Below are 144,179 nucleotides of genomic sequence, written 5' to 3'. Positions count from 1 at the left end.
TGTGTGGGTTTATAGCACCCCCAACTGGACAGATCACCATTACACTGTGCATGGTCTGTTGGTTGCTTGATGGTTCAGTATGATTTTTCATCTCATTGTTTAGGCCTTCTGACTGTATTCTCCTACAGTTATTGGCCTATTGGATTTTCTCTATATATGCTTGTCTATGATACGTTTCCTTCCTGAAGTTTGCAGGGACTTTAACTTTACCATATTAGTACCTTCAACTGGCATCATTTCTCTTTCTTCTCTCACTCCTCCCTCCCTCTCTCTCTCCTCTTTCTCTTTTCTTTCTCCTCTCATTCCTCTCTCTCTCTCCTCCCTCTCTCTCTCTCTCTCTCCCTCCCAGTTCCAGATCTCGTTCCCGCTCCAGGTCTCACTCTCCGTCCCACGGCCGTAACTACCCCAGCAGGGACTACCAGAACAACCGCGGGGGCTACCAGAACAACCGGGGCTACAACCGGGGCTTCCGCCGCCCCTTCTACTACAACCGCGGCAGGAGCCGGGGCTTCTTCCCCCGCGGACGCTTCCAGAGGGGGGGAGGGGGAGGGGGAGGGGGGGGGGGCAGCTACGGCTACAGGGCCAACAACTGGCAGGGGGGCGGCGGCGGCGGCGGCTACCGCGACCAGCAGCACCACGACCAGGAGCACCACTCCCACAGCCCCAAGAGGGGGCGCTCCCCCCGCTCCCGCTCCCGCACGCCCAAGAAGCGCTCGGGCAGCCGCAGCCACTCGCGCTCCCGCTACTCGGACCGCTCGTCCTCCCGCGGCTCCCGGCGCTCCAGGCGCTCCAGCTCCTCCCGCTCCTCCACCCCGCGCAGACGCAGCGCCTCAGGGAAGCCCGGCCCCAAGGAGGCCAAGGACAGGCCCGCAGCCCCGGAGCCCCCTGGGGGGGGGGAGAGAGGAGGAGGGGAGGGGGGCAGCGCCCTGGATAAGGCGGCCGGGGGCAAGTGGCAGGGTCTGAGCGACTACGACACCAGCCCCAAACGTAGCAGCCCCCAGGTCCTCCGCTCGGCCGTGGCCGCCAGCCTGGGCTCATCCGGCGCCCCCCAGCCAGGCTCCTCTGACACCAAAGGGCCCGGCGGCATCAGCAGCATCAGCAGCGGGCCCCTGTGGAAGACTGTGGGCAGCGTCCCGCCTCCCAAGAGCCCCCCCAAGTCTGGCCAGACGGCCTCCTTCAGCGGCTTTGGCTTCTTCTCAAAGGAGGAACCCAGGGTTGCAGACATGGAGAAAACTGCTATTTCCTCCGCATTCAAAAAGTATGTTGCAGTCCTTTCATCCCTCCTACATTTCTTTTACCTTCATCATATCTGTCTTTCATTTTGATTTGATTTATTTTGAATTGCGTCTTTCTCCTCAGTATGTGAATTGTAATTATTCTTTCAAATGTGTTCAGTCTGTGCCCTAGCTACAAAGATCCTTGGAAGAATACAGTTTAAAATGGATGCCATAGCACAGCCTCATTTCAAATGCACGTAACAAATTGAAAAAAGCAGCTGGCTGTTGTCCTCCGCTATGCGTTAGAAGGAGGTTGTAGGAAATCCCTCTAATTTAGGAGGTGGTGGTGGTTAAGTACAGTAAGTATCATTATTACAATACGAGTCCTGGTTAGTCATGTCTGTTAGTGTTAAACCACCTCTCTGGTTGTGCTGTCTCTGTGTTATCTAACATTCTTATCCCTTGTAATATGTATTGGATGTTGATGTCAGTGACCCTGTTAGAAAACTGGGCATCTGAAATAATCCCATGATAATCTACACTCTCCTGCCTGCGTGACGAGTTGTTAACTGTCAGCCGTCCTTTTCTAATTCGACTGTTCCAGGTTCTTGGCTGAGAGTAAGAGCAAGAAACAGGGGTCTGACTGGGAGAACGGTGGGGAGAGGGAGAGGGCCCCAGGCCCGGCCCACACAGACAAAGAGAAAGCCAACAGCAAGACGGGAGCCGGCCTCTTCAGCGCCGCTGCCGCCGCCGGGTCAGCCTTCGCAGCAGGCCCCAAGGAGGAGAAGCCTGTGCCCTTCCTGGACGGGGTGGAGGAGGAGTTCCTCAAGGGCCACGGGCTGAAGGACCGGGACAACAACAAGGACGAAGCTAAGACCAAAGCCGCCGCCCTGACGGCGCGAGACGTGTTCGGGAAGTGGGAGGACGAGCCCCACTACTACCCCCCAGGGAAGGATAACAAGGCCCGGAGCAGGGACCCGGAGGAGGAGGACCTGGAGCACATGGAGGAGGAGCTGTACCGCAGCCGCAAGCAGGCCGCCAAGAAAGAGGAGAAGGCCAAGAAGAAGGAGAAGAAGGAGAAGGAGAAGGAGAAGGTCAGGAGGAGCCCGTCCCCCGCCGCGGCCCCCTCCAGGGCCTCAGGCAGCAGGGAGAGGGACAGGCCTCTGTTCCCTTCAGCCAGGGAGCCCTCGCCCCCACCCAGGTCTTCTGGGAAGAGAGAGGGCATGGAGCTCAGTATAAACTCCTTTGATGAGATGCCCAGGTAAGCAGCACCAACGTCAGCCCACTCATGATGTGACACGTTCTAGTCTTTTGGTCCGCATATCGGCAACCAATCAAAATGTTGAGAATCCCAACACAAACTTGCTAGTCAAGACAAAGCAAAAATACTACTTAACATTGTTAGCAGGCTCACAAAACAAGTTGTGTTAGTTGACTAGCGACGTGTCGTTGATTTTCAACAATGTGGAAATGTATTCACATTTTTCCAAAGAAAATTCTGATCATTACATCGGATCCCAATATGAGGACCAAAGCATTAGAACGCGTCACGTATAGTACTCTTTAGACACCTCAGAGCTGAACCAAGCAGAGCTATACTGTACCTGGTTACACATTCACCACAGTTGTTGGAACAATGTTGACAATTATAATGTAAAAAAACGAAACATCTGAAGTCGCACAGCATGGTTCGGGTCGGTCCTGTTGTGTAACGCTAATAAATGTAAACTAATGATCATAAAGCGCTACGGTAGATTCATGTCCGTTTGATCCACCTCTCCTCCCTCCCTCTCCTCCGTGCCCCCTCCCTCTCCTCCCTCCCTCTCCTCCGTGCCCCCTCCTTCTCCCAGCTCCTCCTCTGGTTCTATGCCCAAGGAGCGGCGACTGTCCCGCGACCTGGTTCATCCCAGTAAGAAGGATCATGAGTTCCGCTCCATCTTCCAGCACATCCAGTCATCGCAGCTCCAGAGGAGTCCTTCAGAGCTGTTTGCTCAGCACATCGTCACCATTGTGCACTACATCAAAGGTAAGGTCTCGCCGAGGGCCACAACGGTCTACTGAAGGTGACAGGACATCGGTTGGGTTTGAGCAGGAATTCTCCTAGAATCGATTGTTAAAACGAGAAATCCCATTGTGGGATTTTGGGATTCCCTCATTTGAATTTGATTGAACACAACACGAGTTTGAGTTGAAGAGGTTTCTGATGACCGAGCTAGGCTAATTTGACCCACTTGCTCAATATAAAACGACTGTGTCTGTTCTTCCTCGACTTGCAGCCCAACACTTCCGCTCATCTGGCATGACTTTAAGTGAGCGATTTGCCATGTACCAAAGAAAGGCTGCTGAGATTGAAATGATGAAACCAAGGAAGAGCCCAGAAATCCACAGGTAAAGAGCTGTCGTTGTATTACAGCAGATTGGTCATACTACTTACATTACATACATTACATACTACTTACTTGAAAATATCTTTCAGTATCGTTCAAAGTGTAAGGAATTCAGAAATAAAGACCTGTTCCGTTTAATCTTTTGAAAACAACACTATATATGTACAGTACAATATATGACAGGGTTACAATATATGACATTTCTGTTTTTTTTTCCAGATTGTAAGCTTTCAAATGTCATGTCATACATTGTGTACATACCTTTTCACCAGACCGTGTCACATAGCTGTCTCCAACATCTCACATACGCTGTCTCCAACATCTCACATACGCTGTCTCCAACATCTCACATACGCTGTCTCCAACATCTCACATACGCTGTCTCCAACATCTCACATACGCTGTCTCCAACATCTCACATACGCTGTCTCCAACATCTCACATACGCTGTCTCCAACATCTCACATACGCTGTCTCCAACATCTCACATACGCTGTCTCCAACATCTCACATACGCTGTCTCCAACATCTCACATACGCTGTCTCCAACATCTCACATACGCTGTCTCCAACATCTCACATACGCTGTCTCCAACATCTCACATACGCTGTCTCCAACATCTCACATACGCTGTCTCCAACATCTCACATACGCTGTCTCCTACATCTCACATACGCTGTCTCCAACATCTCACATACGCTGTCTCCAACATCTCACATACGCTGTCTCCAACATCTCACATACGCTGTCTCCAACATCTCACATACGCTGTCTCCAACATCTCACATAGCTGTCTCCAACATCTCACATACGCTGTCTCCAACATCTCACATACGCTGTCTCCAACATCTCACATACGCTGTCTCCAACATCTCACATACGCTGTCTCCAACATCTCACATACGCTGTCTCCAACATCTCACATAGCTGTCTCCAACATCTCACATGGAGCCTTTCTCTCTGTGTGCCTCAGCCTTTCTTTCTTTTCTTTTTTTGTGATACATTTTTAAATTATTATACAAGGGAGTGGTAACATATAATTAAACAAAAGAGAAATAGAATGACAAAAATCCAGTACAAATACAAAATTCCCATAAGCCTTCCACCCCCCTTCCCTTCCCAATCTCCCTTTGCCCTAACAGTCCCCCACCTCCCCCTTCTCCCACAAATATCCCTCCCGCCACATACCTCCAACCCGCCCACTCACAGCCCCCCCACCCCCACCCCACAGGACCCCATGGAAGGAGCAAATAGATTAGCCTATAGTAACGTCTTGAGAATGGTGATGGTTTGATCCCAGCATGAAACCTTATCAGGGATTGCCTGATGCCTGTTAGCTATCCAGTGTTCCATGCTGGCTATGTCTATAACGTCTAAGATCCACCTCTGCGTGGTCAAGGAATGGGGTGACTTCCACCTGCAAGCTATACGCCTTTTGGCCGCTGTAAGGCCGGCCAGCCAGATGCGTCTTTGTTTGATATTTAAATCCAAAGTTGAGCTATCATTTAGTAATAGGACTGCTGGTGAGTATGGGATCTGTTTGGACAGGATGAGGGACAATGTATCACAGCCTTTCTTTCTGTGTGCCTCACATACGCTGTCTCCAACATCTCACATGGACCCTCTCTTTCTGTGTGCCTCTCCAGGAGAATCGATGTCTCCCCCAGTGCCTTTAAGAGGCATTCGCATCTGTTTGAGGAGATGGAGGAGACCAGCTACAAGGTGACCGGCCTTTTTGACATTTGACGTATTTGGAAAAGAAAAAACCAAGCACATGTTGAGATGAATCCCAAAGCAGCAGCAGTGTTCAGCTTTGTGCTTTTCTTTTAAAGGCGGTGCATAAGTCTAAATCAAAAGATCCCAATTGTGTATTATAATACATACAGCCCCCCAGCCTATGAGATATGGTTATTGAGAGTGGGTATGTACATGCCCAAGCAAACGCTTAAAGGAAGTGACTTAAGATCCTGTGTCCGAGCCTCTCAAGGAATCCTAATCAATGCCATTGTAAGTATTTCTCCTCAAAAATCAAGCAAAAATGTATTCAAGTAAATCTTTAAATAATTTTTAGCGATAATTTAGTTTCAAACTATCTTATGCGCATGCTGCTTTTCCCCCCGTAAATGTGTTGATAGTCTGTTACTCAGCCAAATGACTCAGTTGGAACAGACTCATTGAAGCTTTACAAAATGTATGTTAACGTTTAACACAACTGAGTTTGTTTACTTCCAGAATAATTTGGTGTAGATGTACTAAAACAACGTAGTATTTGTAGATGTTTATTCAAAGAAAACAAGATGTAAACATTTCAAGATAATCTTGACATTTCATGATGGATGCATTTTGTGTCATCGCCAGTAGAGGGGGTGCACACACTAGCCAGTGTCTTACTGCATGTTGTTGTATGCTCTTCTCATACTTTGAACTGGCATGGTTACTTCATGATATGCTCTTCTTGTTCATTAATGAAGTAACGAAGCCTTTCTGACCCCACAAGTCAGTCTCTGGAGGGAAGAGCGGAGGCCACGACTAACAATGGTTGATGCTCCTGTATCTCCACAGGATCAGGGTCAAAAGGTCAAAGGTGACCCAATGGACCTGCGCCTGGATATTGAGAGGCGTAAAAGGTTCCTTGGCAAGGACAAACGAGACGGCGGAAAGAGCTCCGGAGGGTCCCGGGGGCCCAGCCGAGAGCGCTCCTCAGAGAAGTCCTCCAAACACCACAAAAAGTCCAAGTACGTAGTTCACCCCAGAGAGCTCCTCCTCCTCCATCACAGATAGAAGATCCAGTCACAACAGAGAGCGGGTTCTCACTTCCTCCTCCTCTTCTCTCTGCTTCACAGGAAAAGCAAGAAGAAGCGTGATCGCTCCCCGTCCTCCTCCTCTTCCTCCTCCTCCCCCTCTCCCTCGCCTCACCCTTTCAGAGGGAAAGAGTACATGGGGGAGGAGTTGGAGCACATGGAGGAGGGCTATCATAAGCCACGCTTCGGACCCCGGGAGGGCCTCCGTGACGGGCCTCGTGACGGGCCTCGTGATGGGCCCCGTGACGGGCCCAGGGGTGACGGCCCCAGGGACGGACCCCGCGACTACGGAGGCCCCCCCATGGAGAGAGGGCCCCGGGATTACGAAGGCCACATGGACAGGGGCCGAGGAGGAGGAGGACGTGGAGGATTTGTAAGTGGAAGTGTGTAGAAGCGTGTGCTGCCTCTCTGACTGTGTAGAAGCTTGTGCTGCCTCTCTGACTGTGTGGTGGTGAACATTGGAATGTGTCTCATATGGACGAGGCTTGGATGACTGATTTCTCTATCATTTTCTACCCTAATAACTTCACTGTAGACTGCGCTTCTCTGCTCTGTACCTTCCTCCTAATGATGATAAGGAACATGGTGGTGGTGGTGGTGGTGGTGGTGGTGGTGGTGGTGGTGGTGGTGGTGTGATACTGTTATACTGTTTCACACATAACCCATGCACTACCTGAGTTATTACGGTAAAGTAATACACCACAGAATATGGAATGCCAATATTCTAAGCAGAAGCCCCCCCCTGACTCCCAAACTACTTCTTTCCGCAGCCTAATAAGTGGCCCCAGTTCTCTCTCTCTCTCCCCCTCCCTCTGTCCCTCTCTCCTTCTCTCTTTGAGTCCTTTCTTTGATCGCTGATCTCCAGACTTGCTTTTCTGCCGCTGTGCTTTTTTTTTCATGTAGTGCCAGTCAGCACAAGACAAATGGGTTGACTTTCTACACTTTGGATTGTGCTTCTCTGACATCAGTATGACCCTGGTTCCTCTTGTGATTTTCCAGTTCCCCCGAGTAAGAGGAAGGGGCTGGAACAGGGGTAATTACCCAGGAAACAACAGCAATGGCAACAACCCCCCTAATGTGAGCGCCCCTGCGCGGCCCCCAGAGGAGGACTGGGACCCAGAGTACACTCCCAAAAGCAGGAAATATTACTTTGTGAGTTCCAGGGCCTCTTCTTCAGCTCTGAGCACACAGATTAAAACATTTATGAATGAATGAATGAATGGTCTTTATTGTCATTGCTATAGTACAGGTACCAAACAACGAAATTTGGGAGGGGTGGCTCCCCTGGTGCTAGGAAAGAAAAAAAAAAAGCGAAAGGAGCTGGTTTACATAAATAAAGGCTATGTACACTATCCACTATACTATACTGTACAGATAAAACGACTAAGACATAAAACGACTAAGACATCTTTAAGCCACTGACCTGCACCTTTTCTTTTTCTTGCACCTTCTGCTGCTAACGTTCTGTTGCGTGGGTGTGATTTCTCCTAGCACTTACTCACACTAGTTCTCTGGATTTACTGGAGGTCTGGTAGTGGTGTCCCTCTAACCAGCCCCTTTCTTTCTGTCTCTCTCTCTCTCTCTCTTTCTGTCTGTCTGTCTCTCGCTCTCGCTCTCTCTCTCTCTCTCTCTCTCTCTCTCTCTCTGTCTCCCCCCTCTCTCTCTGTCTCTGTCTCTCTCCCCCCCTCTCTAACAGCATGACGACCGTGACGGTGAGAAGCAGTGGGCTGACAGCCGCGGCCGTGGCCGAGGGGCGCCGTTCCCCCGCGCCCGGGGCCGCTTCCTCTTCCGCAAGGGCGGCAGCAGCCCCAAGTGGACCCACGACAAGTACCAGGGGGCGGAGGACGGCGAGCTGGGCGAGGAGCACTCTGACATGGACCATCAGGACAGCAAGGCAGGGGAGCCCCCCGCCTCCTCCTCCTCCAAGCAGCAGTAGACCCTCAGACCTGTCCAATCTGTCCTCAGACCTGCTCACCTGTCCTGTCCTTAGTCAAGGTCGTCACCAAGTCACCTCTGTGGGGGTGGAGTCACAGCGTGGGAATGTACGTGCTGGTTGTTTTGTTGAGCCATCTCGTGGGGTGGGGTGGGGGGGTGAGGGTTAAATCGACTTGAGCCACTTTCAGTTGGGGGGGGGGTTCTAATTGACTTGAATGAAGAGCGAGACTCTTTTTTTTTTTTTTTTTGATTTTCTATGTTGATTTAACTGTCTTCTTAGGTTCTGGGTGTTGTAGTTTATGTCAAGAGGCAGTTAGTTTTTTGTTTGTTGGTCTCTATTTTTTGCTCTTTCAAACTATAGCGGGCTGAGGTCCTTTGACGGCATCTTCTGCGTCCCTTTCAAGGGCGAGGCTCTCGAACGAACCTGGGTTTAAAGGTAGGCTCTGGGACGTGACGTCACACCTGTGAAAACGGCCACTGTCATCCAAGATGTTGTAGTAAACAAGAGTGTCCCCTCGTTCCACTGCCCTCCGCCCTGCCTGCCAGTCACATTCAGCTCCACAGTTGAATCTCTTCCTCCCTTCTCTGAGATGTCTGGTTTGGATTTGGATTTCTAACTCGATTACCCTTCTCTAGTCTGCTGCAGGTCTGTGGCAGGGTCTCCCTGCTGGTTCTCCTAGGATGTCATGGACCAGAGTCTACCTTTAAGAGTTCAGACATGGACATGTCTGCACAAATGTGCATTTGTGCCTTAGAAATTATCTTTACAGTGATATATATATATATATATGTCTCCCGCTTGATTTATTTGTGTACTCTTTCTGCTATCTCAAGCCTTTAGTTGATCTGTTATATTGGGAAGTGAGTGATCGACTCTTTGATGGTAAATTGCATGACAGGTTGGATTCCAACCTTCCCACCCCATGGGACCATTCTATTGGTTCTGGGCTCCTACAACTAGTCTCCTATTGGTTCTGGACTCCTACAACCAGTCTCCTATTGGTTCTGGGTTCCTACAGTACTCCCCTTTATGGCTTCTCAAACGCAGCGAAGTATGTCCTCCTGACCCGGTGAGATCTCTGTCCAAAAGAGAAACATTGTCACATTACCACCTAAACTTCTGTATTTGTCTTTGGGGCTAGAGGTTGTTTCATATGTGGTGTGTTTGCATTTATATTCAATGTTCTCTGTTTGTTTTTTTTAAAACATAAAAAGGATTTTCACTGTGTTAAATCAAAAGACTGCAAGAAATATGATTTTGTTTGTACCAGAGCTGACAAACAGGTATATGTTTGTGCCTCTGTCTCATATCATTTTAGATAAATCACTATTTAGATTTTAAAAGTGAATATAATTAATTACAGAGGGAAAGATAAAGAGAGAGATGATTTAAAAAGAAAAAAAAACTAACTAAATTATTGAGGCCTTTGTATGTTCTTGGGAGTTTGTGTTTAAATGGAATACTGTTGATGTTTTGTTATTACCTAACATTTTGAGAATTGGAACAGTTATTGAGCTTAAGCATTTAATTCTTTGTAATGTTATATAAACTTCAGTTGAACCTAGGCTACAAGTTGGATTTATTGAAGTAGAGAACCTTTCCTATATGTGTGAGAAAAGTATTGTCAAAGTACACTTGTTAGCAGAGTTTTAACAGGTCAGTCGACACAGAACGGAGGAGCAGGTTTTGGGAGGTCCTCTCACTGGTTTAAATCTAGGAAGGTTTCCTAGATTCCTGCCTCCCCTCCCTTTCTTCAACATGTTTTGAGGAGGCAAGGAGAGAAGGCACAAAGAATCAAGGGAAAACCATTGAGATTCAGCCATTGTGCAGCTTTGTGTGTCTATCCCAGAATGCACTGTGTCCATACGTAATGAACAGAACTGTTGGGACTGTGACTATTTTTGTTTTTATGTTACACTCGAAACTGAAGCTGACGTCTTTTCTACTGTTCCTTAAGAGTCTAGAATTAGTTCTCTCTCTAATTTTCAATAAATATTTTCCTCGGTTCACTTGAATTGTTTTGACATTATTGATCTACAGCACTATTCCCCTTGGTACTTCCTATTCATACATTGCACACATCCATGGTTCCTTATCCATATCTCCATTTATGAAGTGTTTAAATTCAACAACACATTTTGCAACATTTGCAAAATTACCATTACCGATTATACGAAATATTTTTGTAATTAATGTGGTCTCTTCATGGTCCTACTTTTCTTATTTTTTGTAAAAAAAAAAAAAAAGTGTAACCCAATATAAAGTATTTAGTTTGGCATTGAGCGCATTGTTAATACGTGACATTCTCAGACTAATCATGTGGCCTAACAGACACCGTGACTGGACACTGGAGGCTCTAACTCAGGCTGCATTCAAGGTTGTTTTCTCTGGCTCTTCTCACAATCCCCAATTGAGGTAGTGACATTTCCAACGGGACACTTACTGGCATCGGACACGTGCACTCCAGTCACACAACAAGCAACCTCTTCATTCACTCTGAAAAAGGTTTAGAGAGGAAAAACTCCAGGCTGCAAAAAAAAGGGTAAGAGTATCCTCTGGTGACAGCTTGGATGGTTTACACCAGGGAAGCACTGGTGGTCTGGTCTACAGTGAAGCACAGGTATCTGTCTGGTCAGGGCTAACAAGAAGCCTTTTCAGAGGTCCTGAACAAACCATTCTTCAGGAGAGAACTGCAGTGTAGTTGCTGCTGTAACAGAGAGAGTGCTGGGACTGGAGGTGGAGGTAGGAATCAGAGGACGGGCTCGTTGTAATGAACGGAATGTGGAACAGTATCAAACATATGTTTGGTACCATTTTTGGTTCTATTCCCATGCAGTACAGTGAGCCCGGCCTCCTGATTGCTGCCTCCAGCAGCCTCCCCTGCTGTGGAGAGGGGAGCAGGAAGCAGGGTTAGAGATGACGGCTGAAGGGGCAAAGGCTAGAAAGTTCCTGTGGGAAATTGCCTGTTCCTCTTCTTGCCTGCTAAAATGAGCCTGCAGGGCGGAGCTGAGTCTGGCACAGAGGCTGCCTGACTACCAGGTCTAGAAACAACTATATGAAGCCTGATGCAGCTGGATGTTCCTTGTTTGGTTGTTTGTTTGTTGTTTCGCCACGATGTCAGCATCGTAAAAAACAATATGAAAAAAAAGGGGTACATTTATTACTTCCATTATTTATTACATAGAGAAAACATTGATCTGAATACTCAAGCGTAAAATGTTGATGCACACACACAAGTTCACTGTGTAACGAAATGGGTTCATACAAAAAACATCTTTGGATGGGAAGAATAGACAATACTACTGCAATAATGTGCCTGCCCAATAAAGTCCTCTGCATTCAGTGAAACGGTTCAGGTCAGGATAAGGGTCAGGGGTCATGGAAGTGTCCTTTAGTGGTAGTGTACCCGTCCGATGGTCCCCGTGCCCGTGGCCAGGATGTCTGGCTGTCCGTTCCTCCAGATCTCTCTGACGATACGCTCTCTCTCCTCCAGACGCCGAGCCTTTTCCAGCTCCTCGGCCGACGCGAACACGTTCACGCTCCTCAGGGTCCCGTTGGACTGGCTGCGCTCGCTCACGGGTGCGACTGTCACTTTAGGGATCTCTGCATCCTCCCCCCCCTCCTCCTCCTCCACACTCTCATCCTCCTCCTCCTCCTCTTCGCTGGACACCTTCAGTTGTCTCCTCTCAGGCGAGGCGGCAGGGGGGTGCGCGGGGTGCTTGCGGCGGCAGGCTATGCCGGTGACCAGGAGGCAAAGCGCCAGGAGCAGGCCGAAACAGACGCCCATCATGAAGAAGAGAGCAAAGCTTTCTGGGTAGGCTGTACGGGGGTGTAGGGGAAACATAGGTTAGAGAGCACTCGCATTGGAACCAACTGAAAAATACTATGTTCATTTTTTTGAGGCGTTTCAGCATTCGGTTAACTACAGTACCTCCCAAAAAAATGGCCAGAAGTTGAAAAGGCACTTGTAAGCCACTTTCCTTTAACTGTTAACATGAGTGGCAGAAATGAGGAACTGCACATGCTATCTAAGAGGGTGAGGTATGCAGACACTTTCGTGGCACAGGGGTGTCGAGCCAAAGAAAACAGAACGCTTAAGTCCCTGGAACGGATTGTGGTTTCATGCCGGTTACACCTCTCTCTTTCTGGGCATTCTTACAGCGTCAGGATTAAAGAAGGGCCCCTCTTCCTTCTAGAACACACTATGAGGTTCCACCCGTACCTGTGATGTGACCGTAGGTAGCCATGCTGTTGCTCAGAAGCTCCATGTCTCTCCTGATGGGTTCCATGTTGACCTCTCAGGTCGTCACATCTCGGGGGTCTCCTTCTAGGGTGTCAGCTCCAGCTCCTATACCTGTGTGGGGGGGGGGGGGGACAATTCATAGTCAGTTCTACAACACCACAGCAAATACGTTTGAACAGAGATACGAAATACACTCATACAGTACACGTCGGCCTCTCATACTTTGACAGAGTGGCATTTCCGTTCATGAGGATCTATCATTTCAGGATTTAGAGCTTATTCTGTGTTCCCAAAAAAATCCCAATACAAAGGGTTCAGAAAAAGGGATGTCTTCCTCCGCCTCATCGCCAGCAACTGGACATGTTGCTTTTTCTGTGGGAAAAGTGAAACCCTCGCTCTGAGCACAGGAAGCGGCTGGCCGGGTCACGGGTAACAAGGCATTAGAGGTCACGGGATGTGGACGTTATGATCCTGTTAAGTGTTTCTTCACTAGGGTCCCCCTGAAGACTATGGACTGCATTTATATAGCGCCTTAGTCCAAAACGCATTACAACGGCCTCTCATTCACCCATTCAGCGCGTTGACACACCAATGCCGGCAAGCTACCATGCAAGGCGCCGGCCCACTCATTGGGAGTGTTCAGTGTCTTGCCCAAGGACACTTTGACGTGTGGCCTCCTGCGCCACAGCCGCCCCAACATCACATCAGGCGAGGCTGGTGGAGGTGGACAGGCTGGTGGAGGTAGACAGGCTGGTGGAGGTAGGACACCAGAGAAGGTGCTCTTTGTTGACTACATTGTTTCTCCCTCCAGCAGCCTCCCCTGATGTGGACATTGTGTTCCTAACGATGTTAGGACATTTTTCTTCACTGAGGCTCCCACTGAGGACAAGACACCGTAGACGCACGCCTCAGTGAGTCAGCCCGGCCCCCCAGCCCAGAGGTCCTCAGCCTGTTTGTATTATGTCTGCATTTAGTGTTTCTGTGTTTACAGTGTTTCTGTATGTATGTATGTATGTAGTATGTATGTATGTAGTATGTAGTATGTTTGTATGTATGTATGTAGTATGTAGTATGTATCTATGTAGTATGTATGTATGTATGTAGTATGTATGTATGTATGTAGTATGTAGTATGTATGTATGTATGTAGTATGTAGTATGTATGTATGTATGTCAGGGTTTCCGTTAACCGGTAATTAGCGGTCTTTGTCCGGTAAAATTAGTGGAAGTCCGACAAGTTGAAAACTCGTCGGACATAAATGTCCGGTGAAAATAATTCCCTCTAACCATTTTCAGCTGAGCACCAAACACACACACAGAACACTGCCCGAGAGAGAAGGACCCGCCCCCTTTAGTTAGCCTATAGGCTATAGGCTAACTAAAGGGGGCGGGTCCTTCTCTCTCGGGCAGTGTTACACGAGTGTGTGTGTGTGTGTGTGTGTGTGTTTGGTGCTCAGCTGAAAATGGTGTCCCGAAGCGAAGCGCTTTAACTTTATCGCACAATAACAAGGATAACAAACAAAACGGACAACATTTACACTAAGATGGAGACAAACTTCAGCGATATGATCTAACAGCCGGTCTTCAGGACGACATACAGACCCGTATGAGCTTACAGGGCTATCCCCTATCTATCTGAGAAAAGGCATAGCCTAGACTGTAACATCGAACGGAAATTAGCCTATACGCATTGCAAGTTAATTTAAAGCCTATTTATTTTCAAAGAGTTTTATTCTATTTTATTTTATCTGATAAAAGGCATATGAACGGAAATTAGGCTAGCCGTGTCACGCCAGAAGCCTACATGCTTGCACTGTTACTGTTCAATAAAATGTTATACATCTAGACATTGTGGTATTTCTTTATATACGTATCCCAGACTGCCTATCAATTGTTTCTCAATAAACAGTTATGTTCTCCCCATTGTCATACTCCCGAGCTAAACGAAATGCCTTCCCAACCAGCGAGACCTGGTTATAGAAATGACGTTGTTTTATTGATTTAAAAAAAAGGGTAAAACTGGAAAGAGAAAATAGTAAACTCACATTAATCCCAAACAATTTAACAAACTTCAGTTAACGTAATGTGGAGTCCGTTCATTGATCGATGCTGTCTGTTCAGTTCCCAGTGAGGCGCCCGTTCAGCGCTGGATTTGACGCATGGCATAGCGCGCATGCGTCAAATCATGTTATATTATTATATATTATATAGCTCGCATCTAATCGTATCGGATGAGAAATAGACATTAAATGGCATATATAGGCCGCTACACAACAGTAATCACCGCGACAAACAGCTATATTAGATTTGAAAAAAAGAAATATGATTTTGAAAAAAAATTTTTTTATTATATTTTAATATGATGACCGGAATATATCACGTTTGTCCGGTAAATCGAATTCTTCCCGGACACGATGTCCGACGGCAAATTTTTCTAACGGAAACCCTGATGTATGTATGTAGTATGTAGTACTACTACTGTATTCTGTGTTTACAGTGTTTATGTATGTATGTATGTATGTATTCTGTGTTTACAGTGACCCGGCCAGCCGCTTCCTGTGCTCAGAGCGAGGGTTTCACTTTTCCCACAGAAAAAGCAACATGTCCAGTTTCACATGCATGTGTGGAGGGATGGACTGGGAGATCAAGGGAGAAACCAACATATTCCACAGACAGAGGTTGAGGGTGAGACTGGGGAGGCGTATGGGAACAGCATGAAAATCCCAAAGGTTGTGGTCATAAAAAGCTGATTCCCCCTCATACCGTTCCCTTGTAGCAACAGTGGGAGCAGAATGTTGTCCTTTTTGCTGCTCTGCTCAGGGAGTATAAATAAAGTCATGCCCGGCTGTATTCTGTCCCACCCTGATCCTTATCCAGCCCTCTCCTGGCACACCCTGTACAATCTCAATAGCACATCTTGCCAATTAAGTGTTGGTCGCCATGGCAACATTGCAGCTTGTTGGCCTAAGGGAGATGGTAGGTTTCGCCATAGCATTGAGCATTGTGTTCTCCACTTAATTCTCTAAGCTAAGATAATTGATTTGACTCCATGTAGGAAATATGTCACCAACCAACGCCATCCTATTTAGTCGGGGGGGTTAATGACATAAGTGCTTTGGGTAATTTTGTTTTCAATTCAATTCATACGAATACAACCAATGTTTTCATTACATTACTGTGGGCCTTAAGCCTCAATTTTCTGTTCCCTCCAAATTACCACAGAAGTGTTTCCTTCCCAGTCAACGAAGCAAGCTTCTCAAACCTGCAAGTAGATGAATAGATACACAGCCTCCTTTTGTATTATAAAACAAAATAAACCCCTTTCACATTCCCTCTCTTACATACAGTACACATTATAAGACACTCCACAGAGTTTAGAAAGAAAAGAACCAAACAGTACTAAAACATTGTCACAGGCAGCCAGAAAGAGAAGCTAGCGTGATACAGCACGCCAAAGCTAAGTCTATATGCAGAGGCAGCATGCCAGTGGTGTGGGTAGGCATATGGCTTTTTTTACACAGCTATGGTCAACAGATTCTAGGGCAGACAGCTTTAACACCTTCCATTTTCCAGACAAGACCAATAACTCCTGGAATGAACTGTGGACATGCGTAGGCCAGCAGCTGTAGCTGTTTATGTAGCCATAAAGCTACCCCTTCTATCCCTCCACGTTTCCTGCTTAGATAAATCAGATTAAATTCAAATGAAGACATTGTACATCATGAGTGTAAAACTGTTCTCATTTGTGCTCATTTTATTAAATAAACTAATTGTTTTTAGTCCTTTTATCTTCTCTTCTTTTAATTGTTATCATATCTTGTATGCAACACATTTAATTTAATATCCTGGACTTTACCTTATCTGTGAAGCACTTTGGTTCAGGTGCTGCTGTATGTAAATGTACTATATAAATAAAGTTGACTTGACTTGACTTGACTAATCAGTATCATCTAACAACACAGATAATTAGATGAGGTTGTTGTTGTTGTTGTTGCTGTTGATGATGATGACAAAACTAATTACACAGAGACAACAAAAGCTATGAAGAACATGTGGTCTTTAACAACATGCACGTGTGACACTGCACGACAGACTCCTCTGATCATGTAACTTTATATGTGCTTGAGGATACAAGGAGCTCTGCTTCTGTTGCTGCCTTTGTGCCTAGAAAGCCTGTGGAATGTGGAATGTAGGACTATAAAGTAAAGACATTATAGGAGGCGCTGGCTCTACTAATAAACTAGCACGTCATCTTATGTACATCCGGAACAAAGGATCACTTTATTAGGTAAGCTAAGCTGTGCAGTTAAATGGTTAGGAAATTAATCTTTTCCACAGGAAACATGTCAAAGTCAAATAAAGAGTGTACATTTTTTAAGAGAGTACACTCAGAAGAGCACACAACAAGGGTTCTAATTAGGCTCTTCCCTGTAGGAGAACCCCTTTAACAAACTCCTTTGGCTTCTTCTTCTTGCTTTTTTCAATCGTGTGATACTGTACATATTACATGTGAGGACATCCATGCATTCTCATTTTATGCACCCAGATTGTGGAATTCACTGCCAGTTTACATTAGGGATGCAACCTCAGCACATAATGTTCACGTCAAGACTAAAAACCCATCTTTTTAATATTGCCTTTAAATTACTAAATGATTAAATTATGATTATATAATGATTAAAGCACTTTGAGCTGCAACGTCTGCAGGAAAAGTGCTAAACAAATAAAAGTTATTATTATTATTATTATTATTATTATTATTATCCACAATAACAGAGCAGAATCAAAAGTGACAATACAAGAGAATGGACTCTGAGTTGATCTCACACTCACCTTGTTATCACAGAATGGTTGCCGAATGGTCGTAGTCACAGTATGGTCGATCAAACACCAATAAATGTCACAATAAATCCAGACTGTGTAATTGTTCCAGCCAGTATTCCTTGAGAAACTGTCAAAACACTCATAAAGCAAACCCCGTCACAGAGAATCCAAAACAAGTGGACCCAGGAGGCGTAGGGGAGTAGGAGTAGTCCATCCAGTAAAGGCTGCTATGCTAGTTAAGATGGGTACAGATCCAAGACTGAGGAGGAGTGGCAGCCTGCCCTGACCTCTCTGTGGGGCTGGAGACAAGAGTCAGAGAACAGCCTTCACACATGTGCTGCCTCCTCAACATCAGGGGCAGCTGAGAGCCAATCAAGCTTCTCTGACAGAGAAGGCCAGCCTTAACGGCCTGAGACTGTCAAGAAGGAGGGGAGGTGTTTCCTGAGAGAGGAGTTAGAGAGGGGAGGGGAGACTTCGTTAGCATTCCCCTCTGGCATGAAACATACACTGAGCTGACATGTCATGTCAAAGCCACGGCAGAAACCCCAATCACCTCACAATGAAGTATCCTATTAACCCGGCCTCTGTGTGAGGACCTCTGACGTGTGTCTGGTCTGGTACCTGGGACTGAAAACACACACCATACTTTGGTGAAGGTGCAGGGAAAAAACGCCTTCTTCAGCGTTTCAGTGTGGTAGAGTGGTCATCTCTGCTCCGCTGGTCCCAGGCGTGCCCCAGCCAGAGCCACGCTGAGGTCTGTCCAATGTTCAAAGCCGGCAGGCTGGAACAGGAAATAGCGAGAAGGCTGCCATGGCACAAGTCTCTGGTTGGTGCTCCAGGACGGGGGATTAATCAAGCTGTTTGTGTTTTGATCTCAATGTTTTTAGGGGATGGAGTTCCAACAATAATATCCCTAGGGGGTTTAAGTAAACAGTGTGACGCCATGGTGGAGAAGCAGGTGTTGTGGTAAGTGGGAGTAGTAGGCAAGGCAACACATTAAACCCCAGTTGTGTAAATCACAAAAGATTGTTTATGCGGTTATGCTGTGTTATGTGTGAGTAGCCGATGTTTGGTATTACTTGCGACATCTGTGGCATTGTGCTGTGTGATAAAACTGCACATTTTAGAGTGCCCTTTTATTGTGACCAGCCTAAGGCACATCTGTGCAGTAATCATGCTGTCTGCTGGTGAATGATTATCTCGGCAAAAGAGAAGTGCTGACTAACACAGATTTAAACACATTTGAGAACACAATTTGAGAGAAATAGGCCTTTTGTGTACAGAGAAAATGTCTTAGGTCGTTGATTTCAACTCATGAAAAATTGGAGCAAAAACCAGTACAAGTGCTGCGTTTATATTTTTGTTCAGTGTATTTCAAGACTGTTTTAAAACCAAAAATTGAATTTTGAGTGGCTCTGTTAAGAGCTATTCTGAGCTGGTAAGAGCGTGTTGATGTGGCAGTCAGTCCGGAGCTTTCTAAAGCAGTCATTATGTGGTGGTGTGTTGTCATTGTGAGTGTCGTCGTTCTCAAGGTTGGTCTTAGAGAAAACACAGGGTTTAAAAAACAAAAACAAAAAAACAACCCAAACCCAGTCATACCACAGCGATGACCACACGTCCGAACAATACTGGGACAGCACACTGGGACATTCCTGAGACTTAGAGGCACGTATTCATCATCCACCACATCCAGCCGGACACTCTGAAATTAGCTGCATCCAACTCCCATCTTGTATACTAGCTGTGACAGAATAGTCATGGTGGAACATAGTATCTAAAAACACAGTTAATCTTCTCTAGCTGCTCAACTGCCTGTGTTCTGTCAGGCCTGTCCTTTTCACGACACTGCTAAGGAATAACATACCCCTTTACAAATTCCTAGAATTCCCAAACACTCACATCTTTCCTCTCTATCGGGAAAACATTAGGATAGCCATTTCCAAGGGAAACACTGTTGCTTTCACTGCTCTAACTCAACGCCATTGGTCACAAGAAGTTCCATCCTGTCCCCTCCAATGGAATGCCAGTCCACCAATCGCTGTGGAGAATGGCAGCCAAGGCAGGGCTGTGTTTATGAAAGGGAGAGTTAGGCCATGGAAACACCCCTGTTTGTTTTTCTCTCTCTCTCTACTCTGGTATTGATCATGAGTAATGCCTTCCCTAGCCTGGGGGTGCAGACCAGCAGGCCAGTTGTGAACTTTGCGCTGCTTCCCCAGACAGAAGGGTATTGTGGGAGATGCCAAGGCTGCATGCCCAGGAGCACAGCCACACCCTCGTGATACGGCAGGGAGGCTGGTTGAGGTAGATATCTTAGGACGGTTTCTCCGATTTCTGCCTCCACTGCTATAAAATGTATACATACTCACTCTATTTCACTACTGATGTTTACATAACTACATAACTACTTTGCACATTGCACATCTCCTGATATAGCTTCTTTTATACTTCTGCACATTAGATACTGTACATAAACTACCTCACTGTACATAGCTCATAACTGTATATAGCCCATAACTGTACATAGCCCATACTGTATATAGCCCAAAACTGATGTTTACAATACTCCTCTGCACTTACTGTATATTGCATTGTTACCTATCACTACCATTCTTGTTCTATTTATATCATGTTCTTATATCACTATTCGGCCCGTAGCGAGGGGGGGTTCGGACGGTTCGAACGACCCCCCCCTCACGGCCAAAGGTCCACAATTTAAGGCCGTTTTTTTGAAAGGCTGTTCATTAAAGTGTGTCCCCTTTTAAATAACGCACTTCTGGTTGGATGCTAAACTGCATTTCGTTGTACCTGTACTCTGCAACGACAATAAAGTTTAATCTAATCTAATCTAATAGCCTATATTTCTTGGGCTGTTTAAATACCACATGAATCCATCTTCTTTGCTGTCCCCTCCTGGCTTGAACACGGTTGGATAGGTGAAAGCCAGGGGTGGATCGCTGAAAGCCAGGATTCTATTACATAGATTATGACACACTTCTGCGTTTAGATCATTTATCACTCAAGGAGGGAAGGATACGTACCATGACAGCTACCAGTCGCTGCATAAAGTTTCCACACTATCACACAGCTCACTATCATACACTATCATACAGCTCACTATCATACAGCTCACTATCACACAGCTCACTATCACACAGCTCACTATCACACAGCTCACTATCACACAGCTCACTATCATACAGCTCACTATCACACAGCTCACTATCATACAGCTCACTATCATACAGCTCACTATCATACAGCTCACTATCATCACACTATCATACAGATCACTATCATCACACTATCATACAGCTCACTATCACACAGCTCACTATCATACAGCTCACTATCACACAGCTCACTATCACACAGCTCACTATCATACAGCTCACTATCATACAGCTCACTATCATCACACTATCATACAGCTCACTATCATACAGCTCACTATCATACAGCTCACTATCATACAGCTCACTATCATACAGCTCACTATCATCACACTATCATACAGCTCACTATCATCACATTATCACACAGCTCACTATCACACAGCTCACTATCATACAGCTCACTATCACACAGCTCACTATCATACAGCTCACTATCACACAGCTCACTATCATACAGCTCACTATCACACAGCTCACTATCATACAGCTCACTATCATACAGCTCACTATCATCACATTATCACACAGCTCACTATCACACAGCTCACTATCATACAGCTCACTATCACACAGCTCACTATCATACAGCTCACTATCACACAGCTCACTATCATACAGCTCACTATCACACAGCTCACTATCATACAGCTCACTATCACACAGCTCACTATCATCACACTATCACACAGCTCACTATCATACAGCTCACTATCATACAGCTCACTATCATCTCACTATCATACAGCTCACTATCATACAGCTCACTATCATCTCACTATCATACAGCTCACTATCATACAGCTCACTATCATCTCACTATCACACAGCTCACTATCACACAGCTCACTATCATACAGCTCACTATCACACAGCTCACTATCATACAGCTCACTATCATACAGCTCACTATCATACAGCTCACTATCATACAGCTCACTATCATACAGCTCACTATCATACAGCTCACTATCATACAGCTCACTATCATACAGCTCACTATCATACAGCTCACTATCATACAGCTCACTATCATACAGCTCACTATCACACAGCTCACTATCATACAGCTCACTATCATACAGCTCACTATCACACAGCTCACTATCATCACACTATCATACAGCTCACTATCATACAGCTCACTATCATCACACTATCATACAGCTCACTATCATCACACTATCATACAGCTCACTATCATCACACTATCACACAGCTCACTATCATACAGCTCACTATCATCACATTATCATACAGCTCACTATCACACAGCTCACTATCATACAGCTCACTATCATACAGCTCACTATCATCACACTATCATACAGCTCACTATCACACAGCTCACTATCATACAGCTCACTATCATACAGCTCACTATCATACAGCTCACTATCATCACACTATCATACAGCTCACTATCATACAGCTCACTATCATCACATTATCATACAGCTCACTATCATCTCACTATCATACAGCTCACTATCATACAGCTCACTATCACACAGCTCACTATCACACAGCTCACTATCATCACTCTATCATACAGCTCACTATCATCACACTATCATACAGCTCACTATCACACAGCTCACTATCATCACTCTATCATACAGCTCACTATCATACAGCTCACTATCATACAGCTCACTATCATACAGCTCACTATCACACAGCTCACTATCATCACACTATCACACAGCTCACTATCACACAGCTCACTATCATACAGCTCACTATCATACAGCTCACTATCACACAGCTCACTATCATCACAGCTCACTATCATACAGCTCACTATCACACAGCTCACTATCACACAGCTCACTATCATACAGCTCACTATCATACAGCTCACTATCATACAGCTCACTATCATCACACTATCATACAGCTCACTATCACACAGCTCACTATCATACAGCTCACTATCATACACTATCATACAGCTCACTATCATACAGCTCACTATCATACACTATCATACAGCTCACTATCACACAGCTCACTATCATACAGCTCACTATCATACACTATCACACAGCTCACTATCATACAGCTCACTATCATACAGCTCACTATCATACAGCTCACTATCATACAGCTCACTATCATACAGCTCACTATCATACAGCTCACTATCATACAGCTCACTATCATACAGCTCACTATCATACAGCTCACTATCACACAGCTCACTATCATCACACTATCACACAGCTCACTATCACACAGCTCACTATCATACAGCTCACTATCACACAGCTCACTATCATACAGCTCACTATTACACAGCTCACTATCACACAGCTCACTATCATACAGCTCACTATCATACAGCTCACTATCATACAGCTCACTATCATACAGCTCACTATCATACAGCTCACTATCATCACACTATCATACAGCTCACTATCATACAGCTCACTATCATCACATTATCATACAGCTTTGATATTTTTATTTGACACTCACAACTAAGCTCTTAGGGCTTTCACATCGCCAAGGAACGGTTCCGGTTCGCGTTTGCAAACCAAGTCTGGAACCGTCCGGCGTGTTCCGACCGAAAATAAATTGGTTCGGAGCCTGAAAAGTTGGTTCGCAGCGGGAACCATAAAATAGAACAGTCATGTCGTCAGTGGGTGTGTCTATGACATCATCAGTGGGTGTGTCATATTCTAGGCTGCAGAGACCAGCAAGAAGGAAGGAGACAAAATGTCATCTTATCTCAATCTAATCATCATTAGTAATAAACATTTTTTAATCAAGTTTCATCATTCTATCTTCCTCACATGCTCAGCAAACACACACACGCACACGCGCGAACGCACATTTCGTAAGCCATTTCTATTCCAGTAACGGAGCAGCTGATTAATAAGAGAACGCGTGTAGAAAGTGTCTTTTGTTTAGTTTCATTGAAAATAGTGTTTATTTCAGATACTGTAGTGGAAAATATTATCCTCAACGGGAACGGTTCCTTGGCGGTGTGAAAGCCCTATCTGTGAGCTAGATAATAGTGCCTGAGAAGATAAACCATTCTGTGCTTGTTAAAAAGATGATGTGATTTTATGCATCTATGCTTTTTCCAAAATGTGTTTCTTTTTCCTTTCTTAAACACCAGGGGAGCCTCCCCTCCTAAATTTCGTTGTTTGGTACCTGTACTGTAACAATGACAAATAAAGTCTATCTATCTATCTATCTATCTATCTAAAAAGGACTGAGTGGTCAGAGCGGACAATCACTGGCCAGCAGAGGGCGGGCTGTAAACCCGAGAGTTCAATATCTTAGAATTGGCGAATTATGTTAAACCAGGAAATTACTAGCACTACATTTCCCGTCATCCCCCCCTCGCGCGAAATAATGCATTAAAACTCAAATAGAACACACAACTTAAAGGAGATTCATACACAACTACACTCGTTATAAATTGCATATCCACACACACAAATCCATACAAGCATACATACGTGTTTAATAATCGCTCTTGTGTGTCACTGTTGTAAGTGTGACAGACCAGGTCAACACCGTCAACGTGAGTCTTGTCTCTGAGAACGGCTTGTGTCGCTCTCCTCTGTAGAAGTAATAGTAACTAATTTTTGGATGCCTTGCTTTACGGCGGGGCTTCCTGCACCTGTGAAAATAAAAGAATCTTTTTCGTTAGAGTAACATTAGGTATCAGTGGCGGGCGGTGCATTTCACACCTAGGCCTTCAGTGATGTCCTAACTGAATTATTCCACCTCTTAATACCATCATTATGACACGTCATGGCTCTAGAAACTATACATTTAGACAGAAACGCAGTATAACCGGGCGTTGCTGTGATGTTCATATCTGATATAGGGGTATACCCCTTTTAAGAGGGCACGGAAGTTAGGTAGCATATCGGAGCACGGAGAGTAGAACGGAATAAAGAGATCACAAGTTTGTTTTACGACCACACAAGTCACAAGTGTCATCCCTTTTAACAAGTACAATATATACAATATTACAATATATAGCACCCCGGCGGGAAGTGATTAAAAGATCGCATTGAAGCCCCTCACACAGCTGAGCCAGTGTGCACACCACACACTCTATGAACCCCAGGGTCGCTCCGTACATCTCTTGCAGAAAAAATAAAATGCTTTGTACTAACCAAAACAACTGATTATTTGAACACAAAATCCATCCTCCTTTCTTTCCTCAAGAATACTTCAATGTCTCTGTTGTACAGTTGATCAGTTCCACCAATAAGTCATTTTCTACATGGATAGCCTCGCTAACGTCGGGGTTGGCCGTTCTCTTCTGATTATGTCTAGCTAGCTTTTCTTGGAAAAGGCATTGTTATAATATCTGCCACCAAATCTACCTCTTCTCATATATATATGTTCAGTATATATATATATATATGTTCAGTATCATCTGTATACTGTTCTTACAGTTGTATTCTGTTTATCTTTACAGTACCACAAGTTCACGGTTTTCATTAAAGCCTTTAATAATAACCTGGCCTGGTTATTATACCCATACATACAAGGACATCATAGTAACCGGACTAGCCACAGTTATTTGAACTATCCACCAGTCAAGTTTATCTATATTTTTCAGTGCTCATTGACAATAAGATGTAAAATAGTGTGAAATATCTTTGTTATGAACAAACATGTTTCATGCAACAAACTTATAATATCATATTACAGATGTATTGTAATGAGCACACACGTTACACAATAGTAAAAAATAAAAATAAAAATACAACGTCAGTACCTCCTTCAGTTGTTTTGTTTGTTTCTTTACAACTAAAGAGAAGAACCTGTCAACCTGTGGTACACTGCAGTTTCACAGCTTTATGGATGAGAACCTAAACATCATACCCTCTAACATGACAGTCATCAAACACCATATCTGTCTGTATTGTAGCTATAGTCAAGGCTTAAAGTGGGAAAAAATCCTGTGCCTGAAACTTTTTCTTGGGGAGGGGGGTCACAGTTTGAGATATTGGGAGAGCGGGTACAGAAGACAGCTTCTTGTCTCAATGTTTAAATGCATTAATACCATTTTATAGTCAATACAAAATATATGTCTAAATGTTAAAATGCATTAATACTGTTTTATAGTCAATACAAAATATATGTCTCAATGTTAAAATGCATTAATACTGTTTAATACTCAATACAAAATAAAATAATATATTTAGATGTCTTTAAAAGGCCAAACTGATTGCATCACTTATTAAGCCACTATCACTATAACAATACAGAATAAAATATATACATGTCTTTAAAAGAACAAACTGAGTGATTACTTATTAAGCCACTATCACTTATATTCTCCTTCTTGGCACCACGTCCCATAAGGCTTCCCGTCACTACTCAGGGTTTTTCCTGGCTCAAAATGAGGCGGAGGTGGTACCAGTGGTGTTTGACATCGGGGGGGACCCATGAAGCAGGGCTGTCTGGGGGTCTTTAATATCTGTCTGATCAATAACATAAACATATATATGTTTAATATCTGTCTGATCAATAACATAAACATATATATGTTTAATATCTGTCTGATCAATGACATAAACATATATATGTTTAATATCTGTCTGATCAATGACATAAACATATATAAGTTTAATATCTGTCTGATCAATGGCAAATGAGGCGAAATCAGCTAGAAGTTGATGCAGTGGTTCTGTCAGGACATCCAATAGTCGCCATGGGCAACAAGCCAAACCTCCGAGAGCAACAACCTGCTTCTCTTTGCTTTCTGTACAATGCCCTTGAGTTTGAGAAAGGCGCTTTTTAAATCAAATCTATTATTATAATCATTATTATATCTACAGTGTTTTTGCGGGAGCGGGAGAAGGGAAAGCAAGCAGAGCGCAATGAGCGATCTGCGCAAGACCTAGTATTAGGCTGCGTTCGTAAACTCGCTCTGGAAATCTGATCAGCACTCATGGAATGCCTCTTGTCCAATCAAATTACTTGGTTTCTTTATGACGTTGAACCCAGTGTGCGCTTCGGCGCTCTCAGAGCGAATTTACGAATTAGCTCCATAGCTTTCGGACTGTTGCTAGGGCAACAGTAACGCTAACCCAGACAGACGCACAGTGCGCACCGTGTGGACCAGTGTTATCTGATGAAACTCCTTTGTGTGAAAACAACAAAACCAGCAGATGTTATATACTAGTATTAGTACTAATAATAATATTAATAATAACTAATAATAATATATTGCAACAGTGGCTTTAGATTTTGAATCTGTAAGTATGAGTCAACGACATGTTTTGCAAGGTAAGATCAGGCTTAGTAGCCTGTCCACATTCTCATGACTGTTTTGGTTTTGGTGTTTAAAATGGAAAGTTAGATACGGACTAGGTCTGTCTTACTTAACTTTAGTTACCTGCAGCTTTAATCATTAACATAACACGCAATACAATACAACTCATATACAATGATGGAACCCACAGCCCTACTCCGTAATCACATCATATAAAAAAAACATTTAATCTTTGCAGTTGAAATAAATATGAATAAATCGTCCATTGATTATGACTTTTCTTTTGCAGTTTTTGAGCAGTACCAGAAAGCAAGGACACAATTTGTGCAGACAATTGCTGAAGTTGCAACAAGACCGCAAAACATAGAAACGTTACAAAATGCTGGTACGTTGGCAGGAAGCTTCCTCTTTAAGTGGAACATCTTGAGATGCAACTTTCCTTATGTGTTCCTTTGCCCCATACTCTTGTTCATTTCCCATGATGGAAACTAGGCTACTCACTGACTGCTGTGTCAATCTTCTGCTATCATTTTATCTCTCTCTCTCCCTCCTGGTCTCTCCCTCACTCCCTCCCCCCCTCTCTCTCCCTCCCTACCCCCCCTCCCTCTCTCTCCCTCCCTCTTTCCCTCTCCCTCTTTCCCTCTCCCTCCCTCCCTCCCTCCCTCTTTCCCTCTCCCTCCCTCCCTCCCTCTTTCCCTCTCCCTCCCTCCCTCTATCTCTCTCTCCCTCCCTCTTTCCCTCTCCCTCCCTCCCTCCCTCTTTCCCTCTCCCTCCCTCCCTCCCTCTTTCCCTCTCCCTCCCTCCCTCCTCTCCCTCACTCCCTCTCTCCCTCTCTCTCTCCCTCCCTCCCTCCCTCCCCCTCTCCCTCCCTCCCTCCCCTCGTCTCTCTAGGTGTGATGTCTCTTCTGAGACCTCTGTTGTTAGATGTGGTTCCTACCATCCGGCAGACAGCAGCTCTGGCTCTGGGTCGCCTGGCCAACTACAACGCTGACCTGGCGGAGGTCGTCGTCCAGGGAGACATCCTGCCTCTGCTGGTCTACTCCGTGGCCCAGGAGAACGTCAGTTACTTCTCTTTCATTCGGGTTGTGTCTTTTAGTTTATTCATTACAAATTTGTCCTTCTCCAACCACCGTATCTGGGCCCTGTTCTGTGTTACGTCAAGCTGTGAGTGTGTGTGTGTGTGTGTGTCTGTGTGTGTGTCCAGCGTTTCTATAAGAAGGCAGCAGCGTTCGTGCTGCGCGCGGTGGCCAAGCACTCCCCTGCCCTGGCCCAGGCCGTGGTGGACAGCGGGGCGCTGGACGCCCTGGTCGTCTGCCTGAGGGACTTTGACCCCGGGGTGAAGGAGGGCGCGGCCTGGGCCCTGGGGTACATCGCCCGCCACAACGCGCGTAAGGACACACACACACACGCCCGCACGCGCGCCCGAACACACACGTGCGCCCGCACATATGCACGCACGCACACACACCACACACACGCACACCAAACACACACACACACACACACACACACAAACACACAATTAACGTAAGGGACACACTGACGAACATACACTTTATGTACAGTAACATCTCTGTACATACGGTAAGGACACACACACACACACACACACACACACACTCTCTCTCTCTCTCTCTCTAACCCTGGTGTGTGTGTGTGTGTGTGTGTGTGTGTGTGTGTGTGTGTGTGTGTGTGCGTGTGTGTGTGTGTGTGTGTGTAGCCCTGGCCCAGGCGGTGGTGGATGTGGGGGCTGTTCCCCTCCTGGTCCTGTGCATCCAGGAGCCCGAGGTGGCCCTGAAATGCATCGCTGCCTCGGCCCTCAGCGACCTGGCCAAGCACTCCCCCGAGCTGGCCCAGACCGTGGTGGACACGGGCGCCATCGCCCACCTGGCCCAGATGGTCCTGAACCCCGACGCCAAGGTCAAGGTGAGGGGGAGGGGGCGGGGGAGGATGAAGGTGAGGGGGAGGGTTAGGGTGAGGGGGGGGTGAGGGTGAGGGGGAGGGTGAAGGTGAGAGTGAGGGTGAGGTTGAGGGTGAGGGTGAAGGGGAGGGTGAGGGTGAGGGTGAAGGTGAGGGGGTGGGTTAGGGTTAAGGTGAGGGGGAGGGTTCGGGTTAAGGTGAGGGGGGGGGTTAGGGTGAGGGTGAAGGTGAGGGGGAGGGTTCGGGTTAAGGTGAGGGGGGGGGGTAGGGTGAGGGTGAAGGTGAGGGGGACGGTTAGGGTGAGGGGGAGGGGGAGGGGGAGGGGGAGGGTGAAGGTGAGGGGGAGGTTGAGAAAAAAATCAATGACACATCGCTAGTCAACTAACTTAGCTTGTTTTGTGAGCCTGCTAACAATGTAAAGTAGTGTTATAGTTAACTAGGTAGCAGTGGGGGATTACTCACCCGATCCATTGCGTTGTTGCAGTATTTTGGCTCAATTAAGCGAGTGTGCGTTGTGATTCTCAAACGACGTTGAAACGTAGAGTTCCGTGGTTTCAAAAGCAAAGTCAAAGTCAAAGCCAACAACATTCTGATCGGTTGGCCGACATGACCAGGACCGAAAATGATCAGACTGGTGTCACGTTATGTACTTATGTGCGTGCTATGTGTCCTCCCCACCACCAGAGGCAGGTGTTCTCGGCCCTGAGCCAGATCAGTAAACACTCGGTGGACCTGGCTGAGTTGGTAGTGGAGGCGGAGGTCTTCCCCGCCGCGCTGGCCTGCCTCCGCGACCCCGACGAGTATGTGAGGAAGAACGTGACCACGCTGATGAGGGAGACCGCCAAGCACACCCCCGAGGTGTGTGTGTACACGCACGCCACGCACACACACACACACACATACACTATCAGAGGTAAATAAAATTTAAAAACACGTACGTGTACCCCCAATCTGAATGTGTGTGTGTGTGTGTGTCCAGTTGTCCCAGATGATGGTGAATGCAGGCGGCGTGGCGGCAGTGATAGACTACCTGGGTGATTGCCACGGTAACGTGCGGTTGCCAGGGATCATGATGCTGGGATACGTGGCTGCTCACTCTGAGAACCTGGCCATGGCCGTCATCGTCTCCAAGGTGTGTGTCTCTATCTCTTATTCTTCTTCTCCTTCATCTTCTTCTTCTTCTTCTTCTACTCCTTCTTCTTCTCCTTCTCCTTCTCCTTCTCCTCCTTCTTCTCCTTCTCCTTCTCCTTCTTCCTCTCTCTTATCTTTTCAATTGTTATGATCAGAGTTGAGGTCATCTCCATTTCAATTTCCGTTAATCCAAGAAGTCAAGTGAACTGAAATTCAAAAATGTCCAAGAATGCAATGCAATGTCCCGTCCCCCCCCGTCCTCCAGGGAGTGCCCCAGCTGGCCATCTGCCTGTCTGAGGAGCCAGAGGAGCACGTCAAGGCCGCCACGGCGTGGACCTTTGGCCAGATCGGCCGCCACACCCCGGAGCACGCCAGGGCCGTGGCTACAGCCAACGTCCTGCCCAGGCTGCTGGCCCTCTACATGGACACACATAGCTCTGAGGACCTGCAGGTCAAGGTACGTAAGGCCCTCTACATGGACACACACAGCTCTGAGGACCTGCAGGTCAAAGGTCAAGGTACGTAAGGCTCTCTCCATGGACACACACAGCTCTGAGGACCTGCAGGTCAAAGGTCAAGGTACGTAAGGCCACCTCTTTACATGGACACACACAGCCCCCAGGACCTGCAGGTCAAAGGTCAAGGTACGTAAGGCTCTCTCCATGGACACACACAGCTCTGAGGACCTGCAGGTCAAAGGTCAAGGTACGTAAGGCCCTCTACATGGACACACACAGCTCTGAGGACCTGCAGGTCAAAGGTCAAGGTACGTAAGGCTCTCTACATGGACACACACAGCTCAGAGGACCTACACTCCAAAGGTTTGGATTTTGAAATTACTATAAGGTTAAAAATAGATACTCTCAGCCTTTATTTGTTGGTATTTGTGTGCATATTGGTTTCACCATTCAAAAAACTCTCTGTCTCCCTCTCTCTTCTTCCTTCTCTCTCTCTCTCTCCCCCTCTCTACCACTCTCCCCTTCCTTCCTTCTTTCTCTCTCTCTCTCCCCCCTCTCTACCACTCCACTCTCCCCTTCCTTCCTTCTTTCTCTCTCACTCTCTCTCCCTCTCTCTTCTTCCTTCTCTCTCTCTCTCTCCCCCTCTCTACCACTCTCCCCTTCCTTCCTTCTTTCTCTCTCACTCTCTCTCTTCCTTCTCTCTCTCCCTCCCTCGCTCCCTCTCTCTCCCCCTCTCTACCACTCTCCCCCCCTCTCTACCACTCTCCCCTTCCTTCCTTCTCTCTCTCTACCTCTCTCTTCTTCCTTCTCTCTCTCCCTCTCTCTCCTTCCTTCTCTCTCTCTGCCCCTCTCTACCACTCTCCCCTTCCTTCTTTCATTCTGTTTCACTCTCACCTCTCACTCTCTTCTTTCTTTTTTCTCTCTCTATCTCCCTCCCTCCCTCCCTCTCTCCCTCCCTCTCTCTCCCTCCCTCCCTCCCTCCCTCCCTCCCTCTCTCTCTCCCTCCCTCCCTCCCTCCCCCATCAGGCTAAGAAGGCTCTGAAGTGCATCCTACAGAAGTGTACCTACCTCCCTGCCCTGGAGCCGCTGCTCTACGAGGCGCCCAGCAACATCCTCAAACACGTGGTGTGCCAGTTCAGCAAGGTGGGGGGGGGGGGCGTTCACAAACACAACCACACAAACACAACACCCGTCCAACCCTGTCCACCAAACATGAGATTCAATACTAACGACACTAGTTTCAGCAAGGTTTTTCAGCAACGGCACGTTCAAGAACATAATGATCCGACCCTATTCCTGTTGATGAGACTCTCAATAATTATGTGACAGCAGCTGGTGATACCGGGAACAAGTCGCCAACCAATCCAAATGTTCAAAATGACTTTTATTCTGAACAATTTAAATACATTTCAGCGTTGTTGAAAAATCTACGACACACTCGCTAGTCAAGCCAAAACATTGTAGTGCAACGGATTCGGTGAGTAATCTACACTAACTAGGTAGTAGTTACCTAGTTACTCACCGTATCCATTGCATTGCAATGTTTTGGCTTGACTAGCGAGTGTGTCGTTGATTTTCAACAACTCTGACATTTATTTACATTTTCCAGGATAAAAGTCTGTCGGTTGGCGACTTGTTCCCGGTTTCACCAGCTGCTGTCACATATAGAACATCTTTGACTCAGCCAAACCGCCCCTCTCTCTCTTCTATTGGTGCTGCCACATGACAGTACCTGTCTCTCTCTCTCCTCTAGGTGCTGCCACATGACAGTACCTGTCTCTCTCTCTCCTCTAGGTGCTGCCACATGACAGTAAGGCGCGCCGCCTGTTTGTGACCAGCGGGGGGCTGAAGAAGGTGCAGGAGATTAAGGCTGACCCAGGGTCAGCCCTCCAGGAGTTCATCACCTCCATCAACAACTGCTACCCTGAGGAGATCGTCCGGTAGGACACACACACATGCTAGCACACACACACACACACGCACACATGCTAGCGCCCCCACACACACACACACAGACACACGCATGCGGACACACGCATGCACGCACGCGGACACACACACACACACACACACACACACACACACACACGCTCCATTAAGGCCTACTTATTCAGTTGTATAATGATGACCCCCCCCCCCCCTCTCCTGCTGTTCCAGGTACTACTCCCCGGGGTACTCAGAGACGCTGCTGGAGCGGGTGGAGATGTACCAGCCGGAGTGACGCCCCCTCCCCCCCCCCCAGGGTTCCCCCCCGCCTCCACCCTCAGGAAGACCCAAGCTCCCCTCCTCCAGTACCCCTCCCACGCTGTAACAGGCAGACTATATGGATTAAGTGAATTAAAACCGTCTCTTTTACGTCTCTTACAGTGGCACTCAAATGTTGTGTTTCCTACTCAGTAGTCCTGTGAATTGTCAGTAGTGGTGTTAATTATTAGTATTATGTTAATTATTCGTATTATGTTAATTATTCGTCACAGCACCGCATGCATGAGGCCGTCGCATTACTGATGAGAATAACGTTGATGTGTTGCCCTCTGCATCTAAAAGTCACCTGACCTGGTAAATGTGTTTAGTTAAGTCTGTCGTGTTCTTATTCTTCATATTATATTTTGGAGATGGTTATATTTTTATGAGGTTTTTATGTTTTATTTTAGAACGACAAAACTGCACGCAATATCGTGTCGGTGTATGATACTGATACAGAGCTGCCAAGTCTCACGCAATCGCCGTGAGACTCACGCATTTCAACCAGTTCTCACGCTCTCACGCCGCATCTCTATTTCTCACGGCGAGAAATAACAATTGTTTTACGGGACTTTTATTTTTGAAATTCCTTGAAAGAAAGCTACCGGACATGAGTTTCGTGGCATCTTTCTGCACGCGCGTTAACTTGAGTCTGCAATCGAAGCGGCAGGCGAGCGCTGATGGAAGAACCTGTGTTCACGCGAGCTGCAAGAACGTAGCAAGCAGTGTTGCCAGATTGGGCTACTTTTGGTCACACTGGACGGGTGGATTCGGCAGCTTTTAGACCGGTTGGGCTGGACATTGTCAATTCCGTCTGGCAACCGTGGTAGCAAAATATGTGCATACATTACAACATTGTATCTGGTAGCCTACTGGACTGGGTTGCACCAATATGGTGTAAGTCTTTACTAAATAGTTACTAAACCCCTAGTTGTTACTAGCTAGTTTCAAACTAGTTGTTTACTAATTTTGGTTGCACCACACCAATCTTTTGCCAATCTTAGCTAGTAAATACTCAGTTTTGGTAACTGTTTTTTGTTTCTCTACTGTAACATAACCAGGTACATTAATAATAATTACAATTTACAATACAAATACAACAATTGGGGGTCCCTCAAAAAAAATGTGGACAAAATCAACCACCAAGCCCTAATTCTGACCCAGGAAAAACCCTGGTATGTACTGTATAACATGATAGCCATCTATGAGCAATGCACTGTATATAAGATGATGATCAAGGGTCTTTCTGCTGCTGACCAAGGGGCCTGTTGATGGCGCCAATTTTTCTTTTAGAGTCTGTAGGCTACTGTATTTGTTTATTAAGATTTCATAAATATGATATATTGTCTGAATTGTTTTCTTGTTTTATAAAATGTTAATTATTTTCATTTCTTGTGCTGGTTTATTATGAACAACATGTAAAATTGCAGGAAACTAGCACAAATAATTGGGTGGGAGAGGGGCCGCCGCTGCCAAAACGTGCACAGTTTTGAGTCGCTCCAGCGCCAAAAAATCTCACTCCAAACTTTTGGTGAAACTTGGCAGCCCTGCTGATAGATATGCCTAATAATGATACAGCTATGCAATTTCTTGTCAAAAGTTTTGGTTAGGCTAAATTGAAGGAATACAATACAATGTTATAATACATGTTTACAAAGTAACGTGGTGATAAAACAAATGATGAGATAGAAATTCTCTGGTCTTTTCTCTGGTCCGTATTTCCACCTTAAAATGATGTTCATAGGAAGATATGTTGGGCCCTATTATGCACTTCTTAACTTGCCGTCTTAAGTGTTAATTAAGACGCACCGCCAGGTTAAGACCTACCCCCACCCTTATTATGCGCTTCATACGCGCTACTGCTATTATGCAGGTGTCGATAGGCGCCCACACATAAGACGTAAAACTCCCGTGCATATATTGCTCATTGTGGGAGTGTTCATATGTTAATGAAGTGCACTAGGCGCCCCTGCTATTATGCGATCTGACTTTGCTCCTATCGCTAAGAAGTGGTTTGAAAAGTTCTTAAGTTTAGACTTCATGCACGTTTTGAAACACGAGCGCGCCTCCGCGGTTTGCGCATGCATGTGGGCACACATGAACACGCACGTGGCTCCACGGCAAGACGTCAATTACGGTCACAGTATAAATGCTTTATTTCAGAAGGGAGAGGCAGAGAAGCGCGCTGACCTCCTTCTCAGGACTTCCATAATAGCATAGCGCTAATGACTCAACGCAGCCGGTTCTTAAAGGGAATGGCACCTGGCACGCTGATTGGGTTGATTGAGAAGACGCCCAAAACACACCCATGACTAATTTCTTTGCTTAGCGCCGGGTTTTAGGCGCCCACTACAGCACGCATAATAGCAAAGTGGCCTTGACCACGCCTCCACGTCTTAAGTTTAGATCTACCGCCTCGTCTTATTGATTGTTACCGCTGCTCATTTTTTGAGCCTTGATTGGCTACGAGTAGTTGACAGAGTGCAGCAGCTTGCACTGGGCCTGGTCTTCAAGATACGCTACACCACAAAGACACCCAAGTACCTGTCAACATACTTCCAAAAAGTGAACAACGTCCACACATACAACACCAGAGGAAGCTCCACGAACCACGTTCAACCGCGTTGCACCACAAACAAGGGGTTAAACTCGTTTGCAAACTATGCAGTAAAAATGTGGAACGCCCTTCCTATAATCTTAAAGGAGTGCAAAACACTGCCCACCTTCAAAACCACTCTCAAAAAACATTTACAGGAGGCTGCAATCCGTAACTGGACCCTCTAAATCAAAAAATCAGATTAAAAGACCCGAACTACCCACTGTACATACTTTGTGTTTTGTCCCCCGCCCCCACCTGTGGTGTATGTCCCCACCTGTCCTACCCGCTGTACATACCTGATGTTTTGTTGTATTGTTCTTCCCATGATGGATGTATTTTTATCTTGTAGATAGTAATAGTTATTTGTCTGTATTATCTTGTAGATAGTACTAGTTTTTTTTTTTTGTCTGTCTTACATGTAACGATGAATTGAGAATCAAGGACCCCAATTGAAATAAGCCAGTGGCTTTCTTGGGTTTTTATCCTTTTAGTTGACCTTGTATGTAATATGTACTTTCATGTACCTACTTCTGCAAATCTTCTAATAAAGTTTTCAATCAATCAATCAATTGATGAAGTGCATAATAGGGCCCATGGTCTACTCTAGACAGTGTTTCCCAAAGACTGGGTCGTGTCACACGCGCACACACAGACACACGCACGCACGCACACCACACACACACACACACACACACACACACACACACACCCACACCCACCCACACACACACACACACACACACACACACACACACACACACACACACACTCACATCACATCTTTTTGTGATTTTTTTACTGTGTCACTTCTGGCGCTTGACAAAGAATACCCGTGTCCCGGTATAATCATGTAATGTTTCTTATTGTAGAACAAATAAGACTTCGTAAAGTTTGTAACTTCATGCTAACAGTGTGCTAGCTCTTTATTTACGTCTGCTCCCAAGCAGATACAACTCTACCGCAGGTGCTATCGCTCTCAAGAACTATAGCGACACCTGTAGGTCGATGATGATATAGCCGAGCTATAGACATAATTATCCTTACAGTCTGGCAGCACCTTTTTGAACCACTAGGGGCAGCACAGATGATGGAGCTTGGCCCCTTGATCTTGCCTAAAGTCACCATAGAGTCCATTTTGAACATTCGCATGACCACTTTCCCCATTCATAGCATTTCAATGACTGAGAGGCTCATTCTCTGTTGTGTGTGTGTGTGTGTGTGTGTGTGTGTGTGTGTGTGGTGTGTGTTGTTCCACAGCCACTATCTCTTCAGCATGTAGGGTGAACACAGATGCCAGGAACAACAGAGAGGTTAGTGCACAGGTGTGTGTGGGTGAATGTGTTCGTGTCTGTGCGCACATGTGTGCGTGCGTGTGTGTGTGTGTGTTTGCGCGTGTGTGCGTGTGTGTGTGTGTGCATGTGCGTGTGTAAAAGGAGAGGTCATGGGCTGCTCACCTGTGAGGTCAAGCTTTTCTTGTGTATACTTTGAAGTGTTGTGCGTCCATTGATAAGTGTTGGAAATGCGTGCTGGGTTGTGTGATGTTTTATGATATGGTTATGGTCTTAGTCAACTGGTTTAAGTCTTAAGTTTTAGTACCTGCGGCCTCGTACCTACAACCGAATCACAGCCGTGCTGATATTCAGTATAACAGCACTCCCTCTCGTGTGATATTGCTTAATCATCTCTTTAGATATTGGGAGAGCGGGTACAGAAGACAGCTTCTTATATATATATATATATATATATATATATACAAAATATATGTCTCAATGTTAAAATGCATTAATACTGTTTTATAGTCAATACAAAATATATGTCTCAATGTTAAAATGCATTAATACTGTTTTATACTCAATACAAAATAAAATAATATATTTAGATGTCTTTAAAAGGCCAAACTGATTGCATCACTTATTAAGCCACTATCACTATAACAATACAGAATAAAATATATACATGTCTTTAAAAGAACAAACTGATTACTTTCATTAAGCCACTATCACTTATATTCTCCTTCTTGGCACCAAGTCCCATAAGGCTTCCCGTCACTACTCAGGGTTTTTCCTGGCTCAAAATGAGGCGGAGGTGGTACCAGTGGTGTTTGACATCGGGGGGGGACCCATGAAGCGGGGCTGTCTGGGGGTCCTTAAACGAGCATCAAACACTTAATTTCTTGCATTCTGGTGAATTGATATGCACCAATTTGTGCCCTTTCTCCATCAATTTATGGTGGAAATTGCATTATATATGTAAAGGAAAACACAATATTCAGGCACCAGATGACCATTCAAAATATAATGTAATATAATGCAATATAAGGCTCTCAGGTATTCTGTACTTTCAAATATGTATTCTCCTTGAGCAGTCAACATCAACTATCAGCTATTTCGCTAGCAAACACGAAAGCTAACTTATTTGTGAAACAGTGCCCCTGCCACCACGTCGGCGCAATGCCGCAATTGCAGTTAGAAATGACAGAAATCCACCGAGTGCAACGCTTGTAGAAAATACGACCGTCAGAGTTATGTTGAGAGCTGGAGGCAGCTAGAAATAGTTCTCTATGCAGGAAAAACCCTGCTACTCTCCTCTAACCATGCCCAGCGCCATTTATTCCTTACTCCTCGTTCTAGTATAGCTGTGTCTTCGCCAGGTTTAAGAAACTTGGCTTCCATTTTAATAGACTCTTACTAAAGTTAGCGAGATAGCGGGCTGCTAAAAGCGAACGTCTCTACAAGCTAACATTACACTCATTCAACTTCTTAAGGCCCGCCCCACTACTCTGCCTCCGATTGGCTAGAAGTCGTTGGTTGGCTTGAGCAATGTGATACCATTGGTAGGCGGAACTGTCTCTTTGCTGAAGATGACTCTTTAAATTACGATGTAAACAAATAGCATGTGATTTTTTATTTATTTTTTGCTCAAAATTCCCCCGCGCCGGAAATCCGGCACTGTGCCGGAGAACTTTAAGCCCTGTATAGTGTTCATGAATGAAACTAGGCAAAATAATGTACTTTTCAAAATAATGTATGTTTCAAAATAATGTATGTTTCATAATTTGAAAAAAAAAGTTTTGAGGCTAACTTTTGGTTAAGACACACAGACACACACACACACACACACACACACACACACACACACACACACACACTCAAACACTCAAACATCAGTTCTTGTCCTTGGCGTACTCCTTCCTGCCTCCCTTATCTCCTGCAAAGTTGCGGACGCGACGGATCTTGGCCAGCTGAGTCTGTATGGTTTCTACGATGTCCAGCTCATCAGGGATATGGACGTATCGGACATTCCTGCCGGTGATGAAGAGGTCGGCCAGCCGGCTGAGCTGCCCGCGCCGGTCCCGGTAGAGCACCTCCTCCAGCCGCACGTTCATGAAGGCGTCGACGTTGACCACGCGTCCCCGCGCAGTGCTCTCGTCCCTCAGGTCCACCGTGGTCACCCGGCCCTGCAGGCCCTGCAGCAGCACCACCAGGCTGTTCTCTGCGATGGTGCGCTCCCGGATGGAGTGGGACACCTCCATGGTGCTGCAGCCAGACAGCTACGGATGGAGGCCAGAGCAGAACTATGCCTGTGTGGGAAAAGAACAGGCTGATATCATCACCTATCTGGAAACAACTTAATGTGAACAACTCAAATAAATGTCTACCCTCCGTGATAAGAAATCCATGTACTAAAAAAATTGAATAGAAAAGTGCATTTCCACCTGTTCCTCCTCTGTGTATGGAGGACTACAGCCAAGTAGTTCACAGGTCAGAGACAGAGAAATGTAGCTGATATGGTTTGACTGAGAAGCCAATATCTGCATGGAGTCATGGACACTAGGGGCCGGTTTCAGAGACAAGGCTTAAGCCTAGTCCTGGACTAAATCACACTTTCAATGTAAAATCTCCATTGAAGATGCTTTTTAGTCCAGGATTAGGCTTAAGCCTTGTCTGTGAAACTGGCCCTAAATGTATTATTTTTTTTTTTTTTTTTTTTAGATCTTTATTTAGTCAGGACAGTGCACATTAATGAACAGTCACTTATACAAAGTATGGTGACAGTAAATATGCTAGATTTAGCTGTGAGCTCATTTGCATCCGTAGTCCTCATGACATAAAATCGTACAATATAACAAATAAAAAAAGAATAATAACAACAGAATACAATAGGACATAAAACAATGAGTATGTGACCATAGGGACGTACATTGGTGCAGTAGAAAATAAAGTGCATATGTTAAAAGTGCAAAATAAGACAGAAACTAAGGTAGTGCGATGGTATTGAGGGAAAGAGTTATGGGTGGTTATGCTTACAGTATTGGTTTGTTTTTAGCCATTTCTTAAGGTTTGCTTTAAAGGTTGGATACGTGGGGCATTCCCTTATTGGAACTGGGAGACTATTCCAGATGTTCCCACCAGCGACAGATATGACATACTCTCACAGTCTCCTCTCTGGCACCCCTGGTGGTCATGCCTTCAACAGCTCGTGACGTTAGAATTACAAGGTTCTATCTCCATTTTTGTCAAAATTGAGTTTTTTACATAATCTGATCCATTAGATGTTTATTAATGCCTGTGTGGTGTTATTTTTAAAAATGTTGACATGTTTGAGTTAGTAATTCATAAAATACAAAGGTTCCATCTCATAAAACATAATGGAATGTAACAACGTTGACGCTCAATATCTCTGAACTACCCTAAACGGAGATAGAACCGTATCATTCTAAACGGAGATAGAACCTTCTCATTCTAAACGGAGATTGATTGATTGATTGTACTTTATACAGATAGAACCTTATCATACAGATAGAACCTTCTCATTCTAAACGGAGATAGAACCTTATCATTCTAAACGGAGATAGAACCTTATCATTCTAAACGGAGATAGAACCTTATCATTCTAAACGGAGATAGAACCTTCTCATTCTAAACGGAGATAGAACCTTATCATTCTAAACGGAGATAGAACCTTATCATTCTAAACGGAGATAGAACCTTATCATTCTAAGCTCACGAGTTTTCTGTCTGAGACATTCTCCCAGGTGAGTTGGTGGAAGAAGACCATGAAGACTTTTAAACACAAAACTGGCTGTTAAATCTGAAGGTTTTAAAATGATTGCAATCTAAGAAATGTTGCTTTTTCAGGGAAATTACAAATATGAAATAACTTCTATGCTCACAGAAAACATGCTGCTAAAGTGAGTCTGGGCAAGTTAGTGGGGCAGGATTATACATTGATTGAGTTTCCTCCATAGACACAAAGCCTGTCAACACTACTCACAGCGACGAAACTCGTTGTTTCAAAACCCCGCTGGATCAAACTCATCCGTTGGGAACGAAGTCCAACTTAATAGGCTTGTTGCAATAACGTCTATTATAATAATATAATATGATATTTAACTAGGCTATTGCTGTCGAGACTCATACCGGAGACAAGTTCCATGCAGAGAAAAACAACGCGCACTTTGATGACGTATATATCACCGTCGACATGTTCACACCACTCCCCCTGGTGGCTCTCAGAGGGACTGCAGAGAACCAAGTGTACAAGACATACTTTTCAATATGTATTATATTGTGTAGTAGACAACTTTGAAATCATGACGATTTTTCCTTTTGTTATTATGATAAGTTGACAGTTGTAAAACAGCATTATGGTTGTATCTGTCTGTACAACTATTCATGATGGGTTTCAAGACAAGTGCCACTGATACTCAAATAAAAAAGACATGCTCTTTCTGTCGATAAATAACAGATAAATAACACCTTCTTAGTAGGATCATCTCCTTACAAACATTAGGCTGGTGGAGATAGTACTGGCTCATTGTGATGCATTCAACGGAATAAGCAACACACTATCAAACACACCTGCTTGATAACCTTCCTTACTCCGTTCCATGCATCACAATGAGCCCATCCTCCGATTTCTACCTCCACCAACCTCACCTGCAAAGATATGGACAGTATATCATGGCTCTCAATTTCTAAAATACGTTTCTCCCCCTAAAAGCTCATCACACTTGATTTCACTTGGTTATTTCTCTTTCTCTTTACATATCTAAACACTATTAGATATGTCTAAGATGCAGAACCATAGGAATGAAAAGGAGGTTAATCAAAGTCAAAGATATTTTGGACTCTTATGTAGTGAAGCAAACAAAAATGTTGAGTTCACTGATCAAACCGTCATCTGAGACGAAACCTTACCCATCAACCAACTGGCTGAATCAGCACCGACTGGAGACTATTTGAGGTAGAAATCGGAGGGAGGCTCATTTATAATGCATGGCTGGTATGAGACACGTCGAGGTCCATGATGGTCCAGTTTTACACGGCCATCATAGAGTCCATCCTCACCCACTCCATCATCACCTGGTTCCCTGCTGCAACGACCAAGGACAAGGCCAAGTTGCAGCGGGTGATACGTTCAGCAGAGAGGGTGATCGGCTGTCCCTTGCCCTGATCGGCTGTCATGGCCGACCCCTCCCACCCCGGCCACGGCCTCCTCACCCTGCTTCCCTCTGGGAGAAGGTTGCGGCTGCCTAAGACAGTAAAGGCCCGCCACTGGCTCAGTTTCTTCCCCTCAGCCGCCAGGCTGATAAATGACTCTGGCTTCCCGCTCCCCCCCGCCTCCAAGTCTGCCCAGGACTGAATATGCACTGGACCTTGAAAAACTCTGCACTGCACTTTATATATACTGTATATATATACAGCACTATCCATGCACTGTCTGTCCTGTGTTGTCCTGTTTTTGCATTTGTATTTGTATTTGTTTTTGTTCATGTATATGTGAAAAAAGCATAAATGCACCTACTGTAATGCCAAAACAAATTCCTATATGTGTCAAGCATAATGGCAATAAACGTTATCTGAATCTGAATCCGTCCTTCCATTTCGACCTCCACCAGCCTCCCCTGGTATAACGGCTGACCCCAGTAACATCAGGCACCACTATGTTTGACACAGCCCCACTAACATTATCTCACAACACTTGATTTGAGATCAGTGATGCCGCTTCCTGCTCAAACTGTTATACGGATTGATCCTCTAGTCTACACAAATCAAATCAAATCACATTTTATTTGTATAGCGCATTTCTTACAAGATGCAACTCAATGCGCTTCACATAATAAACATTCTCAGTCAATCAGTCAATCAATCAAACAAACATCATCATCATAGTTCATCATCATAGTTCATCATCATAGTTCATCCATCATAGCGAGCAGGTCGTCTCCTTTGCTGCTGGGTTCCTGTGGTGGTTGGTTCCCCTCCTCTGTAAACTGCCCAGCGATCCTAGCCAGCTCTGTGTTGGCCTGCAAGTCCTGAAGGGAGGACAAACACACAACATTGAACGCTTACGTAATACGTACAGTACAATAAGCTACGATGCTTGCTTGACGCATGTCAACAGTTTGGCTAAAATTGTCTTAAAAGGTGCTCAGTGAAGATTGTAATTGAGCTGACACAGAAAAGACACACGGTGGTCCCAGTCAGATGTGAGGTTGTGGTTGTGTTTGTGAATTGCTTGGCTAATATGTGCACTAAGTCATGTCATCTTTTTCTGAAGGACACTAATGGCCGTTTAAATCATACCTGCGTTGCTTGAATATTAATCACATCGAATTCCAACTCCCCAGACCCCTCTGAAGCATCACTGTCAAAGAAAGGGAGAACTCTCAAACTTAGCACCAAGTAAAAAAAAAGAGATATATCAGATTCTGTAGTGCAGAAAAGGTTATTTTGCAAAGAGAAAACAATGACAGTTGAGAGTTGAGAGAGAACTCACGCCTTCTCCTCTTCGCGGTCCGTGGCGAAGAGGTTGACCCGGAACCGTATTTCAGTGTTAGCCACGCTTCGAATCTCCATACCACCCATGAGGCGGGCTAGCAGGTTCAGCTCCTCTTTGGCCAGGGGGTTGGGGCCCAAGTTCACCTGTGGGCAGCGCAACAACAATATGTCATGTGTTTACAGACGGAAATGTATGCACCACCCAAAGAGTGCTCATACTCTGACCTCTCCACCCTGACTCCACCCTGACAACACAACACATCTCCGACTTACAAACTAACCTGGCTGTTCTCTTCCCTTCTCTAGCACTGTGACCGGCGATGGCAGTTGTTGTTGTCGACTGATGTACAGTTGATTCGCTTACTAAGACAAACATACTTATTGGAAGTTGCTTCGGATAAAATGACTTGCATTTAAATGAGTGCTAGTTTCTAACATTAGAAGGAGCGTAAGCCTTTTCGGTATAACTGTTGTAAAACTGCATCCCTGCAATGTTCAGTATATCTAATGAAATAGATTCTTCATGTAAAAGTATGTCTGCAGTTTAACACTAGAACAGCCATGAGTAAAGATAAATGTTATATCTTTGCACTCAATCAAATTTCAGGACCCTCCTTTCATGACTTTTCCTAGATATGTGCGTTCTACCACCCAGTATCCTTACATTTTCAAAATCACAGGATAAGCTAATATAAAGCTATTTTGCAGTTTTTCTGAGTAGGAGGTAGGCTAATTTACAAGGCGCCCAACTAGTGGTCGTTGTGTGTAAATAGCAGCTTACCATTGTAAAGACTATGATCATTTGACCCGAGGTGGCTCTAATGGTAGGTAAAAAAGGCATGGCTGTTCTAGTGTTAATTGAAATAAAGAGTGCTTAGAGACGGACCTTTTGAGAGTAGCTCTTGGATGTGTAACTCTGCTGTGGTTGGGTCTCACTGTACCTGTTTCAGTTAAGGACGCAAAACACAAGTCAGGGGACACAAGGCACACTCATTTCTCAAGGGAAATCTCTGTATGTACAGTATGGTGACTTGTTGGTTAGACCTGACATGTTTAACATCACATACAACCATTACAGATTTAAGGTAACCCCTTTACAGGCTTTGAAACGTTTACATCGTTTTTTGATTAGAATAGTTTATTGAGCATTAATAGCAGTAATACTGTACTGCAGCAATTTATAGCCATTGAGCTATCCTGATATGTTGTCCTGTCCAGTAGCTACGTACATGTTAGTGCCCAGTCTTATGACTGTGGCTCCAGTTGCTACGTACATGTTAGTGCCCAGTCTTACGACTCTGTCTCCAGACAGCTGGAAGGAGCCCTCTCTGACAGGGCTGGAGTAGCTGCCTCCGGAGGGGAACTCACAGCGCTTTACCTCGTTCCCTTTCCTGTTGAACATCCTGTAACAGCAGGAAGCGGATGAGTGTCTATATTGTCTGTGTGTATGTGTGTGTGTGTGTGTGTGTGTGTGTGTGTGCATATTTCAGTTCCTTTCAGTGTTGTGAAACCTTGGAGAAATATTTAAGCTAAACACAAGGATGGGACAACCAATACTACTGTAACTATACTGTAATAGGCTTAACAGCCAATACTACTGTAACTATACTACTGTAACTATACTGTAATACGCTTAACAGCCAATACTACTGTAACTATACTACTGTAACTATACCACTGTAACTATACTACTGTAACTATACTACTGTAACTATACTGTAATAAACTTAACAGCCAATACTACTGTAACTATACTGTAATAGGCTTAACAGCCAATACTACTGTAACTATACTACTGTAACTATACTGTAATACTCTTAACAGTCAATACAAGTTGCATTGCTATATGACTTCTCCTTTGAGGTGTACGTGTCAGTGTGACCAAAAGAAATTAAATCTTAATCTTCTTACTAATTCTACTTTAACAAAGATTAGGCTACCTGATTAACCCGGGTACTTCTGACCCATGGGGCACAGGGCCGGTGGTCAAGAGGGCAAAGTGTCCGTTGGGAAGCTGCACTTTATCCTGGAGGAAAAGAAACACCTGGCAGAGACAAAATAGTTATTTGAAATATTCTGGATTTTTTTTTTTTTATCAATGGAAACTAAATTCATGAAGTGTTCAACTGTCAGCCACGACAACAGAAGATGGGGCTTACCCGGATGTGCATGTCTTGAAAAAATATCAGCAGCGTCTGGCGGAGGAGTTGAAATTCCCCCTCAGACAAGGGTGTGTAGACCTTAACAACCAGAGAATGAAAAAGGCACGTAGGACGATTGATAAACAAGAACCTTGTCTGAACCTGCTGTATTAGCCATGTGTTCCATTACTCTTTAATAGTCTTTGTTATAATGTGTTTTATACCTACCCTCGTAATTACTGCTCTGTTGTGTCAAGTGTCTCTTGTGTATGTTTTTACACAATGTGTTCACTTTGAACTTGAATAAACGTAAAAACTTGAAAGATAGGTCTATAAACTGTCCTCATGACAGTGTAGTAAAACGTAATCTTCTGTCATTATACATCACTAACATCAGCCTGCCCCCTTTCCTCTCAGCCCTGCCCCTTTACTCTCAGCCCTGCCCCTTTACTCTCAGCCCTGCCCCTTTACTCTCAGCCCTGCCCCTTTCCTCTCAGCCACACCCCCTTTCCTCTCAGCCCTGCCCCTTTCCTCTCAGCCCTGCCCCTTTCCTCTCAGCCCCACCCCCTTTCCTCTCAGCCCTGCCCCTTTCCTCTCAGCCCCACCCCCTTTCCTCTCAGCCCTGCCCCTTTCCGCTCAGCCCCACCCCCTTTCCTCTCAGCCCTGCCCCTTTACTCTCAGCCCTGCCCCTTTCCTCTCAGCCCCACCCCCTTTCCTCTCAGCCCGCCCCCTTTCCACTCAGCCCTGCCCCTTTCCTCTCAGCCCTGCCCCTTTCCTCTCAGCCCCACCCCCTTTCCTCTCAGCCCTGCCCCCTTTCCTCTCAGCCCTGACCCCTTTACTCTCAGCCCTGCCCCTTTCTGCTCAGCCCCACCCCCTTTCCTCTCAGCCCCGCCCCCTTTCCACTCAGCCCCGCCCCCTTTCCTCTCAGCCCCCCCCTGTCCCATACCTCAATGATCTTCCTCTGTGCCTCGTCCACCTGGTTGAGGAGGCCTGGCGTGTCTCCCAGCATCCCTCTGATGGTGTCCATGTGGTTGTATGATATCAGCAGCAGGTCCTTGGGCCGTGGACACAGCAGGATCTGGTATTTGAAAGCCATGACCATCAACTCATAAAGCTACGAGGAGGAAAAATCAGAGAGAAGAGACACAAATGGACAACAGATAGATACCAAAAGATACCAAAAGACAAGACATACTACAAGCCTAGGCCCACCAGACAACATGAGGAGGACATAACCCCAAAATGACCTACCACTAAGGGCCTGATCTAAGGGACGGTCTAGGGCTGGGCCTCTATACTGCATACCCTATCCATGCATCTATACTGCATACCCTATCCATGCATCTATACTGCCAGTGGCGTGCAGTCAGGTGAGGCAGGGTAGGCAGTGCCTCACCCAGGCATTTAAGAAAGAAAAAGAATATCAGTCTTTTTAAAATATTTTTAAATTATTTTTTTATCTCAAAAAAATATATATTTTTAATTTATTTTACTCATTATTCTTAACTGTAATGTGTTAATATGTTGCTAAAATAAAAATAAATGATGTAAAATGTGTTGTTTTAAAAATATAATGCATGCCCTGGCACCAGGAGAGTTTGCTCCCAGAGGCTGAGGCAGACTGTGCTTGTGCTTCTGTGCTATGCGAAGTGACAGACCAACGGTTTCGTAGGTTTGCGCATGCGTAGTCTGTTCTCACATTGTCTTCATTGGTGGACGTTGAGGCAGCGTCCCACGCTGCTTCTGACAGCATGATTGATAGTTTGCGTTTGGCTTGCCGTAGCGGCATCCTCTGCTGTTCGCGCCGCGGTTCTAGGTGAATGTAGGCAATGCCATACAGGCTGTTGCGCTACGCTATGTGTAGTTATGAGATAACAATACATTTGACATTTTTGACCAGCTATTTGATAGTATAGTATATATGGGCTATGTGATTGACTTTAGTATAGTATATTAGCCTACATTACAGTCATTTAGCCAACGCTTTTATTCAAAGCGACTTACAATAATTGCATTTAACATAGGAGTGTACTGCTTTTTTAAGGCAAAATGAAGAATAGCAAACTAAAAATACAGTATAGCAATATAGCAATAGCAATAGCATAGAGAAGAATAGCAAACTAACAATACAATAGGTGCAGGGAGGATTCTGGTAGTAGACCTACTTCTTGAAGAAGTGAGTTTTGAGCCTGCGTTAAAAGATATAAGGGCTATTGATTGCCTTTATAGTATGCGCTATGCCATTTGAAGTCTGGCTGCTGCGTTAATCGCATGTTTTTTTTTAAATAGCTCACTGCCTACCCAGCCAATGACCTCACTGCACGTTACTGTATACTGCATACCCTATCCATGCTGGCTGGGTTGAGCCTCATGATGGAGGCGTGAGCTAAGCGGGTCAGCACGGTCCTCAGAGCCCTGGGAGAGTAGAGGTCCTGGGGCCTGAGCAGTTCCTCCATGAAGGCCTTATTGAACATGGTGCCAATGATGTCATTCATAACTACAGACGTCACGGGACAGAGACAGAAACACAGTTAGCTGACATACGTACTGTACCAATGTAAAAGGCTCGAGAGCAACAACAGTTCCTCTGTAAAAATGTAAAAAGGTGCCAATGTCACTCATAGATGAGGGTTACGGTTAGGGGCGGGAGTGGAAATATGCCTACAGGTTTGGGCTGGATATAAGAGGTGACAATAAAGATTTGGAATTTAAAAATGAGGTATATAAAATAACACACTTTCTGGATGCTACTGCATTTGGACCTAGACTAGAATTCACAACTAAAGTGCATTGGGGAGAGGGATAGAGAGAGAGAGAGAGAGGGAGGGGGGAGAGGGAGGGGGGGAGAGGGAGAGAGAGAAAGAGGGAGGGAGGGGGGAGAGGGAGGGGGGGAGAGGGAGAGAGAGGGAGCTACTGACGGGCGAGAAATTATACCTCTTTTTCTGTCATCGTCTGACCATGTAGCTGCAATTAAGTAATGTCATGTTTGTCAAGGAGAGAAAAATGATTTTTAAACCTTTTTAAGAGGTCACCAAATTCATTTTTGGATGAAACAATACAGAACTACTGTAATTGATAAACAGCATCAGTGCTATCTCTCAATCATGTCAAGTTTATCCAGGGAGGGGGGTTGAACTGAACAGTCAGTCCAGTGTCAGTTCATCTAACAGAGCTATAATAACATATTACCTTTGTGTGGATTCTCATCAGTTGTATTCTGAGCTCGAATACGTTGGTCCAGAATATTGAGCATTTCTCCCCCGAGATTAATAAACAGCAGGGGAAGTGTCCTCATGGACATGTTGCAGAACCAGGGGATTATCTGCTGTTTAATCTGCTGGAAGTGAAGGGATGGTCTATGCTGATTTAGCAAGCCAGCTAAGCAGATGGATGCGCTTAATGTTGGAGTAAGAGCTATCAGCATTTATTTGACACTGTACTTAATACTGAGATGTCATCTGATCTGCACCAGGACAGAGAGCGACATCTTCACCCTCCAAACCAGAACCAGAAGGGACGTGGAGCGAGTTCACATTGGCTGCGTTCGTAAAGTCCCTTCGAGAGCGCCGGAGCGCACACTGGCTTCAACGTCATACAATGACCAAGTCATTTGATTGGACAAGAGGCCATGCCATGAGTGCTGATCAGATTTCCACAGCAACTTTACGAACGCAGCCCACAGTAACCTAATTGGTTTAGCGATCATGTGGTACTGCACAGCTCAACCAATCAGGCAAGCTGCAGCATGGCAAGCTGCTGACAGACTTTGCAGAGATGATCAGAGGGCAAACTTTAGTTTAGTGGAAAGTGTTGTGCGTTGACTCTCAAAGGGTCATATACAATGTGTGTAGAATGTATTCTTAGCCTGTGTGTCTCAGTCATTAGTCTGTCTACTAACTAGGTCACAAATGTAACAGATACTCTTAACAACCAATACTACTGTAACTATACTGCTTTAACTATACTGTGTCTCAGTCATTAGTCTGTCTACTAACTAGGTCACAAATGTAACAGATCTCAAAGGCTTTTAATCACATCTCACACATAAGGGAATGTGTATCTGTGCACCTTGAAAAAAGAGACACTGAGTGAGATATTCTGCTGTTATTTTGGACTGACTGTTTGCGTGGAAGCTATGCTTTAACATAGGCTTCAGATATGTTGGGAATCTGATTACAATACTTGTCCTGGCATTATGCTCCTTGTACGTTTGGACCCATGAAAACAGCAAAGATGGCCCTTCCTCTGGTGAGAAACATGATTCCTTGCATCCTCTCCTCTCTCCTCTCTCCTCCGTTCACCTACTCAAATGCGTTGGAGGAGAAGATCTGGGTTCCTCCCCTCAGGTATTCTCTGGCAATGCTTTTTAAGGAGTGTAGTATATTTTACTTAAACACACACATGCATGGACTGTATATGGTATGGGCCTGTATGCTATGAAAGAATGTCTCCTGACAAGGGGGGTTTATGACACCTTGTAAACACATCCTTTGTCTCAAGGGCCATATGTTTTTGCCTCAGGAAGTGCTGTCCTTATATTGGCATTGTTAGGATGTCTTCCTGTGAATCTGCCCTGGAATGACTTTTAGGCCAGGGTGACATCATCTTGGGGTCTCCTACTTTTCACACTTCAAGCATCTATACAGTAAAGGTGATAGGCCATTGTTTGCAACTGTATTTACATACTATTGTTTATAAATAAGGGAGTGGGCCCAAGCAGCTCCCTCTCTCAGATCACCAGCTCTCTCTCTCTCTCTATCGCTCTCTCTCTCTCCCTCTCTCAGATCACCAGCTCTCTCTCTCTCTCTCTCTCTCTCTCTCTCTCTCTCTCTCTCTCTGTCTCTCTCTCTCTCTCTCTCTATCGCTCTCTCTCTCTCTCTCTCTATCGCTCTCTCTCTCTCTGTCTCTCTCTTTCTCTCTCTCCTTTCTCTCTCTCTCTCTCTCTCGCTCTCTCTCTCTCTCTCTCTCTCTCTCTCTCTCTCTCTGTCTCTCTCTCTCTCTATCGCTCTCTCTCTCTCTCTCTCTCTCTCTGTCTCTCTCTCTCTCTCTCTCTCTCTCTCTCTGTCTCTCTCTCTCTCTATCGCTCTCTCTCTCTCTCTCTCTGTCTCTGTCTCTCTCTCTCTCTCTCTCTCTCTCTCTCTCTCTCTCTCTCTATCGCTCTCTCTCTTGGTCACCATTCAACTCATCTCAGCACCTCCAGCCGCAGCCGTATTCTGTAACATGTGTACTTTGTTTAAATAAATAGTCTTAACCAGTCTTAAAATGCTCCCTGTTCCAACTACAAACATGTGCTTTCTAGCAGTGGTGTAGGTGACTGAAGTGGGTAGTCTATATTATAAAAGCAAACATTCTGAAATTGTTCGGTTTTTACATCAGTGGTGGATAAGAAGTGCAGTGAGCAAAACATGTAGGCTAACCACAATACATGTGAGGGGGGATAAATAATATAATACATAAACGTATTACTTGTAAACTATTGCTGCTGTCTACTGCTGTCGTAGTGTATTATCATATTTGCTGAGTGGTAGAAACTGTATAAACACTCGTCTTGTCGAAAGAACAGCGCAGACCGAACTATACGTGTGTGTCGAGGCAGGTGAAGTCATGCAAATTCAGGTCCTATCCATCTTTATGATGTCCACTGATGAACTGCCAGTGTGTGTGTGTGTGTGTGTGTGTGTGTGTGTGTGTGTGTGTGTGTGTGTGTGTGTGTGTGTGTGTGTGTGTGTAGACGTGTGTGTGTCAAGGCCGGTGAAGTCATGCAGATGTAGGTCCTATCTTATATGTACATTTTGTGAATGGACACAGCAGTATGAGATTATTCCTTACTTCCAGAAAGCTTCTCCAGAGGATAACTGAATTGGAACAGGTGAGGAAACATGATTATTAAATTGGCAGATTGAAGATTTGTGTGGAATTGTTACATTCTGTTTGAGTTGTAGTGTTTTAATAAACAATGCTCACAAATCATGTATTAAAGGAACGTTCATATATTACGCTCCATGGAATTTCATTTACACCTACTGTAATTCTATAACTCAATGCAATTCCACAAACATATTGACATGTCTGTTCTGTACATTTATTAAACAGCAATGTTGCTTGTTATATGGGCCAAGTTAATCCAAATAGCCACTTTTTATCTTCAGGGGAAAAGTGCAATAGAAATGTGCAATAACTCTATTCTAAGTGCCTATTTATACATTTATATATTTTTACAGTATTATAGTATTATAACGCCACTGACCTCATGTCTTTTAGCTTGCTTTTATAGTTTTTTTTTTCGTTTTTTTTCTTAAGATTGTTGTCTTTATTTGCACTTGACACCACAGACCTCATTGTCTCTTAGCTTGTTTTATAGCATTTTCGCTTTTTAATTGTCTAGTGTGTAATATCTGTGATATGTTATATGTGTATATGTTTGTGAATATGTGAATATGTTTTCAGTTTTTTGCACCTTCGGAAGAGCCACTACAATTTCATTGTATAGGCAACTGTACAACGACAATAAAGTCTATTCTATTCTATTCTATTCTATTCTACTTTTTCTTTCTTAGAATGACTTAATTGGAAATACAGTAAGCATGATGTGCCCTATGTTCCTCTGCCTACTCACTTTGTAAGTATAGCATACCAGGCTAAAACATCAACTCATCAATGTATTGTTGTAGCCTATTTTGCCACATTTCTCAAATGATCAAAAATGAATAACATTACGATTGAATGTAGGTTTATTACAATTCTATGTTATGTCTCTCCCCTCCCAGGATTTTCACAGCTTCTTGTAGTTCCTGTTCAGACTCGGGTTTTAGTGATGACGAAACCCTTGATGAAAGCTCTTATAAGTTGAACTGGATGGAGTCTATACCTGATGACCAACTTATCTCAGCTGTTTCTATCCCTGGAACCCACGAAAGCATGGGTATGTGTGGACTACTGACGCAGTGTCAGGCTTGGACCTTAGAGGACCAGCTGAAAGCAGGTTTGCGGTACTTCGATGTGCGTGTGCAGTTCAGTTTGTTACAGCAGAACATTGTTGTCAAAGACGGGCATATCTATCATACCAAGTTCCATGAGGTCCTCGACATTCTGTGGGAGTTCTTGGACAAATATAATAGTGAGACTGTCCTTCTAAGAGTAAAACTCGAACAGGCGTACATGAAGAAAACTTCGAAATTGGTAAATAAATTGATTGATAAATCCAAGGATAAAGCCTGGACTAAGAAACTAGTTCCCTCCATGAAAGAGGCAAGAGGGAAGATTGTCTTTTTGCAGAGTTCTAATTTCCATGTAGGAACCCTAAACCATGTTGGAACCCTAAACCATGACACTTGTTTCCCAGATGACAACAAGTTCAAAAACATTGACAACAAGATGAAGAAGATCAAACACCATTTGGAGGAAGCAGTAAAGAACTGTGAACAAGTCATAGTACTGACCGACACCTCCGCCAAAAACTTGTTCAAAAGCCCGAAAAGGGTGGCCAAAGAGGTCAATGACCAACTGAATGACCTCATAATGGCACAGAAAAAAGCCTCTGAGACACCAGGCTGCTTGGGGTTAATTAGCATGGACTTCCCCAGTCCCAACCTCATTAAGAACATCTTTGAGATCAAGCCATGCCTTTGCCAGAAGAAAGAGCCAGAGCCAAAACCAGAACCGGAGCTGGAACCAGAACCGGAACCGGAACCAGAGCCAGAACTGGAGCCAGAGCCAGAACCAGAGCCAGAACCAGAGCCAGAACCAGAGCCAGAACCAGAACCGGAGCCGGAACCAGAGCCAGAACCAGAACCAGAGCCAGAACCAGAGCCAGAACCAGAACCAGAACCAGAACCAGAGCCAGGGCCAGAACCAGAACCAGAGCCAGAGACAGAACCAGAGCTAGAGCCAGAACCAGAGCCAGAGCCAGAACCAGAGCCAGAGCCAAAACCAGAACCGGAACCAGAACCAGAGCCTGAACCAGAACCAGAGCTAGAGCCAGAACCAGAGCCAAAACCAGAGACAGAACCAGAGACAGAACCAGAGCCAGAACCAGAGCTAGAACCAGAGCCAGAGCCAGAGCCAGAGCCAGAGGCAGAGCCAAAACCAGAACCGGAGCCGGAACCGGAACCAGAACCAGAGCCTGAATCAGAACTGGAGCCAGAACCAGAAACAGAACCGGAGACAGAACCAGACCCAGAGACAGAACCAGAACCAGAACCAGAGCCAGAACCAGAGCCAGAACCAGAACCAGAGCCAGAGCCAGAGACAGAACCAGAGCCAGAACCAGAAACAGAACCGGAACAAGAACCAGAGGCAGAGCCAGAACCAGAACCAGAACCAGAGCCAGAACCAGAGCCAGAACCAGAACCAGAGCCAGAGCCAGAGCCAGAGACAGAACCAGAGCCAGAACCAGAAACAGAACCGGAACAAGAACCAGAGGCAGAGCCAGAACCAGAACCAGAACCAGAACCAGAGGCAGAACCAGAACCAGAGCCAGAGCTAGAACCAGAACCAGAACCAGAGGCAGAGCCAAAACCAGAAGCGGAGCCAGAGCCAGAACCAGAACCAGAGCCAGAACCAGAACCAGAGCCAGAACCAGAGCCAGAACCAGAGCCAGAACCAGAACCAGAGCCAGAACCAGAACCAGAACCAGAACCAGAGCCAGAGCCAGAACCAGAACCAGAGCCAGAACCAGAGCCAGAACCAGAACCAGAGACAGAACCAGAACCAGAGCCAGAGCCAGAACCAGAACCAGAGCCAGAACCAGAGACAGAACCAGAACCAGAGACAGAACCAGAGACAGAACCAGAGACAGAACCAGAACCAGAGCCAGAACCAGAGACAGAACCAGAGACAGAACCAGAGACAGAACCAGAACCAGAGACAGAACCAGAGACAGAACCAGAGACAGAACCAGAACCAGAGCCAGAGCCAGAGACAGAACCAGAGACAGAACCAGAACCAGAACCAGAACCAGAACCAGAGCCAGAGCCAGAACCAGAACCAGAGCCAGAGCCAGAACCAGAACCAGAACCAGAGCCAGAGCCAGAACCAGAGACAGAATCAGAGCCAGAGCCAGAGCCAGAACCACAGCCAGAGCCAGAGACAGAACCAGAGACAGAGCCAGAACCAGAACCAGAGCCAGAACCAGAACCAGAACCAGAGCCAGAGACAGAGACAGAACCAGAGACAGAACCAGAACCAGAACCAGAACCAGAACCAGAGCCAGAACCAGAACCAGAACCAGAGCCAGAGCCAGAGACAGAACCAGAGACAGAACCAGAACCAGAACCAGAACCAGAGCCAGAGCCAGAACCAGAACCACAGCCAGAGCCAGAGACAGAACCAGAGACAGAACCAGAGATAGAACCAGAGCCAGAACCAGAGCCAGAGCTAGAACCAGAACCAGAGCCAGAACCAGAGACAGAACCAGAGCCAGAACCAGAACCAGAGCCAGAACCAGAGCCAGAGCCAGAACCAGAACCAGAGCCAGAACCAGAGACAGAACCAGAGCCAGAACCAGAGCCAGAACCAGAGACAGAGACAGAACCAGAACCAGAGCCAGAACCAGAGCCAGAGCCAGAGCCAGAACCAGAGACAGAACCAGAGCCAGAACCAGAACCAGAGCCAGAGCCAGAACCAGAGACAGAGACAGAATCAGAGCCAGAACCAGAACCAGAACCAGAACCAGAACCAGAGCCAGAACCAGAGACAGAACCAGAGCCAGAACCAGAACCAGAACCAGAACCAGAACCAGAGCCAGAACCTGAACCAGAACCAGAACCAGAACCAGAGCCAGAGCCAGAGACAGAACCAGAGACAGAACCAGAACCAGAACCAGAGCCAGAGCCAGAGACAGAATCAGAGACAGAATCAGAGACAGAACCAGAACCAGAACCAGAGCCAGAGCCAGAGACAGAACCAGAGACAGAACCAGAACCAGAGACAGAACCAGAACCAGAACCAGAACCAGAACCAAAACCAGAGCCAGAACCAGAACCAGAGCCAAAACCAGAACCAGAACCAGAACCAGAGCCAAAACCAGAACCAGAACCAGAACCAGAGCCAGAGCCAGAACCAGAGACAGAACCAGAGCCAGAGCCAGAACCAGAGACAGAATCAGAGACAAAACCAGAACCAGAGCCAGAACCAGAGACAGAACCAGAACCAGAACCAGAACTGGAGCCAGAAGCAGAACCAGAACCAGAACCAGAACCAGAGCCAGAACCAGAACCAGAACCAGAGCCAGAGCCAGAGCCAGAGGCAGAGCCAAAACCAGAACCGGAGCCAGAACCAGACTCGGGTTTTAGTGATGACGAAACCCTTGATGAAAGCTCTTATAAATTGAACTGGATGGAGTCTATACCTGATGACCAACTTATCTCAGCTGTTTCTATCCCTGGAACCCACGAAAGCATGGGTATGTGTGGACTACTGACGCAGTGTCAGGCTTGGACCTTAAAGGACCAGCTGAAAGCAGGTTTGCGGTACTTCGATGTGCGTGTGCAGTTCAGTTTGTTACAGCAGAACATTGTTGTCATGGACGGGCATATCTATCATACCAAGTTCCATGAGGTCCTCGACATTCTGTGGGAGTTCTTGGACAAATATAATAGTGAGACTGTCCTTCTAAGAGTAAAACTCCAACAGGCGTACATGAAGAAAACTTCGAAATTGATAAATAAATTGATTGATAAATCCAAGGATAAAGCCTGGACTAAGAAACTAGTTCCCTCCATGAAAGAGGCAAGAGGGAAGATTGTCTTTTTGCAGAGTTCTAATTTCCATGTTGGAACCCTAAACCATGACACTTATTTCCCAGATGACAACAAGTTCAAAAACATTGACAACAAGATGAAGAAGATCAAACACCATTTGGAGGAAGCAGTAAAGAACTGTGAACAAGTCATAGTACTGACCGACACCTCCGCCAAAAACTTGTTCAAAAGCCCGAAAAGGGTGGCCAAAGAGGTCAATGACCAACTGAATGACCTCATAATGGCACAGAAAAAAGCCTCTGAGACACCAGGCTGCTTGGGGTTAATTAGCATGGACTTCCCCAGTCCCAACCTCATTAAGAACATCTTTGAGATCAAGCCATGCCTTTGCCAGAAGAAAGAGCCAGAGCCAAAACCAGAACCGGAGCCGGAACCAGAACCGGAACCGGAACCAGAGCCAGAACCAGAGCCAGAACCAGAGCCAGAGCTAGAGCCAGAGCCAGAGCCAGTACCAGAACCAGAGCCAGAACCAGAGCCAGAGCCAGAGCCAGAGCCAGAGCCAGAACCAGAGCCAGAACCAGAACCAGAACCAGAGCCAGAGCCAGAACCTGAACCAGAGCCAGAACCAGAGCCAGAACCAGAGCCAGAACCAGAGCCGGAACCAGAACCGGAGCCAGAACCAGAACCGGAGACAGAACCTGAGCCAGAGCCAGAACCAGAACCAGAGCCAGAACCAGAGCCAGAGCCAGAGCCAGAGCCGGAACCAGAGTCAGAGCCAGAACCAGAGCCAGAGCCAGAGCCAGAGCCAGAACCAGAACCAGAGCCAGAGCCAGAACCAGAACCAGAACCAGAACCAGAACCAGAACCAGAGCCAGAGCCGGAACCAGAACCAGAGCCAGAACCAGAACCAGAACCAGAGCCAGAGCCAGAACCAGAACCAGAGCCAGAGCCAGAGCCAGAGCCAGAGCCAGAACCAGAACCAGAGCCAGAACCAGAACCAGAGCCAGAACCTGAACCACAGCCTGAACCACAGCCAGAACCTGAACCACAGCCAGAGCCAAAGACAAAGAAGAATAAGAAATGCCGCAAGATAAAGGTAAAAAAAATACTAAAATGAGAGAACTATACTGGTAGCCCTAGGATACTCACCAAAACTGTTTTTGACTGGTTAAGATCATGTGCTATCCATGGACAACAGCTCTGATATCATCAATCACAATGTTTCTCCCCTCTGGGAAGTTTTTTGCTTGGCTTACTTTTGGGGGGGCGGGGTCTATGGTTATGGTTTTGGTTTGTTAGATAATATTGTTTGCAATGTATTGTATTTTTGTTGTGAAGCACTTTGCAACATTTGTCTATGTAAATTTGATTGATTGATTGATTGATTGAAAGGGAAACTTTTAAATATTACTTATTATTTTATTTAATCTCTATCCAAATGTAAATCCATTGTCTCTTTTGCAATAAACTAAAGATCTGAGATACAGATTGATGTCTATATTGTAGTAGTTAATTTGCATATCTGTTGAGTTGTTCCTGTCAATGCAACAGAATAGCATACCTAATGGTGTTTGTGTCTATAACATTCCATCTTAGACTACAAATATTGTTGACGAGCGCTATATGCAAATAAAGGCAAAGGGCTCTCCAGGTCATGACAAACAATCATCATGTCTATATGCTCAACTCAAGCAAATGCTCGAAGGCAATTCCTCATTGCATTCCATGCATTAGATTACAGTAAACTCATCATCAGATTTTGTGCGTATGTAAATAACCAGCTGACTTTTCTTTTTTACCTGGAAGGAAATAGCCAGGTTACATATTGACCAGGTTTGACAATGAGAAGCTCATGTCCTCTCCACACTGAAAATAAGCAGGACCAAAGTATTTCAATGTGTGTTACCAAGAGAAATGAATGGATATCTAATGGATGTTCTGGGGCCTCATTTATAGAAAGTACTCAGATCAAATGTTGATCTTACCCGTGTCGTACGTAGAAAACCACGTCAACGTAGTGATTTATACAATTTCAACGTGAGTCAATTTGACCGTGGAAACGATCGTAGCTCTACGTCGAGTATTGACCTTGCGTACGCACATTACCTACTGGTTATGCAGAGTTATTACAGGCATGTGAGCCGCACTGCCTACTGTAATTCATGCAAGTGGCTCGTAATAAAATGTACGATGTTGTTATCTGCCGAGAAAACGAGTTTAATTCAAAATGTAAAAGGAACTGATGTTTATGATTGTATTTCAGTCTTTCTTTATATCCCTCTGGAGTTGTCTATCTCCCCTTCAACGTGCATAGTGTGTTCCACAACGGACCTTGCCCGGCCATGCGCTAAATTATACTGGAGTTTCTCCGGTGTCTGGGAGTTCGCAAAGGGAGTTCGCAATCATGTTTTCAATGTCACCTGATAAGAATAAGACCATTATATTATTACAGTATAAGCAGCACTCGAGTTGAGGGGGGATGGCATCCCCCCAGAAATAAAAACTGTCAAAATCGCCCCCCTCTTTCCATCATGTTATCAATGAACGTGGTATTACTGCTATTTCAAGGTGCGAGGGGGCACGCACACATGCAATGACATTTTTACCAAGTTACTGACACTGAAGTCACTGACGCTGAGGGGATGCTAAAATTGTCCTCATATGATAAAATCCACCATCCCCCCCTGATTTTCTTTTACAACTTGAGTACTGAGTATAAGCATGTGCCTGGTTAGTTGTCATTATCAAACGTTACAAACGCAACTTACCGAGAAGCCACCCTTCTCTGCCCTCTCCCGCTTCCAGACGAACGCCTACCCTATATTATAGCACTTGTCTTAATTCAGCCGCTATAATTGAGCCTCTATCACAGGGCGTTAATACAAACCTCACCTGCGTTCAATTCCAAGTATATTTGGTATTTATAGAAGGAAGCACGTATGCAACTTTAAACCATCTCAGCCCGTTTTATAAATAATGCTTACGTCCGTTTAGAAAAATGTGCTTACGTGAAAGTCAAAGATGAAGTACTTTTTTTATTTTTATAAATGAGGCCCCAGGGCTGTAGGGCACTAACTTTGCACTTCGCATAAAATGAGCATCACTCTTTGCCTGTGTTGATGTTGTGAATATAAAATATTACGGCAAAAATTAAAAGGTTTTCGGAGAGAGCTAGACATGCAAAGCCTGGTTTAATTACCAGGAGGTTATATAGGATAATTATGAAAGTCAAAATGTTATTTAACCTCAGTACCTATTACATAATCATATTAAGCATTCATTTATGCATATTTTACATCAGATTTGACATAAAAGGATTGTGTAGGCTGCAAACTTTACTGTTAAGATTTGCCTAATGGGGGCTTGTCATGAACAGATCCTCAACCTTCTTCCTTTGTCCCTACATCAACACCACATGCACTGCAAGGAAGATTCACCAGGTGGCAGAAATCCACATTACAATGCATACAAATTAGACAAACATTTTCTGTAAAAAGGTCAGGTCACTGCACTTCACTGGCTGGGTTGTAGACTGTAGACAATGTCCAGGGTTTGCTGAAGAGGCTCTGTTTGGCCATGGTGTTACACTCTGAGAGTCTGGAACCTTCGTTTCACAATAGGCCTAAATGGCTTCTAGTTTTTCATTTGCATAAATCATTAATTTGAGCCATTTTGCAATCATGATAGGATCGGCTGACAATTTTCTTCCTGTAATTTACTTTGAGAGTTGCCAGCTCTTAAACAGAGCCATGTTGGCTATATAACAGTATCACATCACTATGACCTTTTTAACTTTACCTTTATATGCAAAGTGTGTAACAGTGCACCACCTATCTACCTAGTTACAAATTAAACCACTTAAAACCCCACTGTTCCATGTAAATGCAGAGTTCGAACTACTGCCCTCTGGGAGGAGGTTCAGAGTCCCCCGCTCTAGATTAAACAGATTTAAAAATTATTTTATTCCGGTTTCTGTTAAACTTTTAAACTGCACCAGATGAATGTGAACATATCTTGCTTATCGTTTTATTTCCACTCTTGTCTTAAACAGGGCTGCCTTCTGTTTGTGTTTTATCATTCTGTATTGTCTGTTGCTCTTTGTTGGCTGCTGTGGGGTGTAAGCCCAATACACATTTTGAATGAATGAATGAATGAATGAATGGACTTTATTGTCATTGCTACAGTACAGGTACCAAACAACGAAATTTAGGAGGGGTGGCTCCCCTGGTGTTAGGAAAGGGAAAAGAAAAAAAAACACTTTTAAAAAAAATCACAAGAAGGGAAGGAGCTGGTTTACATAAATAAAGGCTATGTACACTATCCACTGTACTATACTGTACAGATAGACGACTAGGGTTGTCATATTGCACAATAGTATTATTTCACATTTATTTAAAGTGTCACAGTTTGCAGGCTTGAAATGTACATGTTTGTGCCTCAGCACTACACCTGATTTTTTCAGTCCAGCAGCTGCCATCAATCCGTCCAGACTGTCCAGGGCCCAGAACCTAGGTCTTTGCTGTGTTCAGGGCCTGGACGGCCCTGTGGTAGAAGCTGTTCTTCAGTCTGTTTGTCCTAGCGGCCAGGGTCCTGAACCGCCTTTTCGAGGGCAGCCTGGTAAAGTGTTCGTACCCCGGGTGGGTCGGGTCCCTGGAGATCTTGGAGGCCTTCCTGAGACAGCGTGTGTTGTACAGCTCTTCCAGAGATGGGACATTTTCCAGTGATGGGACAATAAAGTGACTTTTGACTTTTTTGACTTTGACTTTGACTAAATATTATATCATTGTTTAATACACATCATCACTTTGTCTTGATAGGTAAAAGGTTTGAAACAACAAGTCAGTTACTAATAAAAAAAACAGTCAATGATCAACTGTGTGTCTGTGTCTCTGGGCTGTGACCTCGGAGGAGAGGAAGTGGGAAACCCCCCTGGAAACTGATACAGGCCACTCCCTCTAAGTGTCTAAGCCCCTCCTACATTAACATAAGCCACTCCCCCTAACTGTCTAAGCCCCTCCCACATTGACGTAAGCCACTCCCCCTAACTGTCTAAAGTGGGAAACCCCCCTGGTTCCTCATGCCTGGGCAGAGACGATGATGTCATCAGCTCCAATATCTGCCGGTTTCAAGTAAACCTGCCGTGAAACAGACACTTTCATTCCACAGTAGCCTTGCAAAGACGAACACTTTAACATGACATGATTTACAAGTATTCCCGGACTAAAAGTGACAGGTAAGCAGACAACTTTATTCGGATCATTTGATCCCTTTTCACCGCAAAACTCGCGGCCCATGTCTAAAGTCAGAGGAGTTTAATTAAAGGTTTCCCCGAAGAAAGTCGCAACCAGAGATTAATACAATTTAACATATTGTGAGCTTAGAATGATAAGGTTCTATCTCCGTTTAGGGTAGTTCAGAGATATTGAGCGTCAACGTTTTTACATTCCATTATGTTTTGTGAGATGGAAACGTTGCATTTGATTAATTACTAACTCAAAAAAATCATCATTTTAAAAATAACACCACACAGGCATTAATAAACACCTAATGGATCAGATTATGTAAAAAACTCAATTTTGACCAAAAATGGAGATAGAACCTTATAATTCTAATGTCACGATATTTTGACAATGTTACTAGGAGAATGGAACATGATCGCTTTTTTGTTGTTGCGTAGCCTACTCCAATTTTCGACCAAAGTCTTCAACAGGCGAGAGAGTAGAACTCTGTGTGCTCCCAGCAGATTAGGTTAGGCTACAGTAATAATAATAATAATAATAATAATAATAATAATAATAATAATAATACATTTATTTTATAAGGCGCCTTTCATGGCACTCAAGGTCGCCGTACAACAACACATTTAAATACTTAAATTGTATTAAAAATATTAATTTTAATACTTTATTATACTATACAGTATAGTTGGTCTACTACTGTCATCTACTGTCATCTGTTACTCAATGAGCAGGAGAGAAATGGGAGAGGGATAGTACAAGTCATTGAAACATGTTCAAAAACACTGAACATTTGCCACCTGTTTCATTCAATGATATTGACAGAGCACATCCTCATCATCATCATTCTAACTAGGATTCCCAAGCCAATGTGAAGTTCATTTTTCATGATCATGTTTATGATTGTAGTTCAGGTACTGTAGAATAGAGCACTGTAATATATACCTTTTAAAAACAAATCTGGTTACAGTTTGTAATGATGTAACTTAGAGGACATTAACAATCTGTATAAACATGGCCAGAAAAAAAGAAGAAAAGTAAATAATAAAAATAAATCAGATTATATCAGCCACACATTCCCTACACTCCCCTTTCCAAACAGTAACAATCTGTTTCTTGAAACAGGTGTGATATAAGCACTCCCGAAGGAGGGAGAGAGGAGAGATGAATGTCGACATCAGTCTCATCCCTAACCTGCGCCCAGTTGCTGATGTCTTCCCATGGTGTGAGGATCTCTACACGGCCGGCCTGAGTCCCACGCAGTCCAGCGACACTGCTGTATGGCTCTCCACCCTGCCAGCGCCACAGAATCCACCCAGGCCCGTCGGTAAGAGAATGGACCCAGAGGAGACGGTGACCCCCGCAGACCCCGGGGGAAACCAGCTGGACTTGTTCCGTAAGCTAGGCTACTCCCCCGCGCAGGTCTGGGCTGCGCTGCAGAAGCTGGGCCTGAACACGGACACTAACAGGGTCCTGGGGGAGCTGGTGAGGTGTGGGGCCAGCCCAGACCAGACGGAGCAGGTGAAGGAGTACGGGGGACCACAACACCCAGCTGTGTCTGTCCTGGTGGCCCGGGGGGACAGCCCAGCCAAGACACACACCAGCCTGGTGTGCCCCCTGCCCCCCGGTCACACCCTGCCCCCTGGGCAGGAGGACACTGTGAGCGGGGAGGGAGATGCTCTGAGACCCATCGTCATCGACGGAAGCAACGTGGCCATGAGGTGAGCAGAGAGTTCTTAAACCAGCAATGGCATTACATACTGTGATTGATTGATTGATTGATTTGTATGTATTTCAATGCCTTTCAACTCTCGCTGTGCATAGTGTCTTAAATGCAGTTTGCTCATGTTTTTTGTTGAAAATGTATCATATGGATTTATTCTGTCATTGTCCATATGGACGCCTAGCCTAGACACATTTTTCCTCATTGAGGAAGGTGTACGAGGTCTTCTCTAACTATCCCCGCTGTTATGAACTGCATAATCTGCATGAAAGCACTCTGCCCACTGAAGAGAAACAAACAAATCAGATGTTTTGGATCGCTGCCTTATATGTATTTCTTATATAGAATCCCTGTTTGATATTTATGTCTGAAAATTAAAAAGGCTACACTTATTCACAATAACATGCAAAGAACCAAGGCACCCTTACCAGAATGCTGTTAGGGTTCAAATGGAAAGCCTTTATTTTGATGGCATCCATCTAGGGCAGGGCTTCTCCATGTCCACGGCCCAGCCCATACCTCGGGTTATGAATACAACACCTTATGAAGTGTAACGTTTTCTATTTTGAAATACATTTTAGAAAGAAAATGGTTAGTGACGTTGAATATACAGTGTAGCTGAAGATCATTAACAGCGATCCTGTCCCCGGATGAATGTGTTTTTAATGTGGCTTATTTCACTGTGGGGAAAGTGTCATGTGTTGTTGCTGCCAACTCCATACTGCCCCCATTCCTGGCTAAGTTGGTTAGAGCTCCTCCCTGTCTAGTAAACCGGAGATTGGGGGCAGCACCTAGTTTGAAACATTAAACAGAAACAATAATTAAAGTTAATTAATTTGAACCTGGCAAGCTGGCTGGAAAGTAAAGAATGTATTACATTTAGCGTAAACATTTTTCATTAGAAATGTGCTTGCTAGGTAATATGACTAGGATTTATATAATTTAGAAAGACAAGCTTTTCTTGCTAATGTTTTCTTGTAACATGAAATTGGTATTTTGATTTATTAATTTAATACATAACATATTAAATATCCAAATTGCCCCAAATAGTCCCACTAGGCTTGAAGGTATCTTGACTGTCTTGAACTTGAGTGTATGTTGCTTATAAGTTATAAGTGAGCTGATTACATTAAATTAAAATCGTTCTGGACCTCTGACCTTGAATAAAAGTCAGATGCGGCCTGCTAACAACAGGACAGAGCTGCAGAGGCTCCAGCCAGCGTTTAGCTACTTCACCCCATCCCCTGTCCACTTGTTTATTGAATGATCAATGTCTCAAGTAACAGTAGTGCTATGGAGCAGTGATTCTCAACCAGCTGTCTCCAACACCAGAAGAACAGCAACAAGCTCACATTTAATGTATGAGACCAGTTTGCTGCCATTCAATCCATGCAGTTTCATATCATGGTTTTAGTCTTGATATGTGATATGTGTCATTTTTTTTGAACATTCTTCAGTGGGCCTTAGAGGAAAATGTTGAGAAGCAACAAGAATCCCCTCATTGGGCTAACACTCTATCAAGCCCTCATAATTGTTAGCAAGATGCTAACATCATTGGTTCTGCTGTGCAACACTGTAAAAGGGCTCTCGGGTCTCTCAGGTAGGCTATCATGTATCATTTCAGCAACATCAGCAAACTCTGCCTGCGGTATGTCTCAACCTTTTCTATTACACACTCACACATACATGCACACACACACTCACACATACATGCACACACACATACACACACATACATGCACACACAGACACCAACACACCCACACACACATACATGCACACACAGACACCAACACACCCACCCACACACCCCCACACACACACACACACACACACACACACACACACACACACACACACACACATGCACACACACACATACATGCACACACACACACACACACACACACACACACACACCCAAACACACACACACACACACACACACACACACACACACACACACAAAGCCAGGCACACCGGTGCAGGCACGTCTCGCACTCAGCGCTCCGGTATGCAAATCTGATCATGCAAATCTGACTTCCCCCCAACACCCCCCGGGGAGCCGGGCCGCTCAGGGAGACATGCCTCTGACTGGAACAGGCCTGGCAGCATTTTAGGCCCTGGGTTTTTCCTATAGCGCCTGCTCTCTCCCCCTGTACCTCATGCCATAATGTCATAACAGACCTGGAGCATGGAGCCGTGTCTCATCCAGTACTATCATTGATCATTAGCATTTTCAACAACATAAGAGCCTTGTTGATTGAACATTGATTATTGGCATTTGGAAGACTGGGTTGGAGCACCACTGTATGAAGTACATAATTATCATCTTGTGTATTACGTGACGGTGTCATAAACAACTGCCTTCGTGCGAGCAAAGAAAGGAGGCTAGTTGTTATTCCACCCATTAATCAATGCTTCTCTGCCGCGTTCCTGTTCATCCAATGTGCCAAGCCTGTTAGCATGAAGTGTTTTGGTTATGGAGCATTCTGTGGATTATTCTGACTGAAGACTGATCGAGTGATCGGATTGAAAACACTTGCAATAACACAGCTTTTTTGAGAAAAACAAAGCAATATATTAGATAGGCGAAAGCCTTTTCAATTTAAAACCATTGACATAGGCCTATGCTTAAAAGCAGAAAAAGGTTCGAACATTTTCAGCACAAAAATATAAAACCTACGTAATATAAAATCCATTCATTCTTTTGTTGCGGAAATTATAAGGTCTATAAGAATACTTGAGGCAGACAATTATTTTATTTTTTACTTTTTAAAATGTATATTTATATATATAATATGTTTTTATGGCATTTCTGCTTTATTGGGATAGAGACAGTAGAGACTGACAGGAAGGATGGGTGAGAGAGAGGAGGATAGAGACAGTAGAGACTGACAGAAAGGATGGTTGAGAGAGAGGAGAGATGACATGCAGGATATGTTGACGGCCGGAATGGAACCGGGGACCCTGTAATTACATGTCTGACGCCTTAGTCTGCTGCGCCACCCAGCACCCTGAGGCAGGCAGTTCTGATGGAGGATTTCTGCTTTTGGAGGAATTGTTTCAGCCCTACATGTTAGTCTACCCAGTAATCATTAAATGGCAAATTTTGACTTCTTGTGTTGTGCACACAGATTATTAAAACATCCATCAATCTAAAGACATAATAATAGACTAGGCTGTAGTGCCAGCTGTCAGTGTGGTTATTCATCCCCATAGAAAGTGTGCCACAGTGCCTATACACTGTGTTTACACGCTGACATCATCATTAGGGTGGTTTTGCACAGCTTTCCACACCTGAGGCTCAAGTCTAACCTCAGGAAAATGCTTATTGTGTTGACATGGTCTTATATGCAAATATCCACCAGGAGTGCATGGAATTATGACCACATCCTCCGGAAAGTGTTGAGGGATGACAGAATAATGACTGAATCAGACAATGGGCCCCAGTTTGCATGTGCAAACATTGGTAGAGTAAAATAGAGTATTCTGAGTCGTGTGATATGTTTTCCTCGGCTCAGTATATTTGCTAAATCAAATTGTGGCCCAGAGCATCATAGGGACAACTAAAGGTTAAAGGATGTTTATAGGATAAGATTCATGGTTTGCTCAATCTTTATAAATGACACACAATTTTACAATTTACTGAATTTGATTCAGGATGATGTTTCATTGGCAAACATTGTGAAGCAAGTGGCCATTTTATTTGTGTTTGCACGGTTAAAGAATTTGCATCGCAAATGCTGTGATACAGTGACAAGTGCTTTTGTCTGGATCATAACGTTGGAAATGAAGGAACTGTTAAGTCATAATCCATACTGCCTCAGACAAAGCTGTCCACTTACAACTGTTTCGGAATGGAGTCTATTCTCCCTGATTGGCTGGCTCCATTTAGGACGTGGTCCCTGATTGGCTTGCTCCATTTAGGACGTGGTCCCTGATTGGCTTGCTCCATTTAGGACGTGGTCCCTGACTGCTCAACATCATGTGAATGTTTTTCCCCCTCTAGCCACGGGAACAAGGAAGTCTTCTCTTGCCTGGGAATTCAGCTGGCAGTCAACTTCTTCCTGGACAGAGGCCATTGTGACATCACAGTGTTTGTGCCGTTATGGAGGAAGGAGCAGCCCCGGCCTGATGTTCCCATCACAGGTAAGATGCAGGGGATGCACCATGTGGCCAAGTAGTCTATAGTCTAATAGGTCTATTTCCTCTTGGAGGCCTGTAATCACTCAACTGATGTCGTTGTAATTCATTGTGCTGTATTTCCTCCTTAGGCCATACTGTAGGCTGGAACACATTAATTTATTATTTTATTTTATTCATTTATTATTTTTGAGTTGTGACTATGCACTTTTTATTCTTAGTTGGCACATAGGACTATTATGTAGTGTCATATGTTGATTAAATGTACCAGAGTGTGTTGAGTAGAGGATTTGGCTCTTTTGCCTATGTGAATTTGTGTCATGTTTGGGCAAATATAGTATTGTAGGAGTGACGGCAATAACTGGACGATGTAGTCGGTTTGCCGGTAGAAAAACAATCATGTGCTTTATTCTCACTCTCTGCATGCGTACTGACAACAACAACATTCATCCATCTTTGTCCCACTTATATCCCGTCATATCACCGCTAAGCAGCCTGGGTGATTGAGTAAACACAAACATATCAACAGTGCTTTGTACAGGCTGGAACGCCGTGAATTACGAATACTCTGCTCACTAACGAGCGGTCACTACACACGTCCCCCCAGAATTCACAAGAACCGGCCCCAAAAAACGGTCAGGGACTCTGATAACTCGCCCAAAGCGACTCTGGCGCCCTTGAGCAGGCACAGGAGACCGAGGCAGGGGAAAAACAACAGGCGGACGTTTGGCCGGCCTCGGACGGCAGGGCAGGGGGTCTGCAGGAGCTAGGGTCGGGACTGTTTTAACAGGGGGGCGACCGCGGCGGGGCGGGTGGGCCACCTCGATGGGACGGTCCAAGTCCAGATGAGCTGGCTTAAGGCGATCCACCGAGATGCGTTCCTTACTACCCCCCATGTCGATAATAAAGGATTTGTCGCCTGTCTCCACGACCCGGTAGGGACCATCATAGGGCGGTTGCAGAGGGGCTCGATGGGCGTCTTGGCGGATAAAGACATACCCCGCTGCCTTCAGATCAGGCGGGACACGTACCTTAGGAACGCCATGGCATGAGGTAGGGATAGGGTTGGGTATCGTTTGGGTTTTATCCGGTACCGGTACCTAACCGATACTTTAAAAACGGTACCGGTACCGAAACGGTACTTAATTCGGTACTTTTGATTTTTTAAAATGACATAATATATATATATATATATAATAATAACACGGTCGACAAAATTAAACAGCTTTTCACTTTTTTATTGCTGAGGCACAATATACGTATATTAGTTAAATATACACTCAAATTAAAATAAATGAAAATAAAACTCCTGCTGACTGAGGCACAATATACATATATATAATATTACAGTGAAATATACACTCAAATAAAAATAAAACTCCCACCTCAGCAATTATTTTGCAAAAAGATCAGCATATTTGCCTTCACTGGCAAAATACGACACCTCTCTTGACTTTTTTATTGTCATTTTGACTTTTGTTTTGTTTTGACATAATTGTCTAATGCCATTAGTAATGGCACAGATTTATAAACATAAAGTAAACAAATATTGTTTGCTCGTCATCTAGGCCTATAACTGACTATATATAATACCACTGGCTTGTTTCGATTATAGTTTAGTTCTGTTTGATATTTCCGTGGATGTTATTGTAGCACTTACAAGAAGATATACCGATGATTGTCCGCGGAGAGCTGCGTATGCAAGACAACACTGAGAGCGAATCGAGTAATAAATGATCATTAGGCCATTTGGCATTCATTTCAAGGACTGTCACGTCCAAGAGAGAGGGATGATTCAGATAAACACAGGTGAATTGCGACGGTGGTCACAAACGCGATTGTGTGTGTGTGTTCACCTTTCCTGAATCCTGACTACTGTCTGAAGTGTTTGGGGGTGCGTTCGTAAACACGCTCAGGAAATCCGACCAGCACTCGTAGAACGCCTCTTGTCCAATCAAATTACTCGGTCGCTTTATGACGTTGAGCCCAGTGTGCGCTCCGTCGCTCTCGGAGCGAATTTACGAACGCAGCCCTCGCTGTGTTGCAGCTGGAGCCACAGAAATGGCGTCATCCCCTGCTTTATCTAGCGCAGTAGACAGCCTGTAGGAGACAATTTTGTTGGAGCTTTTGTTGTGAGGTCTTCTCGGTGACCTCGTAGCTAGGCTAGCTAGCGAAATTCGATAATATGATGATACACAACTGCTCAGCTCACTACCACGACACGCACTGAGTGGAAATTTAACAGGCGATGTCACGTCACGAGTCACAAGTTGACTGTTGCATGACACCGGACACCAGGGGGCGAGATAGAAAAGTACCGAAATGAGGCACCGAAATCTCCTTTGCAATTCGGTTCGGTACTATACCGAATGTAAAGTAACCGGTACCTACCGGTACCGATTTTCGGTACCCAACCCTAGGTAGGGATCGGCCGGAAGGACTTGGCCTTGTCCAGCAGCGCACTTCGCTGTTCTGGTGCTGACCAGGGGACCGTAGCACAGGGGAGGAAATCCCCCGGAACCCGGAGGGGTTGGCCGTACACCAGCTCAGCAGAGGACGAAAGGAGGTCCTCCTTAGGTGCAGTACGGAGTCCCAGCATCACCCAAGGAAGCCTGTCGACCCAGCCGTCGCCCCGGAGATCGGCTTTAAGGGCAGCCTTCATGGACCGGTGAAAACGTTCACACAGGCCATTGGCCTGTGGGTGGTAAGCCGTAGTGCGGTGGAGGGAGACACCCAGCTGCTGAGTAATGGAAGTCCATAAGCCAGAAGTGAACTGGGCCCCCCGATCAGAGGAAAGGTCTGAGGGGACCCCAAACCGGGAGACCCAGGTGCCGATGAATGCGCGGGCCACCTCAGCTGTGGTAGTCTCCGTCAGTGGGACGGCCTCTGGCCAACGGGTGGTCCTGTCCACCATCGTCAGAAGGTGAGTGTACCCCCTGGAGGCGGGAAGGGGACCCACCAGATCAATGTTGACATGGTCGAAGCGTCTTTCTGGGACCGTGAACCGCTCCAGCGGGGCCTTAACATGACGATGGACCTTCGCACGTTGGCATGGCACGCAGGTCTTGACCCACCCACCAATGTCAACCTTCATCCTGGGCCAGACGAATTTCGCCGCAATCAGGCGCTGCGAAGGTTTCCTGCCTGGGTGTGAGAGGCCATGTATGGCCTCGAAAACTTGCCGTCTCCATGCATGTGGAACCACGGGGCGCGGCTGCTCCATGGACACGTCACAAAGCAGCGTTGTGCCGTCGTCACTGAAGGGGATGTCCGCCAACTGGAGGCCAGAAACTTTAGTCCTGCATGCCTGGATGTCTGGGTCCGAAACCTGATCCGCAGCCATATGGGCGTAGTCGATGCCGAGGTGGACAGCCCCGATAGTGGCACGAGAGAGGCAGTCAGCTACAGGGTTGTCCTTCCCCGCCACATGCCGAATGTCTGTAGTGAACTCTGAGATATAAGCCAGATGACGCTGCTGCCTGGCAGACCACGGCTCCGACACCTTAGCCATGGCAAAAATCAAGGGTTTGTGGTCCACAAAAACTGTGAATGGACGAGCCTCCAGCAGGAAACGGAAGTGCCTGACTGCCAAGTACAGAGCGAGGAGCTCTCGGTCAAAGGTGCTGTATTTTTGCTCACTGGAGCGGAGTTGTCGGCTGAAAAATGCCAGGGGTTGCCAAACCCCCTTGACCAGCTGTTCGTAAACGCCTCCAACGGCATAATCTGAGGCATCAGTTGTCAAGGCCACGGAAGCTTCAGGCACGGGGTGAGTCAGCATGGTCGCGCTCGCGAGGGCTTCCTTGGTGTCTGAGAATGCCTTTGACATTTCGTCGGACCATGCGATGATGTGCTTAGGGGTCTTGTCCTTGAGAGCCCCATACAGGGGTCGCATTAGGTGGGCAGCCTGGGGGATGAATCGATGGTAGAAATTCACCATCCCCAGGAACTCCTGTAAAGCTCTAATGCTGGTAGGGCGTGGGAGCTGCAGCACAGCGTCCACCTTTGATGGCAGCGGGACCGCCCCAGCAGTAGTGATGTGGTGGCCGAGGAAATCCATGGCAGGCAGTCCAAACTGGCACTTTGCTGGGTTGATGATTAATCCATGTTCCCGGAGGCGACTGAAGAGGAGACGGAGGTGGGATAGGTGCTCTGCCTTGGACGTGCTAGCTACCAGGATATCGTCTAGGTAGACAAACACAAAAGGGAGGTTGCCCAGCATGGCGTCCATCAACCTCTGAAAGGTCTGGGCAGCATTCTTGAGGCCAAACGGCATCCTCAAAAACTCAAAAAGTCCGAATGGTGTTATAACCGCTGTCTTGGGGACGTCCTGAGGGCTAACTGGCACCTGGTGGTATCCCCGTACCAAATCCACTTTAGAAAAAATAGACGCGCCCGCTAGATGGGCTGAAAAGTCTTGAATGTGTGGAACGGGGTAACGGTCAGGTGTGGTGACATCATTTAGACGCCGGTAGTCGCCGCACGGACGCCAGCCTCCATTGGACTTGGGAACGAGATGGAGAGGCGAGGCCCAAGGACTGTCAGAACGGCGAATGATGCCAAGTGCCTCCATGGCTGCAAACTCCTCTTTCGCGATGGTGAGCTTGTGTGGGTCGAGGCGACGGGCCCTGGCATGCACTGGTGGGCCTTCCGTGGAGATGTAATGCATGACGCCGTGTTTGGTGGTAGCAGCCGAGAAGGTAGGTGTTGTGATGTCTGAGAACTCCAATAGAAGAGGAGAGAAATCGTCAGCCGGCGAGACAGCACTGGACAGCTTCATTGTGGCTGCGTCACTGCGCTCACATGACAAAGAGCCGAATGTCTCAGCGTTGACGAGTCGGCGGTTCCCCACGTCCACCAGGAGGCTGTTAGCGCAGAGAAAGTCAGCGCCTAAGAGGGGAGTAGACACTTTGGCCAACACAAAACTCCAGGTAAAACGCTGGTCAGCAAAACACAAACCCACAGTGCGCCTGCCGAAGGTAGCGATAGCACTGCCATTGGCAGCCTCAAGGGAGGGTCCTTGTTTCCCTGTTTTAATGTCTATTGCCGATACGGGCAGCACGCTCACCTGGGCACCTGTGTCACACAGAAAACGGCGGCCGGAGAGGGAGTCAGTGACGTACAGCAAGCCTGCAGAATGGCCGGCACCCACAGCTGCTAATGAGTGGCGGCCTGTGCGTTTCCCGACACACTGAAGTTGCATGGTGGTAGGCACTTCTTAGCTTTGTCCCCGAATTTCATATGGTAAAAGCACAACCCCGACGGCCTCACCCGTCGGGCCACAGCAGTAGCGGAGATGGAGAGTGGTTGGAACCCAAACTCATCCATGGTGGCTGTAAAACACTTCTTCCCAGCTGAGAAAAATATATCCGCTTCCTTGGCTAGCTGACGAAAGTCTGTTTTGATGGAATTAGCCATTGAAAAACGAACCTGGTCTGGTAACTGTTGCAGAAAAAGCTCTTTAAAAAGAAAACACGGCTGATGGTCGCCCAGCAAAGCTAGCATGTGGTCCATCAGTTCAGAGGGTTTTGTGTCACCGAGCCCAGGGAGAGAGAGGAGCTGGCGTGCACGTTCAGATTCAGACAAACAAAACGTATCTATGAGGTGCGCCTTCAAGGTAACATATTTGTGCTGTGCCGGTGGGTTTTCAATAAGACTCACCACTCTCGCTGCCGTTGAATTGGTTAAAGCTGCTACCACGTAGTAGTATTTGGTATGATCCACGGTAATATCCCTGAGGGCGAATTGAGCTTCAGCTTGTGCAAACCATGCGTTGGCATTTTGTTCCCAAAAAACGGGCAGCTTGAGTGAAACTGCGTTTGTTGTCATGTTCAAATGATCTCCGAAAACGTTCGAGAGAATGTCAGGGTCACCAATGTAGGAGTGACGGCAATAACTGGACGATGTAGTCGGTTTGCCGGTAGAAAAACAATCATGTGCTTTATTCTCACTCTCTGCATGCGTACTGACAACAACAACATTCATCCATCTTTGTCCCACTTATATCCCGTCATATCACCGCTAAGCAGCCTGGGTGATTGAGTAAACACAAACATATCAACAGTGCTTTGTACAGGCTGGAACGCCGTGAATTACGAATACTCTGCTCACTAACGAGCGGTCACTACAGTATGCCATTTAGTGTTGTTTTATGTATTTTATTGCTGGACTTGAGCCAGGGTTTGATTTGATATTTTTAGGATCCCCATTAGCTGATGCAAAGCATCACAGGAAATAACAGAGATAACATTTAAATGAAAGGTCAGCCATGCTCACGGCCTTAGTTGTTAGTGCACATCCCAAAACATAGAAAGAAGAAACCATCCATCCACACACAAAACAATAAATAACACAAATACAATTAAAATACTAAGTCAGTAAAGCACTAAGATCGAATGAGGAGTTGCTTCACTTGTTTAAAAAAAGTTTGATGTCATCTTAGGCTGCTGCTGGCACTGAGCTGTTCAACCCAGGAGTGGAAAACCCCGTCCAGTTTTTTAATCAGGCGATCTGAGCAAACTTTATCTCTTCACCACCTTTCTCTCCTACTGATAAGAATGCAGGGACTTTTTATGATCTTTATCACTTCCTCTTATTTCAAAGAAAGAATTTGGAAAAAAAGAACATAAATCTTTCTTCTTTCTTCTTCTCACGACAACTGCCAATGGCCCCTGGCCTGAGCTAGATTACTCTTCCTGCGACTAGTGGATTGATGATTCACTTGCTTAGTCAAATGTATCGATTGTAAGTCGCTTTGGAATAAGGCGTCTGCTAAATGCCAGGAATGTAAATGTTAATAGTGTTTTGGAGTGTCATGACTGTTATCTTAAAAGGTGAAAAGGATGCTGTGGCAATATGAACATGTTTGAGTGATTGCTGTATGAAGAGCATCTAAAGCCTGGTACACACATACAGATTTTCTCAATCTTAACAGATTTTTTATTCGAGAGAGACCCCACACAAAAAATCATGGATTGAACAGTTTTGATCGTATTGTGTGTGGTGTGCTCCGATATTCCCAATACAGCACACCACATGCATAAAGATCTGTCCTACGACAGTCTAGAGTCTCGTCCCCCAAGCCAGAAATCTCGCGTGATCAGGGTAGTAGTACCCTGACTGACCTGTAGAGGCAGCCATGTGTGACAGGGCAAATAAAGTTCTGAAGAACAAAAAGAAAAAGACGCGTCAGTCAGCTCGCTTCTTGATTGGCTACATTCCATTCCACGTCACAATCGGACTCGCGAGTTGTCAGTTTCGCCCACACACAAGAGGACTTTTGATCGTAGATATTGAACACTTTTAATATTTAGAGAGACCTCGTCGGCCCTGACCATTTTCCGAGCAGATTGTTGGGAGAAATTTACTCTTAACACACCTCACACCACAGGATCATTTTGTAGGATAATCTTTAGAGCCATTTGATAATCTGGCATTTGGGAAATCGGGCCAAAATCGGCCAGATTATCTTTATGTGTGCAAGTTTAAGTTCTCTGAGGATCTCAGTTCTTAACAACGTTTTACCCCCCCAGAGATGGAGATCATCACGGATACAGAGTCTAAACAAACCTCTGATAACAAAGGTCTTAAATCTGTTGCGTGTTCTGCGACACCTTTCTGGGGGTGGTGTTAAGTAATGATTACTTAATCAACACATTATTTATTTGTTCAAGTTCTGTTCATTTGTCATTAGGTATACATTGAATAAAAGTACACAGTGCAACGAAATGGGCAGGGCAACTCATCCACAACAACAACAACAACATCAACAATAGAATGTCATAAAGATCGTTTTTATTAGCTTGCTGTCATGCAACAATTTACAACAACAACAACAATAGAATGTAATAAAGATCGTTTTTATTAGCTTGCTGTCATACAACGATTTACAACAACAACTAATAAAAAAAAACGGTCGGTCCGGGTCGTTGTCTCTCTCTCTTCCCTGTAGATCAGCACATCCTGCGAGACCTGGAGAAGAAGAAGATCCTGGTGTTCACGCCGTCACGGCGCGTAGCGGGCAAGCGGCTGGTCTGCTACGATGACCGCTTCATCGTCAAGCTGGCCCACGAGTCTGACGGGGTCGTGGTGTCCAACGACACGTACCGCGACCTGCAGGGTGAGCGGCAGGACTGGAAGCTGTTCATCGAGGAGCGGCTGCTCATGTACTCCTTCGTCAACGACAAGTGAGCAACGACCACCGCCGGGCATGCTGGTCTTGTGTTGCACTCTTCTCTCTGACCCAGACCTACATAATCACATTCAGGGGGGGCATTCCATCTACATCGCTAAAGAACAATCCAGGCTTATTTTGATAAATCTCGCGAGAGTTATCAAAGTAAGCCTGGATTTTCCTTTAGCGACGTTGATGGAATACCCCCTTGGTTTATTCAACATCATTGTGCAATATGTGGATACATACATCCATGATGTGATGTCATATCATGTTTTTAAAGAAACATGCACAATGTTTGATTCATTAATAATGACTCATAAAAGCAAAGTAGTTATATATATATATATATATATAATATCTACTAGTGTTGTTCCGATACCGATACTAGTATCGGCATGGCCACCGATACGCACAAAAATGCTGGTATCGGTATCGGCGAGTACTTTACAAAAACGTTTTTTTTTTTTTTTTTTTTTTTTACTTAAGTTTTACAAAAACTTTACGAGTTTTACAAAGGTTTTGAGCAGTGCCAGACTAAGTGTTAGCAATAATTTTACATCGAGGTGAGTATGCGGCTCAAAAAACATGTTTTTTTGTTTAGTTTTTTCAAACGCCGTGGTATCGGATCGGTACTCGGTATCGGCAAGTACTGCACGGTCAGGTATCGGTATCGGTATCGGGATTAAAAAATGGTATCGGAACAACACTAATATCTACTCTGTTAGTAGTTATATATATAAAATATCTACTCTGTTAGTAGTTATATATATATCACATCTACCCTGTTGTTCTACATTGGTATTTAACATGTATGTTGGCTACAGTAGTATGAACCTACAGGTTTGTTTGTTTCCCTTCTCAGGTTTATGCCTCCTGATGACCCGCTGGGCCGCCACGGTCCCACCCTGGACAACTTCCTGCGCAAAATCCCTCGGGCGCCACGGAAACAGCCGTGCCCTTATGGTGAGGCCACACCCCTACTGATGTCATACTAGGCCACACCCCTACTGATGTCATACTAGGCCACACCCCTACTGATGTCATACTGAGGCCACACCCCTACTGATGTCATACTGAGGCCACACCCCTACTGATGTCATACTAGGCCACACCCCTACTGATGTCATACTAGGCCACACCCCTACTGATGTCATACTAGGCCACACCCCTACTGATGTCATACTTAGCAGTGGGATCGGATTAGCAAACCCTCAGGAGTACATAGGCCTACTGACTGATCGACAGAGTGGATGGAATTGGTCTGTGTGTAAAAAAAAACATTCACTCTGCTCATGACTCTGTGGGTGTGTTCGTAAATACGCTCTGAGACGGCCAGAGCGCACCCCAGGGTACTCTCTGACCCGCTTGGAAATGAGCTGATTTCAGTTGAAACCAGAGCGCCCGGTGCAGATTTTTCCAGAGCGTATTTACGAACGCACCCTGTGTATATTGTTAACACTAGGCCAGCCGTGCCTATTTCAGCTACTATTAGAGCCGCCTTGGGGGTCTTTACAATGGAAATCTGCTACTTACACACAAACATCACTAGAGGGTGCTTTGTGTAAATTAGCCTGCTTCCTACACAGAGAAACTACAAAATAGCTTTATACTAGCTTATCCTGATACTGGGTGGTAGAACGCACATATCTAGGAAAAGTCATGAAAGGAGGGTCCTGAAATTTGATCAAGTGCAAAGATATAACATTTTCTTTTACTCACAGGGTCACCGTGACCCTACCATAGTGTTAAAACTCAGATTTGGTATTTGTTTGTTTTGAATCAAACAGGTAAAAAGTGTACCTATGGCCTGAAGTGTAAGTTCTACCACCCAGAGAGAGCCAACCAGTCCCACCACTCTCTGGCTGACGAGCTACGGGAGAAGGCCAAGCTGTCGTCCTCCCACCATAAACAACAACAACAACAACAACAACAACAACAACAACACCACACCACTGATCCAGGACTGGCCTATTTCCCCTCCCTGGAGGAGGAGATGGCTCAGAAACTGACCCTGAGACAGTGGAACGTTGGCGGCCCCCTGAAGAAAGGCCCCCCCACCACTGAGAACCTGCTGGTCAGAGGAGCCCACCGCTCCAGCCGCCGCTCCGCCCCGTCTAAGAAGGACAAGGCGGGGGGCCGCCCCCCCCCGGCCGACCCGGACCCCCCCTTCCCCGGCGGCTCCCAGGACCGTCTGGACTCTGGGCTGGGCTCCATCGACAGCCAGGCCTCCTCGGACCCTCCCTGGGACCGCTGTGACCGCTACGGGGCTGTGGCTGGGTACAGGACCTGCCAGTCCCCCCCCGGGGTGAGACAGCGTTACTCCCCCCCCCCTAACAACCCCCCGCGCTGCAGCTGCTGCCTCCACGCCACTCCCTCTGGTCTCCCACCCCCCCCTGGTCCACATCACGGCCTGGGCCCCGCCAGCACCCCCCATGCCCCAGACATGATGACCTACTGCCCCCCTCGTTACCCCAACTACGGAGGAGCAGCCGCGCCACCCAGGTATCCCGTCAGTATGCCGGCGTACGGCCACCCCCCCACCCGCTGCTTCCAGCAGGCCTACTGGTCGGACCCGTTCGGGGGTTGCTACCCCCCCCAGGCTCTCCACAGCCCGGCCCAGGGGGAGAGGTTACCGTCACACTGGGGACCCCCCCCCCTCCCCCTCAGGACACAGCCCAGCAGCCCTCACGGCGGGGAGGAGGAGAGGGAGGAGGTCAGGAAGAAGCTCCGGGCCATCTTTAACGGAAGTCTGGTGGACCGAGCTATGGACATGTTCCCTCAGCTGCTGGACCCGCAGAGGCTGGCGGCCGAGATCCTCTCCCTGCAGTCCCAGGACAGGGTCATGTGACAGGGTCATGTGATAGGACAGGATCATGTGACAGGGTCATGTGATAGGGCAGGGTCATGTGATAGGACAGGGTCATGTGACAGGGTCATGTGATAGAACAGGGCCATGTGACAGGGTCATGTGATAGGACAGGGTCATGTGATAGAACAGGGCCATGTGATATGACAGGGTCATGTGATAGAACAGGGTCATGTGATAGGACAGGGTCATGTGACAGGGTAATGTGATATGACAGGGTCATGTGATAGAACAGGGCCATGTGATATGACAGGGTCATGTGACAGGGTCATGTGATAGAACAGGGCCATGTGATATGACAGGGTCATGTGATAGAACAGGGTCATGTGATAGAACAGGGTCATGTGATAGGACAGGGTCATGTGACAGGGTAATGTGATATGACAGGGTCATGTGATAGAACAGGGCCATGTGATATGACAGGGTCATGTGACAGGGTCATGTGATAGGACAGGGCCATGTGATATGACAGGGTCATGTGATAGAACAGGGCCATGTGATATGACAGGGTCATGTGATAGAACAGGGCCATGTGATATGACAGGGTCATGTGACAGGGTCATGTGATAGGACAGGGCCATGTGATATGACAGGGTCATGTGATAGAACAGGGCCATGTGATATGACAGGGTCATGTGACAGGGCCATGTGATAGGACAGGGTCATGTGACAGGGCCATGTGATAGGACAGGGTCATGTGACGGGGGACCGCGCTCTCTGTCCGGGCCGGTCGCACATCTAGTTGGGGGGCGGCTGTGGCGCAGGAGGTAGAGCCGGCGTCTAATGATCGCAAGGTCGGTAGATCCCCGGTTCGAACCTCGGCTGGCCACCTGGTCGAGGTGTCCTTCGGCAAGACACTGAACCCCAAATTGTTCCCAATGAGCGGGCCGGCACCTTGCATGGTAGCTTGCAGCCATTGGTGTGTGAATGGGTGAATGAGTGGCCATTGTAAAGTGCTTTGGAATAAGGCGCTATATAAGTCAGTCCATTTGTGTGGTGGCCTGGGAAAACCCGTCGGATGTCGCTGGCGTTCGTTCGTGGCAAAGAGCAAATATAGATGGAAATCGCGATTTTGGCGATTTTGATATTATGTGGTATTCTAGTACTTTGAACTCCATACTACATTATGGTGAATAAACATTTTAAGAAAACAAAAGAGAAAGTACTTATTTTGATGTTTTTGTGGCGGGTAGTTTGCTAGCGAAACAACATCACGTTGAACGTGTCTCATTCTCAGTTAAGCAACGCACGCACACATGAGCGAAAGGAGAGACGATACTTCCACCTGTGTTATTGCCAGTTTACTGATGCTCACAATAAGCATAAAGTAATAAAATCTTAACTAGAAGACACACAAATGGATCTGTCCCTCGCATACCGACGAGGCGAGCAGACTACCACCGCATCACAAGCAGACAAACGAGACCAGCCGATCTGCATAGGCTCCTCCCCCGACCCGGAGGAGAAAGGGGAGGATTTCTCCCCTTTCACTTTTTTTGACATGCTACATTAAAATGCTCATAACTTTTTAAAATAAAGGGCTATCTCAGTCATTCAACCAGTTATGAATAGCTGAGAACTTCTAATTTATGGAAATATAAAAAAATGAAAATGTCAAAATGAAGGGTTTTCCCAGGCCACCACACATTTAGTTTCTTTTAATTGAAAGAATGTCATTTTCAAAAACATGGCGCAAGCTACTATACCGGCCAAATGTGTAGCGTCGAGAGATTTTGTCTAATTTGTTTCCCTTTTGGGGAAAGGAGATCTTTCTGACTGTATGTGCTCTGCCAAGTGTGTTGTTGCCTTGTGGTCAGGGGAATGTGGAACTCGGTGATGAATTGCCTCTGTGAAATGTGAGGTAGTGGATTGTTGATGCAAATTGTATCTTTATGAAAAATACCTACAGTATCTAGACTAGGGTTAGGGGTGAAATACTGTACCTCTTGCAAGTGTTTTATTGGTTTTGTTAACTCTGTCTAAGATGAAATGATTGAAATGATTATCAATCACGTTAACATACAGTAAATGTAATGTGCTGTATTTGAAGTGAGCAATATTCCAGACTTTTTTTTTTACATTAAGGCCCCTGAATTATTGCAGAGTTGTATTGGCACTATGTGCCATGATGGTGTATCACACAGCTATGGTGTAAACACACTGTGGGTCCTCTTTGTCGTTGAAATGCTCTTCGGAGCAGAAATATAACCCCCCTGTGACATACGGTCCTGTGTGGCCCAGTTAGCATGGCGCTAACGGCGCTAAAGTTGTGGGTTCAAAATGTATGCACTAACTGCAATGTAAGTCTCTTTGAATAAGAGCGTCAGCTAAATGGCATATACATAAATATCATGAGTGCAGTAACATGAATTATGCTACATTTACACCTAGACTAGAGAACGAACTGGAACAGCTTTCACAACTGTTGAAAACATGCTGATTTGCCATTATTTTATTTAGATTTATAATATTGTGTGCACAGTGTAGCCGTATGACAGCAGACAGGCCATGCCATATTCTTATTATTTCATATTTCAAACCTTTGATTTTGAATTGTTTCAGTGCCTTTTCAGTGAAGATACCCATGTACACAGTACAATAGGCTATGTTGTGTGGTTGGTCATTTACTTTATTTAACAGTTTTACTACTATCCTGTAGTCTTGAATAAATGACTGTACTCATAAGTTTGTTGTTGTTGAATCTTGCCATTATGTTGAATTTCCATTGTTTGATATATCAATACCTAACATTGAACCAAAACACACTGTGAGTGTCTGAGTGTGAGTGAGTGTGTGAGTGTGAGGGAGTGTGTGAGTGTGAGTGTGAGTGTGTGAGTGTGTGTGTGTGTGTGTGAGTGTGAGGGAGTGTGTGTGTGTGTGAGTGTGAGTGTGTGTGTGTGTGTGTGTGTGAGTGTGAGTGTGAGTGAGTGTGTGAGTGTGAGGGAGTGTGTGAGTGTGAGTGTGAGTGAGTGTGTGAGTGTGAGGGAGTGTGTGAGTGTGAGTGTGAGTGTGTGTGTGCGTGTGCGTGTGCGTGTGCGTGTGCGTGTGCGAGGGCGAGGGCGAGGGCGAGGGCGTGGGCGAGGGCGAGGGCGAGGGCGAGGGCGAGAGTGAGTGTGAGAGACTGCGAGCGTGAGTGAGTGTGATGAGTTAAAAGAACAACAACGGACCTTCGGTCCACACTGTGGTTGACATGTTGTCACGACTCTCCTCCCATCATATAAAGACACATTACCCTAAAAAAGGACCGGAACTTGCTGGTGAAACAATGTGAATAATAATAGATGTCCCAGATAAGAATCTGCAGTGTATAAAGTGAAATGGTGTCAGATAAAGCGTAAGATGGAGAGAGGAAATGATTGCAACAAAAAATGTGAAGTCTAACTAGCAGATGCTTTGTGGATTATTAGAGTAATTAAGTCAAATGCTTACATTGTATCACTCCAATCTGAAATATGGAAACGTTGGTGTCAAACCTGCCCTAATAAAAGAGGAGTTGAAGAGAGATTATTGTTTGAAAGGATGTTTAGGTATCACAGCTTTGGGACCGAAGAGTTCTCACTTTCAAGGGAGCTATAAGAGTGTACTATATTGGTAACTTTTCAGTTTCTGGACGAGGACCATTGATAATAATAATATATAATATAATATAATATATATAATATAATATACAAATGTACTTGGTAGTTGTGCTGTGAGCTACACTCTCCATTTACAAAATCTATGAGATGATTGTCTACTCTTGAAGTCAAATGTAGACACAGTTATCATAGGCTACACAGCAGGAGTGGATGGCTTCTCCATTTCAGGAGGAATAAGATACACTCAGGAACAAGGAAAATACACAACATGATTATGATTTATGATCAAGGAAACAGTTTTTCAGAGTTTCCATCGGTGAGCTGTTACTGTACTGTCCCTCCTTCAATAAAACTGGACTTGGCACACACACACACACACATGCACACACACACACACACACACACACACACACACACACACACACACACACACACACACACAGACCCACATGCACACACACCCAGACACACACACAGTCACACACACACACACACACACACACACAAACCACAAAAAGTTTCTCTCACTCATGAAGAGGAACTAGACCGTATCTCACGGGATTTCCCTCAGTTTAACTTCCCCCATGTACCAAACCGTACTCCTCCTATAGTTCACTGATTTGTGACTCCATAAATAAAACCTGATTTAGGTGCATACATGATAACCTGATCTGGAACCATTCAGGATGATTTACTGACTGTTCTCAGATGACCATCTCCTGCTCTGGCCTTATGCGACCTGGGAATTGTTGGTCTTGCACGTCACTGCACCCCGGAAAGTCTTGTACCTAATGTTGAATTGTACTGTATTGTTCTGTATTGTTCTGTATTGTTCTGTATTGTACTGTATTGTTCTGTATTGTTCTGTATTGTACTGTATCATTGTTATTTAGACTCACCGGGCCACTTTTCAACTGCACGTTAACACAAATCAGAAAAGCATCAGAATGGGGAAGAGTGGTGATTTAAGTGACTTTGAACGTGGCATGGGTGTTGGTGCCCGACGGGCTGTTTTGAGTATTTCAGACCGCCACTGTCCATATGTCAGGGAAAACCCAAAGATGTTAGCTGCAAAAATAGCTACTTCTATGACACGTACACTGTCATGACATGTTCCAAATGTGTGGCTGACTCAAAAGAACCACAGTGAATCAAAGACTCTATGACTCCATAACCCACAATGACTTTATACTGTATATATATATATATATAGCCATCGCTCTAAGATTCTCTGACCTGCAATGACCTTTAGAACAGCCAACTCTTGACCAACAGACAGATCCATGACCTCAGGGTTTGTTGGCACATGGAGTGGAATTCACCAGTCGTTGCATAATTCCAAAACTTTGTTTCTGTGCAATTTGAGATTTTTTGGGTTCCAACCGCCGTGTCTTTGTGAGACGCAGAGAAGGTGAGCGGAAGGTTTCTTTTTTTTATCTTTAATGATCTGCGTATGACCTACAATTTACCAGGGTTCTCATTTTTTTTCTCAAGAGTTCATGTAGAACTCTAGAGCAGTTAGATCAGATAACATACTGTTAACCTCTTAGTCTATGACGTTAGTACAGGAACAAATCAACTTAGGATATACTGATTATACACAGGAATAACAGGAAGACACGTTAGAGCATTTTTAGCCATTACAGAAAATGTTCACGGTCAGATCTGCTGAGTGATAATAGGCTCCATATAAAATCTCTGATTGGTATCAGCATAACAGAAACATACCTGTAGTTCCCACTACCTGTTTTACCAGAGTAACCACCATTTTTACACAGGCGTAATCATTTCTCAGAACCACTGATTATACATGATGAATAGTCAACACTCAATTAATGTTAAATTCACAAAACAGACAACTGCACACTGCTCCTCACATAGAAGCGGCAGCCACTGACCTTTTCATACACAACATACTTGTACGTATGGCCAACATGAGTAGCCTCACCATGTCAACATACAACATGAGTAGCCTCACCATGTCAACATACAACATGAGTAGCCTCACCATGTCAACATACAACATGAGTAGCCTCACCATGTCAACATACAACATGAGTAGCCTCACCATGTCAACATACTTGTACCTATGACCAACATGAGTAACCTCACCATGTCCTAGTTATAAACGTATCACACTTTCTCGGAAACATGTTTTTTTTCTTCTTGATCAGACAAACTCACAATATCTTTACACTGAGTTTGTATCACAAATAATACTACAGCAATTCAAACCAGTTTTATTATTATTGTTGTGGTTTTGTTGTTGTTGAACTAAAATACAATTAGTAATTGAAGAGTTTGCATAGCATTGACCAATTACCATAATGACAAAGGCAGCTTTTCTGAACTTCTGTCTGCCTAGTAGGATGGGAGAGCATAGAAAAGGAGCATAGAAAGTGGGCCTGAGAAAATGGCTGAAATTATAGATGCAAAACATTACTCAATCACAATCTTCCTAATCTTACATAAGCTTCATGAGAATCTGTAGTATCCCTTGAGGAATGTCATGTGTTGATGTAGAGCCATGTGTGTTTTGCCTAGAGTTTGTTTAGAGATTACAGAGCATTCCATTCAAACACCAAATTATGCAATTATGCAATTCCTAATATTCAAATCCTAACACCTCATGGCATGGTTGGATGTAGGCTCCATTGTGGACCTACACCCATATACCGGTAATAATACTAACAATAATGATTCATTCAAATGATATGGTTTCTGTACATCTCTCTTGTGAAAGACTACGTGCTTCATGCCAACTGGTCATGTCACGTCCTGTCAGACAAACAATGACTGAGCTGTGTTGATGTTCCCTCCCCACCCTGAGAGAGCTGTCACTCTAAGACACTCCACCTGCCAGGCGTTGGGTCTGTCTGGGTCACACATCACCACCCGCCAATCAGACACGCGCGCACGCACACACACGCACACGCACACAAGCATGCACGCACGCACACACACACACGCGCACACACACACACACACACACATGCACGCACGCACACATCATGCACACAAGCATGCACACAAGCACGCACGCACGCAGACAGACACGCACACACACACACACGCACGCACACACACAAGAATGCACGCACGCACGCACGCACAGAAGCATGCACACACACACGCACACACACACACACACACACACACACACACACACACACACACACACACACATATAATCTGTACTTTAGCAGGGAGTCCCATTGAGACCCAGGTCTCTTTTACACACTTTACAATAACACATCACAAACGTCAAAATAACAGCATTTCGTTGTCTGAATCTAATCTAAAATCTCATCTAAAATATAGTAATAGTAAGTATATAGGCTATAAAATGATGGTGCAGGCTAATTTACAAGAACTGACACGATTACAATGGTGTTTGAAGCCTTTCTGAGTAAATTAATTTATGTTCTTCAACTGGACCCTGGATTTGGCATATATTATTTTTTCTTATGATTACTGATGGATAGATGATTCACTTAGACAGATATATATAATATATATATATATATATATATATATATATATACTGTATATATATATTGTAAATCGATTTGCATGAAGGCTTCGGTTAAGGGTCATTTTTTAAATATGGTGCCTTTTCCGTCCCCAGTACAAATCATGTTGTATTTTGTCTAAATTTGGACAAATACTAATTCCATTAGGTTTTTCATGTATAGTCAATTGTTATTTATTATGAATACAATGATATGGGCTTCTAAGTTGTTGTTTTCTACATTTTAAAAGCTTTGGTTAAAGATGTAAATGGGATTTTGCATGGGATTTGGGATGTCCCCAGTGTTGTTCATTCAACTTCAATCCAAAAAATAACTATTAAAAACATATACATTTTCAAATATGTTATTATTATTTCATTTTCCTGATCAATATCTATTGAAATCAAATATAGTTTTTATCCATTTTTTTTAAATTTTGTACAAAAAATTAAGGTTGTATGCTTGTCCCTGCGATCACTGTCCACCCTGTTATGCTGTGTTAATGTCCCTTTTAAAAGAAAACCATATTTCTCAATCACATCACTCTCATGAGGTGACATCACATCAGTGGAGGGGATTTCAAATGTTGTAAGCTGTGTGATTTTCTACCTCTTTTACCATCTGATTTTTATGTTTTTATCCAGTGAGTTTAATGTGGTTGACCATAACGTGTTATGCCTAAATATTGAGGAGATCAATCAAATTGAATAATTTCAAAAAAAGTATTTAGTGCAAATTAGATTCCTCATCAAGTATTCATGGTCATTCTAGGCATTATGCTAACACAGGCAGGCTAAAGGCTGTCCACCCTGTTAGTGTCCACCCTGTTATGTGTCCACTCTGTTCTGGAGACACTCGCCCTATTAAAATACAATTTAGGTGCCTGAGCTCGACCACTATGTTTTTCAGCAAGCTAGATATGTCCTTTATATAATAGAACATTAAAATATAGATAAATCAACAATTTATTTTTTAATTAATTTTAAAAATGACCCTTAAATGTAAAAAAAAACAAAAAAAAAACATCAAGTTAAATCAAGTCTCGAACCCGCAGCCTTCAGAACTCTAGCTGGCTGCCTTAACCCCTGCGCCAACCACACCACTGTTATGATGGCAATGCAAGTTGATTGACGTACCTATTTTATTTTATTTTGTACACTTTTTAATTTATTTATCTATCAATCTATCTATCTATCACACTTTCAAAATATCAAGTTATCTATCACACAATCAAACTATCTATCTATCGATCGATCACACTTTCAAAATATCAAATTATCTATCTATCACACAGTCAAACTATCTATCTATCTCGTGTGAAGTGGGAACTAATATTTCCTAAAAGACACTTGAGGAACTTTCGTTCGGGATTTAGTTTCCGCCTGTGAGCCTTTTTTGACGCACGCATAACCTAAACCAGCCTGTAAGTCTGCTCGGGACCAGAATTACTCAGAAGGATTAAGCAACCAAGCAGCGAATTATTTGAGCCACATGGATGGAACCGACCGCAAGCTTATTTAAACATGGATCAGACTTAATCGCTTGGATCAGAGTTAATCTCGCTTAGTGGAACGGGCCTCTGGGCCCACACCCTTATTTATAAACAATAGTATGCAAATACAGTTGTAAACAATGGCCTATCACCTTTACTGAAGTTGGTGACCTGAGTGTGAAAATGGGGCAGTCACCTGTGATGTCACTCTGGCCTAAATTCAGGGGGCAGGTCACAGATCATAGGAGCCATTTTATAATATAGTCACTTCAGGTTCCATTTTGTCTTAACCATTTGGCTTTCCAACAAAGGATGTGTTTACAAGGTGTCATAACCCCCCTTGTCAGGAGAACAGGCTCTTCATAGCATACAGGCCCATACGATATACAATCCATGTATGTGTGTGTGTTCAAGTAAAATATACTACAATATCAAGGATATCAGCACGGCTGGAACGCAAACTGACCAATAGAGACAATGGACCAAACTGACCAATAGAGACAATGGACAATGGATCTATCCATTGTATAAAGGGGAGTAATGACTGGACGAGGTCCACCTGTGATAAAGTGAAGCTATGGTAGAGAGCATGAGGACGCTATGGTAGATAGCATGAGGACGCTATGGAAGATAGCATGCAAAGGTTTAAGAGTAGTGGCTTCACACACATTACGCAATTCCTAATATTCAAATCCCAACACCTCAAGGCATGGTTGGATATAGGCTCCCTTGTGGACCTACACCCATATAATAATACTAACAATAATGATTCATTCAAATGATATGGTTTCTGTACATCCCTCTTGTGAAAGACTACGCACACACGCATGTGCACACACATACACACACACACACACACACACACACACACACTCTGTTGCAAATGTACAAATGCAGGTCCAGGCATGACTGGGTGTTCTATTCCACAGAGAGAGAGAGAGAGAGAGAGAGAGAGAGAGAGAGAGAGAGAGAGAGAGAGAGAGAGAGAGAGAGAGAGAGAGAGAGAGAGAGAGAGAGAGAGAGAGAGAGAGAGAGAGAGAGAGAGAGAGAGAGAGAGAGAGAGAGAGAGAGAGAGAGAGAGAGAGAGAGAGAGAGAGAGAGAGAGAGAGAGAGAGAGAGAGAGAGAGAGAGAGAGAGAGAGAGAGAGAGAGAGAGAGAGAGAGAGAGAGAGAGAGAGAGAGAGAGAGAGAGAAATGACGTGGTAGCACTATGTACTTACACTATGTACTTGGAACTTCACAAGGTCTATTACACTGTCATAATGTTGTCATTCAAGCCAGAGTGGGATATTAGACCACAATATACTTTTAGGTAAAGTAGTCAGGTACTTTATTGGACAATAGGAGCCTGACATTTTCATGTCAGTCCATCTCACTATGCCTTGAGGAGCGTGAACTCATGAATATAAGACAATATGCCACAGAAGGGGTACATTTAATGCTTATGGAGACTCAAATAGTTCCTTCATGCAAACCTATAAACCTATAAACCTACCAACCTGTATGGAGCAAGTGTCCAGGTAACCGTTTGCTTGCCTGGCTAGCCAGTCTGACAAATAGTGCTAGCTTCGATTTTAAACATAAATAGATCGGCTACTGCAATTTAAACTGCAACACTTTAATAATAATCATAAAAATCATTAAAAATTCATTCTTAAAAATCATAAAAAATGTGACACGGTCTGGTGAAAAGGGCCGTATGTCGGCAATTCTCAAGTTGCGCAAATTAGCAAAAAGCTTCTTTTGTGTTATCCGTTTTTTTTTTCATATTACGTAAGTTTAAGTGTTGAAGAGCCCACTCGATATAACAAACAGCAGTTTTAGGAATCACTAATATTTATAATTTTTGAATTGGCTTCACTGTCTTGTCTGCCGGCAAGTGATGGGTAAGTGATGGCTTGTAGACAAACTTAGGAGTTGTTCAAAAGCAAGCACTGTGTGATCATCTAATTATGTGTAGTTATGTGTTTTTAGCATGTTGATGTTCTAATCAGCATGTTGTGATGTGCTAAACATGTAGTTAGATGTTAGATAGTTTGTATCAATGTTCCTTTTTAGCGCTAGCCTAAAGCAGCTGTTTTGCGTTTGTGTTGATTAAGCGCGATATTCTCCAGTATTTCGTTTGAGGTACTTGAGGTACTACTATTGTCAAATTTCAATGTATATGACACATCGCTTGAAATCTTACAATCTGCATGAATCGAGAGAAACAAATCACCAATATTATCTAAACTAAAAGTTGTGTGGTTAAATCAATACAAGACAGAGATTTTCCAAATCGGAGGTAGTTTTCTTGTTTCACTTGAGAGAAGCCATGCTGACAGTAACACAACAACCAGTACCACCAACCAGCTAATACACAATGTTAAGTCGTTGTAAGCATGTCTACTTTCACAAAGGCTAATCTATGTCATCTTTATGACAGAAGTACTGTATATATGCCTTAGAAGACAGAGAGGGTTCAGGTTTATAGTAGTCTGGATCAGCAAGACAGAGAGGGTTCAGGTTTATAGTAGTCTGGATCAGCAGGATGTGGGTACTGCCCTCTGTTGGACAGATGGAGAAGTACAAGCTGACGAGCCTTCCTCTTGCATGCCAATGGGGTACATTGTTTATATTTACATTAAAATCAAATGATGCACATGTCTAAGTTAGTTGTAATAATAATAATATGTTGTGAGTTAAGTCACTGAAACTTGGCCTATATAAATACGCACATCAGAGTTGTGTAACCGAGATTTATAACCAGTCGTTTTTGTAACAAAATAATTTGCCTGTGCAAATATGTTTGGCTTAGCCTATTGATGACATTTGCGTTAAACTGAATGGCGTCTACAGTCAGTACGATAGTAGACTACTAATGTCCCAAATAATGTGTCTCTTTGGTCACAGAAAATGGGGACACAGCACTGTAACAGCCAGGGTCATAATAGTGTTACGTTTCTATAAAAGTTTTAGTATATACAATTGTGTCGGGTCCAGGTGCGGTGTATGTAATCAATGACACAGAGATTTGAATAAAATAAAGGTTCTCTTTACTGAGATCGATAGTGCGCAGATTCAAACATAACACTTCCCAACGGGACAAACATAAAGGAGAGCAGTAGGGCTCCGCACGTATGCAAATATTAACTAAGATACTGAGAGCAGAACAAAGTGCACGGAAAATAAAGTATGAGCAATGAGCTCCAAAGTAGTTACAAGGTTGCAAACGCAAACAAAGTCCAGGCTCAATAACGTTCCGGGTAATCGGATACGTGAAGCGGTAATACCTATAACAGGATTCAGAAGCATTCCAATGGGTAACACAAGTGATCGACTAACAAGGGAACAGGGAAAAGGGACACACCTAAATAGCCACATACAAACATACAACAGGTGACAGGGATTAGCAATTAGTTCAAAGAATGTCCAGCCACCAGTAGGTGGTGTCGGGGAGTGACAGTGCCCCCCCCCCCCCCCCCCCCGACGAGCGGCACCAGCCGATCACCCGGGTGCCTCGGGATGAAGCCGGCGAAAGTCAGAAATGAAACTAGGTGAAATGTGTTCAATTATATTGTAAAAATGTTTGAATCTTTGGAAACATAATATAAAAAAAATAAAAATAAATGAGACTAGGGTCCAATATGTCCCGCCGCGGCACCCAGGTACGCTCCTCCGGCCCATATCCCTCCCAGTCCACCAGAAACTGGACACCCCTACCCACCTTCCGGGAGTTGATGATCCTGTTGACCGTGTAGGCAGGTTGTCCATCAATGAGACGGGGCGGAGGGGCGGGGCCATGGGGGAGAAAACAACGGGCTTGAGGAGTGATACATGGAAGGTGGGGTGAACTCGCATGGAGGGTGGGAGTAGCAGTCTGTAGGCCACGTCATTGACCCGCCGCACCACCTTAAACGGCCCCACGAAGCGAGGAGCCAACTTGCGTGACTCCACCCGGAGGGGGAGATCCCGGGTAGACAGCCAGACCCTCTGACCAGGACGGAAGACCGGGGCAGGGCGGCGCCTGCGGTTGGCCTGGCGTTGGGACCTGTCCGAAGCCCGGTCAATCATTAATTCAGTTTGTTTACTTCACTTACCTTTATGAGTTTTCATAGTAATTTTGTGGAGTGTTGTTGATATGAAACATGAGTTATTATAGGAACTGGTAAGGGCTTTCAATAAAGTATTTTTGATTACATTTTAATGTTTTTTCTTAAAGGCTCCCCCTCAGGAGGAAGCACGGCCAGTTCACTCCACTTCTGAGGGTCAACTTGTGGGTCGTGGAAGACAGAAAATCGCCCCGGGACTTGTGTCCTCAGAAGGTGCTGTGTTCTATGGTCATTTAAAGTAGCTAATGCATATTAGGGGTGCAACGGTTCTCTGTTTATATTGAACTGTATGGTTCGCCATCCACGGTTCAATATGCACCAGTGAATTTTCAGTGTATGATGCGTTCCATTGAGTCGGAGGTCGAGTTTGTCTGGAACGCAGTTGCTTCTGTAACTTGTTCAAATGTTTGTTCATGGCGAGCGGATTTGAGAGTTGAGGGAACGAAAACAGTGAACAGAAACGTTACTGCAAGCATTGATTAATCATGTCTTTCTGCGCATATGGTCTACCTGTCAAGCCTTAAGTGCACTTTTACTTGTAATTCTTCCTCTCCTATACCAGTAGTCAAGCCTAACATTTTACATTTGAAATGTGTTCAATCAATGTGTTTAATGTGAAATGAGAGTGAGTGAAACTGCATTATTTCTCTGCCCTTTGTTTCCACAGATCTTCTTAAGATATCTGCAGGCTTTCAGCAGGTGAAGATCGGAGAGAGGGGTGGACGCCGTGGTGATTTCCATGATGTAGGAATCAACACCAGGCAGGCCATGGAACATGTCAAGGAATCCAAGACTGGTGTGTTAGCCAGCCATTACATGGTCACAATTATAGTGTAGTTTTAGAATAATGAACAACATGATACATGTATGAAATCCTCATTAAACCCATTGCAGAAGAATGTCATTGTTCTGTTTTCTGTAATATAATGCTGTCATCTGTGATATGTCTTCAGGGTCCTCTGGCTCTCCTATTCAACTGAAAGCCAACTTCTTCCGCATCCTTTCCCGCCCTCAGTGGGTGCTTTACCAGTACCATGTGGACTACAAGCCCCCCATAGAGTCCCGCCGCATGCGTTCTGCCCTCTTGTATCATCATAACGAGACACTAGGCAAGCGCCGCCCTCACCCACCTCCAGGTACGGCGACAGCGGCTGACATGGGCTTGGACAGATGGTACAGCTGCCTCCTCCTCCTGCTCAGGGAAAAGGGGGGGCTGATACCCGTACTGGCATTGGAATGGGGAGAGGCCAGTGGAGGAGCAGAGGAGGGTGTTGTGGGCGTATTCAGCCCACGCCAGCCGCCGGTTCCATGTCGCCGGATTGCTGGAGACGGAGCACCTCAAGACCCCTCCAGGTCCTGGTTGACGCGCTCCGTCTGCCCATTGGATTGGGGGTGGAACCCGGAGGACAGGCTGACGGAGGCGCCAAGGCTGGTGGCGAATGCCTTCCAGAACCTGGAGGCGAATTGAGGACCCCGGTCGGATACCATGTCCAGGGGTAGTCCGTGCACCCGGAAGACATGCTGGACCACTAGCTCCGCCGTCTCTTGGGCCGTGGGGAGTTTGGGGAGGGGGATGAAGTGCGCCGCCTTAGAGAACCGGTCCACCACCACGAGTATGGCGGTGAACCCATCAGATGGGGGTAGACCCGATATAAAATCGAGGGCTATGTGCGACCAGGGACGTTTGGGGATGGACAGGGGGTGTAGGAGTCCCGGCGGCCGTTGCCGGGAGGCTTTACTGCGCGCGCATAGGGCACAGGCTGCCACAAACGCACGCGTGTCCCCCTCCGCTGTGGGCCACCAGAACCTCCTTCGTATGAAGTCCAATGTCCTGGCGGCCCCTGGGTGACTGGTGAGGGAGGAGGCGTGCGCCCACTGCAGCAGTCGTGCGCGCGCAGTCCTCGGAACGTAAAGCCTCCCCGGCGGACCCCCGCCCGGGTCAGGCTCCCGCCTCAGCGCTGTTCTCACTACCCTGTCGATTCCCCAGGACACGGGGGCGACGACCATGCCAGTGGGGACGATAGAATCCGTACTCTCCACCAGGTCCACAGGATCGAACTGCCTCGACAGTGCATCGGGCTTGGTGTTCTTAGAGACCGGTCGATAGGAGATCGTGAACTGGAACCTGGTGAAGAATAACGCCCACCTGGCCTGTCGGGAGTTGAGGCGCTTGGCCCCCTGGATATAGGCCAGGTTCTTGTCAGTGTTTCCTATGCATTTATTGGTGGCGGGCCGCCACGAATGAATTTCCTCCGCCACTAATTGATTCAGTCCACAAAAACAAAACAAAAAAATCTGAACATTTTAGCTGATTAAAATATATCTGATCCTAGATCAGCGCTATAATGGATGTTGACTAAAAGTGCACCTAAATCTAAAAGTCACCGGTAGTACCATCTAAAAGATACAACAAGCTGATCTAGCTAGCTAGGTGCACAAATAAGACATCACGTTAAATAACTTCGAAAAATTAAATGAAAACAGCGACAGATGGATGGATTCTTCAAGAAAAAAGATGTCCCAGACACTTCAAACATTGCTGAAGCTAGCAGTGGCTATGAGCGATCCGAAACTGCATGGCTGGCAAAGGAGCTAGGTGGTGGATCAGCTAACAACGTTTATGGCGGGGTACCACCACCACCAGCTACAACTACAGCGGGAGAGCCATCAGCATCGGCTAGCTGTGTTGGTGTATCAGCAGACATTAGCAAGTCAAAAAACGATTCTTATGTGCCGTCACTTTAGCAACGACACAGTATTGTCAAGGGGAAAAGAAGGGGAGTCGATTTTTTTTATTGACAACGAAATTACATGCTGGAAAAACATGCAGCTAAAATTCAGGGAACATTTGGACAATAAGAGACACACGGGAGAAGTACGGGAAAACAGGGCTGATGTGGGTGTCATCAAAGGTAAGAGTTTGTTTTCTTTAACTCAGCTGATACTCAGCTGTTTACCGAATGCTCCATCTGACTGTGATTTTACTTGTTATAATTAATATTGTCCCTATGAAATAAACATTGTCCCGATCAAATGAAACTGTCTTGTTTTGCTGTTTCTACATCTTTATAAGAATATATGAGTTGTACTATGGACAGAACTGAACAACACACAGCAAAATGGGGAGGCTACTTGAGATATATTGCTAGTCGGTTGTAAGACTTAAGTTGACAAATTGGATGAGTGATGAATGTAATATATGGGTGCTTTTTATTTATTTTTATTTTAATTTTATATTTTGTTTTTTTCTCTGTATTATTTCTGTTTGATGACAGCAAGACTTATTCGGTGATATTGTTACCATTTACCATTAACTAGTCAAGATTAGGCCTAGTCCTGTCTTTATTTAAGCCCTGTCTGAGCAACCGGCCCATCGATTGTTAAGTTAGATTCTTAGATTGTTAGATTGTTAAGTTAGATTCTTAGATTGTTAAGTTAGATTCTTAGATTGTTAGATTGTTAAGTTAGATTCTTAGATTCTTCATTCTTAGATTGTTAAGTTAGATTCTTAGATTGTTAAGTTAGATTCTTAGATTCTTCATTCTTAGATTGTTAAGTTAGATTCTTAGATTGTTAAGTTAGATTCTTAGATTCTTCATTCTTAGATTGTTAAGTTAGATTCTTAGATTGTTAAATTAGATTCTTAGATTCTTAGATTGTTAAGTTAGATTCTTCATTCTTAGATTGTTAAGTTAGATTCTTAGATTGTTAAATTAGATTCTTAAATTCTTAGATTGTTAAGTTAGATTCTTAGATTCTTCATTCTTAGATTGTTAAGTTAGATTCTTAGATTGTTAAATTAGATTCTTAGATTCTTAGATTGTTAAATTAGATTCTTAGATTGTTAAATTAGATTATTAGATTCTTAATCTAACCTGTTTTGATGAAGACAGTTTACATGGATTCTCTTGTGTTGACTAGCTACCACATTTGTTTACATAAAGCATTTTCATAACGAGTATACCTTTATGTCTCTGGCTGACTGTCTGATATTAATTGGCATTATCTTCTCAGATTGTATTGTCCTAACTCTGTCTCTACCGTGACACTAGGCTGGGTACCTTTTTTCTATGTCATAATAATCGTGGGTTGGTTGTCACTATCGAAAAGTGGATCTCTTTGTTCTTTCGATACCTTATGGTTTTCCTCTGTGTTATCAGTGTAATGTTTGATTGACTCCCACTTAAGGCTTAGCTGTTTATTTAAGTGACAAAAGGCTGTGAGCTGTCGTTTATCGGATTATATTTCACTTACTGGGAAATACATTTCTGAGATGGAGAATGATGAGAGTTGTTTTGGGGGTTTTCAGGAACCTTCATTGTACTTTTTCCACTGTTGAATTCTGTACTTTCACATGTGCAACACCCTCGTGTGTTCCCTTTTGTCAAAGTAGATCCTTTCTGCCTTTGTCATATTCCAGATGTTATTGTCTTTGTCCCTATCAGCACTGGCAGTGTTACTGTTAGGCCTATTTCAACTTAAGTTACATCTCTAGGGGTGCTGATGCAAAGAAAGAAAAACGGTTATGAAGAAAGGGTAACCACACCTTAGCCAGAACAGTGGAGGGCAATTCCATGTAAATGTCACCCTCACCATGAAAAAAAAGTAACACTTTTTATAACAAAATCACTTTAATATGTATCATCAAGGTCGATATTTTGGAGTACAGAATTAAGCTGACCGAATGATTTATGAAATTGCATATTTACCCCCACTACAACAGGAATCACAAACATAAAAAAACTACTTTTTAAATAAACGTAATTGCATGATTTCTTGAAGGGGGATAAAGGCCTAAATGTTCACCCACACCAATTCTCCAGCCTCTCCTTTAGAGATGAGAGGCTGGTGTAGCAATATGTAAATCAATTGTGTAATTTGAGTTTTTCCTTCAACTGTTGAACCTGGTTAAAGTGATGTGCTTTTACAGGACAGCCAATGTCACGTCCATAACGTTTTTCAGGAAAAGTTGTTATAAAACATGCATTTGAAATGCAATATTACCCAAACTTTCTGTGCAAAGCTAACTTTCACTGATGTATATGTGATCATCAAATAGTCATTCTACTCTCTTTCTAAAGGTTATTTTTGCGAGAATTAGAGAATTGCGAATAGGCCTACACCAAATGGATATGCGTTAAGCACATAATGACCGTTACATTGTAGCATATTCCACATGTTGCGTTGTGTGTTAATGTTTGTGTAACTCCTGCTTACCGAAATGTAGGTTAGATACGGTCAATAAGATGACTAGCAGAAAGTAGGATACGATTGCGTTCTCACAGAAGAAAAAAGTACCGCTGCTTCACGTTAGTCGGATCATCATCAAAGTGCAGAAAATGCAAGACAATGGTATGAAATCTAACATTTGCATTACGTGTCCATCCTGATGTGTTTCCATATGCATCCATTGTTTATCTAGCAGTGGCGGCTGGCCGATAGAGGGCGCTGGGGCGCCGCCCCCACCTTCACTTCCTAGTTGCGATTTGTAAAAGTTTTTTTTTTAAATAAACATTGTTTATTCACAAAATGCGGCTGATATTCTGTCGGCGCCTATCAGCATTCATTAAAAATCCTCCAATACAATAAACATTTTATCTGTGTGTGTGTAAAATTCACTGTTAAAATACATAGGGGGAGGAGTCGGATCGCCGATCGAATGTTAGTCTATCGCAGGCCAAATACTTTTCGCTTACACGTGAGCTGTAGCAGCGCTCCAATTGGCTGTCTCTATTTCTCGTCCGGGGCGCAAAAAGTTGCGTCCTGAATATCCGGTTGTAATAGCAGACAATGCATTATGCTGAGGACTTCCGGGCTTCCGGAGTATTTTAAATGAACATTCGTAATGTCTGTCTCTGATGTTCATGGTCAATTAAATCAGCCTATTTTGTGCAACTAATAATGTTCCCGCTAATGGGTTAACCGAGCAGCCTCGCACCTAACGTGCAAGCACCTAGCTTAAAAAATGCTTCAGTTATATTTTGTTCATAAGAATTTCTAGGTGTGCCAGTAATTGTGGCACACGTGGCCCTTAAAACCCACCTCTTCAAGCTTGCCTTCACCAGTTAACCCTCTCCCCCTCCCCTTCCAATGTGTCCCCAGCACTACCTTAATTAGGCCTCTATACTTTCTTTTATTTATTTTATATCTTTTTATTACTACTCAATCTTTTCAGTTTGTAAAGCGTCTTTGAGTGTCATGACATAAATATGACTTAATGACATGGAGACAAGATAATCCTGCTCAGCACAGCTTGACATCAAATGTAGTCAGAGGTGTTGCAATTGTTGCAGTTGACCTCAGTGATGTGTGCGTTCCTCTGCTGTTGGACACAGACACCAGTGTGTCTCTCCTGAACACTTACCCAAAATGGTTCTGCTCACTGCCACTGTCATGGTGTCTATGGAGACACCAGAATTGATGTGGTCGGCTCACTCTGAGTGACTGTTCGCTATGGAACCAAGGTTCTGCCCAACTTGGGTTTTCATGTCGCCAAGCGTGGAGCCAACCTGAGGGGATGGAACCCTTCACTGCTCTGAGGTTCTCCCTCTGGGGTTCTCCCTCTTGGGCACGGTTGGGTCTGTGATCCTGACTGTTGCCATGGCAGCAAAGATTGTTTGAAGGGAGAGGCTGCCCTCTCTGCCTTCACCCACCAACCTTTCCTCTAACCCCTGCGTTACACTCCCCATCATTCAGCCACTATCCACGGCTCTCCATAATCGGGTCTATGCCGAGCTACGGCAACCGCTGGGAGCTGGTATCGTTGAGCCAGTGGACGCTTCACCCTGGGTCTCAGAACCTGGTGGTGACCTCGACTCTGACCCGTCACATTATGAACATGTAATTCACAGTTTATCCTCAAGATGGCACTGCATGTGCCTCAACTCTACAAGGCAGTTGGGAACGGATTTTCACATTTCTTAAAATCCTCTTACATTTTTTTTAAACTTTATTTTAATTTTGTAACCTAGTTGACATGTACATTTTGTATACATTCTGCATCTATTTTCATGGTCCCTCCCCCCCCAAAATAGATGTAATTGATTGAATTGTTTTGTTTTGCATAATATTATGTTACTTACCTGTATGCAATTCTGCTTTTTTTTAATAGATGGGACTACAAGCTGCTAGTTCTGACACTCAAATGGCTGGAACATAAAACAAATGTTTATGTTGTCATTGTATTAGGGGAAGTTCACATGTGATGATGATTTCTAAGTAATTCCACTTTTTGATCAACAAATGTTTTATTTGTTCATACAACAGCTAGTCTCACGGGATTAGATTCTGGGTTCTGAGATTATACAACTGACATGCCACTGGTACAATCTGTTATTACATTTTTGTAATAACTAAATTTTTGTGCTGCTATTATAAACAGCAATTTCAAACAGCTACTGTTTACTCTGACTTTACCCTGCTTAAGAAATAAACATGTCATCGTCTAATAGAACTATGTATTGCTCAATTTACTGCCTTACAAGATTAATGTTTTTCTATTAGACTTGTTAAGAACACAAACACATTTCATAAAAGGTATTCCTGGTGGATGAAAATCCAAAATCATTGTCTCATATCATTATCTCAGCTCTATTTTCACATTTTTATCTGAGCTAAAAGGATTGTTATATATATTTACACCAAAAGCTGTTTTTCGATCATATTGATAGATTATTTAATCGATCATCCAGTACATCTGTAAGCAGTTAGCCTCATAACCACACATAGGACAGTTCCACCGTGTGAAAAGTCACGATGACATTTTCCAAAGGCCTCACAAACAAACAAGGCTTTCACTACCTGTGCTCTAAAACAGGAAGCAAGGCAATGACTCAGGGTTTGTGCTGGATATGTTCACTCCTCATATATCCCAGGCAATGTTATTCATGTCACTGATTCTTTTTTTATTTATTAATTAATATATTAATATAACATGATCATTTTAGTTTTCTTCAATAAGGATTGTGAGACTGGGATAGCAATCCCTCACCTATTTTGTGCCAAGACTTATTGTAACTGTCACCTTATAATGTAGCACCTCACTGTGAAGGGAGATACTATTGTGTTTGACCTTGAGTTCATGGTACATTATAGACAGACAGACAGACGAGTAGATTGAAATAACCTGACCGGTCAAACTGTAATGGGATGTGAAGATACTGATGTGTCAAACAAGAAGAGAAGATCAATGTTTAGACCTTGTATTTTAGGGCTTGTACATGTTGGACAGATTGACGACCTGCTGTTCCCAACCAATATGAACTATTAGATTAGATTAGATTAGTTTCAACTTTATTGTTATTGCAGAGTACAAGTACCAGACAAGGAAATGCAGTTTAGCATCTAAACCAGAAATGCAAATAGTGATAAAACATGATATTAAAATAAAAATGATAGACACAGATACAGGATACAGCTAGGTACAGTATGGCGGTACAGTACGGTAGTTAGAGGTATATACAGTTATTATTAGTAGATGTTATTATGTAGATGTTGTACATCATTTAAGAGATTTGAGGCAGAGAGGCTAGTAGTATTGCAAACGGTGGAAGTTTGATGTTCCAATGGCTGACTTGGGGAATGTACTGTGTTGAGGAGGAGTTCCACTACATGTAGCTCAACTATTAGTTTATCTTACATTTGTTGGTGGTAGTTAAACTAAATTAAAATCTGAGTAGTGTTTTCAGTAGTTAACTACTTGTTTTGCCATGTACAGGGTATTTTAGACCTTAAAGTTTAAAATCCAGCAATCTGATTTACAAGGTCTTAAAAGGTCTAAAAATTAGGTGCTAGGTATTAAAAATTAGATTAGCTTATCCTGCAAAGAAATCAGTCCAACCACGAGACTCGTCTAGATGACGAAGACGTGGCTTCTGGAGGGGTGTCCAGAAATATAGCCCGGGTGAGCCCCTCAACCAGGTCTCGGGGTGGTAAAAGGGTAGCCCCTCGGCCCCGAGCCTGGTGGAGTGGAGAGGAAAACAACAACCCATATGCCGAAGAAGAAGAAGAAGTCCGACCACATCTATTTACGCGGAAATTAATCAAGCTGGAACCCCAAAAAATGCAATTGTTTGTCTCTATGGCAGTTTTTTTATTATAACAGCTAAAAAGTTCAGCTTATGGTACACTGAATACAATTTTGGAAGGTCTGGAGGAGGATGTAGAGAAGAGGAAGAGTACTGTAGATCCCAATGCTGCTGAGTGAGGAGGTGGTAAAGAGCATGGTAAAGAGCTTCTGAGGCAATCAGAGAGTTTGTGCTGTCGATGTCGCTGTGAGACCAGGTAGGTCCGGAGACTGGCTCCAGGTCTGGCTGGTGTTGTGTGCAGAGGCATTGTTAGGATCTTGAGACATCTGGGGCTTAGCCCAGCCCACGCTTCGTTGACGGTAGACGTGGTCGCTGGGGGGTGGGTAGCGAAGGGTTGATGGCTGAGTTGTTGATTGACGGGTCCTTACAGATCAATGGCGATGCGCTAAATAGATGGTGATGCGCTAAATCAACAGCGATGCAATGCTCGAGGCCCGGATGCCCAGGGCTAACCACGTCGCTGGTTGGGTGTGTGATACTGCTGGAGGGCGGGTCTGGAAGGTCATTCTGGGTTCCTCCTCCTCCTCAGGCCTGCTGAAGACCCACCAAGGCACAGCTCCGCTTCCACAGGTCCGCCTGCACTTTCTGCTCATAAGTTATGTCAGCTGATTGAGTCTTCTCCCCATTGTACAGGTAGCACCCACCAACGCCCTCCAGCTCAGAGGCAGCGGCAGCGTAGATCGCTGTAGACGCCCCCTGGGCTGGTGTCTGGGGATGACAGAGAGAAGAACCCTCTTAACCATATGATAATAATAATAATAATAATAATAATAATAATAAATTAGACTTATATAGTGCTTTTCTAGACACTCAAAGACGCTTTACAAACTGAAAAGATAGAGTAGTAATAATAAAAAGAAACAAAAAGGTAAATAGAAGAAATAAAAGTACAGGGGACTAATTAAGGTAGTGCTGGGGACACATGGGAAGGGGAGGGGGAGAGGGTTAACTGGTGAAGGCAAGCTTGATATTTATATATTATATTTGATGATATCAAAATGAAAAAAGAAAATGAAGCCGAGAAGATACAGTTAAAGACAATATGCTTTACTTGAATCAATCAATGACAGACAACTTCTGTTGTCAACACAAATCTGGGCACCCCCAAAATGCATTTTACAATTAATATCCAAGTGAAAATAAGCAAACCTAACCTCTAAATGTAAAAAAAAAAAAAAAAGTTAAACATGAGTAATGTTATCACATTTAAAGCAAGATTATTATTTTTTTTGACTTAGTTCCCATCAATTATATTCATTGAAGTCCTAATGAGTAAATCACCTTGGTCTGGGCCTTAGTAATCATATTCTCAAGAGCTAACAAAGAATAATCCAAAAGGGTTAAAAAAAAAACTTTTGCACAGGGCCCTTTCCCTTTTTTTATAATTTAAAAACTCTGAAAAATTAAAATTAAAATAAACCATGCTTTATTTGCAGAAAGTCATGTTTAACTTTGTAGCATTTAGTGTTCAGGTTTGGATCACTTGGAGATTAATTGTAACAGACATTTAAACCAGGGGTGCCCATTTTTGCAGCCCACTGTACATAAAGAGATAAACACAAATACTAGTAGTCTACTTTCACATGCATGTCTTTTGCTGTTTGCAGCTTATTGCAATTGTGTACATGCCATGTAGAAACCCCTGACATGTACCCTCTCGTTCACCTGTGGTTATGAATAGATCTACTGAAATGACCCCATTTATGCATCCTTTGATATGAACATGGTAGAATATTTTCCAATTATCTGTAAAGCCCAAGATCAGCAGAATAATAATTTCAAAAGCCTCCACAGCTTGATGAATAGAATAAGACATCATGAGCCATGAAGAGTAAGGGGGAATCACTAAAGGAAAATCCACTCTTATCCACGCTTATTTATATTAAGTCCTGCAAAGTCTTGATGGAATACCTCTCAGATCTACCTTTGGTGCATTTTCCCCCCAATGACCACAGATTCTTAACCCAATAAAAATGGTATTTGAAAGAGGATGAAGTTAAGAGTGAACTTGGTGGTGTAGCACACTAAGGCTCTCTCTATCTCTCCATCCCATTAAAGCAGAAAGGCCATTAAAAAAAACATGTCTTTTTCGATTCTGGCCGCGTGTCCTGCATGTCATCCCTCCTCTCTCTTTCACCCATCCTTCCTGTCTAAATCTCTACTGTAGCCTATATGTCAATAAAAGGAAAAATATGAGTGGGACTGCCCCCCCCCAAAAAACGTAAAACGTTGTCTCAGCGTACCCTGAACAGCAGACTAGCCACCGGTCTCTTGGCCACCTGAGCCGGGCTACAGAGGTTCTGGTACAGGTCTGTGTCCACCATGCCTGGGTCCACAGCGTTGTGTGTTACTGGGGCCCCTCCTGAGGTCAGCTGGTCCTGCAGATGGTATGTGAACAGAACCAGAGCCAGTTTGCTCTGGGAGTAGGCGCCGTGCGCACTGTAGCAGGACCTGGGAAATAATAATAATGATAATAATACATTAGACTTATATAGCGCTTTTCTAGACACTCAAAGGCGCTTCACAAACTGAAAAGATCGAGTAGTAAAATAAAAAGAATCTACGAAATCTAAATCTAAATGTCTAAATACGAAATCTAAATCTAAATGTCTTTGTAGGACAATCTAATATGTATACTGCAAGTATATCTAGATTCCGTGCAGAGAAGCGGCGAAAACAAGCAACGCCAGCGTCCTCTCTCGACCAGCATTTTTTTTTTTAAAGTGAAAAGTCTTACGAGTATGATCAATGTAATGTTAGCTAGCTACCTCTAAACATGGATTTGGCTGGGCATAAATTAATCAATTTGAGGTGTTAAACACAGTCTGGCTATCTTATCTGTCTGGTTAACTTATCTGTGTAGTTCTGAGTTTCTCTCCAGAGCCATAGACTCTAAATGGAGAGCGATTGTCCGTCAGTGCTATAATGAAGAAGAAAAATAATAATCTACTTTCTCCTTGAGTTTTAATAATAATAATAATAAATAATACATTTTATTTGTATGGCGCCTTTCAAAACACCCAAGGACACCTCTACCGGGCAACACACAGTCAAATACAGTCAGGTTAGAAACAGTGGAGGTGACAACGTGTCAAACACGGTTAAAACTAAACCGAAAGAAAAGAAACAACAGAAAACTTTGGAATAAGGCGTCTGCTAAATGCCAAAAATGTAAATGTAAATGTAAAATGTAGAAAACAAAACAAAAGAACAACAACAGGAGGTGAAGTGCAAGGACACAGGATACAGAATTAAAGTGAGCGTGCCAGTTTGAACAGGTGGGTTTTGAGTTTACTGTTGAATGAGTTTATAGAGTCAGACTGGCGGACGTGAAGTGGCAGGGAGTTCCAGAGCCTGGGAGCTGAGCAGCTGAAGGCTCGAGCACCCAGGGTGCTGAGGCGTGAACTGGGGACAGTGAGTAATCCAACAGAGGAAGAGCAGAGGGTGTGGGAGGGGGTGTATTCCTGGAGGAGGTCAGCGATGTAGGTTTTGACGAGCTTTATGTTGAGCACGGTTCTGCTGTGTTGGGATGTGATAAGTCATGGGCTCCCTCCCTGCAATATTGTATACACGGATGTTATGGGCAACCCCAATTACGGCGATCTTAAATGTACTACCCTTTTTCAGGCATTCAACGGTTGTGACATGACTGCACTGGCTATGAGAGTACGTTTTGTGTTGTTGTCCCAGCCACCACCCCCAGCGTCCACCTGCTCGCTCACTCTGTATGTAGCCTACCTACCTACGGGGGGGTTTGAGTCGAGGCCATATTGTATACTTGTCTGTGGTGGTTGTTTAATTCCAAGCAGGGAGCTCTACAGAGTGGAGCAATCCAATTACACCGAGCTTGAACGCATAACCATTTGTCATAGAATAAATGGTTAAACTGACGTGAGTGTCCTGACTGAAATGAACGTCAGGTCAGAGAAAGTCGTAATTAGGTGAACTTCAAGCATCTCAAGCAATTATTTATTTCGCAATGTTAAAATTTATTGGAGCAATTTCCTGCAAATGACATCTTCATGGACATTTCACAAAATGACTTCAGCCATGAAATAATGTGCAGGATGTCAATTGTGAAGATCTGTTTACTACCGAGATGTCCCAAGATGTGATGACGCAACCGATCAGATTACTTAAATAGGACTTAAAAGTCACGGGGCGGTGTGTCTCAGGAGGTAGAGCCCCCGTCTAATGATGCAAGGTCGGCAGATCGGTGGTTCGAGTCCCGGCTGGCCACATGTCGAAGTGTCCTTGGGCAAGACACTGAACCCCAAATTGCTCCCAGTGAGCGGGCCGGCGCCTTGCATGGCAGCTTGCCGCCATTGGTGTGTGAATGTGTGAATGAGAGGCCGTTGTAAAGTGCTTTGGATAAAGGCGCTATATAAGTCAGTCCATCAAAAGTGCATCAGTGCCTCTACTACTCTTTTTATTTTCCTCCCTGGACCTTGCTTCAGGTGATCACTTTTCTGACGTAAGTGGATAGCAGCTGATTCATGATGAACACACCATTATGTTGTACCCAGTACTCAAGTTGTAAAAGAAAATCAGGGGGGATGGTGTATATTATCATGGGGACAATTTTAGCATCCCCACAGCGTCAGTGACTTGGTAAAAATGTCATTGCATGTGCGCGTGGCCCCTCGCCCACAGTATTTTACTCAATATGCGCAAAACTAAATGTTGAAATAGCAGTAATACCACTTTCATTGATAAAATAAAATGACATAAGGGATGGAAAGGGAGGATGGCAATTTTAGAAGGGGGATGATTTTGACTGTTTTTATTTCAGGGGGGATCCCCCCTCAACTCGAGTGCTGCTTGTACCTTACCTGCCCTGCAAGTCCTCCGTATTGAGCCTGCCCCCGTAGTGTGTGGCGGAGGACATGGTGACGATCCTGGAGTAGGCGTCGGGCTTCCCAGACTTCTTCAGTTTGTCCAGGAGGAGGTTTGTTAACAGGAAATGCCCCAAGAAATTCAGGCCAAAATGCAGCTCGAATCCATCTACCGTCTTTCCCTCAGGAACTAGCATGATGCCCGCTGAAAGACAGGACACATTCGATACATTCAATAGGACAGCTGCCCATGTCGACAGCACACAACTACTCCGCCAAATGAATGTCACAGGGTTCCTACAAGTTTCAACAAGTCAAATGTAAGACCTTTTTAGACCTATTCGCGACACCATATGATAGCTTTTTGTCATCCTGCCGTAGCTTCATTCGCCAATCATTTCTCCCGGGGCCAGCGAATTGGCATTTTTTTGGTTCCAGCTTGATTAATTTCCACGTAAATCGATGTGGTCGGACTGATTTCCTTGCAGGACAAGCTAATCTCATTTTTTAGACCTAGCACCTAATTTTTTAGACCTAATAACTGAAACTTGGGACCTTTTTAGGCCTAATAGATCGGATTGATGGATTTTAGACTTTAATGCTTTTTAAGACCAGCGCAGGAACCCTGTGTCAATACCTTTAACTCATACGCTCCCTTTCATTGGTGCCTGACCCCTAGATGGCCTAAGAGAGTCATCGAAGATGTTCAGAACATCTTGCCAGCAATAATACAGAGTGCTTTCATGCTCAAACAATCCAATGATGGAGACAGTTGAGATGACATGGGTCGTTAACATTACAACAATTATTTTGTTCATATATGTTGAGATATGAAATAAGATTCTCCCAACCACATCAGCAAGGCCAACACCCTCCCAACATTTAAACAGGCCCTCAAAACCCACCTCTTCCACTACCTTAATTAAGCCCCTATACTTTCTTTTATTTATTTATTTGTATTATTACTACTCAATCTTTTCAGTTTGTAAAGCGTCTTTGAGTGTCTAGAAAAGCGCTATATAAGTCTAATGTATTATTATTATTATTATTATTATTATTATTAAGATGCCTAATAGTGAACAGATTAAGAGGCTGTATGAAACCTGGGAGAGACGGAGAGGTTATCAATGTAAACATGAATGTCGTCCAACACAACAGAAAACTACGGCACAACTCTTCCTCGACAGTGAATAGTGGGAAAGTCTGGTGTACCTTTCTGTATCATTACACTCTCAATGGGATGAAACAAATGTCTGTGTCCTTCAGCAGCCATCTGCTGGGTGAGACGTTTGTTGTTGACTTAAGCTTGTGGAGTTGTGAATTAATAATTCACCAGTTAAGAGAGTGAGAAAGAAAACCGGTTTTCCTTCCCAGCAGGGGACAGCCCCCAGGGACCTCTCAATAAGAGCTCTTTTGTTAAAAACAAATTGTCCTGGAGGTCTAGACGAGGACTGGTTCATACCGCACGGTGAGTCGACACTGTCATGAGTCGGTGAGCAATAATCTCAGACCTGCATTTGTGAAAATGTATTCTATGGAATGGACCTATTCGCTAAGCCATGCCCCCTTTGAAAACTCAGACAAACAAACAACGCTTCACTGACAGTGACTGACTGACAGTGACAATGACATTCAATGACTTACAATGGTAATAGACATGTTTTTTTTTTTTAAGATGACAAGAATATTAAGTCTAGAAGCTTTTCACCATCAGATATTAGCGAGTTGTTTGTCCGAGTTTTCTGCCTGTAGTGACTTTTGCTGTGATATGATTGGACAATTTCTATTTTGGGGCGTGGCTTAGAGATAGGTCCATTGTATTTCAACTTGTACTTCAACAACTGTATGTACTGCAAGACCACATTTACAAATTCAATATTGCATGGGACATGTTAGTTCTTAGTGCAACTCCCAACTCTGGGTTTAATTGTACGTATTACCCTTAAGGAGACGAATACAATTTTCTAAGCTATTTCTGTCAAGTCATACTGACTATGTGGTCGAGTGTTGACGGTGCTGCTCTTTCATAGTAAATATTGTAATACCGTTGTTGACAAGGACATGGAGTGGTAGACCCCGGTCTTTAAACTTCTGGACGAACTGGCGGACCGACGTCAGGGAGGCCAAATCGAGGAACAGAAACTCCACTGTGAACAGAACAGAACACAAAAACAAAAACTAATAAATAAATAAAAAACTAATAAAAAAAAATACCTGTGCCAGCGTTGACATGAGCACATAATCTACTCAGTCTAACCACTAAGGATGGAATCCTAACTCGTCACACACACACACACACACACACACACACACACACGCACACACACACACACACACACACACACACACACACACACACACACACACACACACACACACACACACACACGACGGCAAACGATGACATTTGTGTAAATCTTGCATTGATGTCAATGGGACTTTGGCATGATGATTCGAGTTATGAGCATGGATCTAATAATAATAATTAATAATAATTTTGCCATTTAGCAGACGCTTTTATCCAAAGCGACTTACAATTACGAATTACAGGGACATTCCCCCTGGAGTAACTGAGGGCTAAGTGCCTTACCCAAGGGCACACTAGTAGTGGTGTGGCTTCAGGCGGGATTTGAACTCACAACCTTCCGATCACAAGTCCAACTCACTATCCACTAGACCACCACTACCCCTCAGACCACCCCTACCCCTCTGATCTGGAGTTAGGATTCCACCCCCAAACATTAAATGTACAATCATCATCATGTACAAGACTGCTCTAACATCATGGGTCAAATAAGTGGAGTCACAAAATATACAGTAGATTAAAAACATCGATGCTGTAAAGAGGCAGGAACAAGAGACATCACTTGCCCACTGACAGAGAAAACACGATTAGACGAACAGAACTTACTACGGTAATAACATTGCCCAGTCAAACCTTCTACAGTGACGGGTTTCACAATCATTAAAGGCATGTCTTGCCCGTTCCGCAACACTTAGCACAGCTCGGGCCTTTACTGAACTGAGTGCTCGAGCACATAATTAAACCCAATTATTGTCCCACAATTAGGTTAACTACTACTGGAAGACACTCAACATAATGACTCTTGCCTATTGAGTGTGGACAGGGTTTCAAGAGCGGTGGAGCTGTCGAGTACGTAAAATAAGAGCATATATATATAAACTTGTATACAGTGTTCCTACAAGTTTCAAAAGTCACATTTAAGACCTTTTTAGACGATTTTTTTTAGACCTATTTGAATATAATTTTAGACCTATTCGTGACACCATATGATAGCTTTTTGTCATCCTCAAGGTGATGAAATTAGGGATTTCACTGCCATACAGACAAGAAAAAGTCTGAAGGATAATTAATATAAAATAAATAAGTCCCATAATTACTCAAAAGTACATTTTCATTTCCGCGTAAATAGATAGATAGATAGATAGTAAAAAGATCTCCAGGGACCCGACCCACCCTGGGCACGTACACTTTACCAGGCTGCCCTCGAAAAGGAGGTTCAGGACCCTGGCCGCTAAGACAAACAGACTGAAGAACTGCTTCTACCACAGGGCCGTCCAGGCCCTGAACACAGCAAAGACCTAAGTTCTGGGCCCTGGACAGTCTGGACGGATTGTATGGCAGCTGCTGGACTGAAAAAATCAGGTGTAGTGCTGAGGCACAAACATGTACATTTCAAGCCTGCAAACTGTGACACTTTAAATAACGTGAAAAAATACTATTGTGCAATATGACAACCCTAGTTGACTATCTGTACAGTATAGTACAGTGGATTGTGTACATAGCCTTTATTTATGTAAACCAGCTCCTTACCTTCTTGTGAATTTTTTTTTTCTAAAAGTTTTTTTTTTTCCCTTTCCTAACACCAGGGGAGCCACCCCTCCTAAATTTCGTTGTTTGGTACCTGTACTGTAGCAATGACAATAAAGTCCATTCATTCATTCATTCATTCATTCATATGGTCGGACTGATTTCCTTGCAGGACAAGCTAATCTCATTTTTAATACCTAGCACCAAATTTTTTAGACCTAATAGCTGAAATTTAGGAAATGTTTAGGCCTTATAAATCACATTGCTGGATTTGAGACTTTCAGGCTTTTTAAGACCAGCGCGGGAACCCTGAGTATAAGAATCAGAAGCAAATGGGCCTGCGGTGCTGTTGGAAACATTTGTTTTGTGTGGAGCAGAGAATCAGTATATACGGTATAACCATAGCAGAGAGAGAAGAACATTTTCTTTAATGATGTGTCTGTTGTGAGTCACAGTCAACAAACCGAACCGAACAATGTTGTATCGTTATTGGGAGATAACACAACATGCTCTAGGCTAATAGTTTAATAAGGTCATCGCAAGCCCATTATTTATATATTAAAAAAAACTATATTTGGAAGGATGTTTATTCAGTAAGTGGGGTAAGGGAGGGTGGGGGGCTGTTGTGAACGTGGACCCTTGTAGGAATAAGCTACTGGATAGTGCTTGTTGCTTTTCTGTGAGGGAAAAACACTAAAATCTTCCTCTGAGTTGAAACTGGGTGCACTACCAAACACGGTTTCTTAATTACCGTCACAGTAATTTAAGTATTATGAAAATCTTTTTTTTTTGTAAGCAATGCCTTGACCCATTTTCTAAATATGAAGCTCCTAGGATTGTTTGTCCACCGGATTTTCACATATTCACTTAAAACCTGCTTATTGTCCCAAAATAATCCACAGAGAACAGCCTATTATGAGAAGGGTTAGGGCTAGAGTGCCAACTGGAGGACACAATGATACTGTAGGCATCGTGCCATCGGAAATATGAACAAAGACCTCTCATTCACAAGACTCTTGAAATGCTGGCGTGGTCCAGAATGACGTTCTCTCTCTGGTCAGTTGAGGCCAGACAGAAACGAGCTGTGACAGGACAGAAACAAGCCGACCCACGGGCCTGTCCATCTGCACCTCAGACGACAGATTTATGCTGCCCCAGAAAAAGGGAAGAGAGCAGCAGATTGGGTGGTAAATCTACAAGAAGGCCATTGGGATTGAGGGAGGTTATGAGGATAGTTATGAGAGATGGGTGTAGGCAGGATGTAGGTGGTAAACTCTTGCTGGCTATCCAAGAGAGAGAAAAAGCTATTCTTGCTGCTGAGACTGCTATGATCATAGCTTCAAGATTCATGAGTGAGCTTTCAGATTATCTCAAATAACATGTTGGCTATGGTACTCTACATCCTGATGATACCAACGTTTTGCCTAAAGGACTTGAATGAATGAATGAATGAATCTTTATTTCTAACATGATTTTAAAATAAAAAAACTAATAACTAATAACGAAAAGTACAGGTATCACTGTTCGAAAGGGAGTAGGATGAAGCCTAAGCTTATAATGCCCTACCCCTAAACGTCACTTCCAAGTGAGAACAATAATACTTAAATTATATAATCCATTAATTAATACATAAATTACAGTATCCACAGTATTGATACTTTTCCATTCTTAATATTGAAACAACACAAAATAAATAAATAACAAACCTCAGTATCTGCAATGTAATACAAAATAAAAAGACAAAGAAAACCACAGCTTAGAATCCTAACAATAGTCACCTTCCCTTTCCTCACTATTGGCTTAAGTCAATAGTAGATGTCTAAAAGCTAACAGAGTCAGCGAGTGGAGGCACCGGCAGTATGAAGGAAGGCTTAATGGACCCTGACGTCACCTGTCTACAAGGATTGTCCTGGCCTGCAGGACCCGGCTGACGATGAAACAAACATGACTCTGACGAGACAAAAATGTGTTTCCTGTGGGTTTCGTATGCTGCTGAATCAAGGTGTGTGGCCCCAATATGGTCCCAGACTCTTCTTTTTGATATCACACAAACATGTTCCATCCAATCTACACAAAGCAAAATGTATGTCATTAAGGACAGCAGTAGCCTAGAGGTTAGAGAGCCCGGCTAGCAATCGGAAGGTCGCTGCATGTGCCCTTGAGCAAGGCACTTAACCCTTAAGGGGAATATGAAAATAAAATATGTATAGTATATGCTCTATAAAACCAACACTGTCTCACTTGAGTGGAGGGGGGAGGCATACTGGGTGGAGGTTTCCATAGCGTCTGGCATGAAAGTCCATTTCACAAACAGAAGCTTAGAAACATATACACTGTGTGGCGGACGTTATTGCTGGCTTTTGGCTTTCACGCTACAAGAGAGTCCGATATTTTAGGAGATGGAGGAATCCCTATTTTCCTACAGCTTTGCCTCTCAGACAGCTTGCTCCAGGTTTGTTAAATCACTGGCTGACAGTAGGGGAGGGCTGGGAAAGGAAGGGTGGGTACCATGGGGTGAAAACCTCCTGTCTTAATACAAACAAGCACATTTCTAATTTTGTGTCATCAAAACCTAACTGTTCTCCCACGCATACAACCTCCCCTACCCCTAACCATCTCCCCTAACCCTGCCACCCCCCTCCCCCCCTGGACATTGCTGCATTACTGTGTTCCCCATTCGTTTGTGTTCTATGTGCTCATGTTATCTGTTGCTTATTGTTACTGTGTTTTCTATTTTTCCCATATTGTCAGCGTCTTTGAGCCTCGGGAAAAGCTCTATATAAATACAATGAATTATTATTATTATTATTAATTACCGTGCACAGAGAGAACATTGACATGGATGTAACCCGGCTGGATTGGCTACGTGGTTTTATCCCAGCACCATCACCAGATGAGGGAGAGGAATCTGCCTTCTTCCAGACAACCCCTTCGTGTCATGTCTGCATGACAATAAGGCTGTACTGGCAGCAGCTAGCTCTCCCTGTCATGCTCCAAACATGCCTCCCCCCTCCACTCAAGTGAGACAGTGTTGCTTTTATAGAGCATATACTATACATCTTTTATTTTCATATTCCCCTTTGAGGATACTGGGGTTCCCTACCTAGGTGAGACCACAGGAGAAGTGATATACTTCTATAATAATAATAATAATAATAATAATAATAATAATAATAATAATGTTTTATTTGCCATTAACTCAATCAATTGCTGGATTTTTTATTTATTTTTTGCTCTAGGCACAGGGTCAGCCATAGTCGGCGCCCCTGGAGCGGTTAGGGGTTAAGTGCCTTGCTCATGGGCACATGCAGCTCCCTCCTGAGGCGGGGATCACACCGGCGACCTTCCGATTGCTAGCCAGCCTCTCTAACCTCTAGGCTACCGCCGCCCTTTATGACATGACATGGTTCCTAATTTTCATCCTGGAGAATAGATGGATGTGTCTGAGGAGCTTCACTGTAGCCTGTGTAGACCTTAGGAGATGTGTCATTAAACACAAACCGTCCATCGACAATACTATGCAGTTACAAAGCAAATAATAACGTACTACTGCATTAACTTAAGGCAAGGTATTACATTGATGTCACTAATAACAAATGTAATGCATAGATATATAGTGCCTTTGGAAAGTATTCAGAGCCCTTCACTTTTTCCACATTGTTGTGTTATAGACACAATTTAAAATGAAGTGTAGTGACATCCTAATCTACAATGTGTAATTGAATCCTATGCAAATAGAGAGACCCGAAAAAAAGATATTAATTCCAAAATTACATAAACTATTATCCTTGCATTAAGATGGACTCAATTCAACTTATTGAGTGATTTGTTGATGACATTTTAGCTAATTTTAAGAGTGTCATGGCAAAGGTTTTGAATAGTTATGTCCATGAGATATTTCTGTATTTACATTTTAATAAATGTACTGAAATTTCAAAAACTTCGCTTTGTCAATCTGGGGTGTGGATTGATGGTCTTTTAATTCAATCATTTTTAAATTGAGTCTATAACACAACAAAATTGCGAAAAAGTGAAGGGGTCTGAATACTTTCTGAAGGCACTGTAGAGGGAATAGTATGGAAAGTATGTGACCGAATTTAGAAAAGTATTCCATAACGGCAATGGGAACTAAATTGAATATTACCTTTCCCCTCACCGCCCATCTCATGGATCCTCTTCACGGCCACTCGTCCTTCCTCTTCACAATTCCCAGCTGGAAGAGAGGTGGAGGAAAGGCACGGTGGGCACCCCAAACAGACATCCTCCCCTCTCACATGCACACGCACACACATCAATCAGCTTAGACAGCGGGACTAAGCTAGGTCTGATTTGTGTTTCAGACAGAGAAGTTTCAAACAGAAGTCATGATTTTCCTGCCTGATATCTTGATGTAGGTTAGATTCTGAAACCCAGTGACTGTCAATGAGTCCCTTTTCATTAGAGAGAGAGACAGACAGAGAGAGGGAGAGAGAGAGACAGAGAGAGAGAGAGGGAGGGAGACAGGAAGAGAGAGAGAGAGACAGAGAGAGACGGAGAGACAGAGAGAGACGCAGAGAGAGAGAGAGGGAGGGAGAGAGACAGGGAGAGAGAGAGGGGGAGAGAGAGAGAGGGAGAGGGAGAGAGGCAGAGAGAGGGAGAGGGAGACAGAGAGAGAGGGAGACAGAGAGAGAGAGAGGGAGACAGAGAGAGAGTGAGACAGAGAGACAGAGAGAGAGGGAGAGAGATTGGTAAGAGATTGGTCATTGGTGAATAAAGTTAAGCTTGGCACTCTAGAATGTTGAACATTTTTGGCGACTTTATGTACCCTTGGTGCTAAATGAGTTAACGGGAGACCTAATGTTAGCTGTGTGACACTTACTTCTCACAACGTAAATTATGACAAAAAGAAAAGCAAAAGAGAAAACATTAGCTTGACTTATTGTTAGTCAAAATCAAGAGAAAATGTGGACATTCTCTGACATAGAAATGAAACGAAAGTCACAAAAACCTAATTGAGCAAAGGCTTCTATCACTGGATTGAGCAATCATTGGGACATTATGACAGAAGGGGGTGTTGTACCGTACCTATTACCACATGCATGCCAAGGCTTGCCAAGTGTCTCGCAGTCTCATACCCCATTCCGCGGGCACCACCCGTCACTATGGCAACCCTTCCATTTTGTTTGGGCAAAACTGTGTGAAGGAGAAAAACAGAAGGTCCACACTAGGGTTGGGTGGTAATACAGTAATACCGTATACTGCGGTAATTGAAAATAGCAATAGTGTCCGTTTCTATACCGTCATTAATCAAATCTGCTGCACAATGTGCCCATATATATATAATAAACACCTTAAGTGTGTTTGTCCAGCACCACTGTCTGTGTGGTTGAAGACGCTATGAAAGTGATGACAGAACTTTTTGACAATTTCATTTGTCAAATAAATAACCTGTCAAAAAATACTATTTAGAGGCGTGCTCCCTCAAAGCCCAACATGGTGATTTTTTTATCCCATGGTAATACCGTATACCACGGTTACATTTGGGGAGGGTTTAACGGTATAATCGGCGTCCCTGGCACAATTAGAGGTTAAGTGCCTTGCTCAAGGGCACATGCAGCTCCCACCTGAGGCGGGAATCGAATCAGCGACCTTCTGATTGCTAGCTGGCCTCTCTAGGCTACCACTGCCCCATTATCTATGCTACTTGGATACAGTTTGATTGACAGCCATGCTCCAGAAGATAAGATGACCTTGTGAGATAGCTGCTGGCATTTTAACAACGATGCTGAAATTAGAGCTTGTAGGTTATCTATCTTTGCACTGAGGGTGATCAGGATTTACTCCAAAATGAAATAGCCTACATTTTACACCAATCACACTGGAAGTAGGTGGCTGCTTAAATGCTTTGCTTCCTATCAACCTTTAGAAACCAAAAACAGTTAGCACTCTGAGTGCAAATATGAACACAAGCATTGGCAGTTGGAGTTCATATGTAATGTCTTATGTAGTCTAACAGTTCACTGGCTCAACAAAAACATTAATGGCAGACTCTGCGATATCATGTCACTACTGGAAGTTGTATGACCTATGTTTGGGATTCACCAAAGTATGACATTTCACTAAATAGCGATTCCATCAACACGAGCACGACAGTGCAATGGGATTGCCATGCAACGAAAGGCTACGAAGTGAATTGTTTTTGCTTTACGCTAACTACCTCTGCCAGCAGTCACAAGGCTATTCCGTGGCTGTGTCATATGGCTGTTTACCTTTATTTGGGAATCAACCAACAAGACCAAATAATGACAAATTCTTAATATTCTTTAGTTATTTATGATAATGTATACAGTATATACATATATATACATGAGAACACATGGCACATTAAAACAATGTCCAAAGGTATCTGGATGGGACATTATAATAATCATAATCGTATTGACCATTACATTTTTTTCTGTACTAAACAGACTGTTTTAAAGAGCAAAGGAAACATCAATGGAGACAGGACAGGTAGGACAGGACAGAGTGGATAAATCAAAGACATTGTTAAAGAAATGTTTCATTACATAAAATAGCTGCATATGACCAGGAATTACAAATATGACTTGATATTATTCTCACGTTTTAGACATAAAATGCTTTTTTTTAATACTAGAACTCAAACCGCTGCCTACCTTTGGTTTTGTAATGCTTTGTGTTTACATGATGGGTTTTGGTTCTATGAGTGGACCACAGTTACTTCTAGGGTGTATAGTTGACTACTTCCATCTGTTATGTCCTGTCGTTAACATTGCCGAGACAAAACACAATGCTCACAGTAGAATGTTCTTTGAGCTCATGGCACTCATTCCATTGCCTGAACCATCCTGATCCTGTCCAAAGCCCCATTCCTCGAAGTCATCTTCACTTGGTTCAGCCTGATAATAGTTGCGAGAGTTTTCATACATGAACACCTGTTGGTTTACAAACGCCGGGGCGAGGCGGTTCCTCTTGCCACAGAGGACCGTGCCGGAGGAGCTAAACAACCTGTGGCACGGGACACTGGTGGCGGGAACGCACCAGTACTTCTGGAGTACCTTAGGGAGAGTCGGAAATAAGGCCACATGTTCCGACCACCAATGGAGAGGGTTTTCGTTGAGACCCAGAATCTTTTGTGATTTGAAATTGCTCAGTTCTTCCACAACCTGAGCGTGTAGCTCCTCTTGGTTCTCATCAGAGCCTGCTGGGCAGAAAATCACAGATAAAGGGTTGTCTGCGATGCTAAATGAGGATGAGGGGGCTCCCAGAGCGTGTCTTTTGTTAGGGGGCTCATCTGGGACAGGGAACTCTTCTTTTTGTTTCTCCAGAATGGCCTTCGCTTCCTCGATGACTTTGCTCTCGACTTGGGAGCGTTGCTGGGCGGAGAGGAAAGGGAGCCTCTTGTAACGGGGATCCAGGAAAGTGGCGACGTTGAGAAACAGCGCCATCTCAGACGACTGGGAGTAGGTGCTGGAAATGGCCTTAGAGACCACCTCTTTCGCCGTGCTGATCTCTTTGAGATCCCCCTCTTTCACACCGAGGGTTGTGTTCAGCAGCATGTGAAGGAGGGGCCTCACCATGCTGATGGTCGGATACCTACAGGATGTGATCATGTCAGTGACGACTTTGAAGGGTTGCAGCACCTCGATCAAGCCCTCGACCATGCTCCATTCCGCACCTTCAAAACTCAGATGATGGTTGTCACTGTCCTCCATAAGTACCGAGGTGATAATAGACTTTTGTTCTTGAAGGCGCTGGAGCATAGTGAGGGTGGCTAGCCAAGATCGAACCTTGTCACTGATCAGCACACACTGGGCGAGGCCATGCTCCCTCTGCTTCTTGTGCAGTAGATACGTGGCAGTCACGGACTGCTGGAAATAATCGACAAGTTTGCGGCAGCGTCCTAAGAAGCAGTCAAGTCTGGGGAGTTGAAAAGCTTCATGCATTCCTCGGTTAATAGTATGGCCAAGGCAAGGCAATTGCACAGACAGATCAAGGAGAGAGCAGGCTTTTACAATATCCAAAGAGCCATTAGTGGTTGCACCACTGATTTTGTGAGTGATCTCCCATTCTACAAAGGCCTCATACAATGCTCTTGTAATATTTTCAGCTGTGTTTTCCTCAAGAACTTCAAACGTTTTTAGGCACTTGCTGCTCATGGAGAAACCACTTTGACAGCTATGGTTCAGGGAGTGCATGGATAGGGAGATGTAAGTCCTATTCTGGGTTTGGCTTTGCCAAAGGTCAGTGGAAACACCGCAGTTCACCACCCCTGCTAGTTCGTTCAACACAGCCTCCCGGGTCTGATGGTACCTCTGTGGAAGAGCCTTAATTGCCAGGTCATTTTTACTGGGTGGCGAGTATCTGGGATCCGTCGTTTTCAAGAGTGCCTGAAAAGTGGGTTCTTCAACAACAGACAACGGGTACATCCCCTCACAGACGAAGTTGACGACCGCAGCGGTCAGCTCACTGTGCCGTCTGTTTTCATATCCCAGGCTGCCCTGTTTCGAGGGCGTGTCCAGCTGCAAAGGCTCTGGCTTGATCTTGGAGTAGGCCGAGGCCACCGCCTCACGCATCTGCTCCGTGTTGCTCTTCACAAACTCGCAGAACGCATCTGGGTGGTTCTTCTCCAAGTGGTACGAGAGGTTGGAGGTGTTTCCAGAGTAGGCGATTTGGGTCATACATATGCGGCAGTATATTTTCTTCCAGTGTAATATACACCCATCTGCGTCAGTATCAAAGCCGAAATACCTCCAAACTTTACTTTTCGCCCGTGGATGTGCAACAAGGTTGAGGTGAGACGGGGATGCCCCCGTGCCTTTGCCCTCCATGGGGGTCCTTTAACAATAGATCCTTTTACGGTAGGCACCTTCACTCATTACTGAGTACCTAACGAGGGCAGCGAAATAAAGGTGTAAGATGATACAAATTGTCAGATGAGGGCTGTCAATACATGATGATGCTATAATATACTATCACAACAAGTCCACAGAATAAGGCATGGAATAAAATAAGACTCCAAGACTTGGCCCCAGCACTATAGCCTGGGTCTGAATTAGCTCTGAAAGATCTATTGTCATGGATCGACCACAATGGAACATTCTTTGCATGATTAAACATTCAAATGGCCTATTTTTTGTTCTTCTACAGGAACACAGTGACTTCCATTGTGTCAGCAGGTAACATGTGGGCTAGATTACAATGCCTTCATGAGATTTCTACACTAAGAAGTTGATAGCCTTACACCGCCGCCCCCGCCCCTCCCCCCCCCTATTTGGGCCAAAGATCATGGATTGCAATAATGTCCAAAACAATTTCAGTTCAGACAAGGAATAAAGGTTTAATGAAGCATTCGTAAAACCCTCCATAAAGCCTACATAGATTCATTTTAAATCATTTTTTTTTTTTACATTTGCCAACAATATGCACCTGATGATGATATTGTATAATCTACAGGCCTGGTTGGTTTGTGGAGGATTCAGAATAATTGTAAACGACAGGAGTCAGAGTAGAAGCTATTAGGTTATATTGACACATTTCATATCCTATCTTAAATGTTTTGTAGGACTATATGATTATGCTAAAATAATTTACTTTACGTTTAGAGTTATGACAAAGCATAAGAAAAGGTAGTACAAAGGGTACTGTCATGTATCTAAATAAAAACATACAAATAAATACAGCTTCAATTACAAATAAATCAAAGGTAAGATATACTTTTACAAGGCCAGTTAGCACACATGATCGTCATCCTTATAAAGTTAAGCTGCACTAATACTATCGTGATACGTTTCGGAAACCTTCCTCAAAACGTTACATTCTTACCCGATTTCACGTCAAGCACAAATATCATTCAAATTGCGAGATGTTTATCAATTGTCATGTCGTGAGCTTAGAATTATAAGGTTCTATCTCCGTTTAGGGCAGTTCAGAGATATTGAGCTTCAAAGTTTTTACATTCCATTATGTTTTGTGAGATGGAACCTTTGTATTTTATGAATTACTAACTCAAAAATGTCAACATTTTAAAAATAACACCCCACAGGCATTAATAAACACCTAATGGATCAGATTATGTAAAAAACTAAATTTGGACCAAAATGGAGATAGAACCTTATAATTCTCGATGTATGCAAAGATATATACACAGAGGAATATTTGATCATATGTTACATGTACACATTGTAGGCTACACTGGTCGCTACAGTATCTTCATTCCCGGGCTGACGGTGAAACCTACTTGTGACAATAACAATCTAAAGTGGCCTGTCTTTATATTGTAAGCTCTCAACTCAGCGCCCTTTGCCACTACAAAACCGACCAGTGCATAACATTCAATGACAGCTAAAATACAGGGTGAAAAAGTCCCACCTGGTAAGGTAAAGGATGTGTTGAACAGCTGATAGAGAAGCACTTTAACTCCCACCAAATACAGCCTCACGATCGGCAGGATGAGAGACAGTATCCACATGTCTGAGCCAGTCTCGCCTCCGTGTGTTCCAGTCTTTGAGTTCCGTACGAAGCACGGGTACTTCGCCTGGCTGAAGTGCCGTTCCCCCTGACGTTAGTTCCGCTCACAAAGCTGTATCACGGGACAAGTTCCTTCTGCTTGTTTATAAATTATATAAAGCTCCCACTGGCAGAGCACCAGAATGTTAAAGACCTTTTGCTGAGCATATCAGCCCAATAGAGCTCTCAGGTCTTCTGACGCTGGTTTTCTCTGTGTACCACATGTACAAAAGAAGAGATTTGGTGAGGCTGCATTCTCATTTTATGCACCCAAATTGTGGAATGCACTGGCAGTTTACATTAGGGATGCAACCTCAGCAAATATGTTCAAGTCAAGACTAAAAACCCATCTTTTAAAGTAGAGCAGTGTTTCTCAACTTCTTTTTCAGTCACAGCACCGTTGAAAAGTGCAAAAACTCGAGTCACCCCAGTCTAAAATGTATTTTTAAAAACGTACTCTGCATCCCTCTGACAGCCAACGCACGCAGGCGCACGCAGGCACACACACACACCACACACCTGTACACACACACACACACACACACACACACACACACACACACACACACACACACACACCACACACCTGTACACACACACACACACACACACACACACACACACACACACACACCACACCACACACCTGTACACACACACACACACACACACACACACACACACCACACCACACACCTGTACACACACACACACCACACACCTACACACACACACACACACACACACACACCACACACCTGTACACACACACTGCGCACATACATGCAGTGTTCCCCTCTCAGGCAGCAAAGTGGATTCCCACTTTGGTGAGAACTATTTATAAACATGCCTTTAGTTCAAATAGAGTACAGTCATAGTACAGAGGTACCTGTCTACTTTAAGATCCTGCAAGAAATGTTATATTATATCTATACCATATATAGATCATATATATAACGTTCAATCTGCACGGTTGTTCTACAGGCTGCGTCTATCACAGTTACACCGGTCTACAGAGTGAGTAGGCAATATCTGCTCCAATCAAATCGAAACTAGCCACATTTTAATTAACGGAAGGTTAATTACGTATAATCCTGAATGTTTGAACACATTTGGAAGCCTGAATGTTTGCACACATTTGGAAACGTGCATGCTCAATTAACAAGATGGACAAGTAACCTACCATTAAAACATCTCCCAGAGATAGTGTGGTATGGCAATACTTGCTCCAACCGAAACTAGCCATATTGTAATTAACAGAAGGTTAATTGCGTGGGCCCGTATAATCCTGAATGTTTAAACACATTTGGATGCCAGAATGTTTTAACACATTTGGAAGCTTGTATGTTTTTTCTATCATTTATTTTTTCTTTATTATTACAACGTCGTCAAGTTATAGACAATACAACAGTTTGCTGAATACGTTTTGATTGTCAGCTATCCCTCTACTCCCATCCATATCCCACCTCCCCTCCACCAACCAACAGAATAATACAGACATGTAACACAGACAGGTATAGCAAGTACAACATCCCTATTTAGCCAGAAGATCTTTTAAGTCAGAAATCGAATGTGTCCAGATGAAAATTGTGTTTGGTCATGCATCATAGATTCTTGCGGATGATAGTTCCAGGTAAGAAATGTCCAAAAAGCTCAAAAAGGCATGAGGAGGTTTCCAACACTGGACTATCATCTTCTTTTGCTGCGGTCAGACCTGCCAGACAGACTTTGTGTTTTGTTTCTGTGAGAGAAAGGTGGGAATCATCATTTAGAAGATGTACAGCACGATCCAGTAGTTATTCTGTTGGTAACTACCCCTGTTAGTTCTACAAGGGTATTAATAACCTTCCCCCAAAATTTAAAAAACCCTGGACACTCCCATACAACATGCATAAAAGAGCCAACAGTCCCTGGGGAACCAGATATATCTCTACATCTATATCTCTAGACATATCTCTATCCCAAGCTTTCGTTCCTGATGTAGACTATCTCTGGGAGTTTACGTAGATATCATTCATAGATATGACACGTTCCGTTGTGGAGCACTCTGTATCCATCTTAAAATAGGATGTTCTTTTAAATCTGCCCCCTAGGGAACCCTGTAGGCATTACAGCCTGACCTTATTTCGAAGTAGAAGAAAATCGTTTTTTATCAATATTGTATTGGGAGACAAGTTCTTGAAAGTTAAGAATGATTTGCCCCATTAATATCTTGAAGAGTTGTAATACCTTTATCCTCCCAAGCTTATGAATCGTTTCCACTCAGATAGAAGGTGATTATTGTTCCATATTGGAGATTAAGATTAACATTTTTGGCATTTAGCAGACGCCTTATTCCAAAGCGACTTACAATCAATACATTTGACTAAGCAAGTGAATCATCAATCCACCAGTCGTAGCAGGAGGAGTAATCCAGCTCAGGCCCGGGGCCATTGATAGAAGGAAAAACGTTCTTCTAAACCTGGATGGAGATGACCTGCACCATGCGCTTTTAACTTTTAGGAATTTTCCTGCTGCTCTAAACACAAGCATATGAGTAACAATTTGACCTTGGATGTTGTACAGTCAGCCATGATCTGTTAAGAATGATGGTGATTCCACTGTCAGGAAGGTGTGCCTCTGTCTTTTGTGTGCTGTCAAACAGCAGGGGAGCTCACTTCATAAAGGCCCCCTGAGGGACGGAGGCACAAACATCAGCTTTAGGCTTGGTGGGACGACAGAGCAGCAGAGCTAGTTGGCGAGATCAAGACAAGTGTTATGTAAACACATTTCTCTCTATTTTGAGATCATCTCTGAGGATATTCTGTGCAAATTCATATTCTGTGCAGGATGAGAAGCCTGTTTTATTCACTACGGCCTACTTGGGCATATCCGACCACACCAATTATATTCTGAGTGTTGCATACATTGATACATTCTTTTGGCTATATCCTCCAAATGTTTGGCTTTGAAATCATATATGTAAATACATTTTAAAAAGTAGAGATTCTTAGCTTTTATTTTGTTTTCTGTAAATGTTGCTATCACCACGAAGACATTACAACACTTTTCAGACATCGAATGTCCAAGTGAAGCACTCTTTTAGTAGTCGACAATCCTTCACATGCAATAACTGCTTGAAGTCTCTGGTACTTCTCTGCCAGGCATGTACTGCAGCCATCTTTAGTTGTGGTTTGTTTTGAGGACGTTTTGCCTTTGTCTTGTTTTTACCAATTTAAATTACATGTTCAATAGGATTTAAATCTGAAGACTGACTTGGCCAGTCGACAACTTTCCAGTTTTTGGCCCTGAAAACCCTGTTGCTATGGTAGTATGTTATTGTCCTGCTGTATGATGAAGCACAGCCCAATGAGTTTAGAGGCATTTTCTCGTACTTCAGTGGACAAGATGTTTCTATCACGGAGACTGCCAATGGCCCCGGGCCTGAGCTAGATTACTCTTCCTGCTACGACTGGTGGATTGATGGATTCACTTGCTTAGTCAAATGAATTGATTGTAAGTCGCTTTGGGATAAGGCGTCTGCTAAATGCCAAACATGTAAATGTAAATGTTTCTGTACACTTCAAAATACATTCTGCTGCTGCTGCCTGTAGTTACATCATCAATGAAGACAAGTCAGCCAGTTCCAGTGGAAGCCATGCATGTCCAAGCCATAACACCCCCTCCACCCTGTTTCACAGATGAGCTGGTAAACTGTGGATATTGAGCTTTTTCTTCTTCACACCTTACTCTTGCCATCAGTCTGGTATGCTGAGCTTTGTCTAATTTGTCCATAAGACCCATTTCCAGATCCCTGCAGGCTCTTTTAGGTACTTTTTTAGCAACCCTAAACTGGTCATCCGGCTTTTGTGGTTTGCACCTTGCAGATACGCTGGGCGGTTTTCGCCAATCGTCGCAGGGCCTTCCGGTTGGACACATTGCAGTTACGTACGGCGTGGCTGGGGCGGCTGTGGCGCAGGAGGTACAGTCGCCGTCTAATGATCGCAAGGTTGGCAGATCGGCGGTTCGAGCCCCGGCTGGCCACATGTGGAAGTGTCCTTGGGAAAGACACTGAACCCCAAATTGCTCCCAGTGAGCGGGCCGGCACCTTGCATGGTAGCTTACCGCCATTGGTGTGTGAATGTGTGTGTGAATGGGTGAATGAGAGGCCGTTGTAAAGCGCTTTGGCTAAAGGCGCTATATAAGTGCAGTCCATTTACCAGTCCATTTACCGTACCACACTGTGATGCAGTTGGTGAGGATGCTCTCAACGGTGCAGCAGTAGAAGTTGGTATGTTATAGACAATACAACAGACTGCCAAAAACATTTAGATCAGCTATGTCAGCTATCCCTCTACCCCCATTGGCAATTGTACCCCTGTTAGTTCTGCAAGGGTATTAATAACCTTCCCCCAAAATTCAAAACCCCCCTGGACACTCCCATACAACATGCATAAAAGAGCCATCGGTTTCTGGGGAGCAAAATTAGCAATACGGGTCAAGTTCCAATCCCAGTCTAATTCTCGGTGTTAGATATGCTCTATGGCAGGACTTCAAATGTACGTATATACGGATGATTTGGAATTTTCAAAGCACCAGTAACATTATCAAAGTCAAAGTCAAAAGTCACTTTATTGTCCCATCACTGGGAAATTTGTATTGGGCTTACACCCCACAGCAGCCAACAAAGAGCAACAGACAATACAGAATATTAGCACACAAACAGAAGGCGGCCCTGATTAAAACAAGAGTGGAAATAAAAATGATAAGCAAGATAAGTTACATTCATCTGGTGCAGTTTAAAAGTTTAACAGAAACGGGAATAAAAGATTTTTAAAATCTATTTAATCTAGCGCGGGGGACTCTGAACCTCCTCCCAGAGGGCAGCAGTTCATACTCTGCATGTAGGACATGGGAGGGATTCATGAGTATTCTATTAGCCTGTCTGAGAGTAGCCTGTTCAAAAATAGACTGCAGGGATGAGTGGTCTTTCACCCCTATGATCTTCCATGCAGTCTGTATCAGTCGGACCAGTTTGGACCTTAGTTTTACAGATAGGTTACCAAACCAAGATGTAATGCCGTATCTGATGAGACTCTCTAAGACAGACTGGTAGAAAAGTAGCATACATTTTGGGTCAACACCATGAACTCTAAGGCGGCGTAGGAAGTGTAGCCGTTGTTGTAATCTGCTACAAAGGCTGTCTACATGAGTGCTCCAGGTGAGTGAGTTATCAATGAAAACCCCAAGATATTTGTAAGAGGCGACCTGAGAGATGGGTTTTTTGTGGATGACCACAGGCCTGTGGTCCCCAACACCTCTGGGGTCGAACACCATCTCCTCAGTTTTCTTAACATTTAAAACCAGGCAGTTAACATCACACCATTTAACAAACCTCTGGATTTCAGAATAATAGTCATTTAGGTCACTGTCCTTTTTGATTAAAGCAAGGATGGCAGTGTCATCCGAAAATTGTATGATGCGATTATCCCAAATTGCATCCCAGTCTAAGTCTTGTCCCAATTCAGATATATCCCTATCCCAAGCTTTCGTTCCTGATGTAGACATATATCTCTGGGAGTTAAGATTATCATAGATATATGACACGTTCCGTTGTGGAGCACTCTGTATCCATCTTAAAATAGGATGTTCTTTTAAATCTGCCCCCCGGGGAAGCCTGGAGGCTTTACAGCCTGACCTTATTTTGAAGTAGAAGAAAAGAGAGTTTTTATCAATATTGAGAGACAAGTTCTTGAAAGTTAAGGATATTATTTGCCCCATTAATATCTTGAAGACTTAACTGCTCCTCCTGAGACATCTACTACCCCCCCAGCACTGCATCTCCTGAGACACCCGCTTTTCCCCTTTACTGTGTCCCCTAAGACTTCTACTGCCCCCCTTGTACTGTTTCTCTGTTCTCCAGTATCTATATATTTTAAAAAAATATATAGTTTTCCTTCTATCACTGAGACTGCCAATGGCCCCGGGCCTGAGCTAGATTACTCTTCCTGCTACGACTGGTGGATTGATGATTCACTTGCTTAGTCAAATGTATTGATTGTAAGTCGCTTTGGAATAAGGCGTCTGCTAAATGCCAAAAATGAATGAAATGAAATAAAAAGAGTTGTAATACCTTTATCCTCCCAAGATTTGTTAATGAACGGGTTCCCCCAGATAGAAGGTGGCTATTGTTCCATATCGGAGACAAAACTGACATAATAGTTGGTCGTCATTTAGCTTCAATAATTGTGAAGTAATTGAGGGAGTCAAATAGTTGGGGCATACAGTATAGGCTAAATAGGCAGCAAATATAGGCATCAAAAAGCCAGATGTCCTTCATTATCTGAGCCAGTACTTTCAATTAACACATTTATGCTCCGTCTCATTAATATCATAACAGGTTTATAAAAACGGTATTGAACCCTGGAAACGTCATTAGGTGAAGATGTGTTTCCTGCAAAAGCGCAATAGCTATCTTCTTTCTGCGTAAGAAATCTACAACTTTTGAACTTTAGAACGCTTGGAGGGAGAGTTTAGTCCTCTGACATTAAATTATATAATATTTAAACTTTTCGATGTCTCTGTGTTGCTAATATTCCTCTGGATCTTTTGTTGTGAGATGGTGGAGGAGGCCTGAGTTAGTTAGTTCATCCTTCTGCTTCTGTCTTCTGTCATCAATAAACACTAGTGACCCAGTGCCATTGGAAGCCATGCATGCTCATGCCATCACACTACCTCCACCATGTTTTACAGATGATGTGGTATTCTTCGGATCATGAGCCGTTTCAAGCCTTCTCCATCCTTTTTTCTTCCCATCATTCTGGTACAGGTTAATAGTTAGTTTCATCTGTCCAAAGAATGCTGTTCCAGAACTGATCACCAAACTGTTGATTTGGCCACTCCTACTGTTCCTGCTATCTCTCTGATGGATTTTGCTCTTTTGCACCCTAAGGATGGCCTGTTTCACTTGCATTGAGAGCTCCGTTGACCACATTTTATGCGTTCACAGCAACAGCTTCCAAATGCAAATGCTACACTTGGAATCAACTCAGACCATTTACCTGCTTAATTGATAAAGAAATAATGAAGGAGTAGCCCACACAGGTCCATGAAACAGCTTTTGAGTCAATTGTCCAATTACTTTTGGTCCCCTGAAAATGAGGGAGCTACATATTAAAGAGCTGTAATTCCTAAGCCCTTCCTCTAAAAAAAGCTGAGAGTCTGCAGTTTAAGCCCATATTCATTATACAACTGTAACTTTAATATTTGTTGGTAAACAGCTAAAATAACGAAAATTCTGTAAGAGTCCAAATATTGTAGGTGTATACTGGAACTATCAATTAATCAAAATACTTACTTGTTACACGCACACGCACACGCACACACACACACACACACACACACGCACACGCACACGCACACACACACACACACACACACACACACACACACACACACACACACACACACATGATCAATGCAATTACGAGGAGTGTACCCACATGTCATTAAGAGTGTTGGAACAACTCTTGATTTATTGGTGTAAACAGTGACAACAGACCATTTATTGGTGACAACAGACAACAGACCATGTCATGTTCCAAAGCATCTCATGGTGAGTGTTTCGTAGCCTATAGGCTACATCCTAAAACATGTCTCAAAACCTTCACAAAAATGTGTTTCAGTACTTTATGTCTGCAAATACCTGCGAAAGAAAGGTTTTGAATTCTTTAAATTGATGGCAGCTCAGTTTGTCGCCAGTTTTTGAGTTTCGCAACACTCTCCTTTCACAGTGTTGGCCAATATCCTCAAGAGAATGGAAGGGCAGATGACAGAATGTGGATGGAACAATAACACACCCATCAGTAGACTACTGAAATGGGTTCAACTGATCAAGTTAAAGTTGCAATTGTTCTTGGTTTGTACTCATTTAGGCCTACATTTTGCGCATTCTTAAGCGCAATGAATCAACTTTAACCAAGAATCAACTTTAGGCTACACAATGTGGGTATTCAGTTCGATATAAACTAATTTATTTACCTTCCTCTTGGAATTCATTACAGCAGAGTCTGAAACTGTCTCAGCTGATCCCTCTCTCCAGTTTCAAGCTCTTGCTGAGAGGCATACAGTGCGAGTCCATGATTTGTTCTTGCTATTAAGTTGACCTTCCCTTTTGCCCATTACTGACCCCTCCCTGTCCCTAGATCTTTAGCTGTCTAGTTTTAGGTTTTTGTAGTTTTAGCTTAGTTTTAGATTATCTTAGACTGTTTTAGACTAGTTTTTGTTTTAGACTGTGTAATTTTTGTTTAGTTTTAGTCTATACTGACGGAAAGTTTAGTTTATCTTAGACTATTTTAGACTAGTTTTAGTTTTAGACAATGTAGTTTTTTGTTTAGTTTTTAGACTATGTAGGCCAGGTTTTGTATTGTATTTGTTTGTGGTGGATGTTGTATGCCTGTGAACAGGTCACACTTGAAAATGAGTCCTTGGGGCTCAATGTGTTTCTTACCTGTATAAATAAAGGTTAAATTGTTTGTGATCAATAGAGTAAAACCGACAGCAACAGACGTGAAAGAGCGATATAGGCGCACCCAGATGGATTTGCAGTCTAGCCTTAAGAAACCGTTAGGCGTGCTCCTTTCGCGTCTCCTTTACCCATTCCTCTATTTAGCCTCTTCCCATGCCACGCTTGGAAAGGTGACTGTTTCATGTGATTTTATATGAACATACATGCCCATTAATGTCAATAGAAAACGTTTTTTTTTTCTTGGGTGAAACGTGATTTAGTTCTCAATAGACTTGACGTGACATGAACGCAACACTTGGAATATTGCATTCAACAGCTGTGTACTACAGCTCACACATAAAAGGAACCAATGAATGACATAGGCCCACTCATGAGCAAAAAAACCTATGAAGAATTCCATTGCCAATCTAAGAAGAATATAACTTGAGATCACATTGTCCCTGCCGTCAAAGACGCGCCGGTGGACTTACCAGGGTCACCCTGGCGCCTCCGTGACAGCCACCGTCGGGGTATCTTTAGATGGTCTCACGATACACCTTCAAATAATCCGATGATTCAGATACCGTGATCACAATCCACGTCTCGACATATGTACCATAATATGACATAAAGTATGAGTAAGATGGTGAAAATAAACAGAGCCACTAAGATAGCCTTGGACACTGGGGATATCAGAGAGTGCATGACAGCGGCGGGCAGAGAGATGTACGGACTCCGTTAGCTCCGGTTGTTATGAATGAAACCACACGTTCAGACCTCCACAGCCCCCCCCCCTCTCTCTCTCTCTCTTTCTCTCTCTTTTATTGACTTCAAATATCATGTTAAGATAACAATCTTAAGAGACGGCATTCTGCAGCTCAACACACGTTCGATCATGTGTGATGATGTGTCTGCATGCATTATGCATATTAATGGACTATTCAAAGCTTACAATTAATATTGCCAACTGTTTGACAAGATGAGAAGCAGCGTTGCTGCCATCTAATGTACAGATCATAATAATCACATTATCATTCATCACCAAATACTATTTCTTTTCCCCATCATAATCTCATAATATGGAAAGGCACGGTCCAAATTCGTCAACCCTTTCGCTAGATGGCACACGCAACTCATTCAATAGCCGACATTGATATACCGTGAGTTTAGAATTATAAGGTTCTATCTCCATTTTTGTCAAAATTGACATAATCTGATCCATTAGGTGTTTATTAATGCCTGTGTGGTGTTATTTTTAAAATGTTGACATTTTTGAGTTAGTAATTCATAAAATACAAAGGTTCCATCTCACAAAACATAATGGAATGTAAAAACTTTGACGCTCAATATCTCTGAACTACCCTAAACGGAGATAGAACCTTATCATTCTAAACGGAGATAGAACCTTATCATTCTAAACGGAGATAGAACCTTATCATTCTAAACGGAGATAGAACCTTATCATTCTAAACGGAGATAGAACCTTATCATTCTAAACGGAGATAGAACCTTCTCATTCTAAACGGAGATAGAACCTTATCATTCTAAATGGAGATAGAACCTTATCATTCTAAACTCACGCACTGTGCCTACCAATCTGGGGCTAGGTTTTTACAACAACCACATGTAAAAAAGAAGGGGGAAAAAGAAAAGAAAAGAAAAGAGAGAGAGAGAGAGAGAGAGAGAGAGAGAGAGAGAGAGAGAGAGAGAGAGAGAGAGAGAGAGAGAGAGAGAGAGAGAGAGAGAGAGAGAGAGAGAGAGAGAGAGAGAGAGAGAGAGAGAGAGAGAGAGAGAGAGAGAGAGAGAGAGAAAAAGGTAGCACGCCCTGTCCCACATGGGGCTAACCCACCCACCCACCCACCCTCTTTCCTTCGCCTGTAATCTGAGACCGAACGAGTCAGACACCGGGTGGGAAGACGGAACATTTATTGAGTAAAGTTTAATGCTTTATTTTGACAAACAAGGTCAACAAGGTCCCAACAAGCTTACAGGAGGACTAAGGATTTAGATTATCTAAACAGCCTACAACAACACCGGATTGGATTTGTGAAAATAGGAATTTGAACTTTTATATTCAGTCGACATGATTTCTTGCTTACGGATTGTCTTGCTCATAAATCTGGTTATTATCGGAACGAACGCTCAAGACGGTAGGCACACTTTTTTTCCAGTTATATAAGTTATATAAGTATTATCACCCAGAATGTCATGATCACGATGAGTAATGACAATGATTAGTGGTTATAGGGTTGATATATCTATAGGATTGTAAACGAATCATTCATATCAGTGGTTATTGGTTTTGTAGCCTAGTAATTATTAGTCGTTATTACTAGTTATTGATGTTGTTGTTTTTGTTGTTTTTGTTGTTGAATAACACTGAATGACTACTGTGAGAGTTTTTTTTACGAGTCATGGATTGGGAGTTAAGGGTGGATGGGTGTGACCGTTTCTCTAAAGCTCATCTGTCCGTACCAGCACAACTTTGGAAAAACCATTTAATGTGCTCTGTCTGTGTTTTCTTGTCTTTTCTCTGTTTTGACCATATTTCTCTCCCGGGAAAGCAAGCAAAATGTTTCCTCTTAGTTTCCCCTGTTGTTCTTTGACCTTGTTGGGTACTCTTACATACTTTATATAAGTTTGTAATAACTAAGATCAAAGATCAAGTTCATTGTAACTCAGCCTTTCTTTACAAGCTCCATCTTGTTATAATGCAGCGCTTGTTAAGTATATCTTTGTAGTATGAACTGGGAGATACTGACTGCTTTCGAAACTGTGCAGCACCATCGTCTCTGTGAGTGTAATGCTCTAAATATATCCCCCCTGAGCCCCCCTCCCGTGACTGGTTCGTGAAGTCAGGATTGGGTGACCACAGGCATGAAGCCCACCCCAGAACCAGATGGGCATGCTGTCTTCCTGATGGGCACATGTGATGTCCGAAATGCAAATGCCAGGGCTGCTGAAAGCCATTTTTATAGGCTGGGACTACAGATACAGGACGTGTATTGGAATGACCAATAGGATACAAGTATGTTTTGAATGACGACATTCATAATATACCTCTCTAATTGCACTAGGAAACAGAATCCCTCCATTCTTCACCTTCAAATATCTTTCAAACATCCTTAATGTTTCCTCAATTGGAACTGTGAATTGGAAATGATGGGTTTTCCTTAAGGGTTTTTTAAAGAAAGGATTTTGTTGCATGAATTACATGGTTGTTAAGGGGGAAATCACCCTTGATTCAGTTAAAGACCTTTAAAAAATCCACGTAAACAAGTCTATTCTCCATGCTATTCCCTCACAGAGAGAAAAAACACTATTTTTAACAAACGCTCTAAGTTAACAATTACTGTAGCTAGCTAACAGGTATAAATCACACGAGAAACATCAAAATATGCATTTGATGAACCTATTAAACTTATGAGAAAAAGAGAACATCATATTTTAGTCAATCATTAGCTAGCTATACAGTATGTTACCATGCCTACCATGTTCAAAGCTTAGCAAGAGAGGACAGTTGAAGAAAGAGATCATCCCTAATGTCATTGTTTAACCCACAGTTAAGTAGAGCACGAGCTTCAGTTTCAATGATCCATTATTACAAAAAACACAGAGAAGTTTATCTAGCGGAGTGTTTGTTCAATACTGGTTCAAAACCTGTTTCAGTAGCCAGAGGGACCAATCCACATCTAAATTGAGCAAAAGAGCTTCAACATTGACAAGATAAACCATTACATACTGTACATATGATTCTGTCTCAAACGTGCTTTACATTTAAATAATTGGTGCATCATTTGTTACTTTCAGGTTTGTTTATCAGACGATAACACTTTTGTTCTTCACTTTGAAAGTGCTAATTCAAAGGCGGGTTTGAAGGTGCAACAGTGTTTTGAGGCATATGAATGATAATATGTTTTTGTTTGCAATTGCAAAATCACTAGCCCATAAATACATGTTAACAAAAGCCGTTCATTTGACATGCTACATAGAACTTTAAATCATACATAGCCACTGGTGATGCCATAGGGGTTTCCAGGCTGTGTCACCATTGCGAATTGCAGCATATGTTAACAAATTCTCATTATTATTATCATTAACAAATGAATAATTTCTATACTCCCATACTTCTGCAGCGTAAGTAGGGAATAGCTTAGGGAATGGGAATTGTTAAGATGTTATTGATACCGATTCCATTATTGATTCTGCTTATCGGTGCATGTCTGCTTTCTCTGGGAGGACCTTGCTATCTGTAGCAACAATCTGTCTGTCATCATCTAAAATAAAGTAAAATGGATGAAACGGGAGAATAATATTCTAACTATTGCTTCTGCTCCCACCCTTAGGCTACTTGAAATGCTAATTTTACAGATGTTACAAGTAGCAATGTTGGCATTTTTCTTTGCCCATGACTCCTTGTTGCAAGTTTCAGAGTTTGACGTCATCATGATGCACACGTTTTTGCAATGCTCAACTGTGTCAGGGCATGTGCAAAACATGTCGGCATCGATAAGATGAATCAATAACCTCTGAGCCATTCGATTCCGATGCATCGAACAATTTGGAACTGGTTCTTGATTACCATCCCTAAGTGTAAGTGATGATAGGTAGCACTAGCGAATCAAATAGTCTAGCAAAACATGAACAAGCTAGGCCGCCCATGCAATAATGGCACCAAGGGTATGGTTTGCATGGTTACTTACATATGTAGTTAACAGATACATTATAATCCAAATTTTCATTAATAATCAACCTCAAATAGGCTACATGTGAATGAATGAATGGTCTTTATTGTCATTGCTATAGTACAGGTACCAAACAACGAAATTTAGGAGGGGGGGCTCCCCTGGTGCTAGGAAAGAAAGAAAAACTAAAAAAACAAGAAGGGAAAGGAGCTGGTTTACATAAATAAAGGCTATGTACACTATCCACTATACTATACTGTACAGATAGATGACTAGGGTTGTCATATTGCACATAGTGTGGTCCTGCTACATCTAATGTAGCAGGACCACAGGTGAACATGCAGGCTGTTCTAGGCACTGATGAGTTTCTATAGTGTACTACAGTTTTGTCTACATGCGCTCTGGGCACAGGGTCAGCTATCTTCAGCGTCACTGGAGCAGTTAGGGGTTAAGTGCCTTGCTCAAGGGCACAACAGCAGTGTTAGTTACCTTAGATATCTTGCCAGCAGCCCTCCAGTCACCAGCTTACATCCGGCTCCCTCCCGGGGTGAGGATCAAATCAGCGACCTATCGATTTCTGGCCAGCCTCTCTAACCTGTAGGCTACCTGCCGCCCCATTAATGTACATAGAGAACAGAGTTGGTGATAAAACGCAATGCTACTACATTCCGATGTCAATAGGGAACCAGTTAGGCAGCCATTGACTCTGACAACATTTCACATGATCACACATGGAGAGAAGACCAATTGTCTCCATCTTGTCTCATAGCGTATTTCTGTCAATGTGGTCAAAGGCTTTGGAAAAATCTATGAATGAATGATTGTGTTCCAGGAAACATGTTGCTCTTCTGCTATGATGTTATTGGTTTCCATTTAGAATCGCAGTTAAACAAAAGTCAGATGTCAGGCCAGGGTAAAAATAAACTTTTTTTTAAACTATGCCCTGTGATAAAAGCCCTTTTGTCCATGTCTCCTGACTTGGTGTAGGATTGATAATGCTGTATTTCCACATCTCTGGGATAATTTGTATCATTTGTGACAGGGTCTGATGAAAAAGTCGCCAAGTAGGGCAACGTAATTTCCAGATTATGATATAATCCACAGTATTATTCTTCAGAAAATCTACAAATCAGCAACATTCTCCAGCATCAAGCTGCTAAATATGAGTGCAGTTCGTGAACGGATCATTATTTTTGATTCCACATAACACTACCATTCATTACAAAGCATTTACCTCACTGTCAGTGTGTCGGCAACAAACATACAAACTTGTACATGCACACAGTTTAGTAAACAACGCACGTATGCCACAATCTCAGATTCACTTAATCGGCTGGTTTAAAAATAGAGTCAAACTGCACTGATTGGAAAAGGCCTGGAAAAGTAATTTCTCCATGTAACCTAGTACAGTGTACTTATCAATGTGAGTAGATCCATTAGGCCTCAGGACCTACCATGGGATTGACTGACAGCGTTATCTAGCTACGCCAAGTTGGTTAACATGTTGCCTAGAAAGCCTTGGGGTCAGATGTCTCTGTTGCCACCAGTGGCAGCGTTTAGCAGACCAGACTGCCACTGGAGCTTGGCTTGCGTCGTCACTAGACCAGGTGGACAGGCTATCCATTCATCCTCTGTAGAGCACAGGCTGGTCTGGTCCGCAGAAGGGTGAGCTCACCTGACCACCAGCATTTTGTTTTACCTTCCTCCTTTCATTAGACTTGGCAGATTGAATCATTGTACGCTGGTGAACTGTGGCCTCCAGCTGGATAAGTTACGTATGTGCACAGTGGCTAGCTACGCTACCAGGCTGGGTAGAACTGTTGGTGTGAATGGGTACAACATTTACATTTTACATTTTTGGCATTTAGCAGACGCCTTATTCCAAAGCGACTTACAATCAATACATTTGACTAAGCAGTGAATCATCAATCCACCAGTCGTAGCAGGAAGAGTAATCTAGCTCAGGCCAGGAGCCACTGGCAGTCACCGTGATAGTTTTTATTATTTTTTCTTTTTTATATAGACACTGGAGAAACAGTACAAGGGGGGCAGTAGAAGTCTTAGGGGACACAGTAAAGGGGAAACGTGGGTGTCTCAGACAGGAACCCCACTAATCTTGTATCCACTATTCAAATTATTCAAACTCTGGTAGGTAACTCTGTGTGAATAGGACTTAACCTTCTCTCTTTTATCTTCAGGTTATTTGTTTGGAGAGGAGCAGTCTTAGCCTATATCTTTATTTTTTATTTTTTATTGTTGGGTAGAGACAGTGGAGAGAGACAGGAAAGTAAGGAGGAGAGTGCATGTCAGCAGGGCATGGGCCGGATTCTAACCCATGCCGACATGGGCATGCACTGTCGGCACACTCATGGCCATGCCCAAAGCAATTTATGCAAGACGAATTATCCATCTCATACTTGAGTATATGAGTGGTCCATTTGTTATCACAGGCTTGAGTCGGTTCTTTCGCTGAAGTGCTACAGGCGTAGAGTAGAGAGGGCATGTGTTCAAGCCCGGCTCAGGAAGTCATATCTCCGGTTTCATCTCCAGTATGAGTCATTCAACGAGTCATTCACTGCCCCGACGGCTGTGGTGACAATAGCAGGGCCGTCATAACAAACACATCGTCACCGTGGCAACCCCTAAAACAGGAAGTATTAACTGGTGTTACAAAAAAAGTGTCATTGAACGTTTTAGCATGCAAGGGTTGTTTGCATACAAACTGTAGCTGATCTTCTATTCAAAATAAACAGTGCATTTGATATACAGACAAGGAAAATGAATGAAGTTCTAGTTTTCTGAAATCCTCTTTTCCATGTATTGATGATCATTGTGTAATTGAGTTATTTTGGTCACAGTTATTTTGGTACAAAAACTCAATTGTTGATTCAAATGTTTGTTTTGTTTTAAATCCCTCCCTATAGGTTTTGATCTTGCTGATGCCTTCGGAGACGACGGTAAGTTGTTTAATGTTTTGAGTATGTCTAATGGTGTGTGGTTGCAGTTCATGCTGAGCCTATAAGTGGTATGATGTCTGCTTCTCAGCCTATTCAGAAGATACAGTTTATATATATAAAAAAGTGTAATTGAACTTTAGGTTATATATATATATATATAGTATATTATATAGTATCGTATATAGGACCTTATGACACAATCAATCTCTTAACACATATATTGTTGGACAGTACTCCAGCATTGTTTTGCGAAACAAATCCCCGAAAAGGTTTTGGCAGAAAAATAAAGGCCAGTTTCAATTCCTACAGCTATAATTGTCTTCATAATCATGAGTGACACAAGCTTGTAATTACATTATTGAAATATAGCACATGTTTTCAATCATGTGACATCACATCCAGCCTTTTAGATGAATCATATGTTCTAATGGCATGCTAAAAAAACCTCTTTGTTTTCCTACAGACCCCACACCAGCTCCTGCTCCAAAAGTCCCGGAGAAACCCAAGGACCCCAGTCCAGGTAATAATAATAATAATAATTAATTGTATTTATATAGCGCTTTTCCGAGTCTCAAAGACGCTGACAATTATGGGAAAAACGGAAAACACAGAAACAACAAGCAACAGATAACATGAACACAGAGTTAACGAACGGAGAACCCAGTAACGCAGCAATGTCCAGGGGGGGAGGGGGGTGGCAGGGTTAGAGGAGATGGTTAGGGGTAGGGGAGGTTGTATGCATGTCCAGGGGGGGAGGGGGGTGGCAGAGTTAGAGGAGATGGTTAGGGGTAGGGGAGGTTGTATGCATGTCCAGGGGGGGAGGGGGGTGGCAGAGTTAGAGGAGATGGTTAGGGGTAGGGGAGGTTGTATGCATGGGAGAACAGGTAGGTTTTGAGGTGGGATTTAAAAGTGGAGAGTGAGGGTGAGTCTCTGAGTGGTTGAGGGAGAGAGTTCCAGCTCGTGAAAAAGCACGGTCTCCGAAGCCTTTGAGTTTTGAGGGTGGGACAGTGAGGGGAACAGTGGATGAGGATTGGAGGGTACGGGTAGGGCGGTGGGGGAGAAGGAGGTCAGTCAGGTAAGGGGGGGCCAGGCTATGGAGGGCTTTGTATGTGAGGATGAGTACTTTGAAGGTAGGTAGGAATCAGTAATGTTTCCCAACACTGGCTGTGGGATGAAACAAACTGTGGTTGTCAGTTGTTTCTGCCACAAGCAATACGAATGTAGTACTGTCGAAGCTATAAACCTGCTCCTTAAAGAGCAAGACTTATCCTAAGAGTTATGGGGCCCTATTATGCACTTCATAAGTCTTAAGCAATAAGACGAGGCGGTAGATCTAAACTTAAGACGTGGAGGCGTGGTCAAGGCCACTTTGCTATTATGCGTGCGGTAGTGGGCGCCTAAAACCCGGCGCTAAGCAAATAAAGTAGTCATGGGTGTGTTTTGGGCGTCTTCTCAATCAACCCAATCAGCGTGCCAGGTGCCATTCCCTTTAAGAACCGGCTGCGTTGAGTCTTTAGCGCTATGCTATTATGGAAGTCCTAAGAAGGAGGTCAGCGCGCTTCTCTGCAGAAGAAAGTAACAAGCTTGTGCATGAGGTCAAGGCTCGTCAGTTCGCAATCTTTGGAACGGCGCAAAATCCTCCCCGAGCCGAGGTGGTGAAACAGGCATTGGTGTTTTTCATTGCTGACCAAACGACATTATGTCAGTTACTGCCTGACGGGTGAAGCGCAGCTCATACAAGCATTGCTGCTCTGTAAACAGAATAAAATAATATATATATAGGCTATATTATACATATTTTAATAATAGGCTATAATATAATTGTAATTGCAATATATTATAGCATTATTAACAGTTGGATCACCAATTGAAAGCGCTAAAATGCTTAGATCACGAATCCAGGATTGATTTGAGATCTGTCAGCCCGAGGTAACAAAGTCGTTGCCGGTATATGCGCTCGGCGCGCCGTCTTCGTCTATCATAATTCCTTCCTAGGATATATTCCATTGTTCTCTCTCTCTGGCTTAACATTTGCCAGTGGTGGCATTTATACTGTGACCGTAATTGACGTCTTGCCGTGGAGCCACGTGCGTGTTCATGTGTGCCCACATGCATGCGCAAACCGCGGAGGCGCGCTCGTGTTTCAAAACGTGCATGAAGTCTAAACTTAAGAACTTTTCAAACCACTTCTTAGCGCTAGGAGCAAAGTCAGATCGCATAATAGCAGGGGCGCCTAGTGCACTTCATTAACATATGAACACTCCCACAATGAGTAATATATGCACGGGAGTCTTACGTCTTATGTGTGGGCGCCTATCGACACCTGCATAATAGCGGTAGCGTGTATGAAGCGCATAATAAGGGTGGCGGTAGGTCTTAACCTGGCGGTGCGTCTTAATTAAGACTTAAGACGGCAAGTTAAGAAGTGCATAATAGGGCCCATGATGTCTTATCTTACTCTTATTGGCTGCTCAATCCTATCAGATCGCAATAAGCGGTATGATGGATTACTTTAGGTTAAATAACAGCATTATTCATCTTAATCTTTTATACTTATTTCTTATTTTACATTCCTTATTTGCATTACTCATTTTCAAAAACAGCTCCTTATTGTACTTGTTGTCAATCTATTCATTCAACCGTTGGTTGAGTAAGACATGTATTCCTTATCTTATCCCATTCCATTAAGGCTCTCTTAGAGAGATAGTCCCAGTTATTGTTACCACATCACATAAGCATATGATAAGCAACGGTCATAAATAATACATTCAGTGCCTCAAACAAACATCTTTTTAGGCCCAAGCACAATGCTATTACCTAATGCATTTATAATGACAAGCACAGCTTCAATAAGAAAAAAAGATGGTCTTAAGTCCCTACGTGTGTGTGTGTGTAGGTCAAAACTCACCAGCTTGGGTGGTGCTCATTTCCCAAAGGAGGTTTTGTCCTTTTTGACTGGTGACCCCATACATTTGGTTGCAGAGACCACAAACCCAGTAGGCAGAGTAAGGTGTAGACAGAATTAAACTAAAATCTGTTTCTGTCAATATTTTCAGAGATTTAAGCTATATTTTCTTGAATATATATCTAAATATTGATCATCTGACTCCAATGTAATTATAACCATGTGCAAATAATTGTTCAGACTGTGCTTATTTAGTGCAAGAAAGGTCAAATGAAATGAATCAGATGAGGCTTTAATAATAATGTATACTTATAAATCTAGTACAAGGCAAATACTTAATAGAGAAACGTTAAAGAGAGAGAGAGAGAGAGAGAGAGAGAGAGAGAGAGATGTTACATTCTAGTAGAGAGAGAGAGAGAGAGAAAGAGAGAGAGAGATATGATGACAACCTCACTACAGGACCCAGGACAACAGCCCCCGTACTAGTCTCTGACCTCTGCTATCATCCTATCAACAACCACAGTATTTAAATGAGGAGCTGTCGATAAGGAGACCACCAACCGACATTCATATTATTGAATCTGAACTGATAACATCACCGTTTAGACACCTCAACACATTCACAGAGCTCACAGGCATTCCCCGGGGGGATAGTAAACTTAAGACAATGGAAACGTGGAAACGTGGAAACGTTCCCTCTTCAAAGGCTTGCCGCCTCTAGATAGTGAACAGGCCTAGCACACAGATCAGTACATACAGTAATAATAAAGCCATCATACAGTTTCCCCACAATTTACAGTACATGACCTGAATGGTGTCAACGTGTTGTTTAATCACTAAAAGACACCATTTCTGAAATCTACGTGTTCACAAAAGCTGTCATTTTGAATTTGGTCCCAAAAGCTGTTGATTCAAATGTTTATTTTGTCTTGCACATTATAGCAGACCAATGATTTTTATTTTTTCCTAGAATTGGACCTGTCTGATTTCTTCGGTGAAGACGGTAAGGTACTAGATCTTCTGAGTAGAAGTCTGATGGTGTGTTCATGCTGAATATATAAGCGGTACAATGTCTGTTCCCTCACCATGTTCAGGCGATGTTACGACCTCTGCCTGTTTTGAGTTGTTGCTATGACACAATCAGACTCTTACTGAATTGAAGGTATTTTCTTTGACAGTATTTTAGGTTAGCAAAGGAATGCACTGAAAAGGTTTTATGTTTAATCTTAAATGCTGGACATTTCCCATAAAAAAACTACTGTATTACATGCTTGACAATAATATGCCATATTATTGCTCTCATCATCAGACATTTTTATAATTTGTTTACTCAGATTTCACTGTATACTAGCTGATTAGTTTAGATAGTTTGTCCAGTGTGCGATTTGTGTGGTCAGTTATAACCTCTGTTTCAAATGGTATAGCTGTAACATTACAGTAACACATTTGTCCTAAACTGGATTACCTTTATCTTCCCACCCTCAACTACTAGTGTTGCACTGTGTTCAGGGTTGCCAGATGGGATTGACAATTTCCAGCCTAACCATACTCTAGAAACCGCTAAATCCACCAAAAACCACCAGCCCAAAACCTAGATTGTCAGAAAACCGCTAATTACTATTGGGCAGGTGCCCATCTCCTGCCCCCTAAACTGTATGTCTGTTGCCAATGGTGATTGTAAAATTTAAAAAAAACCTGCACATTGTATGTAGCTATTAGGGCGTGTGTTTTAACTCCAGCCCAACCCGCCAAATGCTTTTTTTCCCGGCCCACTGTGATCAAAAGTAGCCCATTCGGCGGTAACCCGCCCCATCTGGCAACCCTTACTGTGTTTCCTTTCACAGATTCATAGTTGTAAGGCTCATTCAAATGAGAACATCTTGAATTGCCGACATGGAGGAGGCAGAGAATGATGGTATACAGTTGACTGGAGCCTTTTTTAATAGTTCTTCCTAAATTCATGTTGCCCCTTAGACCCCCCAAAGACTGACAAACCAGCTGTCGTCCCTCCCGTCCCTCCTAAAGACGGCGGAACCGGTAAGGCACTAGGATATGCTTACATAATTCAATTACCTGACAATGGTACAATGTTGATCCACCAAAGGAATGATCATTTTCGAAACTACTGTCTTGGTCAAGAGCACTCAAGGTAATCTCTGTTTTTCATTTGTGCTCTCAGGAGATCTTGATCTTCTAGATGCCTTTGGCCACGATGGTAAAGACTTGACATCATACACATCTTTATTTAGTGTATTTCAGTGTGGAATATGTGTTTTATAATAGATATCATGTGTATTATTCCAGAGCCCACAGCTGCCCCGGCTCCTAAACCTGTAGACCCCAAGAAACCTGCTGGAGGTGAGTACAGGGTTCCCGCGCTGGTCTTAAAAAGCCTTAAAGTCTACAATCCAACAATCCAACTCATAAGGCCTAAAAAGGTCCCAAATTACAGTTATTCGATCTAAAAATGAGGTGCTAGGTCTTAAAAATGAGATCCTGCAAGGAAATCAGCCCGACCACATCTGTTTACGCGGAAATTAATCAAGCTGGAACCCAAATAATGCCAATTCGCTTCCTTTTTTGTCTGTATGGCAGTGAAATCCCTAATGTCATCACCTTGAGGATGACAAAAAGCTATTTTAGGTTTAAAATTCTATTCAAAGAGATCTAAAAAGGTCTAAAAAGGTCTAAAATGTGATTTGTTGTAACTTGTAGGAACCCTGTTTATTGTTACGTCCCATTATACAAGGATAAAGGCCGATTTAAGCTTCTGCGTCGAATTTACGCGCGTAGCCTGCGTAGACTACGTAAGGGGTCTCGCACTTTACACTTCTGCGTAGGTCGCTCTGCAATTACACCGTCACATCGCTAGGTGGCAGTGTGTTTTCTATGCCCCTGTGCTGTGCCTCTTCCGGTTAGGAACTCAACGGAGCTCAAAGCTCAAAGCGGCATAATAGCGATCTTTTTGTTGTTATGCTTGTTGTAAATAAAAGTTCTATGATGCATTGAAATGACATTAAACTAAGATAATACGATGGTTATCATAATTTTTCAAATCTTTATTAATAAGTAATTACAGAAAAAGTAAATGACATTTCTGTCATGGCTTCCGCATTTTGGCCGAAGAGAGAGTCGGAATCTTGTCGGAATCATGTGCTACCAAGCGGACCAATCACAGAGCTTATGGTTGCGTAGAAACTGACGCGTTCTTAAATTTTTGGAGATGTGCACGTCAACCCTCTCCGTAGGCAATGGAAGGCCACGCGGGACTACGCAAGGCTACGGCGTCGATTTTACGCAGAAGTTTAAATTGGCCTTAAGAGAGGAAGATTCTTAGTCTTCAGTTCCTCGACATTGCAGCAACCCAAGTAAAGTGGCGATAGTTATAAAATGCAAGTGAGACAATTAGGACAAGTGACAAATGAAAGAGACAAATTGAGCAATAAAAGAAGTAATACAATATATAATTAATGTAAATAGCATGAGTATTATGAATCCAGGATTAATTATATAAAACATGACGGAAAGAAGCTCCTCAACACCTTAGATGACGTCATGGGCAGAAATAGTAACTCAACTCCATCTTTCATTGAAGCGGAAGGGTCTTTAACTAAACTACTCTAACTAAACCGATAGATATCGCCAATTATTTCAACGATCACTTTATTGACGTATGTAGCGTAAGTATGTAAACTCAGGCAGGAAATGCCAACACCACACTGTAAGCCATTGTACACATACTAGACAAAATAATGAAAGAGAAGAACTGCTGAAAGAGAAGAAAGTGACTTTAGAAGAAGTGGAAAAATTATTATTATCAAAAATGAGAAACCACCTGGTATTGACAACTTGAAAGGAAAGCTATTGAGGAAGTGTAGCGGACCATATTGTCACTCCCATATGCCACATCTTCAAACTTAGTCTTGACTGTAATATTCCCTTGACTGTAATATGCCCACAAACCTGGAAAGAGGCTAATGTAATCCCTCCACCAAAAAATGCTGATGCTGCCTTTTCTGGCTCCAACAGCAGACCAATCAGCTTGTTATTAGCAAACTGTTTAAAAAAAAAAAACTGGCCAAATACAAAGCTATTTTTCTATGAACAATTTAACAAGCAACTACCATCACGCTTATAGGAAAGGGCACTTAACCTGCACAACGCTCACTCAAATGACAGGTTGGCTGAAAGATATTGATCAACAGAATATTGTAGGAGCAGTTCTACTAGACTTCAGTGCTGCCTTTCATGCCATTGATCATAACTTGCTATTAAGGAAACTTTACTCCATCTGCCTGTGGTAACTACACAATTCCAAAAACCCAAACCAAATCGAAACAACGTGCAGTGCTTTTATAGAGCTATGGTTGAATGGAACGCCCTACCAGGTCATATCTCAAAAACCCAGAATAAAATCTGTTTAAAAAAACAGAGTATTTTAATTATATTTCTGTTATTTATTGTTGTGTGTGGATGGTTCTTCTTTGTTATGTGTTTTTGTGATGCTCACCAACAACTGAGGCTGTGAGCATTGCTGACTTTTATTTTGTGTTTGTTTTTGTTATTTGTTGTTATGTATGTTGATGTTTTTCTTTTTTGTTACATGTTTTTGTTATGATTTCTCGTATATGTTCTGTGTGGACCCCAGGAAGAGTAGCTGATGCTATTTTTCATCAGCTAATGGAGATCATAATAAATGAAATCAAGCACTCGGTGGATGTAAGAGGTAGTGTTGAGTAAAGTGACAGTGCTTAGGAGCAGGGCCCAATCCCAATTCACCCCTACGGCTTCGTTTTGTGCGTTCACGTTTAGGGTAGGGGTGTCCCAATTAATATTTCATCGAGGGCTAGGGGGAAGGGGGAGGGCTATCCACGGCTTCGTTTGGAGATTTTTCATGACCAGACTACATTCGGAGCCATACCGCTCGCTCCCACAATGCATTGCGAATCATCTACAGAAATCTGATTTCGCTCTATTCAATGCGGAAGACAGCCCCAAATGTCATTTACTTTTTCTGTAATTAAGGTAGTCCTTGGTGTGCTTGGGGATAAATAGTCCTCGGTAGGCTTGTTCACCGGCCTGATCCCCTGGGGGAAGTAGCTGTTGGTTAGCTTACGAGTTTTGGCCCGAGGCTCCGTCTTTTGGGCGACATCAGTTCGAACAGATGATTGGTAGCTGGGGGGGGGGGTCCTCATCCAAGTCACATGATGTGCGAGCTAACTAATCTTCCTGTCTGCTAAACTCCGCTGCTGTTTAAATAACTTTTAGCTGTTTTCAAAGTAATTATGCAGGTGTTACGGTCAGGGGTGCCGCTACTTACTAACTAGTGATATCCATTTAGCACCATTAGTGCTAGCGCTATCCCCCCCTCTAAGGTTAGCTGCGATGATCATTGATAATTTTCTTCGTTTTCAGGCAAAAAATAAAATAAATGTTGTCAACTTTTTGGGCCATCACCAGTTTGCAACCCTGAGCTGGGGTCTTTGATGATCCTCCGGGCTTTGCTGTCACACTGTTTGTTGTATATGTCCTTTGTTATATATGTATATGTTCTGCAATATTTTCTATTCATAGATGGATTTGATCTATATGATGCTCTTGGCCCAGGTAACGTCATCTTTGGTTTCAGGTGGTCTTGGGATGAGGGTCTTTTGGGTGCAGGTGTTCTGGCTCTGACGGTTTCATTCATGGTGTCATGGTTCTCTCTCTGTCCCTCCCTGCTGACTCATGGCTCTCCGCCCCTTCCTGTTGTCTCAATGCCAAAATCACAACTTGCAGGGGATGATGACATCCAAAGCTACTGTCTAATCTGATTTTGCTTTTTCTCTGCCTATACTCACTAAGTACCCTCCTCTATATCCAGTGACTCTCACCTACTCTTAATATAATAATAATAATAATAATAATAATAATAATAATAATAATATTATTATTATTATTATTATTATTATATACTGTATGCCATTTAGCAGGTGTTTTATCCAAAGTGACTTGCATGGGGGTCCAGTGAGTCCATGCGTAGCGGGTATTGAAGCCACAACCGCATTGGTAGCGCTTTACCACACAGCCACACAGGAGCCCTTTCAGGATCAGCCTTTGAACGTTCATGATCTGCTACAACATTACTTGCAGATCTCAGATTTGGGATAAAATTGTATATTGGATAAGTAAGGAAGTCAATCTCTGCCTGTTATGCATGACAATTTATTTTTTTATTGTTTTATCACCTGTAGATGAACCCACTAAACCAGCAG

General features: G+C 43.7%; 9 protein-coding genes across 11 annotated transcripts in view; 4 read left to right on the top strand and 5 right to left on the bottom strand.

Moving 5' to 3' along the window:
* Nucleotides 1–8,468, top strand: part of thrap3b (thyroid hormone receptor associated protein 3b) — an 18,007-nt gene extending 9,539 nt beyond the window's left edge. The window contains exons 3-11 of one of the 3 annotated variants that reach the window (XM_080525363.1): nucleotides 350–1,258; nucleotides 1,822–2,478; nucleotides 3,068–3,243; nucleotides 3,494–3,605; nucleotides 5,252–5,327; nucleotides 6,174–6,340; nucleotides 6,449–6,779; nucleotides 7,406–7,558; nucleotides 8,103–8,468. In XM_080525363.1, the coding sequence (XP_080381489.1) occupies nucleotides 350–1,258; nucleotides 1,822–2,478; nucleotides 3,068–3,243; nucleotides 3,494–3,605; nucleotides 5,252–5,327; nucleotides 6,174–6,340; nucleotides 6,449–6,779; nucleotides 7,406–7,558; nucleotides 8,103–8,342 (2,821 nt within the window). In that variant the 3' untranslated portion in view covers nucleotides 8,343–8,468. Of the gene's footprint in view, nucleotides 1–349; nucleotides 1,259–1,821; nucleotides 2,479–3,067; nucleotides 3,244–3,493; nucleotides 3,606–5,251; nucleotides 5,328–6,167; nucleotides 6,341–6,448; nucleotides 6,780–7,405; nucleotides 7,559–8,102 lie in introns of all 3 variants that reach the window. The other 2 variants (XM_080525362.1, XM_080525364.1) reach the window with 2 other exon arrangements.
* Nucleotides 8,469–11,733: 3,265 nt separating this feature from the next.
* On the bottom strand, nucleotides 11,734–17,528 carry eva1bb (eva-1 homolog Bb (C. elegans); the record flags this gene model as incomplete). The annotated part of the gene is made up of 3 exons (XM_080526389.1): nucleotides 17,418–17,528; nucleotides 12,565–12,696; nucleotides 11,734–12,161 (listed from the first exon to the last, which is right to left on the bottom strand). Exons 2-3 carry the CDS (start codon nucleotides 12,629–12,631, stop codon nucleotides 11,734–11,736), a joined length of 495 nt encoding a protein of 164 aa, XP_080382515.1. The 5' UTR covers nucleotides 12,632–12,696; nucleotides 17,418–17,528.
* A 9,298-nt stretch (nucleotides 17,529–26,826) lies between these two features.
* On the top strand, nucleotides 26,827–32,567 carry LOC308152635 (sperm-associated antigen 6-like; the record flags this gene model as incomplete). Its single annotated transcript, XM_080525662.1, has 11 exons — nucleotides 26,827–26,851; nucleotides 27,127–27,222; nucleotides 27,729–27,895; nucleotides 28,042–28,225; nucleotides 28,558–28,763; nucleotides 29,442–29,615; nucleotides 29,737–29,889; nucleotides 30,154–30,345; nucleotides 31,373–31,489; nucleotides 32,141–32,286; nucleotides 32,504–32,567. 11 exons carry the CDS (start codon nucleotides 26,827–26,829, stop codon nucleotides 32,565–32,567), a joined length of 1,524 nt encoding a protein of 507 aa, XP_080381788.1.
* A 5,380-nt stretch (nucleotides 32,568–37,947) lies between these two features.
* Nucleotides 37,948–40,526, bottom strand: lsm10 (LSM10, U7 small nuclear RNA associated). The gene is made up of 2 exons (XM_080527867.1): nucleotides 40,464–40,526; nucleotides 37,948–38,769 (listed from the first exon to the last, which is right to left on the bottom strand). The coding sequence occupies exon 2, from the start codon at nucleotides 38,719–38,721 to the stop codon at nucleotides 38,353–38,355; it is 369 nt and encodes a 122-aa protein (XP_080383993.1). The 5' UTR covers nucleotides 38,722–38,769; nucleotides 40,464–40,526; the 3' UTR covers nucleotides 37,948–38,352.
* Nucleotides 40,527–42,384: 1,858 nt separating this feature from the next.
* oscp1a (organic solute carrier partner 1a) lies at nucleotides 42,385–48,415 on the bottom strand (the record flags this gene model as incomplete). Its single annotated transcript, XM_080527618.1, has 11 exons — nucleotides 42,385–42,507; nucleotides 42,779–42,839; nucleotides 42,972–43,117; nucleotides 43,860–43,914; nucleotides 44,203–44,376; nucleotides 44,914–45,017; nucleotides 45,133–45,213; nucleotides 46,061–46,228; nucleotides 47,457–47,611; nucleotides 48,049–48,078; nucleotides 48,304–48,415. The coding sequence occupies 11 exons, from the start codon at nucleotides 48,413–48,415 to the stop codon at nucleotides 42,385–42,387; spliced, it is 1,209 nt and encodes a 402-aa protein (XP_080383744.1).
* A 13,800-nt stretch (nucleotides 48,416–62,215) lies between these two features.
* zc3h12ab (zinc finger CCCH-type containing 12Ab) lies at nucleotides 62,216–81,092 on the top strand (the record flags this gene model as incomplete). The annotated part of the gene is made up of 6 exons (XM_080527617.1): nucleotides 62,216–62,772; nucleotides 66,787–66,926; nucleotides 74,869–75,103; nucleotides 75,956–76,056; nucleotides 76,881–77,932; nucleotides 81,012–81,092. 6 exons carry the CDS (start codon nucleotides 62,216–62,218, stop codon nucleotides 81,090–81,092), a joined length of 2,166 nt encoding a protein of 721 aa, XP_080383743.1.
* Nucleotides 81,093–99,844: 18,752 nt separating this feature from the next.
* dhrsx (dehydrogenase/reductase (SDR family) X-linked) lies at nucleotides 99,845–118,866 on the bottom strand. Its single transcript, XM_080525522.1, has 7 exons — nucleotides 118,756–118,866; nucleotides 113,449–113,556; nucleotides 112,529–112,597; nucleotides 106,598–106,699; nucleotides 104,550–104,757; nucleotides 101,961–102,168; nucleotides 99,845–100,425 (listed from the first exon to the last, which is right to left on the bottom strand). Exons 1-7 carry the CDS (start codon nucleotides 118,853–118,855, stop codon nucleotides 100,243–100,245), a joined length of 978 nt encoding a protein of 325 aa, XP_080381648.1. The 5' UTR covers nucleotides 118,856–118,866; the 3' UTR covers nucleotides 99,845–100,242.
* LOC308152523 (E3 SUMO-protein ligase ZBED1-like) lies at nucleotides 114,948–117,215 on the bottom strand (the record flags this gene model as incomplete). Its single annotated transcript, XM_080525521.1, has 1 exon — nucleotides 114,948–117,215. The coding sequence occupies one exon, from the start codon at nucleotides 117,213–117,215 to the stop codon at nucleotides 115,179–115,181; it is 2,037 nt and encodes a 678-aa protein (XP_080381647.1). The 3' UTR covers nucleotides 114,948–115,178.
* Nucleotides 118,867–129,389: 10,523 nt separating the features above from the next.
* The window catches only part of cd99 (CD99 molecule), a 22,426-nt gene continuing 7,636 nt past the window's right edge, over nucleotides 129,390–144,179 (top strand). The window contains exons 1-9 of the mRNA XM_080527868.1: nucleotides 129,390–129,528; nucleotides 134,988–135,020; nucleotides 135,484–135,540; nucleotides 138,896–138,928; nucleotides 139,900–139,962; nucleotides 140,105–140,140; nucleotides 140,230–140,283; nucleotides 143,500–143,532; nucleotides 144,159–144,179. The exon at nucleotides 144,159–144,179 is cut by the window's right edge and continues 27 nt beyond it. Of these exons, the coding sequence (XP_080383994.1) occupies nucleotides 129,462–129,528; nucleotides 134,988–135,020; nucleotides 135,484–135,540; nucleotides 138,896–138,928; nucleotides 139,900–139,962; nucleotides 140,105–140,140; nucleotides 140,230–140,283; nucleotides 143,500–143,532; nucleotides 144,159–144,179 (397 nt within the window). The 5' untranslated portion in view covers nucleotides 129,390–129,461. The remainder of the gene's footprint in view (nucleotides 129,529–134,987; nucleotides 135,021–135,483; nucleotides 135,541–138,895; nucleotides 138,929–139,899; nucleotides 139,963–140,104; nucleotides 140,141–140,229; nucleotides 140,284–143,499; nucleotides 143,533–144,158) is intronic.

Source organism: Nansenia antarctica, assembly GCF_963989245.1.
Source record: "Nansenia antarctica genome assembly, chromosome: 3".
NCBI lineage: Eukaryota > Metazoa > Chordata > Actinopteri > Argentiniformes > Microstomatidae > Nansenia > Nansenia antarctica.
The sequence above is the reverse complement of the archived record's forward strand: the minus strand, read 5'-3'. Positions and strand labels throughout refer to the sequence as shown.

What these genes read in the sequence shown, in the direction of transcription:
- lsm10 (XM_080527867.1), bottom strand. Translation starts at nt 38,721, where the DNA reads ATGGAGGTGTCCCACTCCATCCGGGAGCGCACCATCGCAGAGAACAGC.
- dhrsx (XM_080525522.1), bottom strand. Translation starts at nt 118,855, where the DNA reads ATGTGGATACTGTCTCTCATCCTGCCGATCGTGAGGCTGTATTTGGTG. An exon ending in CCATGTCCTTGTCAACAACG is followed by an intron (nt 104,758 to 106,597) that starts GTATTACAATAT and finishes CCTGTCTTTCAG; the next exon opens with CGGGCATCATGCTAGTTCCT. An exon ending in ACGGAGGACTTGCAGGGCAG is followed by an intron (nt 102,169 to 104,549) that starts GTAAGGTACAAG and finishes ATTATTTCCCAG; the next exon opens with GTCCTGCTACAGTGCGCACG.